This window comes from Stegodyphus dumicola, chromosome 4, assembly GCF_044657685.1.
Source record: "Stegodyphus dumicola isolate Sdum_Otavi_A_Nest chromosome 4, ASM4465768v1".
In the NCBI taxonomy this organism is placed as follows: Eukaryota; Metazoa; Arthropoda; class Arachnida; order Araneae; family Eresidae; genus Stegodyphus; species Stegodyphus dumicola.
In genome coordinates, this window is record NC_140771.1 from 200,395,452 (window position 1) to 200,517,347 (window position 121,896).

The window sequence follows — 121,896 nt, forward strand, 5'->3', positions numbered from 1 at the left end:
GTTTCTTTATTTCCTCATATTTTAGAAGTCATGGCTTATGAAAATTACGGTCGTAAATTCAGTGAGTATAGACATAAATGCAGTGAGCCGAATCACCGCTTTTGATGCAATTGAAAATACCAATAACTGAATAAATGAAATCCTAATATAAAATAAATCTATGCAGATTCCCAAGCGTATGCGACGGAATTGCAGTTTCGTAACAGATGTATTCCACACAGTCATTTATTCATTGAATAAAGTACGCAATTTATTACATGTTACATCTGTTAAAAATGTTGGTGGAATCAAGCACCAAATGGGAATTGCGCATGATGTTTGCCATCAAAAATAAATTTAGAAAGCTGTCGCAAACTTTACAAAAATACTATCCGTTGTTAAAATCTTCTTAATCCGCGGTATAAAAATTTAATGACTAGTAATTAGTTCAAAGTAAATATTGTGTATCTGTTGGTTCGTAATATTTGATGGTGTTAAGTACTGTAAGAAATAAGCACGAATGTGATTGTTAAATGTTCATCTAAAGTGTCTTTTCCTCGCTAGAGGGCGCTAGAAGTTCCATTAGTGAGAGAAATTAAAACTTTTATTATTTTTCTGAAAACAGTAGATAGTTAGGTTTCGAATCTGTGTGATGGACGGGTAAATTGTTTCGTACAGCCATAAGAGAAAAAGAGGGGCTGTACAAGAAAATGTATTTAAATCTTAATTTTTTCCTTTTGAATGTTTTATGTAAATAAAATGTGATGTCAATTGTGGGTTTTCTGTAAAGAAGATTGCCAGCTGAAACATCACGTCAGATTCAACAATGCATCAGAATAGGTAAATGAATTTTGTTCTTGTTTTTTTTATATCAATATAAATAGAACCTGCATATGTCAGTGGATTCTGAAAACTTCGATCAACAGTAGTTGATTAATTACGTAATAGTGGTGTTAGCATAGAGAAAATTTATATACGAATGCTTTTGATTAAATTTAAGGATTTTATAATTAAGCCTCTTTGAAATACATAATAAAATGTTAGTGCGTCTTAATGTGTGCTTTTTAATATGCTAATGTTTATCATTTAAACTATCTCTTTAGAAACAGAATATACTGCGCACTTCCCTCTTCTGGTTTTCAAACTGTAAAATTAGTCGGAAAGGGTAAAATATGTGAGTCATTATTGTAGTGTATTATAAAAAGCTAAAACATTATTCTTACAGCCTTACTCTTCTATTTTTCTATTCGTTACCACTCGCCTGCCAAGTATAAATAAATGCTTAATAAAAGAACAAAATGAAAGAATGCTTGATGCATTAATTCAGCTTGAATAAAGTTAAGGACAACATTAATGTTTGACCTGTTTCCCTCTGATTCATGGCTATCTACATGGTATTGTAGTATTATCCGATTCAGGGTTAGCAATAGCAAAATGATTCCACTTTCCTGCTTTATTGAGGAGATTATAGAATCTGTTCTGGAGACTTCTAGAAAACAATGATTTTTTTTTCTTTTCATTCGGGACGGATAAATAGTCAAGAGATTTTGGGAATAGATTTTTCTAATATTTCTAGATTATAATCCTTCCAGTTAAAGCAAGCATGAACCTGTATTGCATCATACGTTTGCTACTGAAACATTTCGGGAAATTCTGAGAAACACATCCCAAACATCTAGTGAACATATCGAGAAACCTCTCGGAATAATATTTGTCGTTTCTTGTTAATCTTCACTTCATTTTGCAACATTTCACTATAGTTACTGAGAAGTCAAGCAGAAGCAATTCATTATTTCCAGGCATGTGGTATTTTGCACAAAAACAATTCAGAATATTCTATTCATGGTCCAATGAAAATGTACTTTACACAAGATATACGACAGAAATGCATCATTAAAACTACAAACAAACTGCTGGAATAATAAAAATAGAAAAAAAAAAAAAAAAAACTTGAGAACTGGCTCGAGAGATGTCACTCAAAGCAATATAGCACATTTCATGCGAGGGCCGAGACAGTTATGGAGAATGATAGTCTGATTCTATTTTGTATACGAATGCAATACAATAAATACACCCTATAAGCAAAATAAAGCAAAAATTTCAAAAAAAAAATTTCATATGATCATCTAATGATACTGAATACAATCATCTAATGATGTTGAATGTAAAAGGTGTCAATAGGTTATTGGCAGTGTATCGGAGAGTACTGGCTTATATATAAATATCGTATGTTATCTGTTGAGACAGTTTTAAATTCACCTGCTAGCACTGTTAATTAATTAATACTAGAAGCGCCAGAGCAGTCATTTTGACTGCTTTCGTCATTCGACCTTGGATTCCTTAAAAACCCTTTATCTTAAGAACTCACAAATTTTGGTATTTTCCTAAAATATGTCGAAAATTATTGGTACCAAATATAAATCGAATGAAATTAAAATTAACGGAGATATTATTAGTTATACCTAAAAGCGCCACGAACAGTCATAATGACTGCTAGTAATACTGGGTAGATTTAAATCGTATTCTCTCTCAGAAAATATTTTTCTTGGAAAAACATCTGGCGTACATATACATTCCTTTCATTCACTGATTATTTACAGAAGGATATACTGCCCTTCTGCTCAGAAAATCCCTTTTGTTGAAAAACATCTGGCCTACACATTCCTTTTCACTCTCTATTTACAACATCAAATACTTCTTCATCTCTTTGTCAACGGTCCACCCCTTTTGGCGAAATGATATAGTCCTTAGTTTGCAGTAGTTCAGTCAGTTTGTTTCATGACATTTCATTCTTTCAAGTGCACGGTAATGGCAGCTCGAAGACCGCGATATCCGAGTCCAGAAGAAACTGTACAACTTTTACAGGATTTATCTGAAAATGAATCTGATGTTGAAGAACATACATAATATTGATGATGATATGGATTATGAGCTTCTATAAAACTTTGAGAGAAATAATAGTTCTAGTGAATCTAAAGATAGCACGGAAGAGCAATCGTTGGGCCAAGGTTTTCAGCCCATCGATATTTACACAGCAAATATTTCGTCATCAGTAATTGCAGCATCCACATCAACTGAAATAATCCCTTAATGCACAAGGTATAGGATCAAAGAGAAAACATGATTTACCTAACTCACGATACGCACGAGGAAGAGGATGTCTTTTCCAAAACCACGAAGAAAGTTCTATATATGTCTCAAAAGATGGAACCTCGTGGACTGTGACATCTACTTCACAAACTACAGCTGGGATATATGGAGCTCAAAATGTGCTAAAAGAAATGCCGGGTTTAACATCTTATGCAAAACGTAATGTTGGGGACAATGTGTTGAGTCCTTGGAGGTTGTGGATGAATCGATGTTACGACATATAAAAAGTGCACGGAAGCAGAGGCAGTTTTGAAACAATGAAGAAAACTGGTCAATATCTTTAGAAGAGCTTGATGCTTTTATTGCTATTACTTATGCAAGAGGAGCATATGGTTGCAATGATATGGATTATGATATTTTGGGGAATAATATATGGGGTCCTCCTTTTTTCTGAGAAACAATATCTCGCAATAGTTTTCGAGACATTATGAAATATCTAAGATTTGACTTGAAGTCAACTAGGACTCAGCGTTTAGAAAGTGATAATTTTGCACTTTTTTCCGATATTTGGAATAAATTTATACAGAACTGTGCGATTTCCTATAAAACAGGAGAAAATCTAGTTGTGGATGAGCAGTTATTTCCATCCAAAGCCAGGTGTAAGTTTATACAGTATATGCCGAATAAACCGAATAAATTCGGTATCAAATTTTGGATGTTAGTCGATGTAGACTCGAAGTATATGTGCAATGCTTTTCCATATCTTGGAAAAAATACATCGAGAAGTAAAACTGAAAGTCTTCCTGAAAATGTAGTAATGCGTCTTCTAAGCCATTATCTGAATTCAAGTCGAAATTTGACAACGGACAATTATTTTTCCTCACTATCATTAGCTAGAAGACTTAAAATGAAAAACACAAGTTTTGTCGGCACAGTAAGAAGACATCGACAAGAAATTCCACATGAAGTAAGGAAATCAAAAACCCGGCTATTTGAAACAGTTTTGCTAAAGAATGGTGAAACTACGCTCACTGTCTATCAGGGAAAAGGGAATAAAAATGTCCTACTACTACGTACCTTACATCCAAGTGTAAATATAGACTCACAAAATAAGAAAAAGCTTCCAGAAACAGTATAGTTCTACAACAAAACCAAATGTGGAGTTGATATCGTTGACAAGATGACACGTAAATATTCTCTTCGGGCTGCTTCAGGTAGATGGCCTGTGCATGTTTTCTATAATATGCTGGATTAGCAGGGACGAATGCCTACATTATCTACCATAAATTGAGTGATAAAAATATTACAAGGCACGAATTCCTATTTCAATTAGCAGAGGAATTAAGAGAGCTTTATTTAAACAGAAGAAAAACCGCAGAATTGCCCCAGGAAATTTCCAAATCTAGCAATAGACTCTCGAAGAAAAGACATCAATGCCAGATTGGACTTTGTAACAACAACAAAACAAGTGATGTGTGTAAAAAATGTTCATATTATGTGTGTAAAAAATGCACTTCCAATATTGAAAAAGTTGTGTTTTGTAAAAATTGCAAAAAGCTGTAAAATGTGTTTTATTAAGGGTAGGCTAAAATTTATAATAAAATATCCTCTATTTTTATTAAAATAATCTGTTATTCTTTAAAGTTCTTCAACAACTGTAATTAATATTCTTAAAAGCATTATAAAGCATTTACATTTGAATATATACATTAATTCGTTGAACAGTCAATTTGACTGTCGTTGGCGCTTCTAGTTAAGGAGAAAGCTTGGCGCTTCTAGTGTTAAAAGGTTTGATTTATTTGGTTTATGTTAAACGCACGAAGCCTATATGCTTAAAGTGCGGATGCCTGTAAACGGAACTTCTTAGGAAATATTGGCTCATATTCGCGTTATACACAAAGAAAACTACGAAAGCTCCTATGCAGTTAACTATTTTATCAGAATTTGAGTCATTGCCGAATTACCAGTATTTAGCACTCGTGTTACCAGTATTAGCTTGGCCATATACGTATAAGCACAATATATTAGGATGAATTTAAAGTTTTTCGGATTGTAACTGCCGTAAAACCTAGAGCATGTTTTGTTTTTAGTTAAATTTATGTGTTTCGTAATTTAGTTTCTGTTATTTCGTTAAATTCAACTTTTAAAATTTTAAATATTTACTTAGCTTTGTACACTGTTCAGTTCAATCTCACTGAAGACTAAGAGTTGGTTAGAAATGAAAGCCCTTTGTCCCTTATCTCCAGTAAAGTAATTCATTCCTTACGACCTCTTTCTAAAAGGATCAAGATACGTAACATATATACGAGTTTCTAAGTTCCTCTTAGAAAGCCCATCCCGAAGGCATTCCTTCCCTTAGGTATATAGTCATCGAGGCTTTGCCGTAATCACATAGACCAAACCAACGGAAAAGATCAGGTCTGCACAGTTTTTCTGAAACGAATCAAGGGAAATATCTTCTCTGAAAGCTTACAGTGTCCAATTTATATATTAAATTTACAAGTGCCAATGCAATGTCATTTGTAATTTTAGTTTGAATAATTTATTACGTTTCATTTCAGCTACATTCCCAACATTTGTTGAAACCAAGGAGTTATAAAACTTCACAAAGTAATTAATGATATATGTAGGAAATTATAAAAATTATTCTTCAACCATCGAATGGCAGAGCTGGTTCATTTCATGCACCACTTAATGTATTTCATTACAGATGGCGATACTAATGCAACTAGAATGATTTATCGCCAAGCCTTTACTATTTAGATTGTTTTCTGCTGCAAGCATTTATTCTGCTTAGAAATTTAGTTTTGCATTGCTTTCGGGTGAAAGGTACCTGCACATTTTATCCGCCACATGTGTGGTAATTATCAGCATATCTTTCCTCAAATTTTCTTTCTATATAAAAAAATAAGACACATTTCCGGCTTTGAATATGATACATTTTTAATTCTTTAAATTTTATCATTTTAAATTTTGAATTTTTTTAATTCTTTACTTTTGCACTGAAATTATTTCTTAACACTTTTCGTTATTAATCACATACGCAAAATGATATGCATTAAAAATAAACTGTAAATTTACATCACTCATTTTTGGTTTATTTTTAAAATGTCTCATTTATTATTATAATTTAGTTTTAAATTAAATGAAGGCGTATAAGGCCTCATTGAGAAATAAATATAATAACGATTATTATATTTATTTAATTAATAATTCCTGTTTTATTAGCATCTTCGTCTGGAACAAATGTTTAAAATAAGCACGTAATGAATCTCAACAACATGCTCACAATTTGGAAAATGTTGTATTTAAAAATTGAGTAAAACACAATATAAAAATAAATTTGCATAAAATTTCTACTAAAATATTACATCAAAAATTAATGATAATAATTTTCAAAGATTTTATATTTACGTGTTAATAAATACTGTAATGACAAATATTATTTTAATGAATTACTTATCGAAGATTTCTAACGGCGCATTGAAACCGTCGCCTATCCGTTTGCGTGACACTTTTAGCGTACTTTCCTCGAAGTGTAATAGATTTCGATTACTATTTCTCATTAAAATGTAGCAGTAATTTTTTTCTTAGTTCGCTATGGATTTCTACATTTTGCAGTTAGAAGACGGTAATATATAGCAGTAACAGCTATTTGACTCTAAAATTCGGTTTATTATAAAAGCTCCTTGCAATAGTTCTTTTTATTTGCTTTCGTTTGCGACAAGATTTTAAAAGATCGGCTTGGATTATTTACGTTATAGCAAAGCATCCAAGAAACAATCTGCCTAAAGCAAGGGTTCCCAGCTGGCTTCGAATTACCCCTGGGCGGCGATGGAAGTCAAGGATTCGATTGAGCCAGGGTTAGCTGAAAACACACAGGCAATTTATAGGCGTAATGAAGGTTCTATTGATTACCAAAAAAATGTTAATGAAACTGATAATCAATTGTTGATTGATATAAAGCTGTATCATATAGTAAGAAAGAAATCATATAAAATAAACATAAGAAAAATTCTGTGTACACCAGATGATTTCTTTTTACGGAATATTAAATTATACGCATTCTTCGTGTATTTCATTTTAAACTTATTTCCTCGAATTTCATTCGAGGAGGTAGATTTCTCATTCATTTAATTCAGTTCTTACTTCGCAACAAGGCAAAAATATATAAAAAATCCAAAATATTTTCATTAAAAATAGAAAAATAATAGGAAAACATAAAGCACCAGCTACAGTTAAAATAATATTAAAAAAGCAATTTTTACAATTGAAATTATAGTTTAACGCAAAAACAAGCAATTCGGCCAACAGGCGAGAAGGCAGATTTTTCGTAGTAGAAAAGTAAATGTTTCCTTTTGGTCCTACTCAGCAAAATAATACTGAAGGTGCAGATTATTTCATTATTCTGCTAACTTTCAAGTGTAAACAAATATGGCTGCTATGGTAAAAAAATTAGGCTTAGACGCATTTAGACAACATTTAAGTTGTTGATAATTCTACAGCTATTGCATGCAGATTATCTAAAGGCATAAAATCCTTAACCGGAAGATAAGAACAACATAATTAAATCATTTATATAGGAAAAAAAACACAGTTTGCGAACGTATAAGAATAAAAATACTGAGCTCACTGAGCCAAATAACGGAGTGGGTATATATATTGTTGCGTTATTTTCTTCCTTTACGTGCGTACGGGTTCGTGGATTTGGAGTGAATAAGGACAACAACACTTTATGAAGTATCGAAACACAATTTATTGGTCAGTATTATTCAAGACAGCTCCAAGAACACTTTTGTACTCATGTAAACACGCTGGAACAATCAGCGACACAGCCTTCGGACTATCAGGCTATAACAGTGAAGACAGCTTAACGGCAAAGCGCCAGAGTACAGCTCTCGACTCTACTCGGTCGTTCTCGAATCCTTACGTACTCTCGAGACTCTCCACGCTACAACTCGCGATGCACTTGACGATACACTAGAGTACAGCTCCTGACTCGGTTCAGTCATTCCCAGAGCTCAACACACTCTAAGATGAAACTCGACGTTGCATTAACTCGCGATACACTAAAAGATTCTCTCGATGCACTCGACGACTAACTCGACACTAGACTTCGAGACATTCGCTCACTGACTGACTGTCAACACGTTAGACGAGACACTAACTCCGCACGGACTAACTCTCCGCTTACCAGCAGTGTTTATATAGCTTTTGGATTGTATTCGAGAACATTCTGGGCTAAACCAGTAAGAATTCATTACAGAAGGTTCCCCTCCCGTCTATGGCATAACGCCAATTTTGTCGCCAAGTGGGCGATTTCTCACCAAATGTGTGCAACCCTGCCATCCTTTGCCATTTTCTAGCAAGCCTAAACTTGCTTTGGGAGGAAGCTATCTTACCGCGGCTAGATATTTCGTAACAATATACATATATGTGTATGTAAGATAAAAAATATGAAAAGAAATTTATAAATTTAATTGATTATAACATCTTTTATTTTTTATTCAATTTGGTTACTTCATCTCTCTCTGTCTTAAAAACAGCGCTACAAGACTAAACTACATCATTCAAATTGATCATGAGATCTTACGTAACGCTTAATGAAGATATCTCTTGCCCAATCAAAATAGATTTATGATTATTCGTATAAATCAATGGGTATATAAAATTTTCATAATTGTGATATTGGGTGAAAAAAAATATTGGAAATCCTTCCCTGAAGTATCAAAATTGTTATGTGAATATGCCAGAAACAGAAACTTTTTACAGATTGGACTCAAATCTTAATATGACTTTAAAAATGTGCAATTATTTTAAACGAATATAGTGCATAAAATGGTTTTTGAATTCAAAATTTTACGATTTATAATTTTTTTAATTTTTCAAAAGTTAATTTATACTTTGTATATTTCGAATTATATTTCTCATATTTTGCTATTCTAATGCTTTTTCTTGCAAAAAGTTTTCTCTGTCACTCAGCCTTTTTCTGTTTGAAAGGGGGGATGTGTAAGAAAAAGAATATGAAAGAAAACTTCTAGATTTAATTGACTATAACCTCTTTTAATTTATCATTCAATTTGGGAACTTCAACTCTCCCTGTTTTAAAAATAGCGCTACAAGTCTAAACAGCGTCATTCAAATTAATCATGTGGTCTTACGTAAAGTTTAATGCATATAGCTCTTCCCCAATCAAAATAATTTGTAGATCAAAATCTTTTTTGACTCCCTAGTATCTTCCTCTGAATTACTGCAACACTCTTTCTCTTCTCACTTATGCTTTCATATTGTTAAGACGCTTTGCTGCAATGATCGCTTATAGTATCAATGTTCTGGAAACAGGCACGATTGGAGTGCCAAATGAATTGTGGCCGCAAAAGGTGAATTTAAATAATAAATAAATATGGAATTTGATTCGGCTCGACTGTTTCTTCATCAAAACGATGTACGCTTTAAGCATCAAGTATCTTTGCCATCAGCATTTCTATGCATCTACATCTCAGTGTTCACATCAATCCATCCGAAATTGTGCTAATATTACATATATATGTAAAATATAAAAAAAATACAATGGCTTTGCTCTACGCGAGCAGGCAACCTCTCTCTCTTTCCGCAATTTCAGGATCTTCCGCCTAGACCACTATTTTCGAGAACATATTATGTAATCGCTACTATAAATGTAGAGTTCGCGCCATTTTTCATCAGAATGCTCCCTGCCATCACTGCTATAAGAATCTGCGCTGCTCTGTCTCTTCTTCTTCCCTTTGTTAGAATAAATGATGACGTCGAAAGTCTAAATTTAACCTTATTTTAATTTAAATCGCTATTGGATATGTTATTTGGGAGAATGTAAAAGAATAGCGATCTGCGATTTTCATTGAATGGAGATGTAGAATCAAAATAGCTAATTTCTTCAGTGTCGTGATTCTCCTGTAAGCCACAAAGCCATATACGAATTTTGATGCCAAGCTTCATTCATGTGCCCGACTGCCAAAATATCACATATATATATTATTTATATACTTCCGGTGTGGCCGATTGCAACTACATGTAATAGCAATCCTATATACAAAATTTCAACGATCTAAAGCTATTTGTTTGAAAAGGTGCACAACTACATGTAATAGCAATCCTATATACAAAATTTCAACGATCTAAAGCTATTTGTTTGAAAAGGTGCACAACTACATGTAATAGCAATCCTATATACAAAATTTCAACGATCTAAAGCTACTTGTTTTTTGTTACGCGAAATACATGCATACGTACGTATGTACAGACGGCCTCGAATATATCTTCTGAATCTATTTTAAATCAGTTTTTTAATTCGTTTGGGGAAAAAGAGTCCTTTATTCTGTCCTCAAGTACAGATGTCACTCAAAAACATTGATAACAGTCAAAATAGATATTTTCCTTGAAATATGGTACCCGGAACTTTTCATGATTACAATAACTCCTTTACTTCATACAAGCAAGTGAAAACAATACAATTATTTAATATATCTTAAAATATGTAATTTTTTTATGCAATAAGAGCAATAAAATAAAGTAAAATGCAAGAACACAGAAAAACACAAAACACTAAGAACAAGAAACATAAATATTTTTAAATGAGGTCATTTAAAATTGTAATTAAATAAGTCTGTTCCAAAAATTTCTGTAACTTAAAAACGATGCTATACATGAAGTGAATGTAATACATTTTCTTTAAAATACTCTCAAACAAGACTTTTGAAGACATTTGTTTTAAAGAAAAGCATTTCTTTTAAAGGGATCATTGCAAGAAAAAGATGGGAAATCCCTGGCCTAAATTGAAGGATGTCTTCGAGAAGCAATTTCTAAGAATTTGCAAATAAGTGCACTCTTATGCTTAATGATGCTTTCACTTAAAATCGGGGATGGGGGGGGGGAATTTCCTTGTTACCATTTTGTGCCTTATTATAGTTAAAACAATATCTATAGTTTATTCTATGCATGAAGTGAATGTGAACCATTTTCCTTAAAAAGCTCTCAGTCAAGGCTTCTTTTCTTTTAAACAGATATTCCGGTGTGCTTTGCCGAAACCCAAATAAATGAAAAATACCAAAACACAATTTCAAATAAGATAATGCGTGATGCCTACTTATCTCTCTTTTGAAGACTTTTGTCAGACTTGACTCCATTTGCAGCTTTGTGCTGAATTTTAAAGTATTTAATGTGGAAAAAAATCATTCAGCACATTTATTTCGGCCTTGAGTTTTTCCAAAATATTTAGATTGCATTACTTACAGCACGATAAGCACTTGACTGGTCTCTAAGGGAACGGTAACCTTCGTACAAACCATTCTTAAAAACCTGGTACGTATTTACTTATAACCCTGATTTATACTTATAACCCTATTTTATATAACCCTATTTTATATAAAACCTGAAAACTCCCATTCCGATAAGACCGACCAGGAGTCGAGGTGTAAATTCGCTGAACACTATTAGCTTGATCCGAGTTTTTTAGAAAGGTCCAGGCTAAAGTTGTAGCTGCATGAGCTTTTTCCAATGTGTAACGTGGATGCGAGCCAGTTTTCCTTACAAGAAGACAGCAATCCCAACAGGTAGACATCTTTCTAGTGCTTTGCGATAAGCAAATAAACCAAACCCATTATAGCATAATTTTAGCAACTTATATAAATTATTTATGCATTTCTCTGGAGGGATATTGCTTAATTTATTAATATTGCTTAATTTATTAAAAAAACATTAATTAAACTGGATAAAAATCAATTGCTCTATTAATTTTGCTTTTAAGAATTTTTTTGTTCATGAAGAAAAACTAATCATGCCGTTAAAATAAAGTAGTTCGGAAGTTGCAGAAACGAGATTTCGTTTGCAGCTGATGGCAGGGAGTTGTCACTTTCAGTTCTCCTAATAAAAGTTTATCGAAGTAGTTCAAGAAATAAGAGAAATAGATCAGCATGTGGTACCTTCCCTTATTGAAAAGAAATGTCAAGCACACGCTAGTCATTTATCACTTATACATTTATAACATCTCTCACGGGTTCTAATTTTTCCGCCGTTACGTTGTAGCTTCTTCTTCGTTCAGAACACGTCGAATGCAATGCGATATTGAGCACGTAAATGTGTATTGCTTACAGAAGGAATTAAATAGCCAGATCAATAATAGTGTTTTAATATGCAGAAGAGAAGCACCTTAATTTTGCATTTAAATTTAGGCAATAGCCAACCACGTTGTCAAGCTGTTTTTGCAGAGTCATCAGGATTTTTGGAAACACGAAACATGAAAAATGAGCAATGCGTTCGCCGAGATTCGAATTTGAACCTCTCGAATTCGCGCCGAGCGTGCTGCCGTTACACCACGAAAGCGTGCTGGAAAGAGGGTGAAAATACCTTATAGTTTGGTTGTTTAGTAATTTCATCATACACTGTTGTGTGTTGTCCGCTTCACGCGGCAATTCCTAACAGAATATCCGAACTTACACACGCCAAATCTGGCTGAGTAACATCTGATTTTTTCCGGATAATATCTGCCCTAGGAGAGAATGTACATCAAAAACTTTTCTGTGGAAAGAAATGAGAGTCAAGTTTTGTATTGCTATCAATTAAATAAAATGCTTTGCTCTTATATCCTGTAGTAATGCAGGTGTTCTCAATTTACTGATAAAAAGTTTTCAAAATATATAATTCTGTATTATCTTTTTTGACTGACATAACTAACCTAAGGAATAAATTTTTCATACTTAGAAGCATTTTATCGCAGTCCAGATAAGTTGTTGACGAAAGTATATTTCATCGCTGAAAGTTTTAGTTGATGCATGTATTTTTTCTGGAGAGAATATCTACACGCGTTCCGCCTGCAGAATATTTTTGCTTGCTGTAAAAGAGAGATACCACTTTTCTAGAGAACTATACAGTACTTATAGGCAGAGCTGGGACTAAGTATTTTTTCACCTGAGGCAAGCTGGTACACCTGCGCCTCTATATAAAGAGCAAATAAAATATACCTTCACATCTTTGTATTCAGTAAAGGTTTTAGATCATAGTATCGTAACTTTTATAGAAAATTTTACTCAGAGCATTTTATATCCAGTAAAATAGTACACAAAATGTATTTAATTTCAAAAAGATAAGAAAGTTTTATATTTTATACTTCAGACAAATGAACTAACTATGAATATTACAAATTGCGATGCAGTTAATATAAAAAAGTATTGCACTTATTTTCAAGGCAGATTTTGCAATTAAATGTTTCATTTATCGAAAAAAAGAAAAAGTCATCAAGAATTCTTTCAAAAATTATTTGATTTGTTAATTCATGTTTTATGTAGTAAATACCTACGTTTAAAGCATGTATTGCCAAGAGGAGGTCTTATATAACTATTTATTAGTTTAAAATAACTCAAGATTCTTTCACTTGTGTAAAAGTCTCTAAAAACGATGATTTGTTGGTTATTTCAAAACGGCAAAGCGCACGAGGGTCTAAAGAACTAAGGAAGTGTCTGTTTTAACTACACTGGTGTACAAAAATTAAGGACGAAGTCGAAAAATTAGCGTATCAGCTGAACGAAGAGGCAGAGCAGACAGAAAGACCAATCAGGAGAGAAAGTAAGGTGATGTACGGTAGCACATGCGCAGATATGCAGGTAGACGTAATAGGGGAGCGTCTGATTAGTATAATGCATGTTGTCGGTGTAAGATCAGTATTTCTGGCAAAGAGATTGCACGCCGTATAGTAGTTAAAATCACACCGAGTTGCTGCCTCAGCGAGAAATAGCCGAAAAATCAATCTGTTAGACGACATCTGGATGCTTTTACCCGAGGTCGAATCATTGGGAAGTTGGAGGAAGGCCGCAGTGTGACAAGTGTGGCTGCAGAGTTCGGAATTGCTCACAGCATCGTTTCACGACTTTTGAGACAATTTCAAACTACAGGAACAGCTATCCGGGTGTTTAGTAGTGGTCGTCCACGAGGAACCACACCCGCAGATGACCGGTATATTGCCTTACAGGCCAGAAGAAACAGGCGGCAGACAGCGGGAGAAATCGCTAGACACACGACACAGGCGACTGGACGACCGATATCGCGTTTTACCGTGGCCAGAAGACTGCACGGTGGTGGTCTGTTTGCACGACGCCCTGTACAGTGTGTACCTCTAAGGCGTTTCCATCGGAGAAGGCGTTCTCTGTGGTGCCGGGAACACCGGAATTGGAGAGACAATGAATGGGGACGAGTACTCTTTACAGATCAGAGCAGATTCAGTCTGAGTAGCGATTCTCATCGCATACTCATCTGGAGAGAGCGGGCAAGCCGCAATCATCCCTCGAACATCATTGAAAGGGACAGGTATGGAGGTGGCGGTGTTCTCGTTTGGGGAGGCATCATGCTTGGTAGTCGTACAGACCTTCACATCTTCGACGCAGGTTCAGTCAACGGGACCCGTTATTGTAACGAGATTCTTCTACCATATGTGCGTCTTTTTAGAGGCGCTATGCGTCCGCAGTTCCTTTTCATTGACGACAATGTACCATGTCATCGCACAGTAGCTGCCGAACAGCTCTTAGAGAGTGAGGATATTGAACGTATGGATTGGCCGGCACGATCTCCGGATCTCAATCCCATCGAGCATGTATGGGATTTTCTAGGCAGACGCTTGGCAGCTCGTACCTTACCACCAGTAACGATTCCGGAGCTTCGATTAGCTCTGCAAGACGAATGGGCAGCAATGCCTCAACAACTCATTGACACCCTCATTCTCAGCATGGGCAGACGCTGTGAAACCTGCCTAGCAGTCAGGGAAGATTATATCCCCTATTAAAGACCGTATGTTTCTTGCTGGACACCCATCACAGGGATGTTTCGGCCTTCAGTCGCATTGCGCTCCATGCTACTTTTTCAATAAAGCTTCTTTTTATCCCTCTGATTTCTCTTTTAGTAAGTGTTGCTTACATTACTCATGTCCTTACGTATTGGGGATCTTACGGTATTAAATGTGTTGATTTGGAAAGCTTTTGTACAAAGTTATATTGAAAAAACCGTCTCGTCCTTAATTTTTGCACACCAGTGTATGTCTTCTTGCAAAACTTTCAAAACAAGCTGGCTCGTATGTTACACACGGGAAAAAATCCTGAAACCAACCATGTACCTCGACCATTCGGGTAAAGAGAAATGTTAAATTATTTTTAGCGATATATACCCGGAATTTCCATGTTGATTTGCATAATTGAATTAAAGCTTATTTATAAATCATCATTAAAGATCTCTGCAATAAACCATATTAGTAAATTATCTTTAAAAGATGTTATACCTCCTTTAGTGTCTAATATTTCTCTATTTAAGAGATTTTTGAAAAAGATAAATAAATTTCTGAAGCTCTAACATCATTCGGATATTTATTTTACTAGCTGCTTCTTTAATCATCAAATCCAGCAGCATTAACTTCTCGCAATCAGAAATTGAAAATCGGAGGTAGATAAAGAAATTATTTTATTACAAAAACATAGCATAAAATATTTATGGAAATAAAATGTCCATATTTTATAATATGTAGATCAATTGGAAAATAATCAGAAACAACGTCTTAATAATAATATATAATTATGCATGGGTGGTTGTAATAAAAATAAATAAATCCAAATGTTTAAGAAATTAAAATCTGAAAGTGTTCAGATTTTAACTATCGCCCAGAAGGATTTGTTAAGGTTTTTACGCTCTTGCTGAGGTCGCAGTCTACCAGTCTTCTATTGCATTTACTCCTGACAACACATTTATTTTTGTCTTTTTAGCTTTATTATTAAGCACGAATTTCTTCGCAGTTTTGCCATATAACAATCCGACAGCAAAATTATAAAAATTTTAAAAGAGTATAGCAGCATTCATTTAGAATTCCCGATGCATTGTATTAAGTGTTGGCATCTATTTTTCTATTTTTTAATTTAAATCGTATAGCTCATAATACTGACAGAACTCGATCATGCTTTCAGTGCTTAAGTATTTGACTTTGCTAAAATTATTTTTCTTCCGCTTGATGTTTAGAAGTTTGTAGCTATAATAAACTTACACCTCCATAATTAGTTCAAAGGGCAATTTGCAGAAGGACTATTAATTTTGTTTCGGCATTTTGGATTGTTTCACTATAAATGTCGTTCACTTTTCAAATTGTTGCCACTATGTTTTAGAGCCCTGCATTATATTTAAAGAAATTAAATAATGAAAAATCTCCATGAATGTGTGTTTGTTTCTCTCACTGCGAAAACAACAACGGCACCTAGAGACATTCAATTTTGAGTAACGTAATCTTTCACCGAATATGGGCATCTGGAAGCCCGAATTTGAAATTTGTTTTATTATCGATTTTCATATTTTGTAATACTTTTACGAATTTTTTATTAAGAAACTCAACGATTTCAAAGTGAGCAGTGGCAACATTGTACAGGGAAAAAAACATTTTTATCTCCAGGGCGCAAAATTGTGTATTAGAAATTCTAAACATATGTTTCACTTTAAAATAATTTTGCGATATTGCTGTTGAATTGAATTTTATGGTTTAAGTGAAAAGAGCATGATATTTAATAAATAAAGATAACAAACAGACAAAACGTTGAAAAAACGCCCCTTTGGGCGTAAGGTAAAATCTGAAAGCTTTCAGATATTTTTTGTGTTATATCCGTTACACAGTTATTTTTTTCCCATTTCTTCGCATTTAACATAGTTTAATAAATTATCCTTTTATCTTGGTAGGATGATGTCTTGATCGCTAGTGTCTGAGTAGGCAAGATTGTCGAAGACTGCTGGGATATCGGCAAGGGTTCGAATCTTCATAAATGGGATCGCTGCGCAAAAGTTCTCGGGATTTTGTTTTTCATGCATAGCGTAAATGCGAGTGAATTTTCATTACAGATTTCTCCATTCAGATATCTGTCGCATTAAAGTTTTCTGATTTAGAAAGCAATTCCTACTAGCCAAGCATTAATTTCTATGCCTGTTATTTCACAATAATCTAATTTAATATTTGTGAAAAGTGAATGCCACGTTCAGTTCCCAATGATCGAGTCGGTTGCATGAATGTTTCCCCCATACATACCATACACATGACCTCAGTTTCTATTAGAATGTTTCCCGTGAATCGTCCGTCCTAAATGATCGAATCTAAGGCAAATTTATCAATGATGCATGGCAGGTAATAACAGTGCGGTTTTATTATTGAAATGGTTTAATATTTTTTTAAATGCTTAAAACAGTTCATATTTCAATTTTCTACTCACCATGCCTCATTGATTGCTCCACGAGGTTTACATGTGGTAAAAGTTTTGAATTTGATATTGATCTTGAATAGTTTTCATTCAAAACCTCAGTTGTAAAAACACACATCTAACTTTATGTATTTATTTATTTTCTGTAACTAAAGTCTTTCTGAAATTACGAGGGTTCAGATTCATTTATATATGTCACAGTTCTCATAAAATATGTTTTTTTACATCAGGTTACCTTAAAATCAAGAAAAGAAATTTAATATACGATCTTCTATACTAATTCCCTTAAAATATGTGGAATTGAACTCAGCTTTTTAGTTGAAACGTTTTTATTATCATTTGTCTAAGAATCAGCAAAGATATTTATAATTAGCTTCCCTTCTCTCTTTGGTTAAGCATTTTATGTTATTGCTTCATATAAACAATAGAGCAACAATTCAGAAAAGAAGAATTGATGCCTTACATTGTCTTTCCATATGCTAATAGTTACATTTCTTCCATGATGAACGGAATATTTTCTCTTGCCATTCCGGCGATGCCCAGTTATGTTTTTTTATTCCTGAAATTGCGTTTTATCGTCTGAAAGTCAAAATCCATAAAATAGTACACTAAACTTGGGATAAAAATAAATGTAATGTTGCGATTTGTTCAGCAACAGTCAGGTTAAAGTTCCAGTAGTACAACTATACAATTTCGAAGATGAAATAAATGTAGATGCAACACGACATCGAAGATTCCAATCATGAATTTCATTCGCTAGTAAACTTTATTCGATAAAAAAGCAACGAATTTTTATACGGTACATTTTGCGGTACTTAACGTATTACCGTGAAATCGTCTTACGACAAACGTGAAAGTCATTGATACCTACCATAAAAAAACTAATATCAACACATTGAATTCCTTGTACGGCCTACACATTTTTTGCTCATTTCATTTAAATATTTTCTTCGAATTGTATTAAAGATATATTTCTCGTTCAATTAATTCAGTCCTCACTTCACAGCAAGAAAAAAATACATAAAATCTCAAAAAATCTTCATTAAAATTTGTAAAATACAGAAAAAATAAAACATCGAATACAGTTAAAAAGAGTTAGGATAAACAATTTTTTGAATTAAAATTAAGAGTTCCTACGCTAAAACAAGCAGTTCCGCCAGCAGGCAAGAAGACTGATTTTTCGGTGCAAAAATCTGAAAGTTTACCTTTTTTCCTACTCGAGAAAAATACACTGAAATTAGTGCAGAAAATGAATTGACTGTGCTACTAAGAGCTCCAAATGTAAGCAATTGTCGACTACGTTAGGCTTACTAGCACTTAAACAACTTTACAATTGTTAATAATTCCACAACTATTGCATGCAGATTAACTAAAGGCATGAGAGCTTTAAAAGAACAACGCAGTTCGACCAATTTTAAAACAAAAAATGCACAATTTAGCAACATATAAGAATAAAAAAAATCTAAGCTCTCAAAGCTGGCTAACAAAGTGGATATATATATCTATATATTTATATTTATATATTTTATGCCGCCAATTGCAAACAAAAAAGAAGTTGCACAACTGCATGTTATAGCAATCCCATATGCAAACATTCAACGCTCAGAGGCTACTCGTTTTTGTGTTATGCGAGATACATACAAACATACGTACGTACGTACCATACGTGCATACAGACATCACGCAAAATAATGTTTTGAATCCATTTTAATTTATATATTTATATTTATATATTTTATGCCGCCAATTGCAAACAAAAAAGAAGTTGCACAACTACATGTTATAGCAATCCCATATGCAAACATTCAACGCTCAGAGGCTACTCGTTTTTGTGTTATGCGAGATACATACAAACATACGTACGTACGTACCATACGTGCATACAGACATCACGCAAAATAATGTTTTGAATCCATTTTAAATCCATTTTACAATCAGTTTTGGGGAAAAGAGTCCTCTATTATATCAGTACGTACAGGTGTTACGCAAAAACATCATTCAGATATATTCGAGGGTGCTTTAAATGAATATTTTCGTTGAAGTATGACACCCGAAATTTTTCGCGATTTACAAAACTTCCTTTTCTTTGTACAAGGAAGTAAAGACATATGCATTAATATATACGGTATGGTAACAGAATTACTTGCGGGAAGTTTGTACTCATAGCATTCCCGACAGGGCTTCCGGTAAAGTCAGAGGGCTTAACAAAATAGCAAAAATTGACCAAAGTCTTTATACAAAGCACGGCAAAAATGAAGCAGGTCGAATACTAATTGCTTATTAAGTAAAGAGGTTCCTTCAAAAGTCCGGAGGAGCGACGAGCACAAATTTGGCGAGATTTCTGTCAATATTCATAGCTCAATGGGATAATACGTAAGTATCGGAGAATGCAATAGCATCTTTTCAATAAATTATATTTCACATCGAAAAAATAACGCTTTTTTACATGCGATATGCTCAACAAGCTTACTAATCTCATTTTTAATTTTATTAGATCAACTTATAGCAGAGCTGAAAAAAAAAATGAAATACGTATAGTAGTAATACATAATAATAATAATACAATTATAATAGTAATACAATTCATCGTAATAATTTAATATTATATTATTATGTCAAACAACTATTAGGGTAAAAGAATAGTTAAATATAAGAATGTATAAAGGAATAAAGGATATTTTTTCATGACCAAGGACAGATACTGAAAGTGACCATCTCCTTGATTCCTCTTTCTTCCTTTCTAAAAAACATTTCATATGACATCTTCTTTACGCCTTATATGTAAGCCAATTCTCAGTAAATCCAAACCAGAAACTAACCAGGTCTTCAAAAACGGCATGTTATAAACCGTCTCCTTTTGTCCAGTTTGTTCATTCCTCTCAATTTAAAATAACTTGTAAAGAAACCCAGATAAAAACATCCGGAATTTATTTCTTTTAAAGTTTCAGGAAACTAACCTATCTCTGTATTTGACAGTTTTCTTTGAGAAATGAGCCCCGCATTTGCTCCTTGCACATTTTATGTTCACGTCCTTTACATCCCTTTCCTCTCTTCCCCTAGGGTACGATTCGGTAGTGGGTATATCTAACCCTCAGGCAAGCCATAGGGATGCCTGGCTGTGGCAAAGCCTGATCTACGATTCCCTTGGCAATAGTGTCACGTTAGGAGAAACACTGAAGCTTGGGATTATTCGAGTAAATTATTACCTGTAAGAGACGTTCGTATAGGGAATGGAGTTCAAATTAGTTTTCTGGTGATGTAATGGTCCAACTTTTACGACGAGCGTCTTGAAAAAACGTCTTGCTTTCACTTGGTTCAGATGTCCATAGCGAATAAAATATTTTAACGGCTGGTAACTTTTGATTTAAGTGTAGGGAATTGCAGCGGTAGTTTTCAAATTACTGAAGCTTTTAACGTTTTGTTTCTTCGCATGTAACCGCAGTTACGAAGAAATGAATGCATATATCTTTACAAAATACTGAATTTCATACGCATGGAAAAGCAGTTATAAAGATTACATGTTACAATCATATTGTTTATGCAAGCCGATAATTAAAATATTTTAGTTAATATATTTCTCTTTTAACCCGGCGGAAGTCGCACCAAGAAAAGTTACTAGAGTGGGCGCGTGGGGTATCACATACCAAAATATTTAAAATGCAATAAAATATTATTATTTAGTTTTAAAACTTTTTTTTTTGTTGTTGTTCTCGTGTATTATAAATAAGTGAATAATAATTGGGTTTCAAAAAATTAATTTCCGAAATAATCTTAAAGTTAAAATAAATGAAAATAATAAACATCATGCCTCTAAGTTTCATAGCATCTCTAATACACCATGCTTATTTTATTTCTTCACACTTTGGAAGAAATACATTCATGTGTTCTTGGCACAGAATGTTTTCACATTTTAAACATTGCATTCACGTTCTTCTGTCCTTGGCGCGAGGGAAAACAATTAACACATCTTTCATACTTAGTTCTTTCGAATTTCATGTATTCGTTTTAATTCTTCATCGAAACTTCTGCTTTTGTTTTGCATGCAGTACGTCAATTTCTGAGAAAAGTATTAATCTCTGATCTTTGTTCAATATTTTTTTTCATTAATTATAATGCTAAGTCCTTCAAAAACAGACTTCTGTTTCTTGTTGGTTGATTAGCAGTTGAATGTAATATAATTCAAGCATTTATTACAGCAACATTCAGTGCAGGACAGAAAATTACTATTGGCCACCTTCTTGTTATTCTGGCAATTGAATAATTGGCTGCCATTTCATCCCCCATATCCACTGCTCCTTTAGTCATATTATTAAAACATATAATTCCTGACGTTTTATTTTCTCCAATAGTATCATCTATAGTATGATCGTTATATAATGCTGAAAGCATAAGAACAGTTTTTCCTTTTTTAGGAACATCAGGAATTAATGTTTTATCTTTTTCGAAACCAAAACATTGTAGAAAATATTCTTAGTTTCATCTTCAGTTTCCGAAATGCAATCTTCATCGCTTTCAAATATTTCTAATAAATCTCACATGCGTTGCATCTCCAGTTCATAATGACTCATTCTTTTTACCATAATGCAGTTAGAAATTTTTAAGAATTTAATGTCAAGTACTTTAAAATCACTTGCGAGTAGAAATATTTACTGTTACACTCTAGAAATAAATTTCTGAACTAAATATTTGGTCAGAAAAACACTTACATGGACAGGCGCGTGGAGTGTGTCATACCCCAGTTCCAACAAAATACCGATAAATCTTTTTCTGAAACACACAGGCAAAGAAAAAGCGGTTCTGAAAGTCAGCCACACAACTAGAAACTCAGCTACTGAAAGCAGCATAGAATTTCAGTTTCACAAGTTAGGAATATTCCACTTTTATGTAGGGTTGGGGTATGATACACCCCACGCGCCTTCCCGCGGGTTAACTGATCTTCGTTTCACAAAATGTATTGCATTATTTTATTAAAAGGATTTATATAAGGCAAATTCGATGCAATTTTTTTTAAACAATAAAGTTAGGTTATCAAGCTGACCGCTAGGTCGACAACGAGGGCATGGATTCCACTTCCTCGAAGTGCTTTACTGTTATGTACTGTCTTTCTCCTCCACAATGGACCCAATAATCATCAATATCCTTCGATGCACATTTGATGATACGGTGGATTTACAGACCTTGTTAAGCCATTCCATGAAAATGCCGAATCAGTAAGAGCCTGGTTGTTATTGAGAATTTGAATAGTGGGATTAATCTGCCTAGCTCAAAAATGTGTAGGGAAGATTCTTAATTTAACGTTTGTTGAATTCCGTTATCTTTTAAACTCCAAAATAGACTATTATCTTTGTACTGCCTTTAGGAATTTTTTCAACATGACGCTCTAAAAGTTGTTTTAGTCAGTTGCTTTAATTTTTTATCCAATTTTAATTTTAATTTACATTAATTTATTTCTGGCTTATTTATATTTACTTTATTATTTTAAATACATATTATTATTAAATTAAGGTTACTGAAACTAGGACTGATATTAATGCAGTATATTTTGTGACTAAAGATTCGGATATACATATCTAGGGTAAGACATATTACTCTTGAAATGTATTTCAAGACTTAAAGCGGGTAATAAAGATTGCAGTATATAACAGGATATTCTTCAGAAGTGTATATTTACGATTACGCTTATTTGGCTAGCCATGTAAGATGTGAAATAAAACAGTAATAAGGTATTATATATCCTAAGGTACATTATATACTGTATAACTAAATAATGTACGGTACCGTATATTATATACTTAAGCATACGCTCTTCTGTATCGCTCCATATCTGATTCTGAAATTTTAATTTATCCCGTCAAAAACAAATGAGAAATGAAGAAATGTACATCTTGTACAGCAATGGCGCACCGTTTTAAAGAAAGGCAGAAATAAAAATAATTCGTTTAATCAGTTCTAGTAGCTTGCTAGTGGTTTCAAAAACTTGCGGTAAATAGGAGCTTTAAGGTTAGGTTATTTCAATTACGGCAAAGCCTCGAGGGCTATCTGCCTAAGGGGAGGGATGCCTTCGTGGAGGACATTCTAAGGGAAACCGGCTCGTATACACGTTACACATGGGAAAAACCACGAAAACACCCATGCAGCCAGCCCATTCGCGAGATCGAACCTCGGACCGAACTACCAGTGTTCAGAGACATTACCGCTCGACCGCTGGTGGGCCTAGGAGGTTTAAGACAAGGGTAGTTGTGAAAATTACCTATAAAAGTAATAAAAATTCTGGAGAAAGCAAGAGTGGAAGAAAAGTTTGAATAGAAAACGTATGGATACTGAAATAAAGGTGCTAAATACTTCCTGAATACATGAAAGCCTATACTTTCTAACTGCATATCTAGGGTCATCAAAGTTCGGTGGTAGGATTTAAAGGTTTAGCATGCATCGAAGGAAAGCGCATTAAGTCTCAGCTGCGATCATTTCTGTTCCCATGTTTAATTACAGCGGCCTGAATCCAACGTGCAGATGCATGAGAAGATAATTTGGGCGTCTCTAAAGTGTAGAATCTCAGCTAAGTGAATGAGCATGTAGTAGGCATGACTGAAGATCTAATATGTCTAAAAATCATACGCCTGATAATCTATAATTTGATAAAACTAAAAATGATATATTGTGATACATATTTTTACATTCAAACTCATAATTTTAAATTCTTATCTTTTTAAAACTTGCCATAGAACACAAAGTGCACTTTATCGATTTAGATCTTATAAACTACTAAGTCATATTTCGAAAGAATTTTTAGTTACAGAATAATCATTTACATTTTACCTAAAATCAAATATATGGAATCTTTCTACTAAAACGCGATGAGAAGTTAAATTTTTAAAACTTTCAACTACATGCAGTGAAATGTTTTATAATCTACGTATGTGTTTTCCTCTAATTCCTAAAAATCAGTATTGTTCCTTAGTATGAGACAGACCATATGACTGTTATCTCGACACTTCAATTGACATTCAATCACTTTACTAAACAAAACCTATTTATAAATTTTAAATATTGAAATATGCATAGTTTTTAACGTCTTAATTTAATCTGAGTTTAATGTGCACACATGCATTGAATTATGAAATAAATAGTGTATAATTTTAATTATTCAATCTTAATTTTAATGCAAAGAAAATAATTCCAGTTTTCATAAAATTCATCGTTCGAAATTTAAAGACATAGTTTTCTTACAAACGCACAAATAAACGTTTAGTAAAGATACATTAATGTATTTTAATTGAAAAAAGGCATTTGTTTCATCATTTAACTTACTTAGCATTTCCTGCTCAAATCTGTGCTCTCATCTTAACATAGAAAATTATTTTCTACTAATTTTTCATGCTAGATAAATCTTTCCAATTGAATCTTTAGCTCACTTTCTTTTAGCATTAATCATGAATTTATATTGTTAGTATGTGCAAACAATTTTTTGCACACAACGTTTCAAACGCTGAGTTCCAAAGCGAGTGCACCTGGTATGTGTACACTCAGCACAATGAGGAACCTGACTAATATAGATGGAGAGTATGACGAGAGATATTCCCTTTTACAGACAAGTAACCCTTTTACAGATATTTTTGATGCCAGAAATAGAAAGCATTTTCAGCACTTTTCGTTTACTTCTGATAGTGATATTAACCCAATTGCACCTGTATGGAATTATTAGCTGAATTAGCGTAATAATTAAATTTATTTGAAATCTTGTAAGGGTTATTTTTAATTTTGAAACCCTTCCCTTTAAACTTCCCATTCACAACTCCCTATAGAATGAGTTTTTGGTATCGCGTTGCATGAAAATGAGGTAGAAGGAGTATATAAAGGAAGTTTCACCTTCTTCCTTAGCAGAATAGCAGCTTATGCGTCGTTAGTAGGGCATGTTTGCCGCCAGGCTACTTCGTTGTTAAGTTAACTACGCTTGGCCGTATTGTACGTGCTTTCAGATAATCGCTCGTTAATTTAGTCCAGGATTTAGGGCCAACTACGTTAGGCAACAGTGTATAGCTTCGGCTCAGTCAGTTTAGTTTAGCATTAGCAGCGGGGGATTCTGTAAACTTTGCATTTAATATTCCTTACTTGATTATAATTTCAAAAAGAACCCAAGTTCCTTCTTGACTCTTTTTTTCGAACATATATATTCTTTAACTACATTTCATGATGTGTATCTGTCGATTAATAAAAATTTTGGCTACTATATGTGAATACATAAATATGGTCTGACCATTTATAACAGTTGTTTTAAACGTGTATATGTACATATTTGCTTCCATGCGCTTTTTTTAAAAAGAGTTTTTTATTTCCGCAATACACTGCTGGTCATTAAAATTGCAAAAACATGAAGAAAACAAATACAAAACAGATATTTATTGTACATAAACAGTATGGCACGAAGACAGAATAATTGAATTTGTAAGCAGTTTAGAGGGTTTACAGGGGTGCTAAGTTATTAGAAACAGCTGCCACCCCTGGCAGCTAAAACTGCTCTTACCCGGTTGGGCATAGAGTCAAACGGAGCTTGGATGGCAAAAATGGGCAACTCATTCAATGCTATTTCAAGTCTATGCCCCAATTCATCAACCATACCGTGCAGCCCAGGCCAACAGTTGAATACCCTGTGTATCGAGAAAGGTCAGGACACTGAGTATAACATATCGTCTTGCATTATCTTATTGAAAGATGGTGTTTGCCAGGCCTCGAATATAAGGCACAGCCGCTGGACCTAAGATTTCAGAAATGCACCGATCTGCGTTCAAATTACGGTCGATCTGAACTAGAGATTTGCGTGCCGTGTACCCAGTGGATGACCAAACCATCACACCAGGTGCAGGGCCCCTAGACCAAGATCTAATGCAAGACGGCGACTTGCGGTCTCCTCGGAGCCTTCAGACACATATACGGCCATCAGAGTGTTTAACGCAGAAAAAGGACTCGTCTGAAAAGACAGCACTGTGCCACTCCTGTATCCAACTTTGTCGTTGGGCGCACCACTGTCGATGTCTCCCTCTATGCTGCATTGTCAAGGGAAGCCGAATTAATGGTCGCTGTGCCGAACGCCGACGCATGTACGAGCCCATTTCCTGACTAATGGTCCGTGATGTATTTGGACGGTTTTCCAGGGCTGCACTCAAAATATGTCTTTCCTTTCGGGAGTTAGTCATAGAAGGACATTGAGAAACTGCATGCCTTTCAGTATAACTCTCAGCAACACATTGACTCCATATTCGCATGGCAGTGGTTGAATATCGTCCAGTGCGACGGACGATATGATGGTATGATAATCCACACTCTCGATAGGCAACGATTCTGCCTCTGTCGAAATTCGATATTTGCTGGTAAGCATTTCTTCTTATTATTCGAGGCATAATACGATATTCTGAGCAAACTCCGACCACAGAAAGCGCTTTCCAAATGAGAAATTCACTACACAGTTTTTCGTTTATGCTGTGATTCAGATGTCATTTATTCCTCCTGCGTCGTCCAAATTTGCTGAAATTCTAATCATTTGCGTATCCTATACTCTTCATCTTTTCCTGTGATTTTGACGTTCGTCAGATCATTCCTTCCTAGAGTTCCAATTTTAATGGCCAGCAATGTATGAGTACCTAATCACGCCTTTTTCTCTCCACTACGTTTTCGTCTTATACTGGTATTATATTCTAGTGTATAATTGTTTTCAAAATTATGATTTTTTTATTTCATAAAACGTGATTAAGTAATACTTAAGGTATGAATGTTTTGATCCTTATATCGGAGAAAACAATTCAATTTTAATTCAAAAATAAGAACTGCAGAAATGCAAACAGAACTTAGAAAGACATGATTCGAAAAATTATCTAATCCGCACCAATGGTTTTTGCAAAGTGTGTGGATTATTGGAATTCAAATGAATTTTACAAATTTAATGCGTTATTCATTCAGAATTCTAGGTAAAGTTATATTGATGCCCACACTCGTTTGAACTGTTATAGTAATGTCGGAGCTGAGCTTTTAAATTTGAATTTAAAAACATTCAAAATGTACATTAAAGTCTACCAGAACAGACACAAATCATGTTTTGAAAAATAATAAATCATCGTTCAAACCTACAATGAGCTTTGTGAATTTTTTTGCAGTGTTGCATGTCCTTGGAGCTTAGACATCAAGCACCAATTATTTTAATCCTTCTGGTCCGATGTTTTGCCATGAAACCATGAATGTAAAAGGAATTTGTGAAATAATGGAACTGTTGAAGTTTGATATGAAATTGATAAGTACAATTTCTCTGCACTTAAACTCGCAGTGGCTTTCACTATGTGTGGATGCTTTGATTAAAAGTACATCCTTTTATAAACTCGATGAAAACATTAGATTGATGAATACTCTTTAAAATTATATGTATATTCTTAGAGTCTCTTATTCGTTTAAATGCTGAAACTAAATGTTGGCAAACATGATACCTGCAATTTAATGTATTTGTTGGATACAGGCAAACCTATTAGTCGCTTGAGAATCGCATCACAGAGGACATTATCCAGGATACAGTTCAGGCAAGTAGCTGAAATGCACCTGCGAGAACGAGGAAGCATTTTAAGATCTGACGAAGATTATCTTGGTGGGCGAGTTTTAGGACCTTTCTACCGCTAGCCTCTCAAAAGGACTTTCGACTTAAGAGACCCCGATGATAAAAAAACCGCTGTATATTTACAAATATATATATATACTGTTTGGTATTCGAACCTGGGTCCAAGACTGTGAATGGTCGACCAGCGGCCGTGCAGTACAGTCGGTGGATAATGGTAGTTCAGTCCGGGGTTAGAATCCCGGCGAACGGGCTGGCTACATGGTGTTTTTCTTGATCAGTACCGTGCCAATTTCGCTTAGAAAAATCCTCCGGGAAGGCGTCTCTTTTCATAAGAAGACAGCCCTCGAATGCTTTGCCATAATTAAAACCAAACCAAAATCAAGACTATGGTAGCTAGCTCCCTTACAACCATGCCAACATGTCAGAAAGAAGAACGCAGGCTTAACGTAGTCTCGCTGTTAACAATATCAGCCGCTATCACATCTGTAGGTAACTTTAGTATTACCGTTTTAATTTCTTACATGTATTTGTAAAAGTATAGATGTAGAATTCCAGAAGTGAGTTGAACGGTCAGTGTTTTCTAAAAGAGGATGGTAAACCAAGGAAGTTTGAAAAACATTGCTTTAATGATTTCAAGAAACTGTAATAATGATAACTCATGCGAATAAAGTGCTTCAAAGGAAACTTCGTGCCAAACGTTTTGGAAGGAAGAAAATATTATTTCCATTTGTTGTAAATAGTGTTTTGTAAATATACCAAAAACTGAAGATATTTTAATAATTTATGAACCTATAATAACTCAAAATATGTCTCTCCTTTCGGGCGTATTCATAGAAGGACATTGAGAACCTGCATGCCTTTCAGTATAACTCTCAGCAACCCATTGACTCCATATTCGCATGGCAGTGGTTGAATATCGTCCAGTGCGACGGACGATATGATGGTATGATAATCCACACTCTCGATAGGCAACGATTCTGCCTCTGTCGAAATTCGATACTTGCTGGTAAGCATTTCTTCTTATTATTCGAGGCATAGCACGATATTCTGAGCAAACTCCGACCACAGAAAGCGCTTTCCAAATGGGAAATCCACAACACAGTTTTTCTTTTATTCTGTGATTCAGATGTCATTTATTCCTCCTGCGTCGTTTATGCTACCAAAGGAGGCGAAATTATAGAAGAGTTTCGCCTCTTTTGGTAGCATAAACTAGCATCGAATTCCTAACAGACTTGGAGGGAATTATCGACGTATCTGAAGTTAAAGATAGAGTTTTGAAAGGTTAAAAAATAACCTTTTTATTAAAATCAAAACTTGCACATAAACGCACGTCTCTTGCTCACAGTATCAGCCATGATGTGTAGTGATACAACGTAAAGTAGTAGTAAATTTCGAAATTTAAACTAAGCCTAGTAGTCGGAGACTACACTATTACCATTAGTAATAAGTTGACTCAGAACTTCTCAACCAGCGTAACAGTTTAAATGAAGGCAGATATAACGCAAGTCGAATAATTTCAGTTATCTGAGCTAGCGAAATCCAGTAATGTCACCTTGACAGGGACAAACGGCCGGTCTTACAATTTAACATAAATACTCTCTAATGCATTTAAATTTCTAATGAGAAAATGGAAAAGAAGAAGTTTTATAGTAAAGGTTTAAATCATAATAACTGCTTAATTAAAATAATAGTAACCCTACAGGTAAATGAAATACTTGCTTGGTGTACTTGATTATATCAAAGCAGAGTAGGGCTACCTGCCTAAAGGAAGGGATGCCTTCGTGGGGACTTTCTAAGGGAACCTAGCAGGCATACACCTTACACATGGGGAAAACACGAAACCGCTTATGCAGCCATCCTGTTCCCAGGATTCGAATCTCGGACCGAACTCCCAGTGTTCAGCAACTTTACCTCTCGGCCGCTGGTGGACACAACATTTGGTTTACAAAGCATTACTGCTAATGTTAGGGATACTTAAATCTGATTTTTTATTTCTCGTGATATTTTTTAACAAGTTTAACTGTTACGTTTTTTAACCTATACATTTTTCTAAAACCCTCAAATAGTAGGCAGCGGGTGTATTTTGGACAAGCCTGATCATTACATTTTTACTTTCGTCATTTTGCCGGTTTTGTTCTCGATTCTTCTACCTCATTTGTTTTTACTCTTTACACTGCCGAATCACAAATATTCATACAAATAAATCATTTATGTATCATTTGCTACAGCAATTTAACCTCTGGTGTAGTTTCCTATGAAGTTAAACGAAACTCTTCGTTAATTAACTGGAACACAAGTGAGTAGAAATGAGTCTCGTGAAATCCTGAGAGGATTTACAAGTTACATTTTGCTCCGTTATTGTTTAATAGACAACGTTAACCTGGAGAGAAAACAAGTTTTAGACAGGATTTCCTGAGGTTAGGATACGATTACAGCCATAGATCACGTTAGTTTACAGAGAATATAAATATCTTCGCATGAAATTCAATACTGTTATTGAACTTTATGTCGTTATAGGTCGCAAATTAATTTTTACAGTAACAAATTGCGAATAATGTGTCCTATTGAATTGCGAGTATTGCTCCACATTAGATTTGTTGATTTCTTCTGTTTGCATTCCTTTGGAAATAGTATATATATATATATATATATACTATGTCTTGAAGGAATGCTCATTTCAGCTGAATGTAATATATTTATTATCTTTGATTTTTCACTGCAATTTTAGCATGCATGTATCGTAATTTGCCACTGTTGACATTTGCTTCTAATTTTGTAATATTGAAAACTGAATAATATGGCATTTCGGGGAAGTTTTGGTAAGCAAATAATTGAATTGATACAAAATAGTATAATCACAAGTGAGCAAGCATGGTTATCTTATTTTAAACCTCTTAACTCCAGCTTTAAACTCCAGTTTACGTAGTCACCTCCGCGGACGGGAAGCCTAAAGCAAAAATTTAGGCCTTTAACTTTTTCTGTATAATTTCAAGCTAACCGTTAATATTACGTAATTTGAACACGGCAAGCGACTGAAAGCTTCCTAAGATCAGATTGCTATGAATATGTTTCTAAACTGCTTTACCTGCTCTTCATCCTCAGCAAAGAAAGCTCCAGCACAGCTTAAAATAGTGTTAAAAAACTTTCGGTTGTACAAATAAAGAATAACTAATTTACGATTACTATCACCACTAAAATTGTTTATCTTGAGATACACCACTATTTATTATCACTCAATATGGTTAGAGAATCAGTTATTAAAATTTATCCCTCCCCCAAAAAATAAATGTCATTTTCTAAGTAATTTGGCAAAACTAATAGGTTCTGTCTAATTGTTGACCTTCACTTCATGATTTGAATGTCTGTCGCTTTTAAAATTCAAAATCTGAATAAATAATTGCATAAAATACTTTTAGTTTCTCACTAGGCACATATATTATTTTAGTTCTAAAAGATATACAGTATAATGAAGGAATTCAAACATTATTCAGATCTACACGAAAACATCTAAATAAATAAAATTCATGAATTCCGCTTTCTTAAATTTCAGACTATTTTACTCTGACATCAGTGCTTGAAGATTCTTTATGGCTTATAACGCTCTATTTGTTATTTGAAGGCTGTTTTTAGAAATATTTTGAAAATTGTACCGCATAGATATTAACTTTATGCATAGAACGATATGATTTCCAATCGGTAGGTATCTCTACTGTTGAGAAATAAGCTATAACTTTCATAGTTGTTTTAAGCCCAAGGAGGTGTTAGCTCAGAAGGGCTATTAGTCTTGAAATGGTAGCTTGCGTTCAATCACTCAAATGAGATGTATAAATTTTCAAATTGTTGTCACCAAATATTATCAAACCGTTTTGTATTTAAAGCAACTAAATAATCAAGAATCGGGATGAATGTGTGTATGTTTCTCGCATTATGAAAATAAACAACGGAGACATCATATTATGAATAACGTAGTAATCCAACCAAATATGAGCATTTAGAAGCACGAATTTGGAGTTTGTTTTGCCTAGTTCACATTTTGTAAAACTTTAACGAATTTTTGATTAACAAACTCAACGATTTGAAACTGCACGGAAAATATTATTTTATTTCCAGCGCGCGAGACTGTCCATTGGAAATTCTAATTGAATTTGATGTGGTTTAAATGTGAAGAACATGATATTTAATAAACAAAAGTGACACACAAAACGTTAAAAAAAAAACTTTCGGAGTAATATAAAATCTGAAAATTTCATTTTTTTTCCTTTGTTGTTTAAATGTTAACCCCAACACCAAAAATCTTTCTCGCTTTCCAAAATCATCATGAATTTTATATTATAATTGTCGAAAACCTGGTTATTCTTACCCTTTTTTTCATCATCATATTGTATACTAGCACAAGTGAAATACAAATGCATCTTGCAAATTACCGGAATATGAAATGTGAAAATAATGAATAAGTGTATGTTTCTCGCATTGTGAAAGTACGGTACCTAGAGCTGTCAAATTTTGAATAACCTAGCTCTCCACCCAAATATGAGCATTTGAAAGGCCGAATTCGGAATTTGGAATTTGTTTTACTGTCTATTTCATATTTTGTAAAACTTTAACAAACCCAAAGTTTTACTGTATAAGTTCAGGAAGCTTCATAAAAATTTAGATTTCCTAATTTTTAGAAAAAATGCCTGAGCTTCTAAACTGATTTCCTTAACACACTTCGGTATCTGCTACAAAAGGCGATTATAAATTAAAGGCCGAGTAAGACGTTTTATGGACAAGGTTGTTTTGGGACATTATAGGTAGAAGGGAAAATGTTTGGGGCATTACAGGTAGAAGGGAAATGTTTCGGACATTATAGGTAGAAGGGTTGCTGGTAGCCTTCCAACCCCAGAAATAGTTTATCAGCTGGAAATCACTCTTCTGCGTGAGAAAAGAGAATATCTTAGTGTCTTCTTGATAACCTCACAGATTCCGTGCCCCATAGGATGCGCAACATTTCTTTCAGTCAGGGGCTACCATGCGCGTATTAAAGTGCATTTTCATCTGAGAAATCATATGTTTGGTTCATTTTATGGCATATTTGAAATATACATTTTGCTTTTTGGCTAAAAAGAGAGTAAAATGTATTACTATTCTTTGTTCTGGCTTTCTTCATAGCTTTTAGCAAAGATCATATATCAACTAACGATACCTTTCCTTAGATGCTGCTTATTTCCAATGTTATTATGTTTGCAGTAAGTATACAACAATACACAATTATTACTCACATTAATTTCTCTCTTTCTTTCTTAGTCCAGAAATCTAACTGAAAAATCATTTGATACGTTTGAGATTGCACTGTGTGCAAATATCAGGAACCAATGCAGTACATGTAGAATATTTTGTACAACAGCATAAAAAACATTTTATAACTGGATCCTTTGTCCGAAAGGTTCCAGGACAAGGGCAATATTTGAACCCCAACACACCTCACGGCCCACAAGGACTCACCGAGTGTTAGATGAAATTCAGCTCATTGCGTAGATATAAAGGATATAAAATTGCAATCATTTAAACCTTTGAAAGGCTGTTATTTTTTTAACTGAGTGCAATTTAAAATGACCAATTATATAAAACGTTAAATTACTACGAATTTAAATATATTTTAGTTCAAATGATGCATTTACTTTCCTGTTAAAATAAGATTAACTTGTAAATCACTGATTGAAACTCAAATGCACAAGTGTCTCTATTTTCTGTTACGTTAAATATCACAGCTAAGTAGATCAGCATATTATGAAGAATTTTTATTAATAATAATAAGGGTACGTTTCGACTATATTTCTAAAGTTTGCGTCAAATATTTATGTTTTTGATACAAACATACGACTGTTCGTTAAAGGAAAACTTTGAGAAAAATTGGCGTCCCCTTTTTCGGGCACAAGTCGGTATTGAAGCTTTCGATTTGCACCATCTAGGACTTAGCTGTTTCCATTAATTAAATATTTATTTTCTCTGTGAGATGACAATAGATATACTTCAAATAATTTAGGTAGTTTATGCAGGAAAGAAAGGGAGCTTTTTCACTTTTAAATAAAATTATACCGTTCATTTCTTCACTAAATTCTTCAGTGTATGTTCCTCTATTGCAAAAAAAAAAAAAAAAAAAAAAAAAAAAAAAAAATCAGTTTTCTCACATTCGACAACAATAAAAGCTTTTCAGCTTTCATTTAATGAATGCCGATGAAATTCTTATTGATCAAATAAATGTGTATTTCCTTTTCTCACTATTAAAGCTATCACACCCTAGAAACAGTGATTTTTAGAAATACAATGCACCATAATCTGATAGTCTAAGCAGCAATTTAACAAACTATTGATATTCACTGTTGGTATACAACCCAGGGAAAGAAAATGGGCAGTTGTAATACATTATCAAGGTCCTTCCAGTCTTTACAATATTGATTCTGCTAACGGTGGTGCATTAGGAAGTTTGTAAAAAAAGTAATCAGTTGAGTTAAGAAGGTATTGTTAGCTTCCAAATATTTTCTTTCTTGGACACGAGAGGGAAGAGAAATTTATTTTGAAAATAAATTCTTAAACACGGAAGTTTCAGAATTTTTGGAAGAACATTAAAATTTTACTCTTTTTTAACGTTCTGTCCTTACACAACTGAGAGTATAGTTGCTGTAAAACAAAAATATTTCGTAACAGTTTTTGTGTAATAGCTAAAGAAACGAAAAAAGAAATGCAATAAGTGCTGCTAAAATTATCTGTAGAAAATTATTTATCAACAAAATATCTTTAAGAAAAATTAATGTTGAAAACTTTTTATGTGAGTTTGCTAGTAACGTCAACTTTGTCGTCAAAGTGAAAGACCTAAAAACATTGACCGAAAGTAGAATTTAATGAAATAAAGAAATTATAATTTTCTGCGTGTCATAATTTTCTTTCTAAATAAGAATATGAGTTGATAGCGGAACTGAGTATATTTACTTTGACGTAGCAAATATTAGTTATATCTAAACACTTTATAACATATTTCACTGTACATTACACATACACTTTAAAATATAATTTCAACTCTCTCAAGAAACGTCACATCCTTCTCACCCACATATTCTTGAACTTGACAGTCAATTTTAGATCATCTAATTTGGCTTTAAGGAACCAAAAACAAATCATGTATTTAGATTTAAAATAAAACTTTTAACAAAAGATTTAACATAATTATTTAGTCATGTGTAGATAGATGCCACTACACGGTGATAAGATTTATATTCAGTACTTAAACATTTCCCCTCACTTTTTTATTGTATCGAAGCCAAATGCGTGTGAGGTTTTCAGACACTAGAGTGAAAGCCCTTTTTTTCGTGATAATTTTTTAAGGCAATAAGTTTTCATACCTTTTAAAGTATAAAATGAGTCGGAATTTTTAAGATTATTCCTCATGCACGCATTCTACCTGCAGCCCTGTAGGCTGACAGAGATATGTTAACCTGCTTTGGTTTGCTTTATTATGATAACCCACGCAAGGGTTAACTGATGAAGGGGTATATGTCTTTCTGGAGGACTTTCTAAAGGAAACTGGATCATAACCTCCATTAAATATGGGGAAAACCACAAAAACGCGCATGCAGATATCCCGATCGATGGAGCTGAACTAAGGTCGGATTACCAGTGTTCAGTAACTTTTCCTCATAGCCACCGATATTAAATAGAAAATTTAGAAATAATGAAACAAGCTAGGTGTGATAATGCAAAGGCATTATTGAATACCAATGATTATATTTATTGTTTCTTACTGAAAAGAACTATAAGAGTATTTAGGCAAACGTTTACATAAAAAAAGATGTTATTTTTCATAATTAATCTTGGAGATGCTAAAATTAAAGATTAAATGTAATAGCTGTAAACTTACATACTAAATACATTCATTATCCAGGGTTTGTTAAGAATTAAGAGATTTACATCGTCAAAGATATCTTCGCATTTTAATATTTTTGAACACATTTAAATATCATCTAAATACTTAAGTGCTATATATGTATATATAACAGATATAAGTGGGATAAATCTTATATATTCATGTATAGAAATTATACTGAATTATTTATAACATTTTCAACAGTAACAAACCTTCAACATGAAAAACTAAGAAATTTATATCATATGGCAAATATATAGCAATATTTTTAAGCAAACATGTATGAGGGGGAAAAATAAGATATTTTGTATGCTATCGCTATTTGATTTCCTTCAAAATAAATTTGGTAAAATGTATATTTCATTAGAATTACCATAATTCTCAAAAATGAAAAATTTGAAGGGTTATTTTAAAACAGTGAATACACTCAAAAATATCTTCTGAGCCGTACTTAGTGCAACAGCTTAAAATGCGGGAAAAAAATACTCATGAAAAGTTCAAAAGTCTTTTTTAAAAATCTGCCGTGTGCCTTATTTCTCGTGATACGCTTCAGTCGAGTATCTTTTCCAGTGGGGCGAAAGTGTTTACGATAGCGTGAAATCTCATAGCTTTAATGGAAAGCTCTTATCAAGAAATTCTCGAAACATTTCTTTTAATCAAAATAAAAAACTAGTAAATAAAAACTGTTCTAAGATTAAGTTGCGAGCTTTGGAGTGCAAAAAAGAAGTTATCAGACTTCGAAATATTTTTATCAACTTCATACAATAATCATAATAAAAAAAGATCAAACAGCCTTTTTGTTTTGTCTGAGAAGCTACTTTTTTATGCAAAATTTTCATCCCTTATAATTTATTTCCATACCATTGAAAGGGGGAATATTTGTTATGAATAATATTAAATATTTCGAAATACTTGTTTTATATACAATGTTAGGAAAAAAGCAACCTCGGTTTGACATAAAATTTGATTAAAACTCTATGAGTTTTGAAGGCAATCAGATAGAAGTTTCTCTTCTTCAGGTGCAAAACACGTTTTGTAAAACAGATGGAGTAATGACTGATATTATACTCAAAGCAATGGGCGGAATAAAGAACTTAACGCCACTATGGTAAGGAAAATTGTGAAAATAGTAATAAAAACTGAAAACCTAAGAGAATTTTGAAAGAGTTAGGAAAGATTTTATTTGTATTAATGTACTTAATAACGTTTTATGAATATGAAAAGCTTCAGAGTTCAAAGAAATCCATTTAACCGTATAAGGTATTTCTTCCGCCTTCTTAAGGCCCGTCCACACGAGGACGCTCCGGACGTAGTTGACGCAACTTTTTTGACGCCGGCGTAAATTCGCATGACGCAGAAGACGTAAAACTGAGTACGCTCCTGTTCAGCTTTTTCGCCCGCGACGCGCGCGTATAGCCAATAGCCGAACGAGTTCTTATCATGTGTCATAATCAGAAAACCTTCTTGCTTACCCGTTTCAATATGGCGTCAGAACCACACAGAGATGAGTTTTTGCTTAGAAATATAACTGTATACAGCAATAAAATAATCAGCATTGTTCACGCCATCTTCAGATTTCTCAAACCGTACATATTGGTATACATTTACAATTCTCATTAAAGGGGAAACTGTATATTTATAAAGCAATGATCCAACCAGTATATCCATATGCTTCACCTATTTATAACACCGTAAGTAATAGAAACCTAAATAAATTACAGTTTCTACGAAATCAAAGTTTCTGCCTTACAAAATTATCCTTAATTATTATAAATATTGGCTATATCATGTGTAATAAGAAGCTCTATAAATATCCCAATATTAAATACACCAAAAACTAACTTCAGCAATATAACAACTTCTAAAATAAAGCAGTTGACTGTGAAAGAGTATTCAATAAAATACAATTACGAAATTTTGGAGGAAAGTTACAACTTGTGTCATACAACAATCATTTATTGAAATTTAATTAAATTACCTTTGCATCGACTTCTACTTGTTACATTATTTTTCATAAGCACTGCTTTCACAGATAGCTGCGTGGTCAGCGCTCTGCTTTGCGAATAGAAAGGTTGCGAGTTCGAACCTCACCCGTAGCCAGTACATAAATTCACATAGCTTTTCACATTTGGAAACGTGTTTCTTATATTTATTCATGAATCATTATATTCTTATTTTACCTATTATCATTGTTTTCATTTCTTATTTTATTCATTATTATTATTGTTTTTAATTTAGTTTAAAAATGTGCATTGCAAATAGAAATCGTTATGTAATAATATATCTGCATCTCTTTATCATATATCATCTATAAATTCTCTTTATTTTTACTTCATTGCATATTTTATTATGCACATAATTTCTCATAAACTGTACAAAGTTTGAACCTCATTCTAAATTCAAAAATAAATAAAAAGAAAAACAAAAGACCAAGGGAGGGGGAGTTAAAAAAATATGAAGTGGTTTTATTATATGGTGGATAGTGTATATAAAGAGAATTAAGTAATTTAATTCTCTTTATATACTGTATTCCAAACCAATTTTATAAATCCTAATTTTTCATACAATATAGAATCTGCAAGTCTGTCAAACTGGTCGATACTCATCCTGAAGTAATTAAAAAACAAGTAATATAAAAAGAAATAAATAAAAAAAAATAAGTCAATTCCTACTTAGGTTTACAAAGAAAAATTTAAAAAATACAAATAAATAAATAAATAAAAATAGAAACAGATTTTTTTTAAATTAAAAATTTAAAAAATTTTAATATGCGAAAAAGTTGTATTAACATCAAGTGTCATTCACTACAAGTTTAAAAAATTTTATTTGAACTTGAGTGGATGAATAAAAAGCATTTTATGTACTGAAAACTTGAACAAGATATAGGGAGAGTGTGAGATAATAGTAGGAATTTAATAATTCCGGATATTCATTTCGCAAACGAGGCAGTAAAAAAATCTAAAATCTCTTTGAACATGTCGCTCTAAATAAATCTTTCGGACTCATTCTTGCCATTTTTTGCGGTTTTGCCTCTGCTTAATAATTGCACTTAATAGTAAAATTTCAGCTATTAAAAAAAAATCATCTGATTCGGACAACTTGCAAACATACAGAAGCACGCGAAGTAATAAGATACAGCTCTGTTGACGCTATATTACAGCGTCACGTGATTTTTGCGCAAAATAATTCTATTGGTTAAACGCACTCTTCGCAAGCGTACTCGTTTGGACGCTTTTACGCTGGTAACGTAAAAGCGCGTTCGTCAGCTACGTTTCGAGCGTACTCGTGTGGACGGGCCTTTAGCGGGCCTCCGTGGTGTAGCTCAGCGCGTGATGTAGCTGAGCGTGTCTGCACGCTCAACGCGTAATTTAGAGGTCCGATTCCCGGCGAAGGTGTTGCATATTTTTCATCTTTCCGGCTTTTCCAGTTAATCCTAATGTCTCTACGGTGGCGCCCGAACTAAAAAGGGTGTTGGATGATGATTCTCTCATCCAGGATTTCGCGATTGGGTACCAGTCGCCTTTTAAAAGGGGGAGTATATAAGGTATTTCGCCCGCCTTCCCAACGTGCCTTCGTGGTGTAGTGGTTCTTGCACGCTGGGCCAGTATTCTAGAGGTCCGTGGTTCGATTCCCGGCGAAGGCGCTCATTTTCCGTCTTGTTTGCTTCCAAAAAATACCTAATGTCTCTACAACCAAATGGAGAAATTTTATTGATACTTATTATTAACGCAAGCACCCTGGCGCAATATAGCAATTTTTTACAAATAAAAAGGTAAAAGTTACTTATTAGATACAAGCTGGCAATTTTCGCCATATTTTGAAATGGCTACTGAACGAACGATATTTATGTTAAAACACACTTTAACAATTTAAAATAAAAATTTTAATTATCAAATAAGGATTATACGGTTATATATTATTATATATTAACGTGGTGTAATGGTTAGCACACAAAGCGCATATTCTAGAGGTTAAGGCTCGTATCCCGGCGAAGGCACTGCTCATTTTTCACGTTTTAACATAAACATAAAAAACATTTAAAAAATAAGAAGAACCTAATAACTCTACAGTGGCGCCCGAACTGAAGAGTTGGTAGACGATGGTCCTTCAACACCAGGGTTTAGCGTCTGGGTCCCATAATCTCCAGTCGCTATTTAAAAGGCGGAATATATAAGGCTCCAATTTTAGTATATGTACTGTCGAGCAATTTTTCCTTTCTTACAGCATGTCATCGTGATGTAATTGTTAGCACACTCAGCCCGTATTCGAGAGGTCCAGGTTCGAGTCCCGGCGAGGGCATGACTCATTTTTCCTGTCTCCTGTTTCGAAAACACTTAATGACTCTACACGGTCCATGGGAAAAACACTTGCATTTTCCTCGAAAACTTTCTGTAATCTTTTGCTCTGCTCGGCAGTGCGTCTCAACTATCTACCAAACACATGTTATTACTATTCTCTTTAGCGATTTTGCTGCAAAATGCTATATTCCAGCAGAAAAATGTCCGTAGTTTCTTCCAGTGCTGGCAGATTTCACAAGCATATATTATAAAATTGAATTTTAAGGCAAAAAATATCACTTTTTGTCTCTAAAAACTTTATAACTTGAAATAAAGTAAAAGAAAGCATACAAAAATGCCGATGTTACTTGACTGAAGGATTGTTATCAGCATGGATGCTAGAGTCTGGCACATTCTGGAAATTTGCTACTTCTGCGAAGGTGATTGCATTACTACGTCAGTACCGTTTTACGGACAATTTTTGCCAGAACCAAAATCAAAAGTGTAATCAAGTGTCCAGCTATGACTAAGTATCGAAGGTTTGTTTATTTTGCCTTTTCGAACCTAAGATTTGTTTTTCCTGAAACAAATTTTTAACATTCTTTTAGCTCGGCCGTTATATGATAATCCACATTGACAAGCTATTCCCTTAAGTCTCCAAGTACTAGAAACAGAGATCGGATCTTTAAGAATGGTAGAAGGCTTTATTCATATTGGTGAAAAATCAGCCTGAATATTGAACTTTGGAGATTCCGAGGGATTTTGTCACTAATAATACGTAGGAATGCAATAAAAACACGGTGTGATTATTTCTAATATCGTATTTCCTTTTTTGATAGCAAGACGAAAAGACACAGGCAGAAGAAGAAAAAAAATCATAATTAGAGAAAAAATAATTATGCATTTTCATAAGTACCCAATGCAACGTAAATATACAAAAATTCACAATAATACAAATACAAATATATTGCACACAAGCACAACAATTGCAAACTTGTACGTTTATTAAATTATGCTATTTGCCCTGATATGTGTACGTATTTTATATCAACATTTACAAGCATTTTATAAACCCTTCGAGTTCAGAATTATTGCATTTCTTAACGCGTCTAGACAATCTGTGTATAATACGAGCTGCCGTAATGTCCGAACATTATTGCATACGATTCGCTTTCAGTTATATTATTTTAAATAAATCCGAAGCATAACAATATTGCATGTAGATTTAATTTAGATAAACGACTCTTTTGAGATAAGGAAATGTACATTTATAGTTCCACATCAGTTGTTTCAAAGTCGTTTGCTCATTTAGAAATGTTTGCAAAAGGGGTAAATAATGTCTCTACATTAACAAATTAATTCTCTTTACTTGTCAAATAACATTATTTCATTAAAGATTCCACCTCTGTCATTGATGTTTCGTTTAAAGTAACTCGTGCTGCGTATTTTGACTAGTCAGGAAGCGTAAAGTATTATGCTTTGTTTAATTGATATTTACGCAGCTTCTGAATAATTATATTTAATATATATGGAAACACAAGTAGTTTTAATAAATAGTTCCCTATTTTAATTATTCATAATCTTCAATTATTCCAAACCCCAACATAGAAACATTTTACCTAACCAATTCCAAAATGCAAAATTTAAAAGTTCTCTTAATGAATCATTTTAAATGCCTTATGTTGAATAATCTGAAAAGATCTTGATTTTCCCGTGATTATTTTTATGCAGAATCTTATTTAAGGAAAAAAAATTTTGAAATTTATATAGAAACTTATTTAAGAAAAATAAATTTTGAAATTTATATAACTGAGTATATTAATTTTTTTAAACATTGCTATTAAAAATATGCGTTGTTAACTGAATACCTCATATTACGATAATTTCATTTTATTTAATCAGTTAGTTAGCTTCAGATGGCATATATAAGAAAAACACATTCAAATCCAAGTATGAGAAAATAATAAAACAGTTTAGACAGGGAAAAATGTTTGTTTGCTTTCCATTTAATTGAATTTACAGCTTTTGCTCGTTTCACAAAAATAGTGCATAGAACTGCAAAGCTCATTTTAAATTTTAGATTAACTTTTGAAACTTTCCAGCAAACTTCCAATGTATAATATGGCATGTATAATATTCTGATGGCATTTAATACTACCATTTTGCAACTCACTTTCATAAAACGTTATCTTCGTACACAAAGAATTTACCATGCAGTTAATTATTTGGTTTTATCCAGTAAACATATGCTTTTTACGGATATGAAGCCTCAATAAAAATAGCAAAAATATATTGCTCTATATTGCGAAAAACAGCAGTTTGAAGACATTTGAAATGTTGTGGTAAAATATAAGGAGATCAAGCGTTAATACAATCAAGTGCTTTTTGATGGTGGGTTGACTCAGAGATTTTGATGGTGAAGCCAGGAGTGGCCATCCTTTGCATCCGCAGTATGAGAACATGGGAAAAGTTCCACAATTCTTGCTGAAAGGTTATTTTTTAGAATGACAGCTGATGTTCTTAACACTGGTGAAGACTATGCTCAGAAAACTGTCGCAGAATATTTGGAGGTTGAGGAAAGGAGCGAAAATATTCGCGTTTAGTTCGCATGTATTGCTTGCAGATTAAAAAGAAGATAGAATTACTGCACGCCTTGATTTTATTCAGTGGGCGGTGTTAATCATGATTTGTTTCACCGAAATATGACTAAAATGAAATACGGTGTTTTTTGCTTATGATTTGAAACAAAAATGCAATTGCCTGCTTTTGCTGTAGAAGATTCACCACAGATACAGAAATTTCGGTTTCAGAAATTGCGAATAAAGGACATGTTAGACAACCGTTTCTTTTTATTTGCAAGGTACATTGAGACCCAGTTTACTTCTAGAGATACAGGATGAATTCCCTATTTTCAAAAGGCGTAAAAGACGGACTTCTGAAGAGAGCTCATGATGTTTGGCCTGAAACCTCTTTATCAAAACATTAATTTCTACTACATGATAATATATACAGAAACAATTTAATTCTCTCGGGCATCTTCTAGCAAACAAGAAGTGTCAGTTCTCAGTATTCCTTACTAGCACTTACAAATTTAGCATTTAGAGATTACTTTCTGTTTCCTCTAAGGTGTCACTTAGAAGTAAAAATAAATGAAAAGTATTAGAAAAGTTAAATGAAAAGTATTAGAATATTTAAAATATTTAAAGGGATACAGAAAACTGTAACCAGGAATTCAAACAGTATTAAAAATTATGAATTTTTCTAAGAAATCAAGTGATTGTATGAGCTTGCCAAACGCTGTTTATACTTACAATGCTTGTATATGAAAGGCTTATATGTAAATTTCGATTTTCGACTATGAAAGAACTTGAGCCTAAAACTTTGTAGATGCGATGTATACAATAGTACATACCACCGAAGATTATTATTTTAAGAATGAAAAAAACATATGAATTGTTTAAAATGTAATATTAGAGCTAACAACCTCCCAAAATTAGGATTTCCTTCTTTCACAGAAACCGTCATTAGTTTCAGCAGATTAAAAATTTTTGTTCAAAAAATATGAAGAGGTAACTAAAATTCCATATAACATTCTCAAGGTACGCAAATTATGAGAATATTTTTTATAAATTTAAATACAGCTTACTTTAGGTTTAAATTTGTTTCCCTTAGATATCCTTCTTTGAGTTTCAACGCAGTAAGCATATTAATACTTGAATACGCTATGACAGAATTCATTCTATTTAAAGAAATGCTTGTATGATCACACTTAAAAAGTAGTATTTGAATTCTTTTTCTGAAGTATTTTAATTTCATTTGGCAAGTTATAGTAAGCCTTTAACTTCAGCTTACGTTTTATAGAATTAAAACGTGCAGTAAATGTCTGCTTCTACTAGTCCAAGACTGTAACAGATTGATCCACATAACGATTTGTGCAAGAAAGAGAAAGTTAATTTAATCTTAAGAACTGCTTGATCTTAGTCCTAATCTAACCTACATAACAAGTGTCCGTTATCAAATTACCTGTAGTCAGTTAGCACTTTTCTCTAAAATGACTCTGGCTAATTAAGACTGATTCTTTGGCTTTTACAATTTTAAGTTCTTGACAATTCATAATTATTGGAAACCCACCAGTGGACGAGTGAATAAGTTTTGGTTTCTGGGTTTATGTGATTCCGGTAAAACACGCTAGGGGTATCCGCTTCTGGGGAGAAATGCTTTTGTGCCTTTCCTAAAGGAAACTGGCACCATGAGATACAATCGCTGAATTGTGGTAGTTCGATTCGGGTTCACATAGTGGCGAACGGTTCACTGCATGGGGGGCTTTCATGATTTCTGCAAGCGTAACATGAATACGAGCTAAATTCCCTTATAAGTTTACCTGCAAAATAATTTATTCCCGTAGGTGAAAAATCTTACTGTGCTTTTAATACCATACTAAATCATGTCTTTGAATGGAAAGTGGATGTGAAAAAATGAAATGAGTTAAATGTTAGGTAAGGACTAGAAACTAAAAAAGCAAATTAAACTTATAAGTTTATGTTAATGCGTACTACTTTCAAAATATATTATAGACAACCTTAAATGAAAAGTATTAGAATATACAGATGTTTGAATGCCCTACAAAAAAGTTAAAGAATAAAGAAAAAAGATTGAAATACGAAAACTTGAAACTTCGCAAGTTTTTTTTTTTCCATTGATATTATATACCTAAAGGATCTTTAGAATTACAAAAAAAGAATGCTTATTGCACATTTTGTTATTTCAATGGACCTAGTTCATCCATATCGCCTCAAATGTCATATTCTGATTCTTCTGAAGATAATTTATTTTGGTATTTTTAATTTTTATTTACGTGAAATGATAAAAAAAGTCATTTCAATCGTACACTTGCTATGGTTTGAAAAGATTCTGGAAAAATTATTGAAGCAGGAGTTTGCACTCAAATACATTTACCCATTTGTAATGACAACATGTACCTCAAGATTCAAGCATTTCAGTCCTTAATAGATCAAAGGCGAATTTTGATCTGCTGATACTTCTGCATCTAGTAATGTATCAATAATGCAAAAACAAAACGCTGGAATTCAGTTTACCCCGCCAGTTTTGAAACATTTAATTAGTAAATCCTATTTTTAGATATTTTTAAAAACAATAATTTTACAGACTTGTTACTCTTTGTGTCTCAGAGGCCATATGAGCATTAAGACTCCTTTATGTACTCCATTCATTAGATTTCACTTGCATTTTCTTAATAAATACAGATGTGTTTTTTAAATTTATATTCTCAAAATTATTTTTCGTTAAACGCACTTTTTAATATTAAATAAAACATATATTTCCTTACTTTCTATTAATTTTACATAAACGATTCCACAAATTTGACAATATTTTAGAATTCAGGTTGCAGGAAATCTTAGGATTGGTCCTCGCTTCTAATATAAGGTCTGTCTAGCTTGCATTAATGCTCAGTATACATGGAATACAATTTGTTTCAAATGCCGCATTAACATGTTACTCGAATAAATAGCATAACTTACTGATAAAAGTATTCCTCTTGAAATGCTTTCATATGAAAAGAATTCTGTGATCTTCGCTAAACTCGCTGGATTTAATATCTCAAGTGTCTCTGTCCCGTTACTCTACTTACTCTTTTGAGAATTTTAGGTTACTCATAAGTTTGGACATATGTCACTTAATTATGTTTATTGATTTATGTCGTTGGCTCTCCCGGTCTAAATTTCAAACTTAAGTCAAACAGCGTGTGTGTCTTAATTAGAAACTTCGTATGACTCCCTAGAGATATTTAGTCAAGGAAACGTTAACTCCTCTTTTAAAACTGTCGTCGACAACTTTACGACCGCTTGTGTTTCGTACCTCCCATTACCACTGTTGTATCCTCCGAGATGGTAATGAGATGGAGCATACATAGGCCGTCATATGTTTTCGTGCCTCTGAAAGGAGCCATTCAAACTACATGGTACGTTAAACCGGTGGAATTGCTGTGTTAAATGGCAACTAGGTGAAAAACTGCTCGTGAAAAGAGGCAGTTAGTTTCATATTACCTTGATTCGTGACTGCCCTTCCCGATTAAGTTCAATGCCATTTTCCGTTGCGGAAGTATGGCGCTTGCTGCAACTATTATTGTAACTAGTTCGCCTTTTTGTTTGTTAAATAGTTTACGGAATTGCAAAGGCCTGACCAGGAGCAGTTGTGAAAAACCTTCAACAAGTAAATAGAACACAAGAGTATATTAAAACAAAAAGTTATTATTTGAAAAAAAATTAAACTATATAGTTTTATTTTTGTTTAAGAATTTGGATTGGATTGCTTTAGATTAAACAAGGCGAGACTTTCATAAAAGGAGAGGAATAACATCTTGGACGCATTGTTGTTTAGGAGCATCCTCATCCAGATCACTGAATGGGAAATAGCAGAACTTCTCGGGAACCAGCCCAGTCGCTGAGACATAAGCCCGAGCCGAAATACCAGTGTTCGACAATTTTACCGCTCGGCCACTGTTGGCTCTTTAAGAATGTGAAATGATACATTTTTACTCTAAATTTAAAGCAGGGTATGCAAAGCGAATATGATTGTAATGCAATTATTTTGGCATTTCAAACGTCAATCAAACTTTTCATATTTTCAAACATTGATACACTGCAATTCAAATAAATATTTATTCGAATAGAACCAGAATTAGTATTACTGGATTCTATTGGAATAAGATTTAGTTAATTACTATTTAGTTAATTACAGCGTGCTCACCACTACACTACGAAGGCATGCTAAGAAGGCGAGAGAAATAACTTATAGTATCACATTAACAAAGTTTAACGGCATTGGCGACTCAGAGGTTGTTGGACTACGTATAAAAAGAAGAGATCTAATGTATGAACTTGGAACTGAAACCAAGGTTAGCAAACTGTCACGAAGATCTTTATGGAAGAACCATGAGAACATTTTAAATATTTCTATACTTCACTCCGCCAGCGGCAGAAGGGTAAAGTCACTGATCACTGGTAGTTCTGACCCTGGCTCGAATCTCAGCGAACATGTTGGCTGCATGGGCATTTTCGTGATTTTTGTCCTGTGTAACGTGGATATGATCCATTTTACCTTAAAAGTCTTCCAAGGGGCATCCACTCCTTTGGCAGACAGATGCGTAGCAGTAATGAATTAAATAAAAAAAAAAACTTCCATTACAAAAGAAGTAAAAAATAGTAAAACGTACACATTTAATGGATATCGTTTTATGCATTTAGGAAAATGTTATACTCCTTAACAGATTAAGACACAAAAGATTTGAGTACCCTACGATAAAACCTGACCCAGATATTTATTTACCAAAATTTGACCCAGCTATCAAAATTTGCCATTTCTGACATCATTTCCCATTTGCGGTTAGTTAATATTCGAAAAATTCGACATTGAGTTTCCTCGGTATTCTTTAATGCTTTACCAGCCTTATCAGTTCGTAATTTTATTACATTTGACATGATGGAACTATTTTCAGACAAGCACTATATAATTCAGAAGTCAAACAACAAACATCAGCGTTATAGTTTCAAATTTTCACAGGACTAGTTTCGATGGTTTTACCGAAACATCATCGTCAGCTGCAAAAGCGCAAATGAACGAGATAGGCTTTTATCGAGGCTTTCGAGATGCGTCATGTCGAGATAGGCTTTTATCCTAATCGTATCGAGATTGGCTTTTAATGAACGAGGATCGTTTTACCGAACCACCATCGTCAGCTGCGGTAAAACCATCGTCAGCTGCGGTAATTAGAAGGGAATGTTTCTTAAAACAAAAATAATTGATTAGTACAAAATAAGGCCTTTACAATAATAACATCCACTAAAACATCATTTAAACAACTTCTCATATGCAGTTCCTACATTACATTTCTTCATTTTTCATCGAAACTAGTCCTGTGAAAATTTGAAAATATAAAGCTGATTTTTGTTGTTTGACTTCTGGATTAGTATTTGTTCGGCGTGTTATTGTGTCTTAATTAAGCACTATATAAGTTTTCAAAGTTTAGAAATACATTAATTATCATAAAGGTTTTTAATACTTTAGATTCTTAATCTAATAATCATATAAAATTCTTTAAATACTTTCAGGCTACGGGCTAATACTAAAGTCTGCCAGTGTTTTCTAGAACCGAACTATGTAAGATTATGTGAATAAGATTTCCATTTTGAAATATATATATATATATATATATATATATTGATTAATACTTTTCACAGTAATATGCTTAGTGCTCGTCCCTTATTATTTAACACCAAAAACCTTTCTCTAAACTGATATTTTATTTTTAGTTAGCTACAAATCAAGCAATTCGGTTTTTCGTTTGTGCAGGGATCTTAAACATAAATGCTTTCCATCTAGTATCAAATACCTCGTCAATTTTTGTCTTACTGGAATGGCTTTTTTTAATAAATGCTATAATATTTTTTTAAATATGAGCACAGGGACGGAATCAATGTATAAAAAGATAAATTCCGCTCTTTGATGTTAATTCTAATATCTTGTAATTTTTTTCTTAAATTTACATCGTTAAGCTTAAATTACCAAAACTAGAATTCTTTCGTCACTTAAAACACTTTTGTAACTGAAAGCTATATATATCTACGACTAATGGCTGCTCAGTTATAAGCCGAGTAAGGATTTGAGTACACTGATTTGATTGTGATTAGAGTTTTGCAATATTTATCATTCCTACCACATGCACTTCCAGCTTGACCTACTTTGCACAGGTACAAGTTCAAACAAGGACGGTACCTGTGCATTCAAGTAGGCATACTAAGTATCGCAGACCCTTCTAACTCCTAATTTTCAGCCCCGGATGGAATTTCGAGGAAGATCGCCCTGGGGTGCGATCCGATGATTTTTCACCCCTCTTTCCCTACTTACAACCTCTCTAGAGGATTTCGGCTTGTCTTTCATTCTGAATTTCTGCTTGACACACAGATGCTGTACGCTTATGCTATATCCATGCTTCCTGGAGGATTCAAGGCCAGGCACTTTGGTACAGCAGTCAGAGGAACCACTAATCACTGTCCCATCTGGGCGGCATCAGCTCTGCAGAAAACAATTCAGAGTACAATTTATAGAAAAACTGATTTAGAAATCCGCGTCTCGAGGAATTTCGGCTACCACCAAATTTCTGATGATGAGAAGCAGGCTTATAGTGCGGCCAATATGATGCATCGATTCAAAAGCGAAGTGGGAAGGATTTCCAAAATGTTATCGTTTCTTTCACGCTCTTACTTTTGGGATAGTACTTTGGTGGAATTTGAAAGGTCGAATGACCCGCTGCACCAAGAAAAGAACCTGCACTGTTGTACTAACAATCGTAAATTTTGAATGTTTATTGTTATACTTCTTCAAGATATTTTTTTTAATGTATCAAGAACGTTTGGACAAATCTGTACGTAGATAATACTTAAATTATCTCATTCTGGAAAATGTGTGTATTGTTTTGAGTTTTACATGCGGCCTTGGCTATATAACGCAAATGTAAAAAACGCAAAATATCCTCTGTAAATATTAGTTTTCTAATAACACGCATCCAACGAAATTTTAGAAGAAATCAGTCAAATCCAGTGATGAATGCGCCATCGCATACTTTATGGTTAATAGCTTACGAATCATTATTCATTCAAACGCAGTTCGAGGAACGAGCAAAGCCAATTTATGGAACCTGTAGAAGGTGGTGACGAAATCAATATCTTTCAGATATCTTTTTGGATCTAATGCTTTTCCTTGGAATTTACGTTTGCCTTCCTAGATAGAATTTAAACAATTCATTTAAAGTTTATTTAAAATTTAATGAGTTGCCTCAAATAATCTAAATAATAAGTGGCTAGCACAAATATTCCACTACAAAGTTACTTGCAAACACGTGGCATAAATCTCGCTCGCGGCATAAACTCTTTCTCAGTGTCAACCGGCTCTAATCGTAACTACCACTTCTACTGCGAACTTTTTAATTATCTTACTTAATAGTATTTCTGAATTCATTGAGATTTCCCATTCATGTTATTTAAATTAGCATTCTAGCAAGAAATTGCAATTAGAAGGGAATGTTTCTTAAAACAAAAATAATTGATTAGTACAAAATAAGGCCTTTACAATAATAACATCCACTAAAACATCATTTAAACAACTTCTCATATGCAGTTCCTACATTACATTTCTTCATTTTTCAGCTACTCAGTACTGACCGCGTTAAAAAGCTTTAACAGTCGCATGCCACCTGCCATCCGCGTATGGACACGTTGAGTGCAGGTTCTTTAATAACGTTATAAAACTTAAATTTTCTTGAAGATTCTTTCATAGGGCAAAGTTCCTGATTAAAAAAAATGAGTCAATAAAAGTTTGCTTTCAAAACTGCAGTAACTTTGTTCATGGCGCACATTAATAAAAATATACAAATTTCAAGTTTCATATATGCCTTCTACAAAGAAAGTTGTAGTTAGTGTGCAGTGCCTTATTCTACGAAAACTCTTTCAAAAGAAACCTAGCTCATAAATATGTAAAATTGTCCTCGAATAAAAATAATAATTCTGCATTTGACGCATAAATTAATAAATATTTTCATAATCGCTGATACTCTTAAATTTTGGAATATAAACATTTTAAATCATTAGCATGTATTTTAACTCTTTGAAGACCATAACTCCCCAGACGACCTTTCATTCAAACGACCACAACCGCCAAAAACGGCCGGAATTCCCACGTTGTTTCTTTCTCTCTCCTAAGGTATGCAGTAGCAAATGCAGTTTCCCCAAATGCATTGTATCAGTTTATTGCAGACTGCTTGTCCTAAAAGGATTTATTTGTGCTTTCTATCTTTACTTGTTAGGAAGAACACAGAATGAGATTTGAAATCTTCACTCTTCTTTGTGCGTTAATGGATGGGGAGAGGAGGAAATTGCTGTGACTCTCGAAAACTTTCTCGGGTGGTTCGGTATTTTATTCATACAGGTTAGGAAAACTTCGGTTTTCAAAGAGTTAACGGTATTTCATTTTCCCTAATTAATAAAGTTAGTTTTTCAAATACGTTTACTACGGCATCGGGGTAATCGGGTTTCATATATTGGTGACGATTATTTTAATAATTCAAGAAATGCTACTTTTAACGTTTCAAGATGAATAACAAATTTATTGAATTTCAAGGTACAGAACAATTCATTTCTGTCATCTACAAGAGCGAAACATTCTGCTTCTTCTTACACGTTTGACATATTGAAGAAAACCTAGATTTCAATTTTCTCGATTCTGTGTTAAATCAGCTTTCAAGAAAAAACTCACAAATCTGAAATATATAAAAATTTATATGTATCATTAAAGTTTCATTTATATGTAAGAAGTTTTTTTTTTCCCTCTTAAGCGGGAATTCTTTCTTGTAAACTGAAAACATTTCATGATAAATAAAGCAATGTAAATATTTCAAGAAAAAACGATGAGAAGTTAAAAATTTTATGCAAAAAGAAGTATTTTATTCAGCACATATTTTAAATTTTTTCTAAAAATTTCTTTGAAGTAAGCAAGAGCAATAAAGAAAGCTCAATATTTTATAGTTCCAACTTTTATTCTTTCTTTTAGCAGCAAACCGCATGTACATAGAGCAACATTTCTTCTTCTCTATTCATTCAACATTTTATAAAATACGAATATACAGTATTTTTCAATCTAAAATGTGTTTCCGAAATTGTAAGTATTTCATAGTTTAGTGTCGAACAATTTTAAAATAACTTTTATTATGTAAAGCATGCTTTCTCTGTAAGTAGAATGCAAGGCGAAGGAAAAAAAAAAAAAGCATTATTTGAAAAGACAATGCATTATATATTTCGTAAGAATTACTTTTGAATGGAATATTTCATTTCTTTCTATTATGTTAAAATTCCGAAATCATGATAAAAATATGTACATGGAATTATAAGATTTTTGAAAAAGTAAAATTCTCAGAAACATTTATTTATAATTATTATTAGAAACTAAAAATATTACTATTGAAATTGATTTTCGACTTTATGATGTTAGATCAAAAACATAGAAGATAATAAATAATAAAATTTAAGAAAACAGATTATTATGAATTCTTGAATACCTTTTTCTCTGTTGCCCACAGTTTTTGCCTGAATATTTCGCTTCTTATAAAGCATTTATTTGTAGTCTCTTTTAGAATTGTTATCTTTATTCGTTTGAGTAATTTAGATTGTTTAAAATATTTTCGTGCAGTTTTACATATCAAATTCGGTTTTAATACAATTGAAATTTATCGTGAATAAATGCGAATGAATATAAGGATTAAGTAAGGCTATATTGTTAGGTTCGTAATAAACTGAATGATGATACAGATGATAGCGTGATAGCGCCTAAGGGAAGGGATGCCTTCGTGGAGGACTTTCTAAGGGAAACTGGCTCGTATGCACGTTACACATGGGGAAAAACAGGAAAACACCCATGCAACCAGCCCGTTCGCGGGATTCGAACCTCGGACCGAACTACCAGTGTTCAGCGACTTTACCGCTCGGCCGCTGGTAAGCCATTAAGAATGTTAAAGACAACGCAATACAAAGCACATATAAATGGCGAAGCTCGTACGAAGCCAATACCCCAACGTCTACTCTGACCTGGAAAACTCAGAACTGATAGAACTGATACTATCTCCGTCCTTATATAATTCCCCTCCGGCCGCAGAGAAAAGTCTAGTACTTTCCATTTCTCGAAATTACTGGAAGGTATGTACGGTTAAAGTTACATATACAATTACCCATATAATTATATATATATATATATTACAGCTATTCAATTAGAGTACCAGTTACAGTTATACAGGGACCGGACCAAAATAGAGTCAAGTGGTCGCCAAGTTTGCAATTTCTCTGCAAATCTGGGAACAAAAATTAGTCAACAAAGCATCGCCAACTTAGCGATATCTCACCAGGTTTATGAGATAGCTGTTTACCTCAAAGTTAAATAGATTTGCCCCTGTAACCTTATTTTTCCGGCTTCGTTTTTTTCTTGTATTTCATGTTACATTAGACAAAAGATACTACAGTATAATTTCCCTAAAATTATTTATATATAGACAAAATTCTTAACAATAAAAATTATGTCAAATGATATAAAACTTTGAACAAGGATATAAGAGCCCAGTTCCGGTTTTTTTGCGACTAAATGCCCAAGCCGTATACAACTTTCTTCGAAACGTACCTTATCGGATTTGATAAATAATCTAGTGGCTAAGACTGTGAACACTGGATTCCCACGGATACTATAGTATCCGTGGAAAATAGCTCGTATTTCTCGGGAAAATAGCTCGTTGCGTGGATGCTTTTGCTGTCTTTTTCCTGTATAACATTAATATGGTTAATTCCCCTTACAAAGATCTCCTGAAGAGATTATGCTCTTAAGCAGGCAACCTTGCATGCTTTCCCTTTGATAATTTAACTTTTACCCTTCAGGAAGTTATTCTCCGTAAAATTGCAAAATCTGGATGATCTGTCGCAATAAATTAAGTCCAGTCTTCAGCTGCGATGCATACTACAGTACATACAAAAAAAAAAAAGAAAAAGAAAAAGAAAAAAAGAAAGAAAAGAAAAGGAAAAGAAAAAAAAAAAGCTTTAATCTGAATAATTTGAAACTAAATTTTGACTAAACAAATAGACTGATTTTTCACCCTATTCTCTTTACACTCCGATTGTATAAAGATTATACGATAACAGTATATACTACAAGTTTTCCGTTTGGGGTACTTTTATGTTAATAAGATGCCAGTCTCCAAATGTTCGTCACAGCAACATATGTGATAGTGCCCAGGCTGTGTGCGGAGCCTTATTTATGCAAAAGTGACTATTTTTTTGTGTGTATGGGAGGGGGAACATGGTTCTTGGCATAGCGAACAATACTTATAAATTTTGTACTGCATACATTAAACGTTATACATGTTACATTATATGTGATATCTTAGTGTTATTAAAAGTTCCTTTTTTTGCGAAGTTTTACGTATTGTTAGGGTTACCGCCTTCTAGTAGATTTCGAGTTAACATTTATTTTTGACACTAAATAGCTCTTCCTTTTAACAGAAAAGTACATTCTCCTTCCCCAAGCTCGACCATTTTGAATGATTGATAGAAGACATATATATATATATATATATTGGGAGAGGAAGTTAAGAAAGAAAATACCTCAATAATACATAGAACTAATTTTAATACATTCTAATTTAATTAATTCTATAACTTAAAATTTAATTTTAATTAATTCTGTGATTTCCAAACAGCTAGTTGCTAAAACGAAATGTACGAAGGAAAACGAGAGTAAGTTACATTAATTTTTAATTTTGCTGTACTCATTTGTTAAGAACTTAGCTAAATCGTTTGAGGAGGGGGATAATAATAAAAAAAAAATAAAATAAAAGATAATTTCACTGTGGAAACAGATTGAAATTTACTGATACAGAATAAAAAGTAACAAAAGAATTGCATCGTTCCCTACCATTTGTGAAAGGTGTTAACGAGCGAGAAATGTTTCTGCTCGAGTTTCAGCCATCAAATTTCAACTCTTTACTATGCCGTGGTCTGCTGAAACACTGATGATGTAATTACGAAAATAGCAAAGAGCAAGAACCTAAAGTTATTCATGTTCTATTCATTTTAAATTACATATTGGATTAACTCGGTTAAAAAAAAACAGAAAAATATTCGAATCACGTACCGTATGCAACCCATGTGCTTACAATTGCGTTTCGGCAATTTAGGGTAATCCTGTTCGCTTAAAAATCGATGGCTGCTCCAACGTATTACTGGTGCCATCTGGTGATGAAACTCAGTACTTAGGCCAGGCTTTAAAAGCATGTTAATTTTCGTAGTCGATATTTTAGTAATTTTTAAAACAATAGCGATAACTGCAAATTAATATTAGCGACAAATAAAGAACATGATAAATAATTCTCTTAAAAAAGGGGGGAAAAGAAAAAAAGGAACAAAAAAACAATTGACAATATTTTTAATGCAATTTAAGTTACAATTTAATAAGGCATTTAAATTTTTAAGGCAGTTTAAGAATGGGTATATGAAAGGAAAATAATAAGGATTTTACATAATAAGAGTTTAAAAAATATGCATGTAAGATGCGTTTTTAAACATTATTATGTACATTTAAAATTTTCTTTACTTTTTCCTTCTTCTGAATATTAGATATTTTATACTGAAGTCCGCCACAGAAATATTAGTTTGGAATTTAGTATATTTTAATTTGAATTTGTGGTTTAAATTTCACACAACGTTTTAGTTTGTTAAAAAAAATATATTGTCAATACATCAACTCTGTAATTTTGAATTAAAAATTTAGTGAATAGAAGATAAATACAGTATATTTTTCAAAAAACTTATTACAGGGAATCCAGCGTGTTAATACGATTTATGGCAATGTTTTCAATTTAGTAACTGGTGATTCTTCTTAAAATTTTGAAAGAACAAATTGTAATTTAATATTTTCTTGATATGTTTATCTTATTTATTTTCTTCCAAATTGGGTAGTTCTCCCCCTGCCCTCGCTAAGCTGCATAAGGAAGAAATGAAATATATTTTAATATATATATATATATATATATATTAAAATAATTTAAATCCAAATTATAATCTGCTCTATCATTTCATAAAATTTTCAGTTGCTTAAGCTTTCTTTTCATATTAGCATTAAATGCTTAAAATTCTGTTAAGGTATTTAAAAAATATTTTGTTATGTCTCTACTAAATGTTTTTGACTAAGAATTTATTTACTGGGAAAGTAGAAAAAAAACGATATATAAGACTTCCAAAAACAATACATTTAATAATAATATTACTTTTCACGGGGATATAAATTAGCCATTTCCTTTAGTAAAATTATTTTAAATTTGTAACATAATTTTTTTAGTGTAAGAAAATTTTTACGTCCTTTAACGAAAGGAAAGGAGCTAGCAATTACATAAATATTACCGTCAAAGTATATAATTCAGTTATTTTTTAGAATACCTACTTATTTCATCAAATAACTAATGAAGTGATAATTCCACATTTTAACTTGTTATTTTGAAATTAAATATTAACAGACAGTTAGAATGCAAAATAAACAATTTATCTGTATTATACAGCCTATAAAATATCATTTAGACGAAATGTTATTAAAATCATTTGTTATAAATGGGGTTATTATGATGGCCATTAAATTTACATAGAGTATTATTCTTAAAAGAATTTTTTTTCTTAATACATTGAGTTTTACATGACCATTTTTTAAATCCGACCGGTACTTAAATGAGCTGTAGCTACCGAATGAAGCGATTTCTCTATAGACACTTCTTCAGTGTCAATTAGTTTTTGTTATACTGCCGTTTTAAGCAATTCTTGTTCCAAATTGAGAAAATCCTTTTCAGCTATTTCCATGATATAGCCAAATTAAATTTGATATCACTTCTTCCGCTGCCAGGTTCAAGTATTGGGATACGGACTTCAGCTCTAGAGAGATAGATGAGATGAATTACAGAATGAGATTTATTATTCTTATCTTCTTAGCTTTAATTTCCAATCCATTCCTCTGAAATTTTGAATGTTCAAAATGTATAAATAGTATCAAATATAATGAATCGTTATACCATCCACTCCTTATCAAAATCCTACGATTCGGACATTTATTTTATTAGTAAAGCATTTTATTTTAATTCAAAAATTATTATGATTTAAGCCTTTATTATAACTTCCATATATCTTACAAATGCAAATTAGTTATGTGCATATTTGAGCTAGGGGTTTTGTTGCCTTTACTCTCGCCAGCTCTCTTTAAAATTCCATTCAAACTTTAGCGTCTTGCTGGCTGATGCTTTAAAATACGCGTTGGTACTTATCCAACTTAATTTACCTATTTTACGTGCGATCTTAGAGTAAGTTATCTCACTTTGAAATAATCTTTCGTTATGATAAACTAAGTACCCACGAGTAGTGAAAGTTTCGTCCGTAAAAACACATTATGCCCGTTTTCTTCAATTTGAGACTAAGTAAAAAGGCTAGTCGAACTTTCTTCAGTAGTTTGTAACTTGTTTCAGTCTAAGCAATAAGTCACTATCAGTCTAATACGGTCTGTAAAACTTAGCAGTTACAAGACCTTCAAGTTATAACAGCTGCAACAGAACTGATAAGCTATTTATCCAAACATTATTTGCTTCCGGCCAGTATTCTGGCTTTAATAAATAATTTCACTCTTTTGAGCATAAGAAACTTAAATAGTTTCTTTGGAACACAGTTCTTAAAATTTATTTCTGCTAAAGAGACTAAATATTACATTTTTTTTTCAAATTTGATTAATATAATTACATTAATTAACTTATTTTAACGAGATAAATAATTTAAATTGATTTAAGAAAAAGAAACATATTTTTTTTTTATTTCTTAAGTAGCTTTAATTATCAGTTACTAGCGGAAATACCCGATGCTAGTTACTTTAGCTTGATAGTAATGTATCTAACAACAGAGAGAACGATACCGCTGTAATCCTTCTCTAATAGCGGTGCAAAAATACAATTCATAGTCATACATTTTTCAGTCTGATATGATATGAAACCGACATAAAATATATACTCATTCTCTGTCATTATATCACGCAGCTTTTAATTATGCACGCAGCTTTTAATGCTTTTCGTCTTTCTAATCAAATGTTTGTAAAAGCTCAAGTTCCATCCAATATCTCACCTATATTCAATTTTAATCTATTAAATATGGCAAAACATTGATCATAATTAATGAGAAATCAATAACGCGAATAAATAATAATCAATAACGCGAATAAATATACATAAACAGGCGTTCTTCATTATATGTATAGATTTTGTAAAACTTACAAATAATTGATTAACAAACTCTTGAAAGAATTTGAAAGCGAGAAGTAGCAATAAAACAATTCGAAATAAAACATTTTTATCTCCAACGCGCAAGACTGTTGCCACTCCAAAAAATGAGTGCGAAAATTAGTGTTTTCTGAGTTTTTAATTAATGATTAAAGTCGTGCGAAGATGGAAATAGTCGAAATGGCTTCCTACGAATTTTTGGAATGAGAAATAATGTATTTAATGCTTGGCAATGCTTTTTTTATTTCATTGTAAAACTTAGAAATTTTCGGTTAACAAATTCTAGGATTTAAAAGCGAGCAGTGGCAACAACTTTCTAAATAAAGCAGATTTTTATCTCCAGCTTGCAAGACTATTGCCAAGCGGAAAAATGAGGGCGAAAATTATCCTTTTCCTGAGTTTTTAATGAATATTTCTGATTTTAGCCTCTGATTTTTGGAAACACCTGGATGTCGACCTTTTTCCGGAACACAGAAAATAATTGTAGAAAGTTTGGTGACGATAGCTATCGCAGTGACTGATTTATTAGAGGACAAATACACAAACTTTCCTCTTAATATACCATATAGCTAAAGAAGAAGTTGCCATAATAATTTTCTAAAATTTGACTAAAAATATATATCCCTTATTTTATGATAATATCTGATCTGAAGCACGTAATGGTGTTCTTATATAAAACTTCCATTTTCTATTTTTATTTTCATAACGTTTGGAGCTTCCGAGTAAGAAACTTCGTATCTGTTTCTGATAAAATCTCAAAATATATTCTAAATTCAATAGACCTTATAAGATTGCATTCCGGAATAGATTAGAAGATCGAAATCGCTTCCCTTTATAATATGGGAAAAAATATTTTAAAATGTAGCTCGCTATTTTGCATACTTGAATGGAGAGCACAATGCAAAATCACTGCATTATTATTATGTTTTCATGGAAAAACTTACGTTCCATCAGTCAGAAAATAAAAAATCGTGTATTATCAATAAACATCTTATTCGAATAAGAAAGCATTTTCTATTTGTTTTCAAAATCACAGAATGAATGAATAATTTACCTAACTGATGCATTGAAATCATTTTCAAATATTGCATTGTGCAAATATATACATATATTATGTGTTATTATGATTCCTTGTGTCTAAATATTATAATCCTTTAAAACCGGAAACCTTATTGTTGTATCATAAATTATAATACGACGTTTAGCTTAAGAGAGCTTCTCCTGACGCATGCGCCGTTCGCGTTTATCCGCGCGGTGATGAATGATGACGTAACTGTTTATTACGTATGTATGTATATGTATACCATTCTTACTTCTTCGCCCTTTTTCTCTGCTGTATGCAACTATGTTTAAGTTAATCTCTGTCATTAAAAATGTTCATTGATATTACAATCTATTTAGGCTTATTTATTTCTTCAATGGTTATGGGCCCAGGAACGTTTCAACTGTGTTTAATTAGCAAAATACTTATTTTAAAATGAACATTTTGAAGTTTTCGAGCATTGAACTCTTAAGCCTAATTCAGTGCAAGAACTGTTACGTCTAATCAACGGTAAGAACTGATCAGCGTTCAGTTAAGCCTATTTTTATAGCGCTCAATCTTGTTTTTTTTTGGCTGTGAGAGACTGTATTACATTATGTCGCATTTGACTACTATAGAAAAGCTCAGAAAAGATAATTTTGACAGTTGGAAATTACAAATAGAAGCAGTATTGATTAAAAACGACCATTGGGATTATGTAACCGGTAAAGTGCTAAAACCTGCTGAAGGAACCGAAGACGAAAAGAAATGGCTCCAAGCTGATCAAAAAGCTCGCGCAGATATAATTCTTGCTATTAATCCTAGTGAACTGTGTCATATAAAGCATTGTGTGACATCAAATGCTGTGTGGAATAAACTCAAAGCCGTATATGAATCGAAAGGACCTGCGAAGAAGGCTACATTATTAAAACAGCTTTTATTTAGAAAAATGGTGGAAAGCGAAACGATGTCTGAACATTTGAATAATTTCTTCGAAATAGTTGATAAGCTTAAACAAATGGAAATTGACATAGCTGATGATTTATTATCGATTCTTCTGCTCTATAGTATTCCAGAAAATTTTGAAAATTTTAGATGCGCCATCGAATCAAGAGATCAGTTACCTAGTCCCGAATCTTTGAAAATCAAAATGTTAGAAGAATGGGAAGCAAGAAAAGGGAAAACGTCTCAAGATTCACAGAATGCATACTATACTGATTATAAAAGAAGAAATCAAGAACAGAAGAAAAATGAAAAATGGAAGGTAAATTCAAACAAAAATTTTCCAGCTGAAAGAAATTTTCGAAACTTGAAGTGTAATTACTGCTCGAAAATTGGGCACAAGGCATCTGAATGCAGAAAGAAAATAGCTGATAGAAAATATACACAATCAAATAGGGGAAATCAAGGTTCTATGATGGCTTCTAATTATGAAGAGCAGATTAGTTTAGCAGTAAACAATGCTTATCAGAAGACCTCCTCATGGTGCTTAGACAGTGGCTGTACATCTCACATGTGCAATGACAGAAGGTTATTTTCAGAATTTCACCCTCGAACGAATTCAACCATAAAGTTAGCAGTTAACAAAACAGCAAAAATTACAGGAATTGGAACTGTCCTTATAACAGTACCTAACGGAAATAAGACAATTAAACTTACGCTCAAAAATGTGTTATGTGTTCCGGAATTAAAATGTAATTTGCTGTCAACATCTAAAGCTACTGCAAATAATCGTTCAGTGATTTTTACAGAACGACATGCTAGAATAATAGAACCAAATGGATCTAAACTAGTGCAGGCTATTCGTCATGGTGATCTTTATTATATACATCCAAGCACTGAAACAGCTGCAATAGCACAGGTAAGTGATTTTGTAAAGTGGCATCTTAAATTAGGTCATTTAAATGAGTCTGATTTGAAAAGACTTAAGTCTGATAACATGGTTAGAAATTTAAATTTTAATAACACTGAATCTCTAAAAGACTGCAAAGTCTGTATCCGAGGTAAACAAACTGTGCAACCTTTTCAAAAAGAATCAAAATTTCAAAGTGATGAATTACTGAACTTGATTCACTCAGATTTGTGTGGACCTATGAGAGTCCCATCCCATGCTGGTTCGCGTTATTTTGTTACTTTCATAGACGACAAATCGCGTTATGTCGAAGTCAGTTTTCTTAAAACTAAAGATGAAGTGAAAAATGCATTCATTAAATACAAAGCTGCGGTCGAAAATCGTCTAGGAAAGAAAATAAAAATCCTTCGGACTGATAACGGTCTCGAATATCGCGGAGAAGAATTTAATAAATATATTCAAGAATGCGGAATTAAACGAGAATTCTCTGCACCAATGACTCATCAACAGAATTCGAGAGCTGAACGCATGAACCGCACTTTAACTGAAATGGCCAGATGTTTGTTACTACAAAGTAATCTTCCTCAATCCTTTTGGGCTGAAGCCTTGAACTGTGCTGTTTATATTCGTAATCGTTGCCCAAATCGAAGCCTGGGAGTAAACAAAACACCTTATGAATTATTTTTTGGCATCAAGCCAACTGTATCTCACTTCAAAGTATTCGGACAGAAATGTTTTGTACTTAATAAAAGGTCTAAGGGGAAATTCGATCCTCGATCAGAAGAACATATATTTGTAGGATACTCAAATGAATCGAAAGCATACAGGTTGTGGAATAAAAATTCCAGAAAAATCGTTATAAGCCGAGATGTTAGATTCATTGATGAATTTGAAAACTCGACTAATTATGATAAAGATTTAGAAGTTTTATTTCCCGAAAATATTCCTGATAAAAAGAAGGAAGAACCTCTGAATGTAAAGCAAATATCGGCTGATGAAATAACAGAAGACCCCTCAAATATGGCAGAAGCATCTGCTGAATCATCTGATAATGAAGATTCTGATTCCGAAGCACTACCTGAAATGCAGATTAAAAGGGGGGCAGGTCGTCCAAAGAAAGTCAAGACTGGGAAGCCAGGAAGACCAAAAAAGGAGTACCACAATATAAACATAGAAAAGGAAGAAGCACAAATTGCTGAAGAAGATACAAATCCGACATTAGAAGAAGCATTAAATGGAAGTTATGCTGAAGAATGGCATAAGGCTATGCAAAGTGAGTATGAAACACTTGTTAAAAATGGTGCATGGAAATTAGTAAAGCGACCACACAACAAAAAGGTAATAGGATGTCGCTGGGTTCTTAGAACGAAATATAATGCAGATGGAACAGTTCAAAAGAGAAAAGCTCGATTGGTTGCTAGAGGATTTGCACAGGAACCTGGAATTGATTTTAATGAAACCTTTGCTCCAGTAGCCAGAGCAAGTTCTATAAGAACTGTGATCGCATACAGTGCTGAACAAGACCTTATGTTATATCAACTAGATTTTGTTATGGCTTATGTTAACGGAGATTTAAAAGAAGAAATTTTCATGGAACAAGCTAAAGGTTTTGAAGACCAAAATAATCCTGATTATGTTTATGCTTTGCAAAAGTCTCTTTATGGTTTGAAACAAAGTGGAAGACAGTGGTATAAAACATTAGACAAAAAACTCAAAAACTTTGGATTACAACCATTACAATCAGATAAGTGTGTATACAGGATGAAAACATCTCAAGGTGAGTTAATTCTAATTTTATATGTTGATGACTTAATAATAGCAACAAATAGCTGTGATTTACATGCTGAACTTAAAAGTTATCTTTCTAAAGAATTTCATGTTAAAGATTTAGGCAAACTTCATTATTGTCTTGGAATAGAATTTAATCAAGATGTAAATAATAATTCTATTAGTTTATCTCAGCAGAAATATGTTGATAATATTCTACGAAGGTTTAATATGCAAGATGCAAAACCAGTAGCAACTCCTTTAGATCCTAGTGTAAAATTAAGTAAAGAAATGTGTCCTTCTGAAACTGAAAAGGAAGAAATGAACAACGCACCTTATCGCCGTCTAATTGGTTCGCTTATGTATCTTTCTGTGTTTACTAGGCCGGATATTGCATATGCCGTCAGTCACCTGAGCCAATTTAATAACAATCCTGGAAAATTACACTGGTTGGCTGCAAAGCGCGTTCTTCGATACTTAAAAGGAACTAAAAATTATTGTTTAAAATTTCGAAAGACTGGAAAAGCACTTATTGGATATACCGATGCCGACTGGGCGTCTGATGTTAATACTAGAAAATCGTATACAGGTTACCTATTCAAGCTAGCTGGAAATCCGATAACATGGGAATCACGAAAGCAACAAACTGTTGCATTATCAAGTACTGAAGCAGAGTACATCAGTCTTTCAGAAAGTGCCAAAGAAGCAGTTTATTTACGTCGTTTCCTTAAAGAATTAAATTTTACTGCTGATTATCCAACCATTATATATTGTGATAATCAAGGTGCACAAAAGCTTATGAAAAATGCTGTTTATCACTCACGCACTAAACACATAGATATTAGACATCATTTCATTCGTGAGATTTATGAAAGAAATGAAATAGACGTTAAATATGTGCCAACAGAGAAAATGCCTGCAGATGTACTGACAAAAACATTGACTGCTTCGAAACATTCTAAGTGCTGTAAATTTATTGGAATAACTGTAAATGATTAATGTTTATTTTTTTTCAGCCGCCAAACGTCGAAAGGGGGATTGTTGTATCATAAATTATAATACGACGTTTAGCTTAAGAGAGCTTCTCCTGACGCATGCGCCGTTCGCGTTTATCCGCGCGGTGATGAATGATGACGTAACTGTTTATTACGTATGTATGTATATGTATACCATTCTTACTTCTTCGCCCTTTTTCTCTGCTGTATGCAACTATGTTTAAGTTAATCTCTGTCATTAAAAATGTTCATTGATATTACAATCTATTTAGGCTTATTTATTTCTTCACTTATTTTATACAAAAATGGAAATGGATCTTTTACAATAAAATAAGGTTTCGAATTCGATAAAAATGTTTGTGGAATAATATATGGAATAATCGTAACCAAAAATATTTCTTTCCCTACCCTCGGATTACCAAAAGACATCCTATTACGATGCTTAACGGATATTATCTCCCTTCTTTCTAATAGACGTTTATCGTTTAGGTATTTAACGAAACTTCCAGATGTAGAGTTTACATTGCCCGTTTACAAAACAATATTGAAATCATTTATAAAAAATTACTTAGTGATTATTTACCAGATTTTAGAACACCAAGTCATTTATTTCAATTATTATCGAAACGAAATTGAATTTCTTAGTAGTTTGTCTCAGCGAAACGGAGTTAGTATAATTTATTTATAAATTTATTGAAAACAGGCTTTTGGGAGTATTTTCTAATTCTTTTATATTTCTGACTATGAGAACTGCAGGAAATTTCAGATATAACACAGTCTAACGCATGAAAAAAAATCTGCTCAGCTTAAAGAAATTTACAACGATATTCGTTTTATGAACTCTTGATAAACGTGACCTTCTAACTTCGACGCCGGCTTCGAGCTTTGGCAACATATATTTCGCGCAACAGGAGTGGCTTTCCTTCTTAACAATACAAATTCTATGCCTTAAATGAACGAGCGAAGAGCTGCAGCCATGGAGGTAGGAAGTAAGAAGGAGTCGCCCTAAACAAGTTTCTCCGTACCCTGCTCTGAAGCACCGGCGATCCCTACGTGGTGACCAAAACATTGGGTCATTTACCATTGAGTTCTATGGGATTTGACGCGTTCGGGTGTAAATATTTTGTAATTACGTCGCAAATATACATATAAATGTATATATTTTCTTTTTCTACAACACTTCAGAGTCCTAAGTATGTGAAAACAACATATTTTTAAACAACATTTCATTCTGAACGGAATTAAATGCTATACTTTTCACAGGACAGTTTTCTCAGAATGATTTAATTTGAATGAAATATTTTCACAAGTTTTCGTTAATTACATTAGAAAAAAAAATTAAGGTAATTCGATTTTATTCGGTTAAGGTACAAAAATTAAGATCAAAGTTTATTGTATTATTAATATTAAAATTATGCATTATTTCTTTTCTATTTATAGAGCTTCTTCCTAAAATACTTTCTTAAATATGACATGATTTTTTGGCTTCTTCCAGAAAGGGGAAGGGAGAATTACACATAGAGAAGTTAACACATAAGAGAATAAACTTAATTAAAGATTTCTTAGATGTTAATGACATAATTCAACAGTGATGTTGTCGTTTATTTATGCCATCATTTGTAATAAAATATAGAATTTATCTATGGTAAGAGAACAACTTTTTATTGCAGGCATACTTATTAAGAACAGAAATAATTATACTCAGTTCGTTTTCGGCAAACTGTGATTGGAATTCACATGAGATTAAGTACAGTATTCATATTATTAATGATTCCTTTTGGAGCGTTTGGGTTCTTTGAATGTAATAAATTTACAGTATCTAAGTAAGTTATTTGTTTCAGAGTGGCTGACGGATTATCCTCTGCGTTACTGGAATCCCTTAGAATTCCTGAGTTTAGGGGAAATAGGAGATTTTCCTGCGAAAGCCTGCGAGTAACTATGGTCCAGGTTGTATTATGCTTCTTTTGTTGTTTCTATTCATGGGAAATTTCGAAAACCCACGATAAGACGCGTGGTGTACTTTTTTCCCCCATGAGAGTATCTCGATATTTTATGTAGTTGGAAAGATGTACCTGAGCACTGCACAGCAGGTGACTCACTTCTGCTGCTAAGCCAAGATGTAATTTCTCTTAGTGTTTCTTACGGTAATGATGGCTTGGTTACATAACATCGTTTCCCTTTTTCAAATATCTCCTATCAAAACGTTACCCTGACTTCAAAATTGTATGCTTCACTGTATGTTCTATTCCCTAACGGATTCAAGTTTAGAGCATTTAAGGATTCAATGGGAGAATCATATTTCTCTTTTACTATCAGTCAAACTTGAGTGCGAAACCATCTTCGTGCAACTTAAGCTGATTATCTTTCTACTTGCTGTTGGGAAATATGACGGCCTATAATGGAGTTGCAGTTCTTTTTATCCTGACAGGAAAAAAGCGATCATTAAGAAGTACTGTAACCATTAAAACATGGTACTCCTGTTCCGGAAACTGCAGACTCGTATAGAAGTGTTGATTCTATAGTCCTTTAATGACACAGCTGCTGGCATTTAATTGTCTTGCATTTTCACATTGTGGCAGCTTATATTCACCTAGTTAACTTGCAAGCTATTTTGTGTGAGGTTCGCGTCAATTTAAATGCATTATATTTTTGAGACATTGTGCTAGCAAGCCGGCATCTATCATCAAACTATCGCTTCAAGAATCGTCATCGTTTCGTCCAAGCCCTTGGTGGCAGTTGTTGGACCGGTTTCTTTCTCTTTTCTGCTGGGAGTTCAAGGGTGAAGGACGGGCTTCGGCCTGTCTCTTCACCTACGACCTCGTTTCATGATGCACGTTTAACTTTCCTGAAAAGTCCGATAATATGGATTCTGATTTATAGATAGCCAACTGTAGTTTTTTATTGAATATATTCATTCTATATGCAGTTGCTGAAAATTCATCCTGGGTGGAATGATGTTTTTTAAGCAAGAATCATGAACGATCTCATTGTGCAATTTAAGACTCATCCATTGTCTATCGCCACGTGGTGCACTGCTCCAAATTAATTCACTGGTAGAAGCTTCAAAATTAAAAGAAATTTCAAGATAAGTATATTTCTGGTCTACATATATCTTCGATTCCAGGTTTTTCGTGATTTATAGAAAGTGATGCAAATGGATAGTGCTCTGTAGTGTATCGATAAACGAGTGGACGCTCTGTATTTATAGTAGGACTATAGTTATGATCTGATTATTTAATTTTTTTGTTTATTTGTGTGAGCTCAGCAATAAAATTTTTTGATAGGAAAGATAAATAGAGTAAATTGTAGACGAATAACTTGTATTTTCTTCTTCAACTATCACAACGTCTGGGGTAAGTACTTTATTTTGCTATCCTCCGTAGGTCACATATTTTATCCCTATCATTCGGGTTATTGCGGAAACAACGTGATGTACTCTTAATCACTGTTATAATTTCATCGCTGATAAAATTGATATTCAAAATTTTGGTTATCATTTATACACCTGAATAATTATATTAAATATTTCTCATAGCCTACAGGAATTAACACATTTTTCATTACATAAGAAATTAAAATATATAAGTATTTTTACGACAAACAAATATTTTCACTACAGACATCGAACATCATTTGCGTCATTTAAAACATTTTTATATTGTGTTGTATAAATCTATGATAAATAGTTGCAAAAATAATGGTCGGATAAGAAATTTTGTGCAATTAATCAAATGCCAAACACAAAAAAATATATATTTAAAATACTTAAAGTACTACAGATGCTGATAAACTATGTAAAAAAACACCAGTTGAAAATTCAGATAAGTTATACTCAAATTCTTCGTTATTAAAGCTTTAAAATTTCATTTGATTCACTGACTAATTTTGGAAAATTCGATTCCCCAGACATCACTTAAGTATTAAATGTTAAAAAATATAACGCTTTATTACATTTTAATTGAACAAGGAAAAACAGAAAAGGATTCAGTTACGAAGATCCATTATTTTAATACAAACAAAAGGTTTAATTATAAACAAAGATGTAAGAAAAGAACTCTTATTGCATGTATTCACAGTTTTATACTTTAAATTTTGAGGCTAAATTTAAAGAAAAACATCTTGCACTAAAATGTTTGGTAACAAAAGTCATATATTCTCATTTTAATTAGAAATATTTCAGTCAGCAAGAGCACGGATTACGTCACAAACAACACTTTTCTATACAATGCTACAAGGAATTATTCTGCTGTGTACTTAAATACTGATTTAACGGCTTACTTGATTTTCTCTAAATAGAATTTGCCAGATTGAGCTCTGAAAGTTTCGCAAAGAAAATAAATTACTACGAGCCTCTGATCTGCTTCTCTTCATTTAAATCACATAACCTAGCAAATTAACACTAATTTCCAGTTCTAGTGAGCAACGAGAAATGAAGTTTCCTATTAATTACATCCAAGGAAGAGTGATTTTTCAAACTTTCCCTCGAATTAGAGTTGAAGGTGGAGTTTTACATTGATATACCCCTACTGCTGTAATTTTGGAAGCGTGCATTTAGTTGAAATCTGAAGAAAGTAATTATAAGATAATTATTTACTTGCTAAAGTGTAAAGTATCACTAAAAACCATAAATTAACTAGTCAGATACTCAGAAAGTAATGAGTCACGTCTCCTTATGTTTATGATGAATTTCAAAGGATTATGAAGCATCCATAGAATTAAAAATTAGTTAAATTTCTTGAAACTTTATGTTTTGAAATTGATGGCACAGTATTTCAGTACAGTCTGACAAATAGTCTAATTATCGAATTTATGAAAATTATACTTTTATAGACTGCTGCTCTCGTAAATATTGTGGACAAATAATTGATAAACCATAATGACTTATCATCAGCATTTATAATTGATAATTTAAAATGCGACACAGAGTTTTAAGGGTAAAACTTATCACATAACGCAAAGTATATGTAAAACTACAGTAAACAGCTATATTTGTATGAATGTAAACAGCTTCAAGAAAATCCATTTCATCAACTGAATAATTTTGTGGGTGACTTTGTAAAGGGAAAGCCACATTGTGATTTAAGTGCCCAACCTTGATAGTCTATCAAAGACTTGCTTATGTGTTCCTAAACACGAAATTTTAATGTTGTTTTAGTTTGGAAATCAAATTCATGTCAGACATGTCAGTCCCTAAGGTTGCAGCATATTCCTCTCCCAGTTTGATTAAAACCGTCATTCTTTTCACAGTTTGCATTTTGTTAGTATAAGGTTTACGTCATTTTTGTTCTGAAGTATATAGAAGTCGTTATGTCCTCTGTACTGTAAATGTTGCCTTCAAGAGAATTCAGCCCAAGTAAAATATATAGATATATATTTGCAATTTATTATAATAATTCTTGAAAATACAAAATGTCAATGTATGTCGATTCATCCATTTTGTACTCGGCTGTCATAAATATTCCAGAAGACTTGCGCTTTCATTTTATATTAATGTGAATAACTCTGTTGAAATGAGCTTGGAATGAAAGACAATGGAATCAAACGAGAGTTTACGGGACAATAGTTCGCATTTTGGTTCAGTAATACATATACAACATTAAATCTCTATTTATCTAACTACTGTAGTAGCATATTATGCTCGCAGTGTCTATTTCATGATCAATAATAATTACGCATTATATCTGTCGTACGTAAATTGTATATCGATTTCATAAGTATCGACCTTTTGAAACTATTTTATTAAGTATTAGCTTTAAAAAGGGCAAATTGATGCAAAATGGTACCCGAGGCTATACGGTTGTACTCCAAACTCACTCTTCAGTCCCAAACAAAAGCTGAAATAGTTTGCCAATTCCAAAAGAATAAAAACTGTTCAGATATGCAGCAGAATTAAAGGTAAGAACATAGAAATGGATTCTTTTTTGAATTAAATGATTACTTTGACAACATTGCTGCTATGCTCATAGATGGAAGAAATTCAATTTCCGAAGTTTTCACTTTCTTTTCGCCTGCTGACAATAAAAATTGACAGGCCTTCTAGACAGAGAAAGCCTTGTCAAAATCTACTAGTTTCTTTCGTACTCTTTTCATTTGCTATTTATGTAGCTCTTTTCCTAACTTAATTTAATAATTCAAAAACTAATCCGCTCTCTTTACCAGTTCGCTATGGAGTTATCAAAGAATTTAGTTTTTATCATAAAATAATGTTTTATTTAGTAAAGAATCAATTAAACCTGTTCTTTCTAACAAGTTAAAACGTTTTCAAAGTTGATGTTTTTAAATATTTGTAGGAAATGTCAAAAATTATGTAACTGTATGCTTTTATTTCCCCTCCTTTGATATCTGTATGTGCTCTTTGTCTAAATTTATTGACATAAATGAATGGGGCTGCATAAACAATTTTAAGCGTCAAAGAAAGAATTTCACATTTAGCTTATCAGCCGTTTCACTAACGGGATTAAAAACAAACATTTATATAATTAATGATGATTCAGTTTACAAGTATTTTAATTTTGCTTAGGGATCATTAATTTTTTTACTATTAATAAAAATAAAATTCCGTTTTAACATTCACATTCCATATCGTAAATATGTATACTTTTTCAAATTTTAGTTTGTTAAGCTGGAGTCTGAAAATTCTGAATGTTCTAAAGCTTGAGTACATATACAGTAGTCTGAAACGCAGATACAGTACTGTATAACATTTGCGAATGTGTTGAAAACCAACAACGATCTCTACATTCAGAAAAACTGTAAATAGATCAACATGTTAACTTGTTTTCGTTCTGACTCACTTCTCTGAGAGTAACATCAGAACAAGCCCACGACGTTCATCTTGGCAAGAAATGCAAGACTGCGCCTGTCGTTGGCAAGAGCCTTGAGCACCTAACGGGTGACAGTGCGAATTTGCTCAGTTCAGCCTTCACTTTTGATGGACAGCACCCCGAAGAGGGACGGGTCCGAGGATTTCCCACCCCTCTTCTCTTACCACTAATCTCTCGAGAGGACCTTTCGGCTCGCCGCATATTTAGAGTGCCCCCATGCCGCACAAAAACTTATACATTTAGAAACATCCCTGCCTCCTCCGGGATTCGAACCCGCGATTTTCGGTACGGCAATCAGCGTCGCTAACCACTATCGCGGTTGGGAAGCATATAAATACAGAAATGTGGAAACCTACCTATTTCATAATATTGTACATATCATGAAATATTGAAAATGAGCTAATATAAATGGAACACATATTTAGTACCTGCGAGTACATACGTATGACAAATTTAGTATGCGATGTGTTTACGTATTACGTATGACATGTAATCAAAATCTAAGCTAACATTGTAACATCCCTTGTATCAAAGAGTTTCTTAAATATACCTTTGTGCTCACAGAGATGGCAGGATGAAGCTTTGAAACGCGGTTCTAAAACATCGTCTTAAAAAATAACGCGGTGAAAAAACTTTGCAAATTAAAAAACTTATTGCATAAAATATAGTGGTTAATGAACAAAGCACCTGCAAATCATCATAGGCATGCTTTTTATGACCATAATATGACTATACAAATTTTAGGCGTATTATCGCGTACGTATTTGTGAGCACATGAATATCGTTCTTGCATCCATATTTCACATTCTTATGCTAGATGATAAGTTTTCGCTGAAAATGTTTTTATTAGATAAATTTTTATTGGAAAATTACACATTAAAACTTCGGAATTAAAAATTAGTGCTGTTTAAAGGATAACTATTAAATTAATTATAGTTAAATTCTTTTATAAAAACGTATCAGTGGAGAAACAAATTATCTAAAAAAATTATTATAAAAATGATACATAAGTATACAATTCTATAACGTAGCATAAACATTTGTTAATTTGCAGATTTTGAATATTTAACTCCATTCCTGCTTTAAAAATAGATTGTAATATACAGGTAAAAATAATACAGATAAAAATGTAATCTTCTTGTGCTAAGAACTCATTACTTAAAAATTCGCTAGAACTGTTTTCAATCATAAAACAATGTTCATGATGTTATCATGATTTGATTATTTGTAGGATTTTTATTTTTTGCGAAAGTATTTTGTGCAGTGATTTTTAAAAACTGCGAAGTTTTTTCACAGTTTTATTTTCCACCATGATGTTGTTTAGAACTCAATGTTTTCTTCTTGCTTTATTTTTTCCACGGAGTTTCGAAAGACGACGTTTTCCTTTGCACTGATTTAGTCCGTGATGTTTTTGCTACATTGTTTTCACCTGTAACCATTTATGCGCATTTAAATTGTCAACTAGTTTAGTTTCAAGGTTTCATTTCAGGGTATCAAATATGATATGGTGGGTCGCTAGTGGTATTTCGATCCCGTGTCTCATTTGATATGTTGTATTCACGGAGGGAAATCGAAAAGCACTATGAACGACACTCTGGGAACTGAGTGCTCTTAAAATTCTTATTTTCTTCTTAATGCATCCTACATATTGATATTCTAATATTTAGAAAATAATTTTGTCAATTTCTAAGTTTAATTAAGATCGGTGAGGGTACAATGAAAGTTTTTTAAGAAATACATGTTTAAATATAAATTAAGAATTTTTTTTTAATTTCATGGTAGCTTAAATTTCACCTGCGGATGAATTTTATATTGCAGCGAAATTGATACAATTTATACATCTTGATAAAAATTTATGCACGGCTGTTCTAAACCTAAATTTTTCCTACCTTTGCTACTTTGTCTTGGAGAATATGCACATATTTTTCAATTAGTTCCTTGAGAGAAAAAGTATTGGAATGTCAGAATTGATTTTCCAGTGGAAAACCACGATGTAACTTTAAAAACCCAATAGTCTTGAAAGAAAAGAGTGGATTATTTCTCATTGGGAACGATGATATTACGGATAGAAGCCGATTCCAATTTCACTTGCATATACAGAACGTCGAAGGCACTCCTCAGATTCCGAAACCAGCAATTACGAGTGGCTTTTAAGATCTCGTTCACTAGCGGGCTTAGTTAATTGAATTTAGAAAGCGATAGTTACTGTACTGCTAATTTGCAGCGCATTTAAAATGTGCTTTCTCAACCTGAACATCAGACAAGTGCCTTAGAATAGAGACAATTGTTTACTCATTTGGGCTTAGAGAATATTACATGACTGTAATCAGCGTTATATTATCTTGACTAAGCGTATAACTCTACGAGAACTAAAACTTAAGCGCCTATCAACACTGCGTGTCTCCTGAAGAGAACTTAAGAGATCCTTAAGTTGGTTGCAATAATGCTTAAGTTGGATGCAATAATGCAATAATGTCTGAAGAGATCCTTAAGTTGGATGCAATAATACCCACATTAAAATTACATATATAAGTCTGAAAGATTTCACATTTTAACGATAACCCAAAAGGGCTCTTTTAAAGTTTAATATGATTTATCAGTAGAAATTATAGATAAAGACCGCCCGGATGAAACAGCGAAACATTTTATAGGATAATAGATGAATATCGTACTAGACTAACATGGAAACATTTTATATCTTCTGTATACCTAGAAAGTGGAAAAATGTGCAATGTAGTTCTATAAAAATACTTAATGTATTTAATTAAATATATCATGAATTAAATGTATTTTATTTAAATCAATCAGATTAAAAATAAAACAAAAAAGGTATTATTTCTAAGAACTGCTTCAATTGCTTTTAAATAATTCACTTTGTTAATTAAAAACAGATAAATTAAATTTGAAAGAATGATATCGTACGTTTTTCCGAATAGCAACCGACTCGAACGAAAAGTGAAACAACGCAAAATCTTGAAGACTAATAGTCTTTTCGGGCTAATAAAGTATACTTGCGACAAATCTGTATTTACACTTACTAATCCTCTATGTTTCTTGAATATAAGAAATCTTTCGAAGTCCTTATATAAGTATACAAAAAAAATTAAATCCGAAAGGTTTCAGATTTTAAATTACGTCCGTAGAGGCGTTTTTTTAACGTTTTGTGTGTTACCTTTACTTATTTACTAGCAGCTTCGCTGCCAGCCTTCGTCTGGCTTTTAAATGTACCGGAAAAATGGCTGAAGGAAACACCAAACGTTAAATTTAAAACTTGCGTAGAATTTAACTCTGCAGAACAGCTTCATAAAAAAAAGTTATTACGTATAACAAGACTACAATTAAATAAGCAATATCCCTTAATACAAATATTAATTATCCTAATAAATAAATTAACCAACTTCCCCTTTGCAAAATCTTAAGAACTCAGACTTAACAACAGATAACTGTATAAAGGAGGTTAAGAACTTTGTTTCCTAAAAAAATCACTCAAAACTTTTCAATATCTTAAAAACAATGAAATGAGCAATAAATAACAAGAAAGAATACAAAAAACAAAAATTTCTGAAATGCAAAGTATAATTAATGATATTTTATCTTATATTTTCAAGAGAAAAGAATTACAATTAAATAAGCTATATCCTTAATACAAATATTAATTATCCTAATAAAAAATTAACCAACTTTCCATTGAAGAAAGAGAATCATGCAAAACTTTTCAATATTTTACAAACAGTGAAATAAGGAAAAAATAACATGAAAGCAACTCAAAAAACATAAAATTCTGCGCAGAATTTTACTCTACAGAACAACTTTATCAAAAAAATCAATAAAAATGTATTACATATATATAAAAATTACAATGAAATATGCCAATCTCTTAAAAACTGTGACATAAGAAATATGATGAAAAATTGTTGCCAAACCCCTATTTCTAAAAGAATGAGACTATTCAAAATGATGAGATTTCATCAAAAATCTATCAACAGGAAAATCGTTGCCAAAATCTCATTTTTAAAGATGTGAGATGTGAGAAGTGTACTCGAAAGCTTCATTTAAAATATTTTTTTAAATACAAAATATTATCATTTTTTCCGAAATTCGCTTTGTTAAAGCAGTCGCAAGGATGAAAGTTTAACGTGTCCAAAAATCAAAGAAAAACAAACTGTACATTTTTAAAAATAAACTTTTTTAGAAAAAATCCCGTTGAAAAGGTGTTAAGCTCCCTTTGTTAAATAAATTCATATTTAATCGATCGATTTATTGAAACACGAAATTTATTTTAATTTCCTAAAATAGCTAATTACCTACGTTTCATGACGATGTGAAAATGGTGTGTGTAGAGTAAAATCTCGCTTTCCTATAGCCCATTATATCTCAAAATGACGCGATTCCGTCGCAAAACATAAAATAAAAAAAAATTCGAATTCGAATTTCGAAAAAGGCGCTTCGAGGTGCACTGGTTCTTGTCCAGACGCACCTATGTTCCAAATTTCGTAGCCGTAGGTTTATTAGCTTACGCGCAGCGTGAACGAAAGACACACACACACAGACTCTTTCTTTTATTATATGTAGAGATTATCATGTTCTTCGCACTTAAACCATAAAATGCAGTTCAACAGCAATGTCGCAAAATAATTTTAAAATGAGCATATCTTTAGAATTTACTATACACAGTTCTGCGCGCTTGAGATAAGAAGGCTTTTTTTCCCTTCCCGCAGAGCGTTGCCATTGCTCTCTTTTAAATCGTTGAGTTTGTTAATCAAAAATTCGTTAAAGTTTTACAAAATATGAAACCGATAATAAAACAAATTCCAAATTTCAAATTTGTTCTTCCAGATGCCCATATTCGCAGTAGGATTACGTCATACGTCATTCAAAATTTGATGGTTGTAGGTACCGTTGTTTTATCTCAATGCAAGAAACATACATACATTTATACAGATTCTTCATTATTTAATTTCTTCAAATATAAGACAGTGCGATAGTATTGGGTATTGGGTGAAAAGTGAAACGGACATTCAGAGTGATTCAACGCAAAATCGAAAAACGAAAACAATCGTCCTTCAGGGACAAAGCCCCTTTGGACTAAAAAAAAAAAAGAACAAAAGACTTAACGTACGTAAGTTTTTAATAAAAGCAAAATTCGAAAATATGTGTTTAAAATAGAAAACTACCTTTAGAATACAGTTTTGAATTTAGACCTATATGTTTTAAGGAAATTTCAATAAAATTTAGTTAAAGAGGTGCATAATTAACATTTCTGTATCTTGAACCTCATATTCTTAATATAATGTTACATAATAGTATATTTAAGTAACAGTTATTTCGTTTATTTTTCTGCATTTTTCTAGATCTATATTCTTTATCAAAGCAAGAATGTTTACATGCTGTGTTTTATTTCAAGAGCTATTGTAGATAAACACTAAATTATTAACGTAGAATGCTAAAGCTAAATCCTGTCTATGAGATTAATAATGAGGTACCTAAAGGCGATTACAAGATGATCAGACAACTCCCGATTATCCAAGAGCGAATTAAACTGGGTTTCACCTTCGGATAATTGAGATTTGACATAAGAGCTTGTCGTAATTTATTCTCCCAGCCACCAGTTTGTTAGCAATTTTCGCCAATATAATGAAGACAGAAAGCGTAATAATTGAATGACATAAAACACAATACAAAATCTTTATGCGGCCTCTTTTCTTTCACAGTCATTGGTTGTACTCATATGCTTCTAGTTACAAAAAATAGTCTAAATAACGAAAATATTCATATGTTTTCCTTTTCAAATGAAAACATTTTATTTTATTAAAATCGCGAATTATAGTATTTCATATTTACTCCACCATTCCTGAAGTCATTAATCGCTTATTTAAAATATGAGAAACTAAATGTAGTTCAGATATTTAATTTTAAAATATTAGATCATGTTTCAAATGCTTTTAGGGGTTTATCTTAATTTCCTTACAATTATTTTTATTTCTTACTCTATTGTTTCCCACCTACGAATTTCTACCATGTAAATGAGGTAAAAAATAGTATTTAAATTGAAGTTTCGGTCACTTCATTAGAAGAGCTTAGAAGTTCCTAGTACAGCATGTTCTGCTTTTTAGCGACGCTGTTGCTTTAAGTCTAACCTTTCGGCCGTATTGTTACTTGCCTGCTAGTATTCGCCGGTGATCTTTAACAAGGGTCAACTCTGTTCATTATTTCTGTGCAGCTTTGACTGGTTTTAGTTTAATTAGTATTTGATAAGTTTCTTGTTTTATATTTTGAATAACCCAAATGGAGACTTATTGTAAGCTCGAGAAAGGGGCCATCTGTGAATCATTTTTTAAGTTGGAATAAAGGGTAAAATAAACCCTTCTTTGGATTTGTCATTTAAGTACGGAACTATATGATTATTCTTGTTATTATTCTATTACTGCACAGTTCTTAAGTATTCTAGCTGTCAAGGGCTAGTAACTAGAATATTACAGCTTAAAGGTCGTACACAAAAACTGAAATAACAAGCTTTCAAATTTAATGTTAGTGAAAATGAAATATCAGTTTATTCTCTTTAATAGTTTAAATAACGAACATTTCTGTCATGAAAAGGTCTGATTAATGAAAATTGTTTTCAAAAACGAGATATTATTTACAGTTTTTGGAATTTGTCTTGTAGAAAATATTGACAGCTTCAAGTATTGACCCATAACCAAACTGTAATATTAGGTCTATAAATTAAAGATGAAAATATTTCTAGGCTAATGAACTTTTTGTATGTCTAATATGACTATTGTATTATGAACCTTATGCAATAAAAATAAAACTGTAGAGTAATATTGTTCACATATTTGTAGCTAGTAGAAACTTGAAAATTACTTACGTGAAAATGTTTTAGGATTATCTGATGCAACACAATTAAAGAATAGTATATGCTAATACATTAGAGAGGTATGTAATTAAATAAAATTAAATTTGAAAAACATCACCCTCCAATTATTTTGTTAACACACTCCTCAGTAATAGCGACAAAAAATTCTTTTTAACACTAAAATATCTAACTCCCCCCCCAAAAAAAAATCTCAGATTTGTGCATTAGTTTTTTGTCGTAACGGATTTAAAATATATCGTGTTTTATCTTTAGAATTAGTATAACCAATTATATTATGCATCACTATATAAACTAAAAAGAGTAGAGAAAAATTAATATCATAACTTTAAAAAAATTATATTTTAACTTTCATAACATGAATATTTCCCGTCCTTTTTTTTTAATTGGACGTACATGTGTACGATCAACGCTTGTGAAAATAATGAACGCGTAATGACTTTTATGGGCATGCTGTAATACAAGATAAGCTGACAATTTAAAGCTATCTCGGAGGAATAAACATAACCATTTTTGAAGGAGCTGCTTTCTTGAGATATGAAAATGTGTTTCAAGGGTCTTTCGGATCAGCAGATTAAGAGTGACTTCTAATTTTATTAGCAACCGTTTTCAAGAATTATGATAAGAAGCGTAAATAAAATGTCTCATTTCATTTCCTTTGTAGGGTTTATATTTATTTTAACTAACATTTATTTTAAGTTTAAACTATCCTTCCTGTCAAGCCTTACTTTCCCCTGGAACTGCCCATGCCAGAATATATAAATTTTAGTAGAACGCGCAAGCATTCAAATTATCACCGGAAGTATTATGATTTAAATAGAAGGAAACGAGTTCGGTGATAGATATTCTTACTTAGCAAGCGCGGAGGTAGTTAGCGAGAATTGAAGAACCCCGCGTTGCGGCCTATGTGCTTGGCGGGAAGTAGTGGTAATTGTTCCAGTGAGCTTCAAGTCTGCTGAATTAGCAGCGGTATTGTAAAACGCAGTGAGTTAGTTATTTTAGAGAGCCTCGTAGTTAGAATCTTGTCTTTACTTTCTTTTCAGGTTATTATTTTTATTTGACTGCCAAGTTGGCACAGTCTGTAAGCGTCAAGAGGACGCAATTGTAATTTATTACGTTGAATAAAAAGGGACTTAAATCCTTCACAAGGCTCTATCTTTTATACACGTTTTCACAGTCACCTCTTGGTTGCGTGCAAGTTGGAGGCGCGCAACGTTATATTGGCGCCCGAACACTTATCGAACTGAAATGGCCGAAAATTGGACGGAAGCCGCTGGACAACACCAAGAAATGACAACTCAGTTAGAAGGATTTGGATACCTGGTCCAGACTTTGAGAGCATCAATCAAGCCAAACGTCTATTTCGACGGAAAAAATTCGGTGGCGGTATTTCTCGAAGGTCTAGAAAAACCACTTTCAGCTCTACCCTGTGCCTGAAAGACAAAAAGTTGCCATCGCCACATCAGCACTAAGAGGACAGGCCGCGCTATGGTGGAAAAACATAGGAAAATTTCTACTAGGTGAATTTGGAAGCCCGACATATACATTTGAAAATTTCAAAAAATCGTTAGTAAAGGCCTTCCCCATAGTGAAAGATCGCGCACGGCTGGAAGCCGAACTATATAGTTTCTACCAACGGGATACAGCAGAATTGACGGACTTTATTTTACGAAAAATCAAGCTAACGGATATGCTGTATGGAAAAAAACCCGATGCGGAGATAATTGAAATAATATTACCAAGATTGTTACCCGCTGTCCAAGACTACTTTGAAATTAGAAACCCAAGCACATTGCAGGAACTTTTCGAATTGGCGGTGAAGTTTCAAAATCGCAGAATAGTGGAAAAAGCGAGAGGGGAAACATATTCTCAACATACCCGAAGGAAGGAGGAAACCAGAAATGGAAATCGCTCGTATGGGGGAAAGAACTATCAAGCTAACGCATCGAAACTCGAAGGTCAAGGCCCAAAAAGAAAATTTGAAAATAAACATCCGCGTACCCAGAAGACACAGATTGAAAGGAAAGCTTTAAACGACTAGATGGGCCTGTGAAAGGGAGGGTCATCGTAAAAAACTCACAGCTACCAATTATACAAGTCCTGGTTGGCGATGTACCAGTAGAAGCCCTCATAGATACAGGAGCAGAAGGAAATTTTATGAGTGAAAAGTTCTTCAAAAAGAATTTTTATAGGATACGACTATTTAAAATCAGAAATACGGAAATTATAGCAGCGCAAGGAAGAACATGTCACTGCATCGGGAAATTATCATTAAACTTACAGGTAAAAGAGGAAAATCTCAAAGTATTAATTTTTGTGGTGAGAGACCTACAACACTCTCTTATTTTAGGTATGGACTTTTTAAGGGCCTCGAGGGCCAAATTAAATTTTCAAGATAGTTCCGTGGTGTTGGAGATGGACCAGAGGGTGGTGGAACCTGTGGAGACACCTGAATTGGACCTTAGCCATCTGAATGACCAGGAAAGTAAAGCAATACAGCAAGAGGTGAGTAATTTTTCTCATTTGTTTTCAGAAAAACCAGGAAACTGCCAAATCGTGACTCATAAGATTCAATTAAATGCCGAAAAACCTTGTAGGACTAAACCGTATCGTTATGATAAACAAAAAGACCTAATCATCGAAGAACATATTCAGGAGATGTTAAAGAATAAAATAATAACGCCCATAAATAGTGAGTACGCGAGTCCAGTCGTACTATGTAGGAAAAAGAACGAGTTTCATCCTTCGGATAAAAGGGCTTGGAGGTTTGCTATTGATTACAGAAAACTAAACAGCATTACTAAATTTCCAGTTTACCCTTTGCCGGTTATAGACGAGATCATTAGACAGATTAAATCGACAAGATATATGTCTACTTTGGACTTAACGTCTGGCTACTATCAAATAGCTATGAGACCCGAAGATATACACAAAACCGCGTTTATAACAAAATCGGGCACTTATGCATTTTTACGCATGCCCTTTGGATCGTGTGGGGCCCCATCAACATTCCAGAGAGCTATGGACATTGTTCTAAAGCCTGTACTAGGAAAATCAACTTTAATTTATCTAGATGATAAAATTATAACGAGTAGTACGTTGGAACAACACATTAATGACCTCGAACAAGTTTTTAAATTATTAAAAGAGGCCGGTCTTACAATTAACGCCTCAAAATGCAAGTTCGCAACTAAAGAACTTAAATATCTCGGTTATAAAATTTCGCAAAAGGGTATAGAAACGCAAGATTCAAAAATAAAAGCTATTAAGAATTTCCCACCGCCCAACACCGCCAAGAAACTTTCGTCTTTCCTTGGATTATGTTCTTACTATCGATCTTTCATAAAAGATTTCGCTAATATTGTTGAACCACTCTTAGTAATCAAAAGAAAAAAGAGTAAGTTTACGTGGACAGCGGAAGCTAACACAGCTTTTGAAAGATTAAAAGAAGCGCTTATTAATGCCCCTGTTTTAAAATTCCCTGAGGGGGACGAGAACCTGGAAATTGCGGCAGATGCGTCAGACTATGCGGTGGGTGCGGTTCTTATGCAAAATAACCATCCGCTGGCATTTTTTAGTAAAACATTGAATCAGACACAAAGGAATTATACAGCTACAGAAAGAGAAACATTAGCCGTATTAATGGCTGTACACAAATTTCGAGTTTATTTCGGCAAATCGCCAGTAACAGTCTTTTCGGATCATGCGGCTGTTGGTAGACTTTACTCGGGAAAAAACCTAACGCCCAGGTTAATAAGATGGGCTTTAAAACTCCAAGAATATAATATCACAATAAAATATAAACCGGGTAAGGAAAACAATGTAGCTGACGCACTTTCTCGTATAAAACTGGACGACGAAGGAAATGAACTTAAATGCGCTGTGTTGACTTCAAAAATTTTAGATTCTAGAGATACGGTTATTACCGAACTGAAAGCTGATCCTGAATTTGGAAATATCTATGCTTATTTGAAAGACCCCGAAAGCTTTGAGCATACAGATATCGATGCGATAAGAAATAGAGCAAAAAACTATGAAATAATAGATAATTTATTATTCTATACGAAAACAACAAACGAAAATCTTGAGTATAAGCCAGTCATCCCAGCCTCGCTTCGATTAAGCATTTTGAAGGAGTTGCACGAAGAAAAAACAGCGGGGTCAGAAACAGCCACCTCGGGGTCAGAAAGACTATAAAAAGGGTACGCGAGGCGGTATATTTCCCGCAATTATACAAAATAGTAACGGCGTATGTCAGGTCCTGCAATCAATGTCAGTTAATAAATGATATTAATTACAGCCCGGCCGGGTACTTAAATAGCATTCATTCGCGCTACATTTCCGAATGAAATTTTAGGCATAGATCTCCTTGGTCCCTTCCCCCAGAGCGAGTTAAATAAAAATCGTTTTCTTTTAGTAATAGTAGATCATTTTTCAAAATGGATAGAAATTGTTCCACTTAAACGCGTGTCAGCCAAAACAGTCGCAGATGCATTCTTACACAGATACATTCTAAAATACGGTGCACCGATAAAAGTCATTAGCGATAACGGAAAACAATTAATTAGTCAAATATTTGAAAACATATGCAATGGACTTGGCATACGCCATATCAAAATGGTTCCGTATAGACCACAGGCTAACATAGCAGAAAGAGTTAATAAAAACATTGTAAAAATAATTCGCAGTTACGTGAGCACACATCACAAGCGCTGGGATGGCTACATAAATGAATTAGCTTATGCTTTAAGAACGGCACATCATGATACTACGGGAAAAACTCCAGCAGAATTATTTTAGGCAGAAAGTTAATTACGCCTTTAGATAAATTATTCTTTCTGCAACAAAGAGAGCAGGAGTTTAAACAACAAGATGTGCAAAAGTTGATTGATCAGGCGCTTAAAACCTCGGATACGGCAAGAAATAGGCAGAAACTTTATTATGATAGAAAACGCCGTGAAGCAGATTTTAAAGTTGGGGATAAAGTATTGAAGCGGAAATTTTCTTTATCAAGTGCCCCAGACAATTTTATGGCAAAGCTAGCTCCAAAGTTTGAAGGCCCCTATGTAATTCAGGAAATCAAAGGAGTAGTCTTATATCTTAAAAACGAGAGAGGGGAAATCTGTAAAGCAAGTCCCGACCAGGTGAAAAAATACTATAATCCAAATGATTTTGAAATCCTTAAAAGTTTCTTGCAGGACTCAAGTCTAAACGAAGTAGAAGAATCAGAGACTACAACAACTATTCCACCACCCAAGAAACAGAGAACTGAAGAGAGACCTAGCACTTCTACAACCCGGACGTCGGTATCAAAAAGAAAAAATAATTTTCAAACTCCGGCGTTTAAGAAAAACAAAAATACAGATGAACCGGGTAAAGAAACCGTGGTAAAGAGAAAAACACCACCTACAAAGGATAGCAGGAGAAATTACACATCAAGGAGAACGCGCACACGGCCACAGAGTCAGGTGCCAGCAAGGCCGCCGTTCCGGAAACTGAAACGCCAACAGGAGGCACAAAAATACGAGGAACAGAAGAAATTCAAGAAGGACTCCAGACCGGAGGACGTCAAGACCAGCCGTCCCAGGCAGAAACGGAAAGGCCAACAACCAGACGATTACTCCGTCAAGAGGCCAGCATGTAGAGGACGCAAAAGAAAAAGCAACGTGGACGACACTCGGAGATCAATAAGGAGAAGATTGACATCCATGAAACCTCTAACTTGGGATCAATTTTGCCAAAAACGGATGACGGAGTTTCAAGCATCGAAAACTCAAAGATAAGTTAAAACCTTCTATAAATATTTTTCTCTTTTGTTCCGAAATGTTATGCATAAGTACGAAGTTCTATGTTTTGACGAAAGTCAATATGTCTCGGTTGAGACTTAGTTTTGTTTTACTTTATTTAGCTAAGGCAAAAGTATTATTTTCTTTAAGTGTAAAAGCTAAAAACAAGCATTTTCTGTTGGTCGAAAGACTAATTCTGTTATGTTAAAGCCAAAATTTGGCCGAAGATAAAAATAACTTCGTATTCTTGTATTAATAAAAATTTTACTTTCAGTGCCGCCAGCTTGGCGAAGAATGAGAAAAGTAAAAATTTATTTTCTCTTATTCATTTTATGGTAAATTGTAAAAAGCATATGTATTAAAAATTTGTAAATGTATGTAAATACTTGAAGGTTATGTAAAAGTAGAATTTAGTCTAGAAGCATAAAATTGTAGATGCTAAAAGTGAATGCTTAAAAGCAATGAAGTCAAAATTTAAGTAGTAAATTGTAGATAAAGTCATGCTTTAGAGCGAAAGCCTGCATGTTTAAAGATGAATGAGGGGGAAGTTAGAATGAATGTGTTTTGTAGGGTTCTCCACCTACATTTGAATTTTTAAGAATATTAAAGTAGCTCATTGAGTTGTAGAATGTCGAGTAAGGTGTGTCTATTTGGTCGTTGAATTCTAACAAATCATGGTGGTTAGGGGAGTGTTGAAAGACTAAAACACGAATATTCCCGTTTGACACCACACACGGTGGAGAGCCAGGGTAAAGTTAAATTAATGCTTGAAAAATTGAATGAATGTGAATTAAGCAATAACTAAGAAAAACGAATCGTTTAAAAACAAAAATTTATTGTGTCAAGAAAGTGTAAATTATAATGTATGTAGAAAGATACTGATACTTATTCCTTCCAGATGCTGGAAGGAAAGACCAAGATTGATTGATGAAGTCCAGGAAAAGTTGCTGTAAGAAGAAAGCTTTGTAACGAGCAACAGAATTTTAGTATAATTGTTACATAAATTTTTTTTTTTTTTTTTTTTTTTTTTTTTGTGTGTGTAAACGAGGTTCTCCCCAGTTAGTTCAGAATTAGATAAACTTACAACAGGTCGTTTGTAGGACCTGCTTCCAAGTTTTCCAAATTCTGGCAGCGGCAAATGTAGGGTTTATATTTATTTTAACTAACATTTATTTTAAGTTTAAACTATCTTTCCTGTCAAGCCTTACTTTTCCCTGGAACTGCCAATGCCAGAATATGTAAATTTTAGTAGAACGCGCAAGCATTCAAATTATCACCGGAAGTATTATTGTAAAACGCAGTGAGTTAGTTATTTTAGAGAGCCTCGTAGTTAGAATCTTGTCTTTACTTTCTTTTCAGGTTATTATTTTTATTTGACTGCCAAGTTGGCACAGTCTGTAAGCGTCAAGAGGACGCAATTGTAATTTATTACGTTGAATAAAAAGGGACTTAAACCCTTCACAAGGCTCTATCTTTTATACAAGTTTTCACAGTCACCTCTTGGTTGCGTGCAAGTTGGAGGCGCGCAACGTTATACCTTATATGAGTGCTTTTTTGTAATTTTTTTTCTAAAAATAAAAAAGTGGTAGAACACGGATGTCCCTTCTATTTTTATTAATATCTCTACAATATAACGAAAACTTGACTTGAATTATAATTGCAATTGAAATGAATACCTTGTGTTCAAGAGATAAATAATATGTGTTTCGGATTATGATGAGAGGGCTATATGTGGCAAAAATTAAAAAAGGGAGGGCTTTTAAGTTTTAAACCAATGGTAACGTATTACTTGCAAATCGCTCACTTTATTGAATAATAAGAAAATAATGAAATTTCAAAGACAAATTAAAGTTCTAACGTTTTTCTGAATGGAATTTTGAGAATTAGTAATGAGGATTTTGATTTTCCAAAATAAAATAAATATACAATGCTTCGCAGTGTCGGAACACTTCACAAAGGCTGTTTTAAGGCTTTTTCATTTTTCAGTTTTTAGCCCATCAGATTCCGAAACATGATCGTGTCTATGGATTGGATTTTATCCTACCAAGATGTTATTTTACCTAGAAGCTTAAATCCATACACTTCCTTCGAGGTGTAGAAAAGCAGTGTGAAATTAAAATTAGTAATTTAGCTATTGAAATGACAAGAAATACATTCAGTATTGCACAGTTTCGACATTGAAGAGCTACTGAAAATTACAATGCCCTGTTTTGTATATATTAGTCAAATTGTTCTGTCAAATTACGAAATATGAGATCTGCGATATGAAGTACATGCTCCATTTAATATTTTGATAATTTGATTTTGATGACAATCTTTTCTTAGCAGAAGTGAAATCTGTTATGGTATACTTTGTTACACCAGTCGCCCAGACGGTATAGGGGTTAGGGAACCTGCAGTACCGAAAGTTCCCGGTTCGAATCCAGAGAAGGCACAATCGTGGCCCATCCCTTCAGGAGGCAACGGCACCGCCTATGAAGTGTCTTCGCAATAAAATGATGACCCCTTTCTGTCTTTAGGAGTGGCCAGTGCTGAATAAGCAAGTGGTTGCTTGATTTTTTTTCAATCTGTGGATATTTATAAACGACATCTGTCGTAAATCAAATGCTCCTTTTCTTTTGGATAAAAAATAATCTTACACACATTCAACTGAAATCTTTTAATTATCATGTTCTTTGGATTACATAACTTAAAATGACTACATTAATAGAACCTAGTGTATGACTAAAAGGCGTTATTGGACTATAATTAAAAATGACTTAAAAGAGCCCTTTTACATTTTGGAAACAGCTTTGTCTGTCTGAAGGATTAAATCATAAAGATGTTAAAATAGACGTGCTGTTGTGTAAATGAAATTTGTGGACTTGAATCAGATAATTTAAAAATACATTATTATAAGCACAATGCAATCAGTTTATTTTTCAGGTAATTTGCACCTATTGAACTTCAGTTAACTTTACCAGACGTAATTTAAAATATTTGATAAATCCAATAACAAAATTCTGAGCAAAATAATACCTATTGAAAAATATTCAAGAATGGAACAAAAAAAACAAGAATCCGGAAAATTCAACATCTTGGCATTAGACGTGAATCAAAATATGTTATGTCTTAAATTTCCGTATCTTGATTATTTTGTTGTCCTTGTTTGCGTCAGTTCCTTTAATTACTTTATATCAACTTTTGGCTCTAATATAAGCTTGTATAATTACTAAGATTTTTAATAACTGAAATAAATTTTTCAGAAAGCTTCCTAGCCATCTACAGAATTTATTTCAGAGGGACGGGAGGGGCTGCGAACGCATAAAATCATCAATAATTTTTTTTAGTTAAATAATTTGAGAAGGTCACAAATAAATTATATAATGCAGTCCAGAATTAATACAGAAACGTACGTACTATACTTATATTATGCTGAATTTATTAATACTTCGTTTTCTCATTGAATTTCAATCAAGTATTTAATTTTTGGACGACATCAGCGCTGTATTATATATCTGATCAAAAATAAGCAGTGTATGAAGTTATCCAAAGACTTGATTAGTTATTTCTACAAATTTATGAAATAAATCAATCTTATCAGTATCTTTTACTTCCTAATATTTATTCTAAGAACCATGTCGTCAAATGATTTAAAGATCTTTTGTTTATTTTAGGTGCAGGCACAATACTTAATAAGATTTTATCTCATGCGATAGGAATGCAGCATTCTCCAGAATTTCTTATCTCATTGTTCAGAAGAATTTAAAGTGCTTAAATGCTGACGAAACTTATATCTTGAAATCTGCATTTTGACACGTAATGTATGATTTCAAAGTTTTTGTCTCAGGAATAGCTATAGATTGTTTTATTTGGATTATAGCTAAATGTAATCATGGGGTTCTTTCTAATTAACTCAACAATAATTTACTTAACTATGCAATAAGGAAACGTATGTCATTACAAGCCATTTATTTTGGAAAACTCAGAACTGCCGTAAAACTATGTGAAGCCATTGGATTTCCGGTTGTTTTGCTTCGCAATTTGAACTCACCACGGCTGTGCAACCGCACGCGATTAGACTTTGAAAAATTAATGAAAACGTTGTCGAAGTCAACATTTTAATATGCAAGTTCCGGGGTGAAAATATATTACTACCACGAATCCCCATTATATCTACAGATGTGCCAATTCAATTTAAACTTCTTCAATTTCCAATTAGATCCGACGTTTCCAATGACTTTCAAGAAGTTTCAAGGCCAAACGATGTCTGTTTGTGGCTTAGATTTGAGCACACCATGTTTTCCACACGGACGTGGCATGCTCTCGACTGGGCAAACTATCCAGCTTGTTTGTGCCCCTGCTTGTAAAGATGGGCTAACAAAACATATTGTACACTCTATTGCATCAAGGGATTGATATTGGTTTTAGTGATATTGTCATAATTAGTGATATATATAATTTTAAAGAATAAATTACATAAATTTAAAAAATAAATGTTTGGTGTTTTTGTTATTTTTATATTCCTTCATCGTTCACAGCGCTCCATGCCTCTTTCACTCGTATGCCACATCATCACACACTAAGTTGTTCCTTCCAAAATATTTCCTAGAAATAATTTATATGGCAAAACAGCGTATGCCGGGTCATCTATTAAATAAATAAAAATAAGGCCCCTTATACATTTCATATAATGTTCTGCAAGTGAAATCTCCCTAAGACAACCATGTATGTTTCAGACGCGTTTAGACATTTTTGAAGGGTATTTCTTTATAGAGCATTATTATCGTAGTATTCAGTACTATTTCTTGATTATGATGTCAGAAATGTTAGCTACGTTTGGAAGAGATTTTAAAGATCATAATTATAAGAAGGATTTCACTGCAAACATTGTTATTATATTCAGGTAATAGTTTTTTATCATTAAATTGAACAATTTTTGCATAGGATTCAAAAATCGAAAAAGATTAACTCTTTGTCTTCACTTTATTTATGATTAAGACAATCGTCCTTGTATCTCAATACAAAGGTCGCCTAATCGCAAAAACGTGTTGTAGAAAGTCTGTGTTCTTATTAGGATTAAATTTTATTATTGAGAACTTAATTGATAATTACAGCAAAATAAAACAATCTGCAAAAAATAATCTGAGCTGTTAAAAATTATCTGAACCTTTAAATCGCGCTTTTTTTCTTTAAGCAAATAAAAAAGCTTAGTAAAAAAAAGGAAGAGGAAAAGAAAAAAGTAAAAAATCAAACATTTCACTAACTTTAATCTGTAAGATATCGTAAAATATTTCAGAAACCATTAAAGTTCATTAAAGTGGTGGAAGTAATTGAAGTCTGCTTGATTTTGTTACATGTAAACGGAAAAAAAAATCTAGAGATGGAAATCTCATGACTTTAATATTGTGCACTATCATTTATTTGCATATATATTGCTGTACTTACATCTGATGATCTACATGTGTTTCATATTGCGTAAAATGATTTTTGGTGGAACGGTATGCAATGAGATCAGTGGTTCTAAGAATTTCTTTCGCGTTAATAATCTGGCTCTCCTTTCCCCTTTGCAATGTAATATTAAGATTCTATGCAATGCATTTTTTGCACTTTTATTTAAAAGTTTACCCAATATTTTATCTTCATTAATTATAACGTTCCCTAGGATTATATAAGTATGTTTCCTATTATTCATAATTGTTTAAGAATTGTTAAAATTCTTAAATTTTTATGACATATTAATAATTTATTGCGATGATACATTATAACAGTCACTTAAAAACAGAATTCAGTTTCTGTCGAGTTATCAATATTTAAAAGTATGGTTACTGATTTTCGATCATAACGTACAAACAACTGTATGTTTGTACCTTGTAAAAGTTAAGATAGAGATCAATAATAAATCTAAAAATACGATTTGGAAGCATCTTTTTATTTTCAAATGCTCATTAGATATTTCAAGCCAGAAACCAAACAAGTAGCTGTATGTCTATACGAACTATGTCCTTCAACTTTCTAAGTGGATATGCTGTCAATAAACCACGATAGAACACATGAAGAACAGGATAATTTCTTTCATCCTCTTCTATTTAAAGGATGAATGAGGAAGAGGAAGAAGGTACTAGACCCAATATATGATAAATATTTTTATCGTTCACAATATTTTTGTATGGTTGCTTCTGCAGAGACTATTAAGAGATATTTCGCACCCCCTTCCCCGAAAAAAAAGATTCAATATCATCTGTGCGCTTGCCTGGAATAGTGCAACATATCTTTCGCTTGCTACCAGGATGTGTTAAACCTTATGGGTCACGAGGGCATTCTGGGGAGATATCTAAAGATTCCCTAATTTCCTAAAGTTTAAATATCGCTCCTATGCCATTGCGATAGGTTTTCTTCTGATGGTTGATAGCATATGCGTACCGAGTACTATTTAAATTTCTATTTACATTTTCCCTTGTTTTACGGAAGTAAACTGAAAATGTCAAAGATACAAAAGACCGCAATTGAACATAATTTTCAATAAGTGTTGAGTTTCATACGACTGAATAAAATAATGACAAAGTAAAAATGGTGCTGTAGAAATTAAGCATAATCATAAAATTATGCGCCTGGAAATCTAAGGTTTCCAGGCTTTGGTGTTACAGGAAACTCTATAATTCATTTCTTTAGAGAAGAAATCTTTCTTCTTCTCTAAAGAAATGCATTCTATTCTGGGTTCGCCCAAACAACCAAAGAGATACCGAATGGAGCATCATAAGTCAGTAATTTTTTTATATGTAAAAACTATTTCACTTTTCTTAAAGAAACAGACATGGTCTAGAGACCATTGCTCGAAGACATACGGTTTCCAGTGCTCATTCACACCGAAAGAGTACAATTTATTGCACATGTATTTCCCGTCATAAAAATACACGTGATTTGCCCACGGAAATATGTAGTTTTCCATCTGCACTAGCCTAGTTTTCATATGATCTCTATTAAGAATTAATTCAGTTCAGTATTATTTATTGTGTAGATTTAATCTGTGTAAAATTTCGTAATATTTTAATATTCTAGAACTAAAAGAGAAGCTGCTAAAACCTGTACATGCTGCAAACATTAATAAATTATATTTTAAAAATCCTTAATAAAATATACTTATTTAATTATTCCTTTTTCATGTATAAAACGTCTTTGTTATATCTTTATGATTTATTTTCCCTCATTGCTTAATTTTTCCGTACGTATCACCTAATGCAAGCAGAATAATTTATCTTATTGTTTAATGTTTTTTATAAATGTCTTGCATAGTTAACTAGCTTTATTTTTTTTTACACTTCGTAATCTTTTAGCATACACAAAAAGAAATAAGATATGTAATTACTATACATATAATATTTAATTATCCATAATTATATTCTATTTTTCATCAAAATAAAAATAATAAAACAGTTTTTCAGGAGTAGGAACTAAGGGTAGGAATAATTCTCTTGCACAAAGATAATCTGTATCCAAAGTCTTCAAACTGCCGAGTGTAACGTATATGATTTAAACGAGATTTTGATACCTAATATAGTTATGTGAAATGTTAAAACGGAGACAATTTTCTATAAAATGAAAATTTTATCCATCATATTAAAAAAAAAAAGAATTTCTGTGTTGCGAATTCAATAGACTACTTTTGACAAAATAAATTACCCTCGTAGTTCTATTACTTTTGTACATTTTTGAAAACATTTGTTTCACTTTATCAGACTTTCACAGTAAGCTGATGTATAGATATGTGTCTATGTGCGTATTTAGAAAGTATTGAGGACGTTGACTAATTTTCAATGCAATAAAATTATAGGAAAAAACACAAAAATAAGATATCTAATGTAATAATAATAATAATACGAAATGAAAGCAATTAAATAAATAATTATTTTCTTTAAATATACCAAATACCTTGTATTATATCTTCTTTAAATATACCAAAATAAAATATATGTCAATGTAAAGTAGATTCCTATTATCTTCCATTTACAGGTTCATCCTTATTTTCGATTCCGCAAGCAAACGAAAAATGTTCTAATACATTTTGCAAGTATTTTTAACAATCGATTTCCTTTTTTTAATAACAATAGTATATATAGTTGAAATAGTATTTTAGAAGTATTTATTATTTATAATGTAGTAATTCGGAAGTACTTGCTATTCTAATATGTCACCGAATTTATGTCATATTCCGTTAAACATCACATTATGTATCAAGTTATTATGTCATACATATATTATATCATAGTTTGTTATATGTTATGTTATAGTCTGTTATATGTGGTGTCATAGTCCGTTATATATGATGTCATTCTCCGGATTGGAAATAAGTAAATTTGTTTTTTCAGTGTAAACTAAAACTCATTTTTTTTCTATTCCAAAACCTTTAATCAGTCAATTACCTTCCATTCTGTTCGATGTCCTTTTTCCTGGTAATTTCATGATTCCATTCTCGTGAAACTTCTGATCTTTATCAGCCAAAAAATCCACCAACTTCGATTTGAGGTCATCGTTATTACTGAATTTTTAACATTTAAGAATTTTTAACACTTTTAACATTTTTTAACATTTAAGAAGTTTTGTAAGCTACGAAATAATTGATAATCCGATAGTGAAAAATCAGAGCTATAGGGGTAATATGACATCACCTACCAACGGAACTCCACTAATTTCGACATTTTATGATTGCTGCCTCGAGTTTGATATTGGCAGTAAACATCTGAGTTGATCGTTTGCTTGGAAGCAGCTCAAAATACCCAACATCTTTGTAATCCCACCAAATAAATAACATGATCTTTTTCTGATGCAATTTAGGCTTGGATATGATTTGTGCTGATTCGTCATGCTTGTACCGCGATCTTTTTCCATTAATGTTATTGAAGATGATCCATTTCTCATCACCAGTGGTAATTCGTTTTAGGAAAAGGTCGGTTTCGTTATGTCTGAAACACTTATCACAAATACCGATTCTTTGTGTTCATGATTTTGAATTCCGTATTTCTTTCAATTCATGCGGTACCCAAATATAGAGCTTATGACCAACTCCAAGACATCTTATGTGATTATCAGTGCTTGCGTGTGATACAATTTATCCATTTTTTAAAAAATCTTTCTCAGACTTATATGACGTTACTATTCAATTATGGCTTTAATTTTGTCATCATCAACTACAGAATGTCGGAAAGAACATTGATCATTTTTCGGCGAAAGAGCTTCAAAAGAAATTTTTAAACCAATTCATTCTGGTAAGCAATCAATACGATAAACATCATATATCTCTGTATGAGCCTCAGCCATTTTCTTGATGTAATGAAAGTAAAAGGAATATACTGAAAACATTTATTTTTGCACCCTATGTTAAAATTAACCATTAATTAAGAGTCGTAAACATAAACACAACCTAACGCCATTATTTGTACAGCCAAAAATTACTTGCTTGCCAAAGTTTTATTTTTATATAAGTTTCAGCTGATAATATATGTATCACTATCATTATATATATATATATATCATTATCGTTATCAGATATTTTATATAAGCTTATATATGAGCTGAATAAGACCAATTTTTAGAATCTTAGAAATATGGTAATCATAACTAATAAATTGAACAGAAATATTGTTTGCATATGCATTAAAGTAAATTGATATAAATAAATATTTGTTTCCTGGAATATTTTAAGAGCCACCTTTAGCGTACAAATAATATTACAAACCAATAACGAGTATAATTAGAATGACGTATTTGTATGGGAGTATGTTTGTATTGTAATTTCTATTATTATCCCTTAAATAGTTTTAAAGCCTAGTTTATAGAACTGTAAGCTTTAAATTTATTTCTATTTAACTAAAAAATCATTTTTCTTGCTTCTACCTTATGTTTTTTATTTCAAAATTATCTTCACATATTGAAAGAATCAAATAGAGGACATTTCCTCAAAGAACTAATGCAAAAATATAACCTGAATCTGGTTATCAAACGGGCTAAATTCTGACACAAACACATTCAGTATTATTACTTTATTATTTGTGTTTTAGGTGCAAACGTTCATAATATTATTAGCGAACATGAGTATTGGTTTATTTGCTTGCATTGTTTCAAGGAATGTGTTATTATAAATATGAAGTACAAATTTCAAAAATCCCTTACCTCATCAAATGGCAAAACTTCAGAAGCAACGTTAATGATACCATTTGGAGCAGTTAAGTATAATTATATAACATAACTTGACAGGAAAAGCGCAAAACTAGTCTACAGACCTGGATAATCACAAGAAAGGTGTTTCCTAAATGAAAAAATATTTACCATGGTAGGTGTAATGAATTGACTAGACAACACTCTTTTGGAAAAACACCGATGTTATTCTGATAATTTAATACCAAACAGTTGATCTAGTTTTAGAAGGAGTACACATGTGAAATTGAATTACAGTCAAAAGTCGTTAATCCGGACACCCATAATCCGAAATGATCTAGAATCTGAACCTCGAAGCTACAAACTTTATGCGCATGCGTCAATGCATACTGAGTTCACGCATGCGCGTAATACTTTAACGCATTCGCATATGCGTGTGCGCATGCGCGTAATACGTTTATGCATGCGCTTTTGATGTATAACGGACTGTATAAGCTAAGCTAAAATTATCTAATTGTCTATTTCAGTTAATGTTGCACATTGCGCTGTTCCTTAATCTTCGAATTGGATCCGGCTTATTATTTTTTGCAGACTGTTAGAGCGATTTTATAAAAGTAAGCTTGAACTTTCGATTATGTCAAATAGAATTTCCGATGCTGGAGCTGCCAAAGCGAAAGTATGTTTCGATGTCCATCAAATAAAAAGTGGAATTGCTGCAAAAAATGGATATTTGTTTCCTGAAAATATTTGTTTCCTGGAATATTTTAAGAGCCACCTTTAGCGTACAAATAATATTACAAACCAATAACGACTATAATTAGAATAACGTATTTGTATGGGAGTATGTTTGTATTGTAATTTCTATTATTATCCCTTAAATAGTTTTAAAGCCTAGTTTATAGAACTGTAAGCTTTAAATTTATTTCTATTTAACTAAAAAATCATTTTTCTTGCTTCTACCTTATGTTTTTTATTTCAAAATTATCTTCACATATTGAAAGAATCAAGTAGAGGGCATTTCCTCAAAGAACTAATGCAGGCATATCCTTTGTTTCTCTAACCATTCCGAAATCTGTTTATCAATTTTACGCTGCTCTGCGGGGGGGGGGGACGTCACGGCGCGCAATAAACTGGAAGTTGATCTGCCAGCACTATCCTTATCTTCAGGGCAGATATTTTTATTTTATTCAGCTTATAGTTCCTTACTAAATGTAGTATTTCATCTCTATGTATTCCGTCTTTGATATGATTTAAATCAAATTCCTCGTAATTATAAATATCACGAGTACACATCAAATAGTTTTCTTGTTGCAATTTTCTAATTTCGACTATGCGTAATGTATGCTTTACGTATGCGCGCGTTGAAAGAAATGTTTAATAAAGTAAACAAATAAATATTAAGCTTTTTTTTCCTAAATTTTGATACCCTTTATATCATAATTGCTCTTTATTTCATAAATTACGGTTTCATATTTTTAATTTTATAATTTCTGCATGCCATCTTACCAGATTTAAACTGATGATCTATAATCCAGAAAAATCGATAATCCGGAATCGCCAAAGTCCCCACGAGTTCGGATTAAAGACTTTTGACTGTATAATATTCATACAACAGAGGTCAGATAAAAGACGACAGTATTTCAAATTCTATAATGAAATAAGATATATCTAAATTAAACTTATACCAAAATTTTGAAAAAAGCAAAATGAAAAGCGAGTTCAATTAATCAAAAATTGAAAAAAAAAATCATTCAGTATTAAAATAATAGCATTTGAAAGCAAAGTATGACATGAAAAAAAAATATTAAATACATTGATCCAGAAAATCAGGTAAAAGGCAAAAAGAATGAATGAAAAATAAAATTGAAAAAAGATAAAAGAATGCAGAGATAGGTCACCTTTTACAGCCAAAAATTAAATAATTTTCATAAATGACGAAGTTCAAAGTGGAGGAAGGGTAAAGTGTAAAAAGGGAAAAATTGAAGATAGAAAATGTAACAAGGAAAAAAAATCTTCTTCTAAAAAATCTAACAGATAAGTAAAGTATTAAACTCTAAACTAAAGATAAAATTAAAAATATTAAAAATGAAAAAAATCTAGGTCAGCCAGTTTCTTTGTTTTTAAATTTTGATTCTTTGTTTTTAGATTTCGCGTAACAACATCAATACTGCAAATGTCCCGCAGCCGTGCTTGTTAAAATATACATTACTTTCATAATCTCATTTATAAAGCCTCGTTACTTAAATATTTTGTCATAAGTTTCATTAAATATCGAACAAATGTAATTATCAAGACATACAGCACTAAAAAATTCTAACATGCAAAACTGAATTTAAGCCTTTAAAAATGCAAGTATCAAGCTCAAATTTTTTCACCATAGATTTAATCTGCGAGTGAAGAGAGAGAGGATAAAGAAATTCAAATTATATAACTGTCTCATTCATTGTTAAAAATAGATATGCAGTTAAACAAATTAGTTAATTAATACTGTACGGAAATTAAATATGTTTGCCAAGAATAAATGAGTGCAATCTTAAGTTGGCATATTAAGTTTGGTTTGGCTTATTTAATTATGTCAAAGTACGTGAAGGCTTCGTGAATCTGCTAAGGGAGAGATGCTTTTATGGATTACTTTCTAAGGCAAACTGGCTCGTGTACACAGTTGGTATTAAAAGAACTTTTTTTTAAATACACAAATTCGAATTAGATAACTGCCTACATCGTTGTTAAAAATAAATTTACTAATACTATGTGAAAATTAAACACATTTTCCAAAAATAAATTAGCGCAATTTTAAGCTGGCATATTAAGTTTGGTTTGGCTTTTTTAATTATGGCAAAAAAGGGAAAATATATCTTCGGGGAGGACTTTCTAAGGGAAACTAGCTATTATACATGGTTGGTATACTAAAAGAAGAGGTTTTTTTTTTTTTTTTTTTTTTTTTTTTTTTTAATACAGATGAAGAAAAACCTGCTGCTTATTTCGTGATCATAACGAAATGCTGTTCGTTTAATTACACATCAAGAACGGACTTCTAAAGAGCATGTGATTAAAATCAAATGCAAATTAGAAATGCGTTTCTTTTCTGTCTTCAAAAGGAAGACGTTGCTTACTGCGCTAAATTAAAATTACATAATCAATAATTTATTTTTATGGCAAAGGTATTTAATTACAAAATACTAACAATCGAAACAGTTTTGGAAATCTCTTGGAAATTTCATTTGTTTATTTTGATAAAAATTCGAAATGTTTAGAACCTTTTTTCTTATAATAATAATGGCGATATTAACGAAGTGGTGTATTATGCAGCTGACATCTTAAAGGAATTTGATTATGTTATTCTATATCTCTAAGCTATACAGTTGTAAAAAAATGGCAATCTTAACAATTTTAACGCGCATCTCATTTTTACCGGATTCAAAGATTTATTGCATTTTTAGAAAGGAAGTTTGCATCACATCCTCTTTAAAAAACCAAGAGATTTCACCGAAAAATAACTCACTTGCTCAATTATTCAAGCATAGTTGAGTAGATTGGGTTCTTTGTCACCAGCTGGCGTTTTCAGATATCTGATGATTCAAAGTTTTGAAATGCATGGCCATTGAGTTGTAGTTGAAGATTTAGTTTAGAATTCCTAACATCGAGGATTCCAAACAAAAGCTTAGCTTACAATTCAATATCTATTTCGGAAGAGGATGCACTTTTTGTGACACGTATTTTATTTCTAAGCAATGTGCCTTTTTTTTATATTGAAATAGTGAATTTTTCAATATCAATTTTTTATTCTGTATTTAGATTTCATTTCCTGAAAGAATAAATATTCTATTTTGCTTTATAAAATAAGTTATCAATGGAGAAATTGTTTACATTTAATATAAACCAGTTCAAGTTTCAGTGAATAGTTGGTATGTTATATTAAGCAAATCTATATTTGGCCTTCTAGTAAAGTTATGAGGTTTTTTGGATTCAAATTTTTAACAATTGTTTGATCAAAAATTGAAGGAAATATCATGAAATGACCCTATGGATACTTTATGATGAAATCTTTACCAGCAAGGTTTTTTAAAATCCCATTTTTAAATCGTAAATCTTAAGCTAGAAAGTGTGTAGAGACATTAAGTGATTTGGGAAGTCGGAGAGATGAAAAATAAGCAATCGCCTTCGCTGGGAATCGAACCACGGACCTCTGGAATACCGGCTCAGCGTGCAGAACCACTAGACCACGAACGCACGCTAGAAAAGCGGGAGAAACACCTTATAAATGAACCCTATTCTATGTCCGTTAACGATAAGGATGTTATTGCTTTATCAGCTAATTGATATGGCATGAAAATTTAACAAGTTAGTATTTAATAAGGATAAATTGGAATGTGTTCTTAATTGATTCAATAACCTTGATCTCAGAAATCATCTAAGCAACTGCATTTGCATATTACATTGCCTTTCAACTGAAGTAAGTAGATGACTATGAAGATCATCTATGTCTTCATATTTTATTTTATTTTATAATGCATTTTTTATTGTTTTGAATCTACATAATGAATCTCTCCTATTTTAAAGTCAAAATTTTCTTACGATGTATTAAGTCGTATATTTTCATAGACCTCATAGAAAATTATAAACAATCCTTTAAACAATAGTGTTCTTCATTTTATGTTTTGCATTCAAATTTTGGGGTAATTGTAAACGGTAGATTCTCGCTAAGATGTAAAACCTACTTGCAAATCCGCTGTAAACAGCTCAGTTTCACAGGAGTTTTCGTGATTATCCCCAAGTGTATATGCCAGGTACTTTTTCTTCGAACGTCCTCCACGTAGGCATCCCTCCCTTTAGGTAGATACCCCAAATATGTTTTGGCATAATTCAAAAAATCCAATCCATTCCTCTATAAGATGCTAAAGAAATGCTTTTATTTTCTACGTACACAGTGAGCTTCAGGATATCAGTGAGCAAAACATGTACAATGATTCAATATTGTTTCTTCTTGCATTTATAAGAAAAACTGTAGATCCTGGGAAAACCGGAATTGATCCAGAAAATTCAGTATATGAACGAGTCTTTAACATGTATCTGTTGAAGTAATTTCTCTTTAACCCTCTTACCGGCAAAGCGTATATATACGGCCTATAATATTTTTGTGGTGTCTGTAAGAACGTATATATACGCGCATCTTGCAATATGTTAATAACTTAAGGCAATATATTAAAAACTCATGTATAAAGTACATTTGGGCTTTCTGCATTACAATTAAGAAGATACCTCTTTCTCATGGCATATTTCGGAAATTTGGGCTTTTTTATTTTGCTTAGTGAATTTGTGGTTAGTGAAACCCTGTGCCAGTCAGAGGGTTTTAATAAACAGCCCATAATATTTTACTAATCCCGTACTTAATGCCTCATACTAAAATATCTCAAATAGAATTTTGGAAGTTTTGATTTCTAGGTGATATTTATACCCCAGATTTTTCCCCTCACCAGTAATGAGCTAACATAAATTCATGAAATCGACAGACATGATTAAACAAAATAAAAATTGGCAAGAGAAATAATGTGAAGTCAGTAAAACATTGAAATACTGTACCCTTTCTTCACCGGCAAAGCGAAAAGAAGAGGCATAAAAGCACGCGCTAAAATGTCAGTGCAAAGAAATTTGAGAATTTTCCAGCATAATAATAGAAAATGAAATCCCTAATGCCATCTGTTGACAGAAAAATAAATGAGAAGCTATGAAAGTGAAATAAAAGTGAATATCAGCTAGCTTTTATATAATTTCTAGAGTGCATTGAGAAATATATTGATGATTTCTCGCTCGACCTTGATTTGATGAAGATAACAGATTTCTGCAACCCATTATTTAATCATGCTCGTGATTTCTTTGCAACATTAAAAGATGTCTTATTGAAATAGTTAAAAGAACATGTGCTTCACTATCATACACTGCGTGTTATACGTAATATAGCTATTAAAATGATTTCATTGATAAAATATTTTATTGGATGATTAAAGCTGACATTCATCAAGGATTTCAAAGTGTAAAATTTTCTATACTTATAAAGCTTAATAAAAAAGTTATTTTTAAAGAAAGCTTATTTTTTCTTAAAAAATAATAAATTCAGGCACAAATATTTAATCTAGTTCTGTGTAATTGTCTAAATATTTACAGGTTTGTGTGTTTCACTTTCTATTGCATAGAAATTTCCCTTACAAAGAAACATGACCGAAACACATCTTAGAATAATTTCTCCAAAATGATTTTCTAGAATCCACTTCTATGATATTTAGAATATTTGACTGCTTTCATTCATAATTTTAAACTATTTATAACTTATTATTTCTTAAAACGATACTCTTTCGTGCAAACAAAATTCAAACGAGAAAATTTTCGCTTACCACTCAAATCATCAGGAAAATTTTCTAAACGTATAATCCATACAAATGATATTGATTTTCAAGTATCTGCACTAATACTCCTCGTAGCAATTCCAGAATGCAAACGAATTTGAGAATTTCGTCTTTTTGCTTGGCAACTTCACGACATTTCTTCAAAAATTTAAATCTACTTCTGTATAAATTCTATAAACGACTTTTAGAACTTCTGAATTTTTGTGGGATATTTTGCTCTCCCACTTGCTTCTCTTCTTACTTGTTTAGTAAACTGCATAGATTAGTGCTTTTTAGATTTTTGCAAACCTACACCCAAATTTGCAAAGCGGGATTTTTTGGAAAACTGCATCTGTTAGCTGCACGCTCTAGTTCAGATTTAAATTTTTATCTCATTTGATACGCTCAATTCACAAGATTTTGAGTATTTTTTTCTTATATTTTATGACTACATCCTGTAGAAATCGCAGCTTTTCATACAAATAAGAATTCTTCGCTTATAGTACAGTTGTTAATTACTTCAAACCGTAATTTAAGAACCACTACAATACTCAACCATAGTTAAAAATATTCTAGTTTTTTTATGTACGTCTATGCACCCTTTCTATATATGAACCCTCAAGATTTCGCTATGCCAATTTCCTTATTTCCTTTAATTTCATTTATTTACGGTTTTCAATTTTATTTAAAGGTGCATACACCTTGTCCTCTCACGGGGCTTTTATTTTAGCCACAATTAGTCATAAACATGTGTTTGAAATTACATAAATATTTTAATAAGTAAAATTTTCATGGTATTTTTATATTAAAAAAGTTCTCATTGTTTATTTTACTTATACGATCTCCTGGTCTCTGATTTAAAAAAACCGACAACGACCGAGATATTTATTTTAAAACTTGAGTGTTGAAAGTATATGGTTTTGGAAATAATGGTTTGTAAAATCTTTTATATACATGACGTATGTATTTGAGATGGATGATTTCGTTGAAAGAAGCGACATACATTTTAAGCACAAAGAAGTTTTGTTTTCACATCATACGATGCCATTTTACATAAGATTAATACTGGAACAAGATATAGAAGGCGAAAACCGAAAATGATTCATTCTAATTTCATCTCAATTTTTGGATCATTCATAATGACAATTTAGCTGTTATTTAGCATAAAGATTATTTTCAAGTTTATATGTTACCTCCTTTTTTTAGTTTGGCTGTTTGACAGCTACTGGAGATAGATGTCTCCTCTTAATATTAATTTAGATTATTACGTAACCAAGAGGCCCACCAGCGGCCAAGTGGTAAAGTGGCTGAACACTGGTAATTCGGTTCGAGGTTTGAATCCTGCGAACAGGCTCTCTGCATGGACGTTTCTGTGTTATCCCCCATGTGTACCGCGTATACGGGTCAGTTTTCCATAGAAACTCCTCCACGAAGACGTGCCTTACCTTAGGCAGATAGCCCTTGAGGCTTTGCCACAATCACAGACACGAACACCAACGTAACCAAGAATTTACAGTACGGATGAGCTTTCAAATTTAAATAGTGGCTTCGAACAATTATTCCATCTTTCTGCACAGAACTGCATTGTCCCGTTCTGTTACATTTGTGGTCATCTTCTAAAGTAATTAATTCCCCAGCCTTCACGGTGTAATTTTCAGCACTCTCAGGGCGTATTCCAGAGGTCCGAGGTTCGAGTCTTGGCGAAGGCATTGCTCATTTTTCATGTCTCATGCTTCAAAATAACCTAATGTCTCTACAATCTTATTTTAGGAAAACTATTTCAGCATGATTTATGAAAAATTAATACCGGTATTTAGAAAGTTTTTTAAACTGATACAGTGATCGAAAGTCAAAATCAAAAGGAAAATTTAAAATCAAAATTTAACCATCAAAAGTCCTAAGAATATTCAAAATCAGACTGCAATATTAATCTGTTATTAAAACACAAGTAACACAATAGTAGTTTAATGAATTTATCTACTAGGAACTCAGAATTTTCTGGTTTTATTCTAAAAGAACCACAATGCAATAAAAAAAAACCTTTAATAAAGTTTCCCATCACCTCTTCTCTATTGTAATTAATAAGTAATTACAATATTCTCTATTGTAATTTGTAAATTAATAAGTACCACTTCTTCAAATTCTATAAGCACTCGTTTCAAATTCCATTTTTTTTTTTATCTTCAGGACACAGACATGGACATAATATTGTTCTGTTAGTCATAATAACTGACGTCTGATAACCCCAGAAATATTACGCGTTTTTCTAGATCATTTTATTTGCTTATTCAGTGAAGTAACTCATCCATTTACAAGCGATCTCACGAACCTTGGGAATCCTCAATGCGAAGGTATAATATCTACATAACGCTTGCAAACACGAAATCTCTGGTGCCACTGCATAATTGATATTATGTTAATTTTGCTGAAGCGACGTCTTGCATGTTTGTTTTGTACCACTGTGCTTTTAAAGTACTTATGACATTCTAATAGACAGCAGAGTACAAGCAAAATGATATATTGTTGTGTACTTAAATATTGCTTTATATATGGGTGAGAAGTGCCTAGAGATTTCAGATGGAACAGTTTTTTTCTGTTCACGGATTTATTTATTTATTTACCATCAGATGAGCAGCTGCACCGCCTTTAAGATATTTAGCTTTTTCGCTCAATTGATGGAATCATCTACCAACTGTGTTGTTATGTAAAATATAATAAAATTTTAGAATTTTGATAATTACATAATAAAAATTAAATATCAAGAAATAAATATATACATACTACAATAAATAATAAACATAAATAGATACAATAAATAAAAGTTAAAAATTTAGAATAAGATAAATACAATGTTGTTATATATGAAGTAAAATAAAGTATCAGAATTTTGAGAATTATATAATAAAAATTGAAGAAATTAAATATATAAAAACATAATACCTAAATAAATATGAAAGTAAATGAAACAAAAATACATAAGTAAATACTTAAGAAGATCATTACAAATTTTGAAAATGAACAACATAATGTATGAGAATAGTAGAGGCTGAGAATGTAAGATATGTAAAGAGTAAAGTATTTCATTATGGAGAATGAAGAGCAGTAATTGAATAAAAGTTGATGAGAAATAGTATTTGAATGAATTAGGATGACCTGAATGAAATGTTCGTGGAAATTCTTGATAGAGAGTCATTCTTGAGTAAAAGACTTGACTAAAAACCTTGAGTTGAGACTTTATTAATATATTAAGAAGATGGAGTTAGAAAATATCCTTAAATTCTTGATTGAACTTGAGAGATCTTGAAGGTGTACTTAAATAAAGATAGTCTTGAGTGAAAGCATTAAAATGAGGTAGTAGAAAGAATGGTGTATTACGTAAGGTAAATGAACAAAGAATAATGATTTAAAGTTCTTTTAAGATCATCGATGTTTGCGGAGATATAATTTATTATATTATGAAGATGATTTCTTAGAATACTACTTTTTAATATCTGTTGAAATCATAACTGAGCAGAAGTTAAATTGTATGCTTTAAGGTGATAATCTTTAGTAAGGTTGCAGCGAAAGAGATAATGATCTATTGTGCCTTCATTTCCACAGGTACAGAGATTTGTATGGTGAAGTCCGAATCTATGAAGGTATTCTGGAAATGGACCATGAGCTGTTAGGAAAAATGTAATTGAACGGTTGGTAGATATTAATGATCTGGAAGGTTTTGATATGAAAGTAAAAGTTCTTCTGCCGGTAGTTGCTTCAGTCCAGGTTTGCTTCCATAAGTGCATTAATTCTGTTTCTAATTTTGTTTTTAGTAATTGGGTATGGAATTGAGTAATTTGAAAGGGAAGAATTGTTTGCAGCCTCTTTTGCTAGTTCATCTGCGAGCTCGTTACCACTATTACCGATGTGTGCTACCACTATTACCGATGTGTATAATAAAAATTGAAGAAATTAAATGTATGAAAACATAATACGTAAATCAATGTGAAAGTAAATGAAACAAAAATACATAAGTAAATACTTAAGAAGATAATTACAAATTTTGAAAATGAACAACATAATGTATGAGAATGATAGAGGCTGAGAATGTAAGATATGCAAAGAGTAACGTATTTCATTATGGAGAATGAAGAGCAGCAATTGAATAAAAGTTGATGAGAAATAGTATTTGAATGAATTAGGATGACCTGAATGAAATGTTCATGGAAATTCTTGATAGAGAATTTCAAACAGATTTTCCACATTTCCACATTTCAAATGGATTACCATTTGAAATGTGGTAGTGTTTTGAAATTGAGAAAGTAGAAAATGGATTTCTTGTACAATAGGCGATCGACTGTGTCCAATTATAGCTTGAATACCAGATGCACTATCAGAGAGAATTAAGGATGGTAAAGAAAGTTCTTTTGCGAAGCATATGGCTTCTTTGATTGCAAAAAGTTCTGCTTGAAAAACTGAGTTGTTATTGTTTAAACGAATATTCCAGTTTTTAATATTTGAATTTTTTCCTAATGCTCAATATGCACTACCGACGCCTGCTTCAGATTTCGAACCATCAGTATATATGGTGAGTTCATATTTATTGAGTTCAAAGGTTCCCAATAGGGATTTTGTGTAAAAATATGTAGGATGTAGCTCTAAGTTGTGTTTAAGATATTCAAAATCTGTGTGGTGAAATACATTATTATTCATTATGCTTTGAATTCTTAGTTTTGATATTCTTACTTTATTTGTTTCTTTTATTAGAGATAAAGTTATTGGAGGGATGCCGGTTATTATTTGCAGCACACTAGTTGGAGTAGTTCTATATGCTTTTGCTAGAGAGAGGAGGAAAGGTCTTTGGATTGAAAGTAAATGTTTTTGAGCCTGGGAATTGAAGGTTAAATCCCAGACGGAAGCTCCATATAGTATTTTTTCAATAACTGTTATGTACCAAATGATTTCTAATTTTGAGGATATACCCCAAGTGGTTGTTACAGATCGAAGAGAATTGTGAAGGGTTAAAGTTTTGTTTTTGAGATATTGAATATGGAAATGCCAGGATTGCCAAGTATCTAATACTATTCCCAGATATGTGATGCTCTTGCCAATTTTGATTTTTCTTGAGAAATTTTGATTATTGGCTTTCTTAGGTTTTTTATGGAAGTACCTCTTTTTGGAATATATAGTGCTTTACAATTTGTAGTAGAAATTTTAAGATGAAATTTATCTGTCCAGTTGCGGAAAATATTTAAAGAAAAACTGGAGTTAATTTCTATTGATTTATTCTATTTCCGGCTACTTGCGTTCACGGATTGTTTACGAATTGTATCACGTTCTGTTTACGGATTGTATCACATCAGCACAAATCAATCACATTTAGCGAAATAGTTTTATCAGTAAATGTGCTAATGGCACAGCACTGCAATTAGCTAGGCTAGTGATTCCCAAAATGTGAATGGAGATGTAATTTTTAAAGAATCACGAAAGGTTTTGAAATACTCTTTTCTATGCTGTACACATAGAGATTATCACTCGTATAATGAAAATTGGAAGAAACTCGTTGCATTAATCTGACGTGGATGCATAAATCAGAAATTTGCAGACATGGCCGAAATCAAATATTTCATTTTTATGCATGGTTGACATACATTTTTATTTAATTAACACAAATCAAACAAGCGCCAACAGAGCGAGATTGCTCAGCAAATACTTTTTATAACAAACACTTTTTGCATTCCAGATTACATTAGAATGTTTGCATTAAGCGAATTCCAGATTAATATTCGGTTGCTGGGTTAAGATTTATTAATATTACAAAAATAATTGCGCAAGAGAGATCAAATGGCGAATCACTTTTCAGAATTATGTGAAGTAAAGATTACATTAAAAAAGTTATTACTTTGCTAATTTTAGAATGAGGAGGGAGGCATGCTCAAATTTCGCGATTTTTAATTTATTGTTAGAAAGGTAGATATTATATATATATGTCATAATAAAAGCAAAGGAAATAACGGAGCAGTGTAGATGCGTGATTAGATCCATATTGAAGAAGAATTTTGATTGCGTAGTATTTGAAGAACTTGGCAGTCGAGGCAGTTTTAATTCCATTTTTATTTCCAATTGATATTTGTGGCCACAATCAATTGACACTCTAGTCGTGCCTTTCCACAGAAGATTTACATTTTTGATATTGTTGGGATAGAAAGCAAGCCAGCGAAATTACATCTTAGGACAGTAGAGAACAAAAGCTGAAGTGCGTAGTTATGCAAGATGGAGGCACGCGAAGAGAAAAGTTTTGGTTTACAAGGACAGTTTCAGTTCCCAATGATTACGTCATCAGAGCTGCGCCGATCATAGAGTGATGTAGAAATGACGCAATGCAAAGAAGTTATTACGATTTTAGAATAGAGAGGAAGAATTAATGTTTATAGTTTAATCTATAATTTTGATTCATATATCTTACATATATATATGAAGGAATAAAAACAAAGTAAAAAACAGTTCAGTATCTAATCCTCGCTTTGATAGCAGCAAAAAATTATGACAATAATGGAAAATAAAAAAAATTAATACAATTAAGATCTATCCCATAGTCAAGTCACAATAAACTCAATTCAAAAAAAAATTCGGATTTGGAAAAACCAGAAAACAGAAGCACACTTTAGAAACAGGACAGGGGAGCGGATCAGAGGGTATACATAGATAGATACAGATACTTAGAATTAAGAAGGCTTAAATATTTAATACTTAAATAATACATATACCTGTAAATTAATCATTAATGGCTACACGTTGTTCTATTTATAATGATTTCATCATTACAAAATTTTCTATCAATCTCCTTTTCTTCCCTCTATCTGTTGCAGCAAAAATGAATTTTTATCGTGATAAATCGAACCCTCATGCTGTGTAGTTTGTGAAGCTAAATTGTTTGAGAAGTAACGACGTTAGCAAATAAATGAAAAAATATAAAACATTATACTCAGCGCTACAACATCAGAAAGAAATATATTAGAAGAATCAAGCATGTCTTCTTTTTTTTTTTTTTTTTACAGGTTAACACTTTTTAAAGGTTTCTGCCGTTTCTTAAAGGTTTTCGCAACTTAGACTTTTACTATCCTTACTTTCCTAATCAAGAGGGAAAAACTTGACAACTTTTCATTTTCTATAGCATATTTTTTTAATAATATCATTAGTTGCATGCTTTGTACTTAATTACCTGTACTATCTCTTGCCCATCTCGTTTGGATCGTATTATGTATTGAACATGATTTCATATATCAGCGCAAACGCATATTGCAATGAATTGAGAGTTCGTGAAGCTGTTTAATACATATACAAGATGAACAAGATAAAATGTACATTGCGTTGGCATAAAAAACAGCTCAGAGTAAAGTAAACAGTTAAAATAGGTTAAGCAGAGTATCAGATATAAAGAAATTTCTCCTTCATTCACGAGGATTGCTGTAGACAGGGCTTCTTAAACTTTTTTCAATCGCGACCTCTTTTTATCACTGAGATTTTCTCTCGACCCCCAGGACCCCATAACATTTAAAAAATTTTATGGGGCCCCATAAGTATTGCGCAAATCGCACACACGCGTGAATGAAATTGTCAATTTTTCACCTGTACTGTAATATACTATTGCAGTTTTATGTCATTAACTTTAATTTCTAATTTTAAGACATAGAACAATGTGAAAATGTTTAATAAATAATAGACGAAATGACAGCGTAACGTGTAAAGCAAGTAAAATGAACGTTTATATTATAAAAAGAATGTGTCGAAACGTTTTCGTTTTTTCTTTGTCTGTATTGTCTTATCGTTATCTATTTCCTGATACATTGTGTAAAAATATTTGGCAATTGTAAAATTATTATAATAAGTTAAAGAAATATCAAAACTGCTAAAAGTTTTGGCGACTCCCTGCTGCAGGTCCCGCGACCCCCTTGATTGTTGCGACCCACAGTTTAAGAAACCCTGCTGTAGATCCTTGATATAACTCCCAGAGTAAACTAAACTAGGGATAGTCAACCTGATCCCAACCGCCCATTAGTGGGCAATTTAATCACCGTGTTCGGTAGAGTTTTTTATTAATTTTTTCCGATGATCAAGATCAAGAAAAGTCGAAAGCATATATATTTGGATACACACATGAAAGTTTAGTTCTACACCTGGCATTCCCCCAAGCGCTGCTCATAAGGAAGGAAAGAGAGGAGACGCTCGCCATACACTCCCTTGAAACAGTGACACACCACTCTTGGTGACCTAAACATTCAGTGACTTCATTTACATTTTTCGAGTAAAGTAATTTACAATCGATTAGTGTGTATCAGAATTCTTTATATGAAAAATATGTATAAATATAAATTGGGTGAAACGTACATGCGTTATTTTTAACAATTTAACAATGTGTTATTTTGTTATCATTCAAAGTTAGGTTTACTTCGAAATCCTTAGCTTCTCTTCCCTTAGCCAAATAACCCTTGCATGCTTAACCCTTTTTAAAAATCTTAAGCTGACCTATGCGCCAAATTACGAATATTTTAACATACATAATTTTGCATTTGAATTTAGCCATCAAGTTTCAAACTTTTGATTTGAAACACGTTTTGGGATACATTCGCTATCAGATTCAAATTTTCTAGTAAATGTATTTTGGCAGAATATTCTGTACCTCTCTTAGAAATTTTACTCAATTTCACCCAATACCATACCTTTGTATAGAAATTTTACTTAATTTTCCCCAATACCAAACCGCTGTAACATGTTATGGATGTAAACAAACGTACCGCCCACCTGCTTGGGCTACCAAAGCCCGGTAACACTGCTTCAGCCATTTAGTGGGAGGAAGACGTTTCCTTTTATTCCTACCTCCAATTGCACAATGCTCTCTATTCTTATGTGTTCTTATATTTATACGGCTTCATTATTTTTTAATAAATTCTCTGTCTATTACATGCATTCTGAAAGGATAAATAAATGGAAAAATTTAACTATAAATTTTTTGCTAAATCTCCATACAAAAATATTACTTTCCAGCTACGCTAAATTAAGTTACTGTAAACCTGTGGGCGGCGAGGAAATTTTATTACTAACTATGCGGGCTAAAGTTATAATAGGGCTGACTATCTCTGATTTGAACAATAATCACGGCATACAGATATTTTGTTTCACACGATAACTCAACTGGGAGGGCATGAAATCCATGTGTGTCAAACTATATCTTAAAAGAGGTAACCAAATTCATACTTAAAATTCAAATTTTTTTATTTACATCTTATATACACAATAAATTGGTTTGCTTTGAATATACAAACCGACGCTGACGTCCTTTCTGCATTTCAACAGTCCAAATCCTGCTTTCCCACTATTGTCACTTCACAGACACAAATTGTAGAAGGTGGAAAGCAAGCTTTCGAGGAGGCAGTTACAGGGATGTGCTACAGCAGTCAATGAATAAGAATTCAGTATAATCTTTTAATTCTTAACTGAGTGGTTCAGCTAATTCTATAAATTACTGGCACTGGGCTTCATCGCAGTAATATGTAAGATGGAACAGTTAGCTTAGACGTTTCCGATAAATAAGTCCTAATGCTTTGAAACTTCGTTTTCGGAAATTTCTAGAATGTTACTACGTTGAAGAAAATTTCCGAATGTTACTAATTTGGCGACACAAATTATCGCCAAGGTTCGTCAGGAGGGGTTAGATTCTAACTAATTTGTCTTCGTAATTTAAAAATCAATCGATTCAGAATTACAAGATCTATAACAAGATGCTCGAAATAAGCAAGCAAAATAGTTATGAGTTCGTTTAAACACAGATGTTATGTAAATTTTCTATATTCAATTTACCAAATAAACTAATAAATATACAAATACAGTATAGACATTTATAAAAATGCAGAAAAAATATCAGCAAATAAATATAACTACTATTTAGTTATATTATCATATAAGCTGCATTAATGCTTGAACATTAATGAAGTCCTTAGATGTAAAATATATTTACCATTATTTTTTCTTCCCAAGTATAAAAGTGATTATCATGTGTAAATCAAGTAATTAATTTCTGCCAAGAAATCTGAGAAAGCAAAGTGTGTTTCGTTCGGTCTTTCCCTATGCTTTCCAGATATATACTTCCCGAAACTGCAGAACTATAGTTTAGGGCTTCCAGATTCCAGAGCAAAAGAGAAGTAGATTGATAGATCTCTGGATCGTTTATAAAGATTATTTTCTGACGACTTACTTAAGGTTGAGTTCCCACCGTACATTCAAGGCTCGTTATGACGCAAGGGTGAGATCATCAGATGACCATCAGACTGTCATCATTTAGTATGAAAAAGTGAAGTAAGATAAAAAGGAAGTTTATTTTTTGTAGGTGCGAATATCGCTCTTATTTAGAAATTTAACGAAATTTTCACATAACTTTGCTTTTGAAAGACTGAAAGCGAATAGTTTTTGGTGTAAAAGTCGGCCAAAAGTTGTTTAAATATGTAGGATTATCAGTCATCCGAGATTGTCTTGGGGCCTGATTTACAAACCAGGGCTATGTCTAGGAAAGGAAAATGTCTGGGAGTTTTAAATGTGTGCTAATAAACTTTCGAGAAATTAAAAATTTAAAGACGAAAGTAAGAAAGAGCACAAAACTTTAGTAATGGTTTTACACAGATGCAGGTTTCCTAAGATAAAATCAAGTCATTTGTCAGACATTAATGGAAAACTTCTTTGCTAGATCTTTACATCAATCATTTTTACTATAATGTACCGAAGAGCGCAATCTGCTAACTCTTATATTTTTAGAATCTTTGTTGATGTGAGTGTTATATTTACACATATCAAGTAAAGTGAAATTTTCGTTATCCATCAGAGTCGGGCAACACATGTTATAATACACACAATCAGTGTTATAGCAAAACACATGGAGGTAGTGTCAATCAATGAAACCTGCAAAAGGCATTGTCTTCATTTGTAGTAACTTTTGCTGAATTTTATTTATGAAAACAATTGAAATTCCGTTTCTGTGACAGAAATTAGAACTTGCCATTTACATAAGCTGCAAAGTAAATATTATATGAAATTTTTCAAAACGAATGAGACGTATTGCACTTCGCAGATTATTCGAAAGGAGCAAATCAGTACCATGTTAATCAAAATCAAAGTACATCACATACAAGTGATTTACGTTCATGTAGCTTTCATGTTTTCCTCTTTTTATATTTTCCCTTCTTTCAATAAGTCGCCTTTAACGATGCAGTGGCAGAAAAAACGGGCTTACTTTACGGTACAAAGGCAAATATATCAGACATTAAACGTTATGTCTTACAGTGACGAGCGGAATTACCAAATTAATGTGCGGAAGCTCTTTAGATAAGGAAGAAACGTCCCAGGGGCAATTACGTTAGTGATCCTTTCTGTTGGTCGTTATCACTTGACGATCAGCAATGCTTCAAACGTGATCTGGTGTTACAAGCCGCTGCAGGCTAAAAATTATCGAATGCTGCTACACTTAACTCTTGAATCCTCAGTAGTCATCTGTCATTAAGCAAATTGGGATTTGTGTCACGTTCTTGAATTTTTCTAGGTCCTCATCAGTTTATGGAACTCTTTCTCCTTATCACTACCGAAACTTACCGTTTTGTAATGTAACCGTTGATATTACCAGAAGCAAGAAGCGTTTATGTCAACTGCTATTACAACAACGCGCATATGGCAGTTGTGATTGAAATATATCTAACATCTAGGGGCGTCATTTATAAATGGAATTTCTAAATATTTAACAAATTAAACGTTTGTATTTGCTAGGATAGTTTTTCAATATATATAATAATAATAAATAAAATATCTTAAAATATAAATAATAACGCTGATAGAAAATACTATTTTATGTATGTATAGATGTTACTGTTTACCCCCCAAAATAAAAAAATAAGGTAAGTTATATTCGTATTTGATGAAATTATAATGCAAAGCTAAAATGAATTCAGGAGAATATTGATGAAGTTTATCCAAATATTACATTAATATCTTGATGTCAGAAATATTTTTAGTAAAGCTTATCGAATTTTTGGGATCATTATATTACGGCTAAGGTTGACGGTTGTTCAAAAATTCTCACCAAATTTGTTACCTCAAGAACTATTTATTACTCGAAAATAACTATCTATATCTCTTTAGTTATTTAAGACTCTACAATAATTAAATAGTTATTTTATTCATACTCTCAAATGATGAAAACAAAAGCTACACTTAACTCTCTAAAAAAGAACAACATCATAGTATGTTGCCATTCTATGAAACCTAAACTTTTACAAAACATAGATAATAATAATATGAATAAATAATGAATAAAAAAACCTATAAAGAAAAAGATTACATCTGCTTGAAGCTTGTGCAATATTACTCAGAAGCTGCAGTTACAAAAAATATAAACAAAAATATTAGAGTCAAAATATTGTTCAACGGTATTACTATGTTATGCTACCCTATATATTAACTTCACTTTATTCGGCATTTCCATAGGTCCAACAATGCTCTGCCTTATACCAGTGACTGAAAAACAAAAACCTGCTAATGAGTGAAAAGATCATGAAAAAGTCTTTAAAGTTCTTTGGCAACCATGCTTTAGCCGTCAACTTAATTTTACCAATTTAACTAAATAGATTTCACTGTTTTCAAAGCACGGGAAGGATATTTGCTGTTATAATTGTAATTTCTTAAAGGATTTCCTAAGAAAAACATAATCTTACCGATTTTACACATTCAGGAAGTTCTATGCAGTCGAAGACAAATTATCAAGGCTTTGCCGTCTTATTCACTCGGGCTTTTATAAGCACATCATTTGTTACAGGATTTGTAAGTAGATCAAATTAGTTCAGCAATGGTGAGCGATATTCAATTGAGCTACCAAACCCCTGAAAGTAGACCAAGTCAAAATTCTTGCTTCTACATTTTGCGTATTTTAAATGCTCTTAAATGTAATATTTCTTACGTCGTAAATTTTGTTCCTACTTCCAAAATCAAGTAAATATAATGCTAAAGAAAGAATGTGGTTTTAGTAATATTTCCATGTACGATATAGTTGCGAAAACGATTCTTATAGGTAAAGCGACAACTTTTTTCCTAGAAATAACCTTTTATGATTTAATGTAATAAACTTCTTATCCGCGTTACGGATGCTTGCCCCACACGCATTATTAGCAAAATGCGTTTCTCATATTATTTGAGGCTTTGAATTTTTTTATTTAATATTACGAATTCAGAGTTTTGAAACTAAATAGATAGCTTTAAATATTAAATCACATTAATCAAAAGCTTTAAATTACCTAGAAATGTACACTTAATTTAAGGACAGCTAGCTGAGTGGACGTTTAATAAATCCAGTTAATGTAATATTAAACATGTACCCGATTCTGCACTATCTTTCGAACACAAGATACTCTTGGTCTAATCAAGTAAACATTTATGAGAATAATACTTCAATAGAGAAGAAGAAGTCTGGTTTAAAACAAAGTTAGAATTAAGCATTATATAGCGATTTAAATATTGTCAATGTTAATTTGTAATATTTAACTTACTTGTAAGAGCATACTGAAAAATATTTAAATGCCGCGACATGTATTCTATAATAACAACATAAAATGTGTTTTAGAAATATTCGACCAGTTTAAAGTATTGGAATGCTAGCCATGATTTTTACAAGCTCCGAATAATTAATGATAAATGTAAGAAAACATATAAACATAAATGTTAGCAAGTAGCTTAAATTCGCATTCGTTTGTGAGAGATTTTTAAGTTAGGTATGTTTAAATTTCCGTAATTGCTTAATAAATTTACTTTAAAATGTATAAGTATTTAAAAATATCTTAATGTTATGCATATTCTACACAAGTATAGTGTATATAATAATAAATATCAGGATAAATAAATAGTTGAAATTACAGATTGTAAGTGACTTTAAAAGTCAAATTCTATATTTACTGTTCTCATAACTCTTTTCGTTTATCTAATTATATGATTATATGATGTAGTTAATTAAATGTTTATTTTCCGAGTTACATTTTATTCAATATATGCGATGTGTATATATATATATATATATATATATATGTATATATATATATAAGTTTATATATGTTAAGATTATATATATATAAATACATGAAACATAAATCAAAATAATATACCTAAAATATATTCCATATTCAATTCGGAATAAACTCCATGCAAAAATTTAAAAAATCAAAATAAAAAGAAGTGCTAAATTTCACGAAAGGTGCCACAAATGTTAAAACCGAATATGAAAGAAAAAACGTAATTAACATCTTTCTCTGCATCATTTTAAGGAGGTTTGTCAATCTGATGACGTTGCATCGAAAGATGTAAATTCAGTTTTTTGTTTTTTAATTCCGTTTTAACATGTTTTGCACTTTTCCTGCAATTTATCACTTTGCTTCAGTTTTTTTTTTTTTTATTTACTTTTTTTTTTTATTTTGGCATATCGTTTGTTTCAAATTGAATATGGGATGGATTTTAAATGTATTAATTTAATTTATTTTGAACTAATACGACCACTTATTACTGCTATCAGCGCGCAATTGGATTAGGTTTTGAATTATTTTCTTTTATATTTATTCATATACAAATCTATCTATTTCTCTATATGTATCTCTCTCTCTGTATGTATTAAAAAGTGTTCCAATGATAATAAATATATATATGTATGATAATTTAAATGGTATGATCAGAAAGGATCCCAATTAATTTAACATTAATGAATAGAATGGTGGTGGCATTATAAAATATAACAATGCAGAATGATGATTTACTCTAGCAAACCGGTTAAGTTACCAGTCTGAACGGTGGCCAGTACCACGTACACGCGCGATTTCTGCACATACATTCTGTTGCAAAATTGCTTCTTATTTTCTTCTCGATCCGCCTCTAAATTTTTGCCGGATATTTTAAAATCACTTTATTCATGAGCATTACACATGCATGTTTGCACACATATGAACAAATTTTGAAAGACGGATTTTGCAATATATCTGTCTTTAAAACCGCGTATCAGTCGACATTAAGTTAACCTAATGCTAAGAAACTTAAGAAATCCGCTTTGTCGTTGCCGGGATTCGAACTCCGGATCTTCTGAATACGCGTCAAGTGTGTTTCCATTTACATCACGAAGGGACGCGGAAAAGAGGAAGAATGTTCTCCCCCTTTAAAAAGCGACTGGGGATTAGCAGACGCAATAACCAAATCACGGTGGTGACGAATTATCACCCACTAGCGCTCGTCGGGATTCGAACTACGAACCTGCCAAATACGCGTCTAGCGTACTTTCCAGTTACATCACGTAGGCATGCGGAAAGGATGAAGAAAATACCTTGTAAGGATTATGTTAATTTTATTAACAGTTAAATTTTGAGTTAAACTTCCTTTCCTATCGCATTTTAATTCAACTTACCCACTTCCAGCCAAAATGTAGTTTTAGAATAACGTCTGAATGCTAATGAGGAAGAGCGGTATTTAACCAAGAAGTTCTACTGTCTTAGACAGAGAGATACCAGATATTGTTCCTAACACGCGTCCGCCTTTTTAAGCTACTCTTTCGTAGGCTAAAGTGCAGAATCGCCCACTTATTTGATTGGCGTTTGTTTGGAGCTATTTACAAGAGTAAGAAGAATTGGATTTTTGTCAATTTTCTTTGACTTTTTAAGTCAAAATAAGTCGATGTGTACATGGATAAATGCACAATGCCCTGTTTGTGCAATTCTGGGATTTTTTTTTTTTTAAGTGAAAATAGGTCGATGTGTACATGGATACCAAATATGTGCAATTCTTAAAAACGCGCCAAGCAGTGGGTGATTCTTACGCTCTGCCGTACTTAAGGCCATTGATAGCTTCGCAGTCACTTAGCGTTAAGGGGCCAACTCTGTTAGAATTTTGATAGCTTCGGCTATATCTTTTTAGTTAAGATTATTTTAAGATTTATTAAGATTATTTTAGTTTATTTTTTAGTCTCTAAAGTTGAAGCCCGAGTGTCGGCTTTATTGTACAACTCCAAGACGAAGTTATGTTAAATTTTAGTTGGAATAATAAAGGGTTATTTCCTCCTTCTCACTTGTTGTTTTCTACCTCGCGAACTCAAGCGATTATTCGCTTACTAGTTCTTAAGATTCTTTAATTTCAACTGTAACTTAGAAATACACAGTGGAGAATCCTACAACCTTATAAGAAAAAGCAAATAACATGAATTTAAATTTGCTTCTATTATAGAATAAATCCTTTAAGGAATATTAATCTTTTAAGTTTATACCGCAAACTACTAAATAAAACTTAACGCATTAAAATATAGAGTAAAAAATAAATTAAGAAATGCATTTACTAAATAAATGAATACAAAAATTTAATATATTACATATTTCGTAATATTTCTTCAGAAGAGCCCAATACCACAACATAATATACAAAGTTTAACATGGTTGATGATCACAATTTAAGGGGCTAATATGAATATGGTAAACCTAAAAATGTCTGTAATACAACAAACGGTTGGATGTGAAATAAGAACGCAGAACCACAGTATATACGAAGACAATGAAGAATAAAAATGTGTTTAATTTGGATACTTGAACAAGCTATGCATGATATTTAAAGAATTGCTCAAATCCATCATGATGAAGTGACTGGCATACACGTTGGATGATGCCTGGCATGTCACATACTTCTGCAACAGAGGCGCAAATTCCGGCGGTTGCATGCCAGAATTCTACCAAATTTTGGCAGGTCTTGCAAGAAAGTGAATCCGAGTTTCGTAAACAATGTGTCCCAGGTATTCCTCGTGAAAGAACTTGAGGCAATTCTTATAAATATCCAAGATCAAAACTACTTTTCGTTCTTCTTGCTCATCGGGCTTATTGCTTTCTCGAGTTCAAATTTCATATTTACAGTATTCGCTGTATTAAAAAAAAGGTTACGTTCGCCATGTTCGATTAGCCCTGAAACATCTGACCATCAAACGTGTTACATCTTGTTTATTTATAGGACTGCTTTACTTCGATTACTGCAAACCGCATGATCTGGCTTAGATTTGTAATATGTTTCTCAAGAATGTCTAAAGGAAACTATTAATTATTCAGGTTATACATGAAACACACCAAAAACTATCTCTTAAATATTTGCAAATATATATGAATATATATATATATATTAAAATTTAAATATTATAGTAAAACAATATTTATTACATTATAAGTGTTATATGTTATATTGAATTTACATTTTTAACATGTGTGCGTGTGATAAAATACCATACGTAAAGGGCCTCACCAGCTTTTTTATCTTCTGCGTTATCGCATTTTTAATATATATATAAGCAGATAATTAACAATTATTATGCACGCATTAATATGAAATCAAACCTTTCATGGAATAAATTAGAATTATGAAGATAACATAAAATTCATGCATTAAAATATTTACAATTATATTCAGTTTAATAAAAGAACTTAACATAAAATATAAATAAATAAAAAGCAGAATTACCATCTTTCGATTTTGTGACGGTAGGGAATCTATACACACTGCCTTGAAACTCTGCTCAGTGCTGAAATTTAACCTTCTCCGGTACGGTGTCGTAAGATATATTCAAATGATACGAATAAAGTTGCTAGTAATCAGATAAAGATCATCTTGCTTGCAAACAGCGAACTCGAATATTCCCGAAGAACCTGCATTGGGGAAATCCATAATTAGAAATGTTTAGCCTAAAGTACCTTCCACCATGGTCGAAGAAAGAAAGAAAGAATTTAGATCCTGTCCTAAAAGTCCTCCCCTTCCTAAAATTAACTTCAATTTGTTGTTGAATATTATCACTAATCAGGAATGATTATGGAGGCTTATAAGTCCAAAGGGGCTTTGTCCCTGAAGGACTATTCCTTTCGTTTTGCGATTTTGCGTTGAATCACTATAAATCTCCGTTTCACTTTTCAAACTGTTGCCACCAAATGTTAGAGTCCTGCATTATATTTGAAGAAATTAAATAACGAAAAATCTGCATAAATGTAAGTATATTTCTCGCATTGGTATATAAAACAACGCTACATAGAGCTATCGAATTTTGAATGACGTAATCCTGCTACGAATATGGGCATGTGGAAGACCAAATTTGAAATTTGGAATTTGTTTTATTATCGATCTCATATTTTGTAAAACTTTAACGAATTTTCGATTAACAGAATCAAGAATTTCAAAGCGAGCAATGGCAAGACTCTGCGCGGGGGGGGGGCGACCTTTTTATGTCCAGCGCACGGAACTGTGTATCAGAAATTCTAAAGATATGCTCATTTTAAAAGTATTTTGCGACATTGCTGTTGAACTGATTTTTATGGTTTAAGTTCAAAGAACATGATATTTAATAAATAAAGGTAACACACAAAACGCTAAAAAAACGCCCCTTTGGATGCCATTTATAATCTGAAACCTTACAGATTTTTTTTATTTATCTTCTTTTACTTTCGCAGCAATACTTATCAAATAATATATTAAACATGTCATTAAAACGTAGTCTTTGCATTATATGTATTATATGCACTATTGTAAAATAATGTCTTAATCGTGTAAAGAGTCTAACATTCTGAGCTGGATGTTTAAGTTAAACTAGGCCGTGAGACTTGGTTAGTTGATTGTCTCAGATGTGTTTGCAATTTGCCATGTTTTCAGAATTACGGTGGGTTTGCCGTAACGTAAGGCTAACGCAAAACGAGAAGTGCCTGCATTATGAAATATTATCTAAATGTAGGGAAATAATTCATAACGCAACACTAATAGCTCCCAAGAATGGATTAGACTGCATGTACAACAGGTGTATTTAATGCGTGTCAGATGTTGCTATGGCGCTAATTTTGTGTGTAAAATATATGTCAAAAACAGTTACCTTACGTCATTAATTTATAATTTAGTTATTCAGGCTTTAATACGCTCATTCTCTGCGTTAGATTTATGCGTTCTTGCATCTCTGCGTTAGATTTATGCGTTAGATTTTCTTGAAGTTTCAAAATCTATCTCTACCCAAAATAATAATCATGTAAAATTTATAAACATAACACATTTGTTCCTTTAATTTCACATAAATCTTATATATATATATATATATATATGTAAGATAAAAATATATGAATCAAAATTATAGTTTAAACTATAAACATTAGTTCTTCCTCTTTATTCTAAAATCGTAATAACTTCTCTGCATTGCGTCATTTCTAGATCACTCTATAGCCCGCGCAGCTGTGATGACGTAATAATTGGGAACTGAAACTGCCAAATTACAAACCAAAACTTTTCTCTTCGCGTGCTTCCATCTTGAATAACTACGCACTTCAGCTTTTGCTCTCGACTGTGCTAAGATGTAAATTCGCTGGTTTACTTTCTATCTCAACAATATCAAAAATGTAAATCTTCTGAAAGGCACGACTAGAGTGCCAAGTGATTGTGGAATTAAAACTGCCTCGACTGCCAAGTTCTTTAACTATTACCAAGTTAGCATTACTAGCATAATACGCAATCAAAATCTTCTTCAGTATGGGTCTAATCACGCATCTACAGTGTTTCGTCTTTGCTTTTATTATGTCATATATATGTATGTGTGTGTGTGTAATCTTAAAGTACTAAAAAGCCTAATACCTGGGAAGCTGCAGAGTAAGAACGTATACACCACATTAATTAGAAAGTTTACGCAGTTAAAAAGTAGATAAAATGCAAAAATGCGTAATTAGCAAATATATGTCTCATTAAATAGCAAATTTAGATATTTATGGATGCACATCAATAAAACAAATCTATTCAAATATTAAAATTAAGAATCCTTTTTTCACAAATTCCTGATTTTGAAATTCGTGCTGGCAAATTCAAAAGTTATTTTTTTTTTTTTTTTTTTTTGTCTAATAAAATATTTTCAATAAGTCAGTGTTCAATAAATTCCAATTTGTAGGTAATTTGTCTGGCGCTCTGAGTGACACATAATCATTAATCCAAGTATGGTAAATATGTTCTCGGTTTGTGTCATACAAATGTATGCGTTGTCCACAGTTTTAAGATATATTTAAATTTATTTGCTTACTTGAATCTTAAAATGAATTTTTTACCATTTTTTCAAATTTTGATTCACTTTTTTAAATGTTAAAGGGGTTTTAAAAGGCACTTGTAATCGAATCATCCTGTTTTGCTGTATATCTTCGTACTTCCAAGACAAATCAGCATGGATGCGTTTACTTTTGTTTTCAGTTCTTAATCTCAAACTATCTAACAGCTTCGCATTATGTCTGTGTTTTTTCTTATTATGGTACTTATTTCTTAGCCGATATTTAACTTAATAACTATTTTTCCCCGAATTATTACTCCTGTGCAAGCTTCTTCTTCACTTCATGGATTACATAAAGAGAAAACTTAATGAAACAGCGCATATTTTACATATTCATAGACACCGAAATGAGATAAAAACAGAATCGGCGGACATGACATTAAATAAAGGTGATACGTCGCAGATGCAAATGAGAGAAATATGCGTAAGAATATTAGTGAACAGTTTCATTTATGTGCGTTTTTAGTATTTTCCTCTCTCTATCCCATTTTTCTATACCGACTAATAAAACATTTGGTTTCCAAAATTTAATATTATTACTAGATAAAAGACATTGTCCCATTAGGAAAGTGCCTGTATCACAAGCGTTATATAAAATTCATCGAATGAACTGAAATAACGCAATTTAAAAAGATTTACTAAAAGCATGTTACTTACTTTACTTGGATAAAAAAAGGGAAAATGAACAAATTAAAATGGGACTGGACGAGCGACTGCAAGATGAAGTCAGAATTTTATCTCCCATTCAAGGATGATTCAAAGATGAAAATAGTACAGGAAGCTGTTGAGCTGTGGACAAAATTATTGCGCTGGCGTAAATTGTTATTCATCGTAAGAACAGCGAGTGGTATGCATTGCTACAGGAACGCTAAGCTCGCCGATATGCATTTTATGTGTCGGACTGAGGCTAAAACATAATAATTACTTAAAGTACATGCAAAGAAAGATTTCCAAATACCACCTCTGAGCAGCTGTTCCATTTCTATCCTGAGTCCTATCATAAAATGCACGTCAGAAACTCCGCACTCGTGTAGTAATGCATACTGCTCGATCCACACAGCTGGCATAAGAAATGATGATTTACACCCAAATAAGGCTTTTACTTACCATTCAGTTGTAACGTGTAACATGTCAAAAATGTTCCATTTCCGCGTGTACGAAATCCATTAAATAAATATGCTTATTTCGGTGCCCCCTACCTGCTCTTTCATTTTTGCCAGATATTTTTGAATCCCCTTGCATGCACAGTCAATAATCTATGACAGTTTTGAAAGAATACCTGGATATAAATTATCTTGTACACAAAGAGTATTACTTTTTTTAGCAACGTTTCGTTGGAAAGCTTGCAAAATTGATTTCTGCGATTTATATGCATTTCTTCTATTTTCCTCCTTCTATCTCTTTCTTTGTAATGGCCAAAACACATTAACAGACTATATAAAGTATTTAATATCACACTGTTTAGAAGTACTCAACATAACCTAAATATTACATTTTTCCTTGCAAATGCTTGTACGGTAATTTCTCCCTGCTTATTGCATTTCTTCTAGGTGTAACGCGAAAGCACGTATGGCTAACTATAATTAGATCCGGTGTTCTAATCCCGGAAAGAGTATCACGGATTTCTTCGGTTTTCTGTCTTCGACAAAGCTAATGACTGTAAAGCGGTGCCCAAAATAAAATGGGGTTGATTATGATTCGTCACCTCAGGATTTGACAACTGGTTGCCCCCTCCCAAGTTGCCTTTTTAGTGGGGGAGAATGTAAAGCATTTTCTCCCTTCGAGATGTGACTGAAAAGCATTCTCAGCTAACATTAAGAAGGTTTGGTATTCGAATCACGGTGAGGGAACTGCGGATTTCTTCGGTTACCTAGCTCTAAAAATCTTTATGACTTTACACGTTCATTATATACTTTGACATTTCTGCTATTTTCGACGAAAAATTTATTGCAGTTTTAAATGCGCACTTTCATTTTCTTTCTAATCTTCAAAACCTATGGTAAGTTTAATATTGGGAGAGGTCTGTTTAATTTTTAATAACGGCATTAATTTTTTTTTCTATCAGATAAACCGAGTCAATTACCTTTTTATTCTGGCTTTTGGCTGGTATACACAGATTTCCTCTGTGATGAATATTGGTTAGAGATTTTACCGAAGAAAGG

General features: G+C 32.5%; 1 long non-coding RNA gene across 1 annotated transcript; it reads right to left on the reverse strand.

The window, feature by feature from the left end:
* Nucleotides 1-51,230: 51,230 nt before the first annotated feature.
* On the reverse strand, nucleotides 51,231-120,725 carry LOC118189310 (uncharacterized). Its single transcript, XR_004758247.2, has 4 exons — nucleotides 120,392-120,725; nucleotides 117,142-117,326; nucleotides 112,344-112,508; nucleotides 51,231-51,412 (listed from the first exon to the last, which is right to left on the reverse strand). It is a non-coding gene; the product is annotated as an uncharacterized LOC118189310 (long non-coding RNA).
* Between the last annotated feature and the right edge of the window lie 1,171 nt (nucleotides 120,726-121,896).